The 144,179-nt window shown below is 33.4% G+C and overlaps 1 protein-coding gene across 1 annotated transcript; it reads right to left on the bottom strand.

Moving 5' to 3' along the window:
• Positions 1-27,842: 27,842 nt before the first annotated feature.
• On the bottom strand, positions 27,843-125,297 carry LOC145249731 (uncharacterized). The gene is made up of 7 exons (XM_080111633.1): positions 125,088-125,297; positions 58,425-58,570; positions 55,329-55,549; positions 45,525-45,727; positions 43,226-43,372; positions 41,575-41,715; positions 27,843-40,301 (listed from the first exon to the last, which is right to left on the bottom strand). The coding sequence occupies exons 1-7, from the start codon at positions 125,196-125,198 to the stop codon at positions 27,957-27,959; spliced, it is 13,314 nt and encodes a 4,437-aa protein (XP_079967759.1). The 5' UTR covers positions 125,199-125,297; the 3' UTR covers positions 27,843-27,956.
• Between the last annotated feature and the right edge of the window lie 18,882 nt (positions 125,298-144,179).

Below are 144,179 nucleotides of genomic sequence, written 5' to 3'. Positions count from 1 at the left end.
TCCCAATTTTAATATCACTTACAAAGATTTGATGGCCTTGGTAGTTTGCGACACCAATAGTCTTGAATGTATGGTCCACCGTTGTCCTAAATGCCCAGGTTTCCCTGCTCTAGAGAAGTATATCAGAGATAAATTTACTGAATTGGAAATTGACAGTGAGATGTCATATAGTCAGTGGGAGAGTGTGGATAGGACAATGCTACGGACACAGATGGCTGATGTAGATTACTTCATAGAGATATTGGTATACAATGTTGATAATCTAACGACCCATTCCTTCACAGCAAAGAGCCAAGCGCAGTATCTAAAAAAGAGAAGAGAAGAAATAACTGAGACCGAATGTATACTTCTCTTGGACTTTGCGGAAAATTATCACTACGTGGTGCAAGATGAGATCCAGGGATATCACTGGAACAAAGACCAGTGTACCATACATCCAGTGGTAATTTATTACAAAGATAACAATGGTAAACTTCAACAGATCTCATTATGCATCATTTCAGATGACCTTGAGCATGACACCTGTTTTGTGCATGAACTGCAAAGAATGGTGATGTTGTACATCAAAGAGAAATTTCCCTGGATCAAGAGTGTAGAGTACTTCAGCGATGGCTGTGCTGCCCAATATAAAAACTTCAAAGCATTTATTAACCTTTGCCATCACTCATCAGATTTTGGAATTGATGCAACTTGGGCATTTTTTGCAACTAGCCATGGCAAATCACCCTGTGATGGAATTGGTGGGGCTGTCAAACGCAAAGTTCTCCGTGCCAGCTTGCAAAGGCCAATAAAAGACCAAATACTCACTTTTCATGCTGTTGCAGACTTTTGCAGATCATCGATCACTGGTATCATGTTTCTAAAGATCGACAAAGAAGACATGGTTTCAGTTCGAGAGAAACTTCAAATGAGATATAAACTGGGAGATACTGTGCCTGGTACAAGGAGCTGTCACTATTTCAAACCAACTTCTCAGTTTACTATTCAGGGCAAGCAACTGAGTGCTGACACAACGATCTTTATTGACCATTCTTTCCTGGACATGCCTACGCCGCTAGATGAAACTCTGGAGTTGCTCAAATGCAATGACTACATTACTTGCATTTTTGATGGGTATTGGTGGTTAGCATTGATTGAGAGTGTCAACAGGGAAGAGAAAGATCTTACTTGCAAATTCCTGCATCCACATGGACCATCACATCAATTCCACTGGCCAACTAATAGGGATAGAGGCTATATTCCACTAAGCAAGGTCGTTATGAGAGTGCAGACCCCAAGTATTTCAGTGAATGGTAGAACATATTTCATCACCAAGGAGGAGAAAAATAAGACTCAGAACTATTTTGACAGATTAAGTTGATAGTTGGAGTTATAACAAATGTCTGTTTTATATTTGTTTGACAGTTTTTCTTATGATAAACTAGATTATGCATCAGTCTTTTATTTTCGACTATTTTTTTGTCCATTTTGACTGTGAAGTAGGGGTCCATATCCTTTTATATGATGTAATTTGACATTATATTATGAAAATGGGCTATAATGAGCCGATCCAAGTCTTTTTTCAGCTCTAGATATTGATCATAACTTAAGATTAGATTGTTGCCAAATTCACCAAAAAATCCTTAAATTTTTATAAAAATGCCAATTTTGAGGCTTTAGTGTCTGGAAATGTCAAATATGCCGAAAGGTTTTATTTGATTTTTGTAATTTCCAACCCATTGTCACTTTAAAAATCCAAAGGAGAAGTCTGGCAAAGCACCACAGTTATGTTTTTTTCTCAATAAAATATCGCCCCAAACAAGCTCTAAAAAAGTGCTGCGGCACCACCTAAAATGGTAAAAATAAGGTACTTCCTCTCATTTGCCATCTTTCTAACCATGATTTTTGGATTCCTTGCCCTCAAAACCTTATATGTGTGAATATTTAGCTCCAGAGCTTTATTTTTTGCAGCAAAAATGCAAATTTTGTAAAATGCCGGGAGTCGAAAATTCTACGTCATGAGATAGCAATTTTTGATTTCCAGGCCGAAACCAACTGTGAAAAAAAATATGTTCCTGAAATCCAACTGGGCTGAAATTGCAGATTTCTCTTAGTTTTAACCCAAAGTTTGTATGGTGTAAATATGAAAAAAATCCAAGAGGGGGTGTGTCGGGGCTGGATGAATTGGGCTGGAATAACCCATATATATTACACACACAGAGACACACACACACACAAAATGGTCATTAACAATGTTTTTTGTTTTTTTAATGTTTCAAACTGATAAAAATTATTGCACAATAAAAAAATTAAATTAAAACGAAATTTTTTCTTATTTCAAATTATTTAATTCCATTTTTACTTGATTACTAAATTTAAAGTTATTCTAGCAAATTACGTAACAATTTAATTCACAAAAATACCGTAAAAGCTGAATTTAACTTCAAAATAATATGGAAAAAAAAAAAAAAAAATTAAATTTCTATTTGCTTAAATAATTAAAAAATAATGATAAAAAAATAAAAACAAAACTTTTTTGGTTTTATTTCATCGTTTGGGTCTAATAATGTTTTATACAAAAAAGTTTTTTTTTATGGTTTCATGTCTGTCAAATTTTTTTTTTTTTTATAAAGGAATCGCCACTTCAAGAATAAGGGTTGAATAGTGTACAGTGGTCAAAAGCACAATATAGTAATCGTTAGAAGTGTAAATTTGATAAATTGGATTACTTAAGGGGAAACGGCTCATCAAGAATTTGTTTACATTAGACTTTTAGTCAACTGGAAAGCAGGTAAACGGAAGAGAGTTCCATAGGTGTGCAGTAGCAGTATCAGAATTTTGGGGGAATTTTTGACACCCCTAACAGAAAACTGCGAATAAAATATAGAAAACTCGTAATTTCTCTTTCTAAAGTGGGTTATTTATTTTCTTTATAGAATACGCTTCCAAAATAAACTATTTAAGTTGTTTAAAAAATAATAGAAATATTATTTTTCATTGTTTAAAAAACAGTGTTTACAAAGTGCGTGCGTGCGCTCTGGGAGCCATTTTGCTACGTAGTGAAATCAATTGATTTTTATGAGATGAATATTTTTCAATTTTTAAACTTTAAAAATCTATCAAAATTTTCCTATTCGTTCAATTGTTACGTTTTTTTCAGGGTGAATGTAAAATTTTATGCTCTTTCCGATAAACCGAATATAATATTTTAGACAAACGTTGTTTTATAAATTCACCCCCCATTTTGAAATGTCTATGAGAATTTTAATAATTAATTTTGGTCAACACGTTTTATATATCACAAATTGAAGATAAAACATGAATAAATAAAATACTCAAATTTAAAACAACAAAAAAATATCACTTATCTGTAAATTTACCGGTGAAGTCCAAAATGTAAATCCTTCTTTTTTCGATAACCACGTGTTTTTTTTTTTGTTTTTTTTTTTTTACGTGGAAGCTTAATTTTTGTTTAGAATTTTCCAGTCATTAATGTTCGGTCAGTGTATATTTTTATATTTAATTTCTGGTTTCCTTTTTTTCGATATAAAAAAAAAAAAAAAAAAGACGAAACCCGATAATGCAGATTTATAGTATAATAAATAAAAAATTCAGGTATTTCTTTAAGATATTAAAAAAAAAAAAAATACATTGCATATCTTCGTCATTTCGTAATCCGTGTAAATCCCAAAATGAAAAATCCCAGTTTTTATGTACGATAGCGTAAAGGCGCCCACATTAAAAAAAAAGGACGATGTTATCTCCCTTTATTCATATAGGGTCAATATGAAGCCACCCTCGAAAATTCCTTTAAAATTACGGCCAAATCCGTTCATTGCAATGTGGCCATAAAGTGGGTGCCCATTTGACGTCACATCATTATGGAAAAGTGACCCCCCCCACTTTGTGACCATTTGTAAAATTTTTTATCTTGGAAACTACTAGTTTCGTTTGCCGTATATAGAAATGGTTATTTCCGTTTTCAACGCCTCCGAAAACCTTTAAAAGTGGAAAATTTGAAGGAATATAATCCAATATCGAGATTATTAAGGTTTCTGAATTAGTGTTTTTTTTTACACTTATAGGCTTCCGTACATAAGTGTAATCTTAACATCCGGTGTCTTTACAACTTTCTTGAAAGACACGCGTTTTCGCGATATGTGTTGGAAAAATCCTTCCATTTAAAAAATACATGGATTATAATACATAAATATGAATAAATTCTCATACAGGAAGATTAAAAGAAAGCATAGGTAAGTTCTTTATTTTGCCGTTAAAATATATATCGTAAGATTCAACTGTGTTATTTGTTCGACATTCCGTGAAATGTTAAGTGAAGAAATCGAAGGAAAAAATAAATAAAATTGTTTATTTCTCTATTAAAGCTTTTATGATATTAAAATTTGGTCTTTGCTCGTTTTATTGAAATAAAATTTACGGGTTTAAATTACGTTTTCATATTTTTATAATCTGATAGAAAGATAGGTGTCTATTCAAAATGGCGACTCGGCTGAAAATTCCCCCAAAATTCTGATACTGCTAGGTGTGCAGTTCTTAGAACAAAACTTTGTTCATGGAATCTACGTTTAGGCAGAGATAAAGAGTTGCGATAATTATTAATAGTGTTTACAGCCAAACGAGTGTTTCTCGTGAATGTTTGGCGAGGGGGGGGGATATAGATTGGAGCTCAGACAAGCACTTTCCATGAAAATAACTATAAAACAGAGATAGGCTCGCAACGTCTCTTCTGTGAGAAGGAGGTTGCAGGGAAGGGAAAAGGGCATCCGCTTTTTACGCCATTAAACTATAAATTATTTTTGCTTTAATTAATTTTTTATTGTGCAATAATTTATATCAGTTTGAAATATGTTATAAAAAAAAAAAAAAAAAAGAAAGTTCATTGATATCGTCCCGCTGGTACGAATTCGGAATAGAGATGCATGAGCAAGAAAAAGCGAAAGTAGTCCAGGGAGACGTCTCGGGTTTGTATTACTGTACACATATAGATACGAAAAAGTTGTCAAAAAACAAATATATAATAAATAAATGTTATCAAAGGCAAGATAAGTTACTTTTCTACCAAACTGGATACATTTTTTGTGTTTTTATTCAATGAAACATGTTTATTCAGCTCGAAAAACATGCAGTGTTTACCGATGTATTGGAAAATTCAAAATGGCGCCGGACTCTCTCTTTAACATGGTAAGTTTGGGAAAAGGTGTTATAAATAATAAACTAGACAAAATACTATTAAAAAAACACCGAATATATATCAACTTATGTCACGGTAGCATATATTGAGCGAATTTCTAACAGTATTTTGTCTAGTTTATTATTTATAACACCTTTTCCTGAACTTACCGTGTTAAAGAGAGAGTAGGGCGATATTTTGAATTTTCCAATACATCGGTAAACACTATGTTTTTCGAGCTGAATAAACATGTTACATTGAATAAAAACACGAAAAATGTATCCAGTTTGGTAGAAAAGTAACTTATCTTGCCTTTGATAACATTTATTTGTTATATATTTGTTTTGATAACTTTTTTGAATCTATGTGTACAAACCAGACGTCTCCTACATGTGAACTAAAAAATTAAATCCATCAGAATGCATTTCGATTAAAATCAGCCATCTTAAACTTGTGTTAATAGTTGAAAAAATAAAGAAATAAATTACTTTGAAATTTTAAATGAATTTGAGGCCGACGTACACGAGTGCGACACTGCTACTCTACTAGCGAAATACGCATCAGCTCCGATGTTGAACGTTGTTCGACTGAGGGAGAATTCATTATTTTGCTTTGCTTTCATTTTGTTTGTAAAATCCGGCAGAAAAAAATAAAAAATAAAAATAAAATAACGAAACAATACAAAAAACAATAATAAAAGAATCCGTAAAGTTCAAGCAAACTTGAAATTTTTATTTTTAAATAAAAAAATAACGCAGGTATCGCAAAACTTTAATTAAACTTGAAATAATATTTAAAAAATAGCGCGGATTCCATTTTCACTTTCACCAATTTTCCTGTTAATCTATAAATATAAAAGCAATTATGTATGTATGTACGCTTTTCCTCGATGTCTACAAAAGGCTTCTTTCAGAGAAGCGCTCGCTCGCTTCACAATTTCTTAAAACTTTTTATATCATCTATAAATTGTAATATCTCACAGTTAACCACGGAGCTCGCCTGTCTATTTAATTTTATTGACTTTCAAACGTTAATTATTCCACATTTCCCGCATCGGCACGTGTTACATTCGGTTTTCGGTATAAACAAAAAGTGAAACTCGACTCTAATCACAAGCCCAGAGCCAGTGGTCTTTAGAGAGCTAAGTAACGTTTGGTCAATGTCAATGTCGACTTCGTCATATCAGTCATATCAGACGGTAGCTTTCATTTTGAGACGAGGGAGCGGGTTTTTAAAAACAAACAAACCGATTTATTGACTTCATTAAAAACTGTCCCGCACAAAATGCTAACTGCTGAATAGCTATCGCTGTCACGTCAATCAAAAACGCGCACCTGTTTTTTTTTTTTCACACTTTACTATTTTCCAACTGCGCGTCGTCAAGGCTTTTTTTTTTTCACGGGCACCTGTTTTTTTTTCACACACACCTATAACCACCCGGGCAACGCCGGGTACCCCTCGCTAGTAATTACATAAACTCTGACAAAAAAAAAAAAAAAAAAAAAAAAAAAAATCATAAAAATCATGCGCATATTTCAAGCCAAAATAAATAATAAAAAACTAGGTCATACACACAAAAATTCTTTCCTTGTAAAAATAATGAATTCTCCCTCAGTCGAACAACGTTCAAAATATTGGAGCTGATGCGTATTTCGCTTGTGGGGTAGCACTCGTGTACGTCGGCTGAATTTGAAAGTATTTAAACTGTCGAGTAGAGTCATTTCAAGCGGTTTTAAAATTCGTAACAATGTTCTCACGAATTGAGCGCTTTTTACATCAAATTTTACAGATTAAAACATTGACAATTATTAGTTTCGCGCTTCTTTAAAATTAAACCTATTTTCAAAAACTTAACTGCAGAATAATCCTTATAATATACGTACCCGTCACAGAACGAAGATGTCACATTCTAAAAATTATGTAAATTGATCTAGTAGTCATATATATATATATATATATATATATATATATGCGTGTGTAAAAAAATTCATGACACATGTATGGAAGAAGCAATAGGTGTATCAGAATTTTTGACACCCCTAATAGAAAACTGCAAATAAAATATAAAAAAAACTTGTAATTTCTCTTTTTAAAGTTGGTTGTTTTTCTGTATGGAATATACTTCCAAAATAAACTATTAAAATTGTTTAAAAAATAGAAATATTTTTTTTTCAAAAACAGTGTTTACAAAGTGCAGGTGCGCGTTCAACCAGCCATTTTTTTTTTACGTATGAAATCAATTGAATTTTACGAGTGAAATTTTTTTCAATTTTTAAACTTTAAAAATCTATCCAAATTTTTCTATTGGTTCAATTGTTACAATATTTTCAGGGTCAATGTGAAATTTTAGGGTTTGTATTACTGTACACATAGATTCGAAAAAGTTGTCAAAAAACAAATATATAACAAATAAATGGTATCAAAGGCAAGATAAGTTACTTTTCTACCAAACTGGATATATTTTTTGTGTTTTTATTCAATGTAACATGTTTATTCAGCTCGAAAAACATGCAATGTTTACCGATATATTGGAAAATTCAAAATGGCGCCCGGCTTTCTCTTTAACACGGTAACTTTGGGAAAAGGTGTTATAAATAATAAACTAGACAAAATACTATTAAAAAACCACCGAAGATTATGTCAACTTATGTCACGGTAGCATATATTGAGCGAATTTCTAACAGTATTTTGTCTAGTTTATTATTTATAACACCATTTCCTGAACTTACCGTGTTAAAGAGAGAGTAGGGCGCCATTTTTAATTTTCCAATATATCAGTAAACACTGTATGCTTTTCCAGCTGAATAAACATGTTACATTGAATAAAAACACGAAAATTATATTCAGTTTGGTAGAAAAGTAACTTATCTTGCCTTTGATAACATTTATTTATCATATATTTGTTTGACAATTTTTTCGAATCTATGTGTACAGTAATACAAACCCAAATTTTATGCTCTTTCCAATAAACCAAATGTAATATTTTAGAAACGTTCTTTTTTTTTAATTCACCCCCCCCCCTTTGAAATGTCTATTAAAATTTAATTAATTTACTCAAAGTTTTATATATCAGAAATGGAAAAGATCAATAAATAAAATATTCTAATTAATAAAAAAAAAAAAAAAAAAAAAGTGTTTTTTGGAAAATTACCTGTAAAGTCCAAAGTGCAAAACACTTTTCTTTTTCTTTTTTAAATGAAAGCTCATGTTATGCTTATATCGTCAAGTAAATACCAGACGCTGACGGCAATTTTTTCTATTTCATTCAATGTTTTCTTTTTCTTTTAGATATTAAAAAAAAATATATAATAATCAAAAACTTGTGTACTTTATTAAGAGAATTAAAAAAAAAAAAAAAAAAAAAAAAAAAAAATCGGTCGACTGTATTTTTTGTTTAACGGCAAAAACTAAGTGAATGTGTGCTGTTTTTTACCTATGGAGGCGGCGGAGGCCCCAAAATACGAATTTTGGTTAACAGCACGCAATAAAAAGATATAAATTATGGCGTTTATAAGTCACCGTAATCGCAAAAAAAAAAAAATAAATAAAATAAAAAAGACGTTCGAGCCTATCCTTGTTTTATCGTTATTTCCATGGCAGGTGCTCGTCTGAATCTCTCCCCCCCCCTCGCCAATCTTTCACGAAAAACATCAGTCTAGCTGAATCCACTGTGAAAAATTCCCCCCCCCCTTTATTTGTGTCTAAATCAAAATGTGGATTTCATGAACAAAGCTTCTTTCTTAGAACTGCTGCACGCCTGTGGAACTGTTCCGTCTGCCTGCTTCCCACCTGACTACAACTTGGATGTCTTCAAGTCCAACGCTAACAAATTTCTAATGAACCGCCCCCTTAAGTAAACACTTCATCAAATCTCCACACTAACGTACTGACAGGGATAAGGGTTATTGCAAGTACAGTACTGTACTTGCAATAACCCTTATCCCTGAGTGGCTTCCGGGCCTTGATAAGTGGTGACCACCGTGTAAAAAGATTTCTCTCCCTTTATTTGAACAGTCAATAAATCTGAGTTCGCGTTTCTTTTTTGGAATCCTTGTTTAAAAAAGTACACATTGAATTGTGTGTGTGTTTTCTTTTTTAGGTAAGTGATTTTTTAGAATTTAAATCGATTTTTTTATACTCGAAGGAAGAAAAATTTCGTTGATTTTCTTCAAATCTTTTGTTAAAGAAAGCCGATTTAAAAAAACAAATATTGCATAATTTGCTATTGAACCCGTTATTTTTTTTTTTAATTTGGTCTTTTCTCCATTAATTGAAGAAAAAAATTAGGGTTTGAATTACATTTTTCAAGTAGTTATAAGCTTGTAAAAATAGGAGGTCGAATTATTCATTTTTTTTTTTCACGCATTCTAAAAATCCATTTCTGACACTGCTAAAGAAGCGGTACCCCTTCTATTTTTTTCGTCTTTTAATTTCAATTTTTTCAGCAGATTATTATCGAATGGACACTACTAGTCGATACTTCTACAGTTTATCGCCGAGAATGGAGACGCCATTTTTTTTTGGGGGGGGGGGCGCTTGTCATTAAGAATGAGGGAAAAATCAGGGTTATATGGTCTGCGCACGCGCGTAGACCATATGCGCGCGGTTGCGCGTACAAAATGGCCACCCGTGATAAGATAGAATTAAATGGTTTAATATTTAGAAAACTACCTGTTTTTCGTCTAATTTTAATTTTTCGCCAATACTTACTACACTGTGACAAAGTAGTTTGGTACGCGAGTGCACATTTAACAGCCTTAGCCTTCGTTTATGCTCGTGCATAGCGTAAACGAAGGCTAGGCTGTGAAATGAAAGAGTCCCCGAGTTCAGGGGTTAATAGTATGCAAAAAAAAAAAAAAAAAACTTTATCCTATAAACACACAAAAAATGCCCCCTTTCTCAGGTGACCAGAAAGTGGGTGCTCATTTTAAGTTAAATTTACATAGAAAAGTAATCACTCACTTTTCGAAAAAGTAATTTCTTTATATCATGAAAACTATGTTTTTTGCGACGGAAACGGTTTGCAGATTCGTTTTTACCACATCGAAATCTACAAAAAAAATATTTTCTTATATACGAAGATGAGACAGGCCTTAAAGTAAAAAAGCCGTTCTTAACACGGGGGGTATACGGTATTTTTTACGACCTGCCCAGCGTAGTATAAACACCCCCGACCTCCCCATGTTAAGAACGGCTTTCGAGGTTTGAGGGTGTTTATTCTAAAAGCATGGGGAGGTTGGGGTGTTTATAATACGCTGGCAGTGAGGAGGAGGCACGTCATAAAAATTTACCAGTTACCGCTGAGTATTCTCGTAAAAAAAACAAAAAACAAAAAAAAAAAAATATGGCTACATTCGTGAAATTTGGTCTAAAAACGTCGAGGGGGTTCTAAAATGAGTGATCGATTTACTAGAACGTTGCGGGTTTGTATTACTGTACACAGATACGAAAAAGTTGTCAAAAAACAAATCTATAACAAATAAATGTTATCAAAGGCAAGATAAGTTACTTTTCTACCAAACTGGATATAATTTTCGTGTTTTTATTCAATTTAACATGTTTATTCAGTTCGAAAAGCATACCGTGTTTACCGATGTATTGGAAAATTCAAGATGGCGCCCTACTCTTTCTTTAACACGGTAAGTTCAGGAAAAGGTGTTATAAATAATAAACTAGACAAAATACTATTAAAAAACACCGAATATATGTCAAGTTATGTCACGGTAACATATATTGAGCGAATTTCTAACAGTATTTTGTCTAGTTTATTATTTATTACACCTTTTTCCAAACTTACCGTGTTAAAGAGAGAATCGGCCGCCATCTTGAATTTTCCAATACATCGCTAAACACTGTATGCTTTTCGAGCTGAATAAACATGTTAAATTGAATAAAAACACGAAAATTATATTCAGTTTGGTAGAAAAGTAACTTATCTTGCCTTTGATAACATTCATTTGTTATATATTTGTTTTTTGACAACTTTTTCGAATCTATGTGTACAGTAATACAAACCCATTTTGGGTTTTTTTTCAATAGGTTTAATTCTAAATGGGCATTAGTTTTATAACTTAGTTCAATTATTAATTTTTATGGTGAAACGATGGCATAAAAATAATTCAAAACAGGCGAAACATTCTAACCGTCCCTATACCGCAATCGATTCGTAAAAGTGTATTTTAAGCCACAGAGTAAAAAAAAAAAAAGAGACTAATTTAAATCCTAACAAAATATAATCAATAATTTAAAAGGTGTTTGTATGTAGAGATCAAAAAAGAAAAAAAAAATTGCAACTTGTAACGATTTCACCGCAAATCAAGAAAAATAAAATAACGATTTTTTCCCCGATTAACAAATATCGACACAACGAGACAAAACTAACAAAAAGAAAAAAAACTAATATAATAGCTACAGAAAAGAAAACATTAAACAAAACTATGACAATATTTATTTTGTAATAAACAAGATTAACATTCAAAAACAAAATAATAAAAATTCCAATAAACGGAACAGAAGAAAAAAAAGAGAGAGATCTACGCGCGAAGTTCTATTTTTAAAGATGGAAGAAAAACCCTTAAACCGGGACTGCTACGCGATTATTACAGTTCAAATTTAAGTAATAAATAGATGATCTCATATTTTTTAAGCGTGACGCGAAGAAGATGCGGTTAATAAATAATAAATAGCTTTAGGGTATTAAAGAAAACGGTACCTAGTTGTTAATTTATCTCCCCAAAAACGAGGTAAAAGAGTTTAAATACGACTAACCTTGAAATGGCGCGTCCGTCGGGAAGTGAAATATCTCGCATGGCTGCCCCGCACTTAACAATACAAACCTATCACGATTGGTTTAAAATAAAAATTTAGAAACCCTAAACTTAAAATATTTTTATATTTCCAGTTTTAAAAACAATTTTTTATTTAAAAAGTATAAATAAAATAAAATAAATGTACAATAATATATATTTATCTAATTAAATAAAAAATATTCAATTAGGGACGGTTTGAATGTCTCACTCATCATGGTATTCACCTAAATGGCGAATAAGAAATCGATACTTGTTCTCAAACAGAAAATAATTAAAACTATTGTACCTAATTTACACATATCATAAATGAAAATTGTCGTGAATGTTCGCAATAAAAACGAAAGTTGCAAAACAGAATTTCCATTAAAAAAACAATCTACTTAATTTTTATGTCAGTTTCAACTAAAACCAACGTCATGTACTTAATTGTCATGTCGCAATTACTAACGTATTACTGCATTATTATATGACAGTGTCATTGACACACGTACTTTCACGATCCATTGCCCGCCATTATTATTTGTTAAATGTAACTAAACAAAGGGAAGTAACTCATAGTTAGGAATTCTGTTTATTATTTATTACCTTATTATTTATTTCGAAAACTATTTTCATTTCTAGAGTAAAAGGAGATCGACCGGTCTCTGACTTCTTGACGAAGTCGAAAGCATAGGTCGAAACTCCTTTCTCTAGCAAGAGAAAGAAAGAAAAAAAAATCAGAAAATAGTGACAACTCGGAACAATTGCAAACATTTAAAGTAATATTTTTTATTAACCAGAAAAGGATCATTTGTGTGTGTGTGTGTGTGTGTGTGTGTGTGTGTGTGTGTGTGTTATATTTAAGTCGCAGTCCTTCCTGAATGTGCACTGTCTCCCTTTGTGGGTGAAATTTAAAAAGATTGGGTTCCATTAATAATGCAGTGATGTGTATTTTTATAAGACAAGAGTTCGGGAACATCATTCAAGTGGAAAAAGAATATTGCATAATTGATTGTAAATGTGTTTCTGGAAGCTTCTAGTAACTGAAGAAATCCTCCGAGACTGAGGAAGCCATTAATGTCAGCATAATTTTACGAAGAAAACTTTATGAATGCAGAATACTAGGAAGAAAAAGGTTGTGAGCATAGAATATTCATCCATTGTTGCTTATGTAAGCTTCCTTAGTAAGGGATAGAGTATTTCATCCGTTTGCAGATGTTTTATGGCACTTTTATTCGTGCTGCTTTTTTAAAATTTGTGTGTGTGTGTGTGTGTGTGTGTGTGTGTGTGTGTGTGTGTAAGCAGTTGAGTCCAGATGTCCGAGCCAGTTATTCAGGCTGCAAAAAGTTGGCTGGAGATCATGGAATTGTTGCTGAGACTTTGGTATGGTTTTTAACGTCCTTCCGACAGAGTTAGACGTGAACGACATCATGGGCGACGATGGTGGTGACTTGCGGAAACACTGTCTAAGCTCTTAATTTTGGTGGGTTAAGCCTTTTATATCCTGTTTTGAGAACCTTCCAACCTGTTTACTGTCTTCATACGCGAAGATATAAAAATATAGTCCCAGGGATTTGTGTGACAAAATGACACATTACAGTCGCGTCTCTTATGCAATACATATTTGCGTGAGTGACTGGTGAAAAAAATCAAATTGTTCCTGAAACGAATACATTCTTCTGCTTACATAACAAGCGACTTGATTTAGCTGGTCATTACATACCCCAACACTAGACGAAACGTTGATAAAAAGGAAAAGAACAAAAATACTGCAAGTATTCCACTGCGTGTTCATAGCAAATTGGTGTGGACGCCTTATGTGTCTAGCTGACCTTCTAGAAGTTGTTAAGCAAAATGACTCAGAGTTTTTAAAAGTGTAGTTGCAGGTAGCCGGGCTTTGAATGTGCTGATAAATTTTGGACTTCTGGCAAGGGATACAACTCCATGTCTAATGGTGTATATCTCTTGTAGCAGCCGACACCTGCTACATCACAGGCAGGAGCTACTTCTCTCGACGAAATTTGAAAGACTGCCCTTTCTTTCTCTTTCAACCGGCTTCTTTCATACCGATGGCTACTACCTATAAACACGCATGGACTAAATCTCGAGTTGTGAGAAGTAGTTCCTACCTGTATGTAGTGAGTGTCGGCTGCTACACTCTTGTTCCCTCAACCATGACTGGGTAAAAGTCCTAAGTAATTCTAAAATTGTAACTTTTTTTCTTTTTTAGTGTCGCCTCGCACTGAAGATTGAAACCTTCAACCTCCAGAAGAGTGTAACTTACAACTGAATTTTACCAAGTACTTTATCCACTATGTCACGAGTGTGGATTTCAGAGTTTGACAAGATACATCTGAAGAAGGTCACAGGTCACATTAACCGAAACATTGTAAAAATAACACTCAAGATGAGAACAGTAGTCTGAAGAATTCAAATAACATGAATACAGTACAAGTTGATATTCCTGAGGATGCCAGACTCTGTTAAAGACTTTGGAGATATATAGCACTAACACCCGAACTTTACCTGCCTTATTCAGTGTATGGTATAGATGTTCAAAGACAACTTTTTAGAATATCTGCACTAAAATTGGATGACCTAAGTTCATAATGTTAGTTTGAGGGAAGCGGAACATTTTCAAAAGGAATAAAGGAAAAAAAAAAAATCACCAAAATGTTGAACCATACATAGACCTGTACTTGGAAAACCAGTTGAGCTGACAAGCCATAAGAGTAAGAAACATATTCTATACAGGTGGTTTTTTTTTTTAAAGTGACTTGAAAGTACAATTTGACAGTAAAGTTTAGATATGCAAACTGCATATTTATCTAGTTAACCTACTTGATTCTTTTTACCATAGGGCCCCATCTGTTACACTACAAACTGGGTATGGTGTCATTAACAAACACACTCATCTCAGTTTAGCAAAATATGAAGCTGCTAATAGGTAGCATTGTTAGATATTGACCAGGCAATGCCGAAGGTGTGCTAGTCGACGATTATTATGATTATTCATGCCAAAAAAGTTTAGTCAATTAAAATATGTTTTAGAATAATCAAAATATTTAGATATTCATTTATGTGAACTTAATGTTATCATAACAATTTAGTTGACAACTTAGAAATAATGACATGTAAAAACATCAGGTGATTATCTTAGTGACGTATATGATGGATGGGAGAGATGGTCTTTCTGAGATAGGTGGAAATTAGTTAGTGTTCAGAGCTTAAAGGAGTTAAAGTTGAAGAGCCGACTGGTCGTGATGGCTCAAAGCACCCAAGGGAGTGAAGAATCTAGGATCAGTGTTGCAACTTTCCAAAAGAAAAAAAAACATTCTGAAATTGAAAGTTGCCAAAATTAAACTCGAGGTTCTGTCGTTCTTTGGGAGAATTTCCATTGCAGCTTTTCCTTCAAGACAAGAAGAATAAAAATGGACCAGATATGTTTCCCGATTGGCCAGATGTTGAAACTCCAAATAAGTGTTATTTGTCCTTTGTGTTATAAAGGTATTTAGATATATTATTGTTCCATCATAAACTGTATTTAAATGTACACACACACACAACAAACTTTAGATTAGATGATCACAATGCTAGACAGTCATAGACGAACACATGTATATACAGCACATATATACTCGCATACAATCATACATTAAACGGTCATAGAACTCATAAATATATACACGATTTACTCCCCACCCCCATGTTATATGGACTCCCACTACATCTTCATGACGCATCTCTGCTTCTGATGCACGTCCATGACAGGAGTTGCTTTCTTAAGAGTCTCACACCGTCAATATCTGCGCAGAGAGATGAAACTTTCAGGTCATGAATGCATAAGTTCAGTCATCATAACAATGTAATCTGCAATCCCCTTTGACCCATTCGGGCAGAATAAAAAAAAATAAAACGCCCCCCCCCCACCATATTCTTAGTCTCTATGTTTGGCAGTGCCATAGCCTAATTAATTTTCAGATTCTAATTTTTATTGTTATCAATCATTACTATTAGTTTTATATTTATTTTTTTTTCATTAAATGTGACCGTGCATTTTGGCTAAAGTCCATACCGTTGGTTTGAGGGAAGTTTAGTCTCATTAAGGTGATGAATTATCGCTAGATTGATGAATAATTCAAAGATTTTGGCAAAAAAAAAATGGAAAACGATAATTTTGCAGGTGTGCCATTTCTTATTTAATTTTTCTACTAGCCTGGGTGCTCTGCATTGCCCGGGTATTTGGAGGTGTGTGTTGAGCAAAAAGAAAAGTGGCAGTAGGCAGGCAGGCTCGGACCTGTACCGCGAAGGAGGAAAAGAATGTGAAAAAAAACAAATGTGACATCTTTGCTGTTGCGTCCATCGCCAAACCAGAAGTTGCAAAGGTTTAAATTAAGGCTAGTCAATCGAAAAGAGGGGATGACTTCTGAAAATATCGACAAAAAAGTGACCCCCTCCTTGAAGGAATTAAGGTTTTTAGCCAATTTTTTGATATTTGTCACCTGAAGGGTCGATCTCCAAAACAATACCAATCTCGTGAAGATCCGTCGCCTCTGTCAAAAGTTTTAGGCAGACAATCATACATACATACATACATTTAAACAGACAGGTGAGATTTATATTATAGAAGACACACACACACATTAAAATGTATAAATTCATTACAGCATTCAACCACACAAAACCTCTTGGGTCAAAAAGCAGGACGCTTGAGAAATGGCCGACATAGTTGAAAGCATGTTTTTTTTTTCGTCCAAAATATGAATTTTTGACCAATCAGGGCTCGATCTAAAATAAACTTATTTCTTAGCACATCTCTCGGAGCCTCTAAAAAAATATAAAAAGCCAAGAAGAACTTCTTTTCTCGTCAGAGAAGGACAACAGACATCAAGAGGAATGCCCTTTGAGTGAAATTCAGTAGCTGAGATGACAGCTTGTCTTGCACGTCAAGGAACATTGCTTTACTCTCTCTTTCTCTCACTTTGCCACAACACGTCCTTGGACTTTCTCTCACACTCTCAAGTCTTCACCTTTTTCCTCCCTTCCTTCTTTCATATAGACTGCCATCTTTGCACACACAGAAAACATAAATTCTTTTCTTTTTTTTTTTTAACGTAAATTAACAAAAGTTTATTTTACATTATTTGATATTTCTTTTTATTTGTTTTGTGGGACTTATACAACTCCCCAACATAGGTCAGTTCTTTCATCAGAGTTCTTGAAAACTGGTATCACAGATTCTGCAAGGCATTTGTTATAGAGTTTGAATAGGACAAGGGTTAGCTCAACAGAGCATTTCTTTATAACTATGGAAGGGATAAGATTTGGCTCATATGCTTCGGAGGTGTCGAAATCTTTAATGATACTGATGACATGGGCAAAGATGATAATTTGATCACCTAGTACTGTTTCCAACTGTAGTGGAAAATTAAGGAGGGAGTGGTTTGCAGAGTCCAAGGTGGATTTTAGGTTATACAGCTGGGCAAGCAGCTTGGCCTTATCGATTGCCATAGAAACCACTTCATGGTGGTTTAATAGTGATTGTTCATCACACTATTATACATTTTTCCAGAAATCGTGATGCGTTATTGAATTTTTGGCAAAAGTACATTACGAATGGTGGTGACTATGTAGAAAAAATAAATTCTGGAGCATAAGAGGTCGCTTGTTTTAATGGCACCACTCCCGTATTCATAACTCTTCAACATTTAGAGTTAAAAAAATAGGAGGCTTTACTTTTGGAATGACCGTCGTATGACAAAGCGCACTCCAGATGCCCATGCACAGCCATTGTTCATCACTGGCAAAAAGTGGATTGAGAATAGTGGTGACTATGTAGAAAAATAAATTCTGGAGCACAAGAGGTTGCTTGTTTTCATGGTGCCACTCCCGTATTCATAGCGCTTCAACATTCTGAGTTAAAAAAAAATAGGAGGTTGTACTTTTGGCCCAACCCTCATAGGCATGCAAGTGTATATACATGTGTTTGTCTATGACTGTCTAGCGTTCTTTGTGTGTATGTATACTTAAATACAGTTCATGATAAACAATAATATCGACAAATATCTTTACAACACAAAGGACAAATAATACTTATTTGGGGTTTCAACATCTGCCCAATTTCTGTGAAGTGATAGAATTTCTAGTTATCTCAGTACATGTAACCATTACAGCTGCTGCTGCTATTCTTCTTCTTCTCTTCTCGTAGTGTTTTTTTTAATTTTATTTATTTATTTTGCATTTTCACTCCAAACAAGGCACAGTGCCACTTTGATGTAGGGAGCTACTCCCTGGGACATATAATGCAGGGAGTTGAGCAGCAAGATGTCTGTTTACATTACATTTAAACTTTTGAATTTCAGTACAGTCTGGGAAGCAGGAAGCTGGAAGGGAATTCCAAAGCCTAGCAATCCTAGGGGAAAAAAAAAACGATTAAAGTAGAAGGCTTTTTAGCATCTGGGGATCTCTGTGTAGGGGTGGGATTTTGTTGATTGACTGGTTTGTTGGGAGTATTTACATTGAGGGAGTACAAGGGCTTGTAGTTCGTCAGAGCATCTACCAGTAAAGTACTTGTAAAACAGGCAGAGGGATGCAACATTTCATCGATGAGACAGAGGCTGAAGCTTAGCTGAGAGTCTAGAACCTATTAGGTTGGTGGCTTTCTTTTGAATCTTGTTCAGAAGTGAGAGACTAGTAGCAGATGCATCAGCCCACATGTGGCAACAATACTCTATACATGGGTGAATGGTGGTACAGGATACTTTCAAGCGCAAGTAATTTTCTAGCATTGTAGAGAGAGCCCACCTTCCTCGCAGCAGTTGTGGCAATGCCCTTGATGTATCTGTTCCAACTCAAATAATTGCCTACAAAGGTTGTGACAAAAGTAAAACCTCCTATTTTTTTTTTTTTACTCAAAATGTTGAAGAACTATGAAGACAGGAGTGGTACCATTAAAACAAGCAACTTTTTTTGCTCTAAAATTTATTTTTCTACCGTCATCAACATTCTCAATGCACTTTTGCCAGAAATTCAATGACACATCTCTGCTTCTGATGCACGTTCATGACAAAAGTTGCTTTCTTAAGAGTCTAACACCGTCAATATCTGCAACAGAGAGATTAAACTTTAAGGTCATAAATGCATAAGTTCAGTCATCATAACAATGTAATTTGCAATCCCTTAGGTCCCCTCAGGTGGAATAAAAAAGTAGGAGTCATTATTTTTGGAACGCCTCTCATATTCCCAGTCTCTAGGGTAGTCAGTTCCATAGCCTTGTTAGTTTTCATAATCAAATTTTATTGTTATCATGGCTATTAGTTTTATTATAAATAACTGCTAAACCCCAAAAAGTGCAGAATATCTGTGGCCATTTTTTTATATGGACAATGGCATGGAAAATCCATTTCTGCCCCCCCCCCCTTTTTTTTGTCGAATTCGGTGCAATTTTTTGAAAAATTGTCACTTTCAAGAATTTTTCTGTATATATACTAGGGTCGTTCTAAAAGTAACGCCTTTTTTTTTTTTCTCTCTTTCTTTTACTCCAAAAAGTTGAAGAGCTATGAAGACAGAAGTGGTATCATTAAAACAAGTGACCTTCGTTGCTCCAGAAATAATTTTTCTACATAGTCACTACCATTTTCAATGCACATTTGTCAGGAATTAAATCATGCATCTGTTTCTGACACACGTCCGTAACAGGGGTTGCCTTCTTAAAGTCTCACACTATCAACATCTGCAACAGAGAGATGAAACTTTCAGATCATGAATGCAAAAGTTCAGTCTTAATAACAATGTGATTTGCAGTCCCCTCTGATCCACTGGGGCATAATAAAAAAATAGGAAGCATTACTTTTGGAGTGCCCCCTTTGTATTTTCAACTGACTTGTGGCAGTTGAAACAGTTGAATATTTTATGCCAATATAAGACCATAAGCCACCTCTCTCAACAACCGCTGATCCCAACGCGTGTGTGTCATAGTTTTCATTTTCTCGTTCTCATTCTGACTGGTCTTAGGGATCACCAAGGGTGCAAACACTGGTTTAGAAATATACAAAATGAATGTTCTCATCTTGAGTGTTATTTTCACAGCATTTCGGTTGATGTAACCTCCGATCTTCTTCAGGAGTATCTGGTCGAACTTGGGAATATTTCTGCCGAAATTCAGAATCTGCACGACAGAACAGGAACATGTTACCCCAGTGGATTACATAAAGGGTTCTGTTTGAAATTCTCTGCAGATTCCTGACTTTGACAAGATACACTTGAAGAAGGTCGGAGGTTACATCGTCGAAAACGTAAAAATAACATTCAAGATGAGAACAGTAGTCTGAAGAAATGATAATACAAAGAAAAATGTTATAAAAACACGAATAAAATATTTTTTCTTTACTTGAATCTTATTTAAATTGTTGCTTCTAACACTTTCTCATACTGTAATAATTTAAATCAGACCTTGTATGGAGTTATCATATTTCAGCTGCTGAATCTCTGATTAGAGGTTTCTTGATATGATCCAGAAAGATACTTAACTTGGTTAGCTGATTCTGTTCACTCTTTCTGCTTCTCATCACCTTCTCTCTCTCTTTCACAAACACGATGTTGCTAGTCTCAGTTTCTTCTGTAATTATTATTATTATGGCATCCACCAATTAACTGTTTTGATATCTCATAATATTACAGCTATTTATTTCAGTAGCTTCTTTCCAAGAACTGCAAGCTTGTGAAACTCTTCCTACTGACATTTTTCCTTCTACCGTTAGTCTTGGTCTTTTTGGCTAAGCCAATAGGCATCTGCTTTTGCTTTTTTTTTTTTCTTTCCATAAATACTATTAGGCATGTATTCTTCAGAATTTTAAAATCTATTCCCTGCTTCTTTTGTTCCAGCTTATTTGATTGATAGTCTAGTGGTCTCCATAAATTCGCTGTTTTGATAACTCATTGAAATACAGCTGCCTATTCCAGTAGCTTCTTTTCAACTGTAAGCTTGTGAAACTGTTGCTGCTGACTTTTTTCCTCCTAACTATAGTTTTGTTTTTTCCAAGAATAAGGTTAATAAGCATCTCCTGTCTTTGCGGTGATCATTTTTCGTTCTTATTAGTTCCTGTGATCAAGTGGCATCATGCGTTGTCTAGAGCAACTTCCATAAAAATAAAACAACAAAGCTACATAACCTGAAACGAAGTCATTTCCTTAGTGGAGACTTTTTTTTTTAAAGGCAGGATGTCCTTGCTGGCGCCAACCCAGTACCAGAGCTTTTATCAAAACATCTCTAGGTGATTGATTACCAGGCTTTTGGGGGGGGCTTTCTTAAACAATTTGTTTGCCAATTTATTGCGGACTATTATCCTCATCTTTCTTAGTTGTTTTTTCACAATGTTTCGGCCAACTATTCCTCTGGCCTTCGTCAGGTTGTAACAGCGACGGGATAGGAACTTTGAATCTCCTGACTGCATTCTCAGCAATTACTGTCATCCAGTCGTTGTCCTCTCATCACATTTTTTGGTCAAGTAAGCCAGACCTGATGAAGGCCAGATGAATAGTTGGCCGAAACATTGTGAAACAACAACTAAGAAAGAGAGTAGGGAGGATGGGGGAAGACTTCATAACCACACGCCCGTGCTTCTGATCTGGCAACATGTGAATTGTAGACCAGTGTTGTCCTGCAGGAGGAGGGTACCTTTGCTGATCTTGCCCCGCCTCTTTATTTTGATAGCTTCCCTTAATTTCCTCAAAAGTGAAGCATAATAGGCTCCTGTAATTGTGGTACCCTTTGTCAGGAAATCTGTCATCACTACTCCGTCCTGGTCCCAGAAGACTGTGAGCATTACCTTGCTAGCGGAGGGCTGCAACCTTGCCTTCTTTGGAGGTGGTGAGTCCAAGTGCTTCCACTGCATTGACTGGACTTTGGTCTCTGGATCATAGTGATGGATCCAGGTTTCATCCTGTGTAATCAGTCTTTTGAGAAACTTGATGCGTTCTCGCTTCTGGAATGGTGTAAGAAACCTGGGAATCCATCTGGCAGATACCTTATGCATATGCAAATAGTCATGAATGATAGTTTCCACAGACTCTGTAGTAATCTTGACATCTTGGGCTATTTGGCGAATAGTAATGCGCTGATCTTACAAAATAGCAGCCTCAACTTGACGGACAGATGCCTCATCAATGGCAGAAGGGGGGGGGGCCAGGTTTGGGAGCTGTTTCCACAGACTTCCGGTCATGTTTGAATTCACGATGCCAGCATTTTACAAGGTCATATGATGGGGCATTATCACCATAAGTTTCTTTCATTTCATCAAAAGTCTCCTGTGGTGTGCGTCCTTTCAAATACAAAAACCGGATCATTGCTCGACATTCAACAGGCTCCATTTCACACCTGACTCAGTTCAAACACCTGTAAAACGGAAACCCCAATTAGTTCAGAGCTGTAATTTACCACATACCCCATAGAAATATAAATCATTGCACATGCAAAATATCAGCTAGATCAGACAACTGGGAATAGGTCAGGGGCATTACTTATTGCACGCCCTTCGTATAATGTGTCTTAGAAACACTGATGACTTCAGAGAAAGATTAACTTCAAACAGTATAGTGTTGGGACGATTAATTGGAATCAGAAAAAAAATCAGAACTTTTGGAGCTATCAGAAAAATCTATAACTATTTTCCGATGCCAAGAACAATTCTTTTGACTGGCTTTTTAAAAAACATTTTTTATTTGATTTTGGTTAAAGCAAAACCTACTGCTACTTATAGTAATGATGAAATAATAAATATTTATTGATTTTAAACTATCAGTAAAACTAAAATCGTGTTTTTACATTTGAGAAAATATCTGCACATTTAACATGTTTTTATGTTAACCATGAAAAGATAACTCTAGAGTTAAATTTTTAAAAATTTATAAAAAACCGGAATCGGTACTTGTATCGAAATTGGGAATTTAGTACGGAATCAGATGACAATAAAATTTGTAAAATCAAATGAAAATTTGTAATAAAATCTGAACAGCATTTATAAGGAGAACATCAATCCTTGATTCCTCCTTTAAGACATTCACAGCAAGAACTCGTCTTATTACCACAACTGCAAAGGACTTTGCTTTCTTCCTCTGTGAGCCTCTAACATAAAAAAGAATTTTCATGAACACTAAGTTTCTTTCCAAAACACTCCTATCTATGAAACATGATGCCACAATATTGCTTCCCTGAGGGCTACAAAATGGGTCATCCTCAAATCTAATATCAATAAGCACTTATCATGAACTCATCATAAGCAATGTTGTGAGGGTCAGAAGCTATATGGTTCGATTGACTTCTTATTTTAAAGTTTCCAGATTGTAGATTGGAAATTAAAAATTGTAACTCCAACTAACGTTCTTACACCTTCAACTCATTTGAAAACGAGGTGCCTTCAATAAGTTTCCAGACTTTTTTGTACAGGCATTTAAAATTGTTGTAGACTTTTGAAAATTCAGTATATACATCTTATGAGATGACTGACCAATTTTTATGATTTCAGATTGAAATGAACAGCTACAGCAGGAATTAGAATACAACCTACTAAAGCCTGATTGTCACCGCTGGTGAATTTTAAAAATGCAATCTGGATGTGAGGACACTTTAGAAGAATCATATGCAATAAAATTCCGTTTGAAACTTGGAAAAATGCCACAGAAACATATGGAATGCTTCAGACTGCTTTTGGACCATCTTGCATGAATCGCGCATCAGTTTTTGAATGGCATAAAGGATTCAAGGAAGGCAGGGAGTCTGTCAGGAATGATGAGAGGTGTGAGAGGAGCAAGGAAGTCAAAACATTAGAGCTGATTGGCCAAATAAAGAATTACATGGATAAGGGCCGTCAGGTTTCTTTACAGAAAATAAGTGAGCAGTTTGATGTCAGTGTATGAACTGTACATACAATTATTCGCAAGAAACTGAAGATACGGAAAATTTGTGCAAAGTTTGTCCTGAGGGCACTATCTTTGTCACAGACTATTTGACCAAGATGGGCACCCAAACAGTTCCTCACCCTCCCCATAGTCCAGACCTTGTTCCCTATGATATTTGGTTATTCCCTACGCTCAGGGAAATATTAGAGGTTGTCGTTAAGACAATTGAGGAGATGAAAGGTTGTGACAAGGGTCATTGACATGCTCACACAAAAGGATTTCCAGAAGTTGTTGGAACAGTACAAGTGCATTGCAGCCAGAGGAGATTACTTTGAAGGGAAATAGAGTTTTATATATGTGCTATCAATAAAATTTCTCATATAAAAAATGTCTGGAAATTTATTGAAGTCATCTCATAAGTAATCCAATTCTGTTCATTCCATTCATCAATTTCAACTGTCTTAATCATTTTAACAGACAATTCATTGCAGCTCTTCATGACCTCGATAAGTGATGACTTATTAGGAAGAAGGAGAAAAAAACTATTTCGATTATTTTTTATTTGTTGGAATTTGAAAAAAATATAATCAGAAAAGTTTGGCCAAATACAATTTAAAAGGAAATTGATGAAAAATAACAAAAAGATAATATTAAAAAAAAAATGTTTTTTAAGAACACTTGAAATGCATAAGTTGTAAGTGTACATTTTTTTTTCAGATTTTATTATGATAAATCAATCTTTTCATTTAAAGAAATTTTGAACAAACAGTTGAGCCTGGTTCAAGTGAAATTCCGACAAGGATGGCGGGGATGGGGGATGGGGGTGGGAGTAATAGTAGTGGTGGTGGTGAAGAAGCATACAATTTTTTTAATTTTTATTTTATTTTTTTAAAAATTACATTTTTTTTATTTACAAGGTGTGAATTATCAAAATTGTTTTTGCATCTCAACTAACATTTACAGCATTTTTCTTGGAGAAAAAAAAAAAAAAAAAATTGGTATTTTCAATATTGTACAAATGAAGGAAATCCCTTCAATATTTTTACACATCAAATTTTTTTGTTAAACAAAATCATAAAAATAAAATAATAATAAAAAAAAAAGAAACACAAAGGTTAGATAAAAAAATGGCCAACAGAGTAAACTAGTTTCAATCATTTCTGCCTCTAGGAATGAAAAAAACAAGAATAAAGTATTATTTGGATTGTTCGGACTATTGTTCTCATGTTCAGTGTTATTTTCACAAAGTTTCGACTCATGTAATCTTTAACCTTATCTTCAAGTGCTTTGTTTCAAACTTGGGAACTTTTTATGCAAAGCTCAAAGTATTAATACTAAATGACAGTCTTATGGAAGGTGAAGATTCAATCCTCAGTACAGACAATACTAAGTATTACTTAAAACCCAGTCATGGCTGATGGAACAAGAAGAATCCATCCCTGTGGACTAAATAAAGAATTTGATTCAAAATTTCATACAGATTCAGAGTTTGAGAAGACACCTTACAAAGGTTTCGAATCACATCAACCAAAACCTTGCAAGATTAACATCTAAGATAACAGTAGTTTGCGTAATTCAAGGTACGAATCTCCATAAAAAAACTGCCAAAACATACCAATAAAAAGATAACATTTTAAAATTACTCCTAATAATTATGAAAATGGCAAATAAGTTTGTGCTGTATGTTTAGGTAAATTATGAGAATGATTTTAAAATACATAGATAAATACTGGCTAGTGATAAAACTTCCAACATGCAAATATCATAGGATAATCAACAGTTATCTGTCCCATGGTAATCAATAGCGTACAATACATTTTCAGCCATTAAGGGAGAAAACTCAACAAAAAATAGGTAAACATCACACTCTCCCTACTCCTCCTACTATTAAATGCTTATTTACTTATTAGTCTCCCCTAATATTTTTACGGAGCACTAAAGAACAAAGCTTTAGCATGTAATAAAAACATTTTTTAGTGATTATAATAGTTTGCTTGAAAGGATATCACAAAAAACTCCTTTTAGATTTAATAACCAGAACAATCACTGTTAATTTAATAAACAATTTGGTTCAAAATTTCCTAGAGATTCCCAGAGTTTGACATGACGCAACCAAAGAGGTTAGAAATTACATCAGCTGAAACATTGAGAGCTATTAAACTTTTTGGGTTTGTATTACAATCCACACAGGTACAAAAAAGTCTCTTTACATCTTTGAAGCCGATAATCACTTAAAGATAAAAAAAAAAAAAATTGTAGTAAAAACGAACCCAATAAAATGTTACTGTGACATTTATTGGGTGGGTTTCTGCCACCATTTTATTTTATTCCTTATTTTGAAGTTTTTGCTGAGACTTCAAAGACATTGTGGCCATTTTTTTCTTGTTCTTCGGTAACGCTCAATATTACTTGTTTTTCGAACCGAATAAACATTTTACAATAAATAAAAACACTAAAAAAAATTATCCAGTTAAAAAAGTAACTGATCTTGTCTTTGATAACATTTATTTGTTATATATTTGTGGATTGTAATACAAACCCAATTTTCTTTTTATGTAAAATTGGAACACTACACTTTGCTAATTCCTTAAAAGAAAGAAAAAAGATATAAAAACAAACAAGATTCTACTTTTTTGGGGCGATTACAGGTTTTGACTTATGTTGAAAATTTGGTTACAATGTGTTACTAGAAATTGCCGTCATGAACTGAAGACCTCCTGTATTGATAAGCTATCCATCTGGCGATTTAAAAATTGACTTCTTATGAGGAGAACTAGCAAGATACTTATAAGGAGAACTGGACAGCTTTTTTTAAAACTGGTAATTTAATAATCAACTACAAGGGATCTGCACGATACAAAATCATCCTCAGAAAATGATTTCCTTTACAAATATAGGCTCTACTCGGAAAATAGATTGTTGAGCATAAGAGAAGAATATGTTATTACATTAGGTTTGTACGCCTTTTGGGTTCCTTGGACACTGTGCTGTGTTGTTTTTATTACTGAAAAAGTAGAACTCATCCTAAGTGGGTTTAATTGGCTTCCTCCAAATGAATATCAATATATCATGAGAATATCAAATTCATAAGTGGTTCCCAATTGCTGGTATATACACATCAGGAAAGATGAACAAATTAGGTTTTTACAGTTCTTGCAGGGAGGTGTCAACGTCTCCCAACGTACAGCACCTAGTATTCTCAAATTGTCACCTATCTGGTACTGACCAGGTTCAATGTTGCTTAATTTTGGTGATCTAATGAGGACCAGGGTGTCAATGTGAGAATGCTGTATAGTTGTTTCTATTGGTCTCTCTTTTTTTTTTTTTTGTTACCTCGTGTCCTTTATAATACCCCCGCTCCTGTCAGCTATGAAAGTAATTTATCATTAGTTGATTTAAAAATTGTGTAATGGGGAAAAAAAAAAATCTTTTTTATTCTTTAACAATTTTAAAACTTAAATATCTAATGAGATTAGAAAATTATGTAATTATAAATTAAAAGAAAAAAAAAATAAATTAAAAAAAAAAAAAAGAAGAAAAATGTGGAAACGTTCTTTCACTCTATTAGCCAGATATTGCAGAAAATATATACAGTTTTGGTGCATGTCCAGAATCCAAACTAATTAAAAAAATAAAAAAATACAGGAAAATCTTTGATATGCGTACCCATCATGGAAACAAAAATGTCATATTCAAAAAAATTATGTAAATTGATCAAGTATTATTTTAACTAAAAAATTAAATTTTATGACAAAGAGATTGGTATGTCTTGATCGGCTATATTTAATAAAGAGAAACAACTCAATTTGAACTACTGAGATTTTAAACTCAGTCTTATAATGGCTACAATACATTATTAATCACTAAAATCATAAAAGAAAGTGATTTTCTATATAAAAAATACTTGATCAATTTATGTGATTTTTGGAATATGACACTTTTGTTCTGTGATGAGTACGTACATCAAAAATTTCTTTTGTATTCTTTTCTTTCTTTTTTTTTTTAAATTAGGCTGAATTCTGGATAAGAACCACAGTTTTTTTTTTTTATCTATTTTTATTTTTACACAAAGATTTGGAGAGAAATTAAAAAAAAATTATTTGCTATTGAATTCGTGCTTTCTTAAAACTGAAAGGATAAGCATCAGTTTTCATTTTTGACCTCTGCAACTTCCACCGATGACCACCACCTTTGTCGTCATCGACCACATTGCGGCTGATGTCAAGGTCCAATGGGTTTCTTGCAAGCGGATATGCTTCTCTCGACTCAAACATATTACCCTTTTTGTCAACCCGCACCACATGCACGCGGGGTATGTCACAGAGTTGGTTTGCAGAACTGTGCGACGTGGGCCGTAAACAGTCAATGATGGGCATCACTCCAGGGGGCAAGGCTTGATAATCGGACGCTTTGCTATACGTCCGTCCAACACGAATACGGGAAGGTGGAGACTGCGTTCGAGAATAAGTCCTTATTGGAGGGGTGATGCCCGTACTTAGGAGTTCGTCGTCTGCATTAGCGGAAGGGGACGCGGCAGCAGGTGACGTTTGCATGGATTCTTTTTCAGATACTTTTAATTTCTTTGAAGTAATATCTACATTGGGATTTGGCGAATCAGTCGTCTTATTGACAGCGTCCTCACTCTCTTTAGGCGTTGAGTGCGCACGCCCTCCTGTCTCGGATTCTTCCAAATCCCACTTGAATGGCCCAAGCTTTACTCGTTGCCTTAGCTCTTTTAGAGCACGGTTACCAAGAAATTTTTTGTCATGGTTTTCAGGAGAAACCGTATGCAATTCTTTTTCTTTGTTTAAACACGTCAACGGAAAGTCCGTCTTATTTTCTAAATTGCGGTTGTGCTGTGAAAGTTCGCCCTTAATGAAAGTTGCCTTACGATTGTCGGCTGATTCTAAATCGATCGACTTTTTAGAAATGACATCAGCGCAAGAATCCAGTTTCTGTTCAGACTTTGAACGTCTTAATTGTTTTACTACTGGCGTAGTTTCGTCAACTGACTTCCGACTACGTAGGTTTCGCCGCGTGACCAAGTGACTCGAATTTTTTGCATCTGGTAATAACTCAGAAGATTCTTCTGACGTCAAAGCGTCAGTAGAACTTTCTTTTGGGAATTTTTCCGCAAGATTTTTACGAGACGTTAACAATTTTTTTTTTTTGTGATAGTCATTTGATAATTTTTTTAAATTGCCCCCTGTCAACTTCTTACGAGAGGAACTATTAATCGATTTCTTATGGGGAGAACTGACAAGATTCTTACGAGGGGAATTGGACAGTTTCTTTTTAAACGGTACATTGGGCATTTTTTGCAATCTTGTGTTAATGGCTCTGTTCTGATTAGAAACCGATGAGGATCTCAGAGGACTGTGAAAGTTACGGTGCTGTCTGACGGTTTTTGGGCTCGGTGAACGCCTACGCTTATTCCCCCTGCTCGCACGTTTATTATTGCTGTGACAATTTAAGCACATTGTGCTATTCGACAATGCTACCATCTGCATGTTGCTCAGCTGGGTCTCACTCAAGTTGCAACGACACGCAGATGTGACCTCGGCAATGCAACTCTTGCATGTATTCTGGACACAACTGATTTGACAACGCTTTTTACAGCAGCAAGAGTCACATTTCACGGATTTTAAAGTCGGACGGTCTTTTCGGAGGCGGAAGTTTATTATGTTTCCAGGATTCAAAAGTTTTTGCTTTGATGCAACCGAAGAAAGAAGAAGTTCTGGGTCTGACTTTCGTGGCCGTCTTCGAGGACGGCCTGACTGCTTTGAATGTGATTCAGCGCTTTCTCTCTTTTCATCTGCATCAGATATCTCCAAAGCATTTTTATTATGATATTGGTTTTCACAATGTTCATCAGAGTTCAATAAAATTTGACTTTCTATAGTTGTAATTTTCTTACATTCTTTAATTGGATTTTCATTTTTAGACAACTTCTTATTCGTAGACAATTTTGCATCTGGCGAAGACTTGCCATCCGTAGACGATTTTGCATCTGGCGAAGACTTGCCATCCGTAGACGATTTTGCATCTGGCGAAGACTTGCCATCCGTAGACGATTTTGCATCTGGCGAAGACTTGCCATCCGTAGACGATTTTGCATCTGGCAGAGACTTGCCATCCGTAGACGATTTTGCATCTGGCGAAGACTTGCCATCCGTAGACGATTTTGCATCTGGCGAAGACTTGCCATCCGTAGACGATTTTGCATCTGGCGAAGACTTGCCATCCGTAGACGATTTTGCATCTGGCGAAGACTTGCCATCCGTAGACAATTTTCCATCTGGCGAAGACTTGCCATCCGTAGACAATTTTCCATCTGGCGAAGACTTGCCATCCGTAGACAATTTTCCATCTGGCGAAGACTTGCCATCCGTAGACAATTTTCCATCTGGCGAAGACTTGCCATCCGTAGACAATTTTCTATCTGGCGATGACTTGCCATCCGTAGACGATTTTGCATCTGGCGATGACTTGCCATCCGTAGACGATTTTGCATCTGGCGATGACTTGCCATCCGTAGACGATTTTGCATCTGGCGATGACTTGCCATCCGTAGACGATTTTGCATCTGGCGAAGACTTGCCATCCGTAGACGATTTTGCATCTGGCGAAGACTTGCCATCCGTAGACGATTTTGCATCTGGCGATGACTTGCCATCCGTAGACGATTTTACATCTGGCAAAGACTTGTCCTCCATAGACGATTTTACATCTGGCAAAGACTTGTCATCCGTGGACGATTTAATATCTGGCAAAGATTTGTCATTTGTGGACAATTTTACATCCGGTGATGATTTGTCACCTGTAGAGAATTTTTCAGCTGACAATAACTTATCACTCGTAGATGATTTTACATCTGGTGAAGGCTCGTCATTTGTTGACAATTTCTCATCTAGCAAAGTCTTGTCACCTGGAGACAATTTCATATCTGGCAAAGTCTCACCATCTGGAAACGATTTTTCATCTAGCAAAGATTCATCATCTGCACACGATTGTTCATCTGGCAAGGTTTCGTCATCTGGAGACGATTTCTTGTCAAGCAAGGTTTTGCCATCTGGAGACGATTTCTTGTCGGGTAAGGTTTTGCCATCTGGAGACGATTTCTTGTCGGGTAAGGTTTCGCCATCTGGAGACGATTTCTTGTCGGGTAAGGTTTCGCCATCTGGAGACGATTCCTTGTCGGGCAAGGTTTCGTCATCTGGATACGATTCCTTGTCGGGCAAGGTTTCGCCATCTGGAGACGATTCCTTGTCGGGCAAGGTTTCGCCATCTGGAGACGATTTCTTGTCGGGCAAGGTTTCGCCATCTGGAGACGATTTCTTGTCGGGCAAGGTTTCGCCATCTGGAGACAATTGTTCATCTGGAGATGATTTCTCATCTAGAAATGTTTCACTATCTGGAGACGATTTCTTGTCTGGCAAGGTCTTGCCATCTGGAGATGATTTCTCATCTGGCAAAGTTTCACCAGCTGGAGATGATTTCTCATCTGGAGACGATTCTTCATCTGGCAATGTCTCACTATCTGGAGGCAATTTCTTATCTGGTAAAGTCTCGCCATCTGAAGATGATTTCTCATCTGGCAAAATCTCACCATCTGGAAACGATTTCTCATCTGGAAAGGTTTCACCATCTGGAGATGATTTCTCATCTGGCAAGGTTTCACCATCTGGAGATGATTTCTCATCTAGCAAAGTTTCATCACATAGAGATGATTTCTCATCTGGCAAAGTTTCATCAACTGGAGACGATTTCTCATCTGGCAAAGTCGCACTATTTGAAGAGAATTTCTCATCTGGCAACGTTTCAGCATCTAGAGATGTTTGTTCATCTGGAGAGGATTTCTCATCTGGCAAAGTTTCACCATCTGGAGAGGATTTCTCATCTAGCAAAAACTTTTCATTTGTCAAAGATTTCTCATCCAGTGAAGCCTTGTCATCTGGTGATGGTTTTCCATCATTTATAGTTTCACTTATTTGTTCTTTTGAACTTTCAATTAAATCGTCATTACTCTGAGACGTCTGCAGTTCGTTGCCAACATCAAGTTTTGCCAAATGTCCATCGCTTTTATTTTCCCCAGATTCTTCATACTTAAGCATTCCATTGTTACAACAAGATTCTTTTTCAAAGTTTTCCATACTGTCAGCATTGGAATCTAATTTGCAATCTTCACTTGAAGAAACAAGATCATCTTCATCAGATGCCGCAGGATCTGCTTGAGATGGCAAATTAGCTAAATTACATGCCACATCCTTGTCGGAAGTCGATAGTTTCAAATCACAACCAGTTGTTTTGACCTCTTGAGTACAGACAGTATTTCTTCCATCATCGACGCAGTTGGAAGATTTCTTTTCGAAAGAGGATTGCGAGGAATCCATTTTGTTTGACACAATTTCAGATGAAGGTGTTACTTCGTTGCTACTGTACAGTTCTTCTACATTACCTAACTGCGTATCAGTTTCGGATTGGCAGGAACTTTCTGATTCTTTTACCTTCTCTTTATTTTCTGGTGTTGGACAGTCTTTTACTAGAGAAGGGACCATAGATTCACTTTCTTCCATTTCTTCACACGGACAATTGTCTGATTTAGATCCAAGATCATTATCAGAACAATGAACATCTTCGGTTTCCATAGCCATATTTTCTTCTTCTAAAGGCGGTTCTGAACTTGTTGTTTGAGAAGAAATACTATTTATAGATAAGACTGGCATCTTTGCAATTGGAGCCGTGACTTGACTGTTGACAGAGTTGTCACTTTCTAGATCAGCAGCAGAAATAGGTGCTGCTGTAAAAGCAGGGGTGGTAATACACGTAAGAGAAGAAGTTGATAATGGAGAAGCTGTGGTAAAAGTACAAGGCAAAGAAGGAGAAGGAGTAGAAGTAGACGTGTTCCATGGCGTGATTATGGTTTCTGGTATGGGTGCAGAGGAACACAAGGTCACAACTGGTTCTGTTGGATTTATGTTATCTGTTGTGGGAAGAGTTTTTTCCGAAAATTTCTCAGTAGAAGATGAAAGAGTTCTTACATTTAAAGATTCTGTTGCTTCGTTATGACTGTCGACTGATAAAACTGTCGAATCGGCATTTGATGTTGTATCAACACTCTCTGAAATAGTCAGAGATGGTTTCATTGTTTCAAGTATAGTCGTAATGGCAGAAACAGCTGAAGTAATGGGAGGTAACGTAGTTGAGCTGGTAGTTCTGACAGTCTTACTTATCGAAATAGTAGTGCCACTTTTTGATATGGCTGTTTCAGTATTGGTTGAAGTAGGTGGGCTGCTAAGCTCCGTAGATGGGGGTTTCATATCAGAAATGAACGAAACTGTTGCTACGCTTGAAGCAATACTCGTTGCAGTAGATGTACTAGTGCCCGGGGAAGGAGTCAAATTCTTTTTTGTAGGAACAGTTATAGTTTGATCTGATGTAGGTAAAGTCATACATGGTAGCGATGTTGTAACTAATGGAACTGCAGTAGACTCTTTACATACCGTAATCGTTGAATATTTGGCAACAGGTGTACTGGTAGAAGTAGTTCCGCTTGAAGCATCATCTTGTTCAGAGATTAGACATGTTTTGCTTGTACAAATATTCGTAGCAAGTTCCGATCTTGTTGAGGCAGACACATCTAAAGATAACTCGCAGGTTGCAGGTGACGATAGAGTTGCATTCACTATATTTACTCTGGGATCATTTGATGCAGACGTGCTTACTGGATCGTTCACAGTTGCAACCTGAAAACTAGTCGAAGAAATAGTAGTACAAGCAGTAACAGTTGAAGTATTACTTGCTGTTGATGCCGAGGTTGGACTTAAAGAAACAATATTTGACATCGGAACATCAGCGTTCGTAGAAATGAAGGTGATGTCTGTACAAAGATTTGACAAGGTTTTTACGACGGGTGTAAAACACGTAGAGACGGCAATTGTTGTGTCAGACTTTACTTCAGAGATTGGAGATAAATCGTTAATTGAGCAGATATGATTCTCAGTAATGCTGGGTACTGTCATGCTGAGCATGTCAGATGCATGGTTCTCTCGACTTGGATGTGTTATAACTGGTGTTGTGATCACATCAAGAGGCTGAGGAGAGACCGTATTCGGGACGGCAAAAGATTGCAAGGGGATCAGACCAGTATTAGAAGGTTGCATTACAGAGCAAGCATTAGAAGTTGTAGCATTTAACTCGGCAGATTCTGTTGCTGCCGTAGTTATCAGGTTTGAGACGGCTTCGATAGAAACAATGTTTAATGCCGAAGTAGCTTTGGTCACAGCCACAGCAGTAGTAATCACATCATTAAGAATTTCCGTAGTAGAGGGGATTAAGCTTGTCGAAACGGCTGGCGTTATTGCTTCCGTAGTAGTGAAATCTGTAATTGTCATTGAAGTCACATTTAACGGACTTTCGGTGGCTTCACTTACATCTTCAGCGGGAGTGTTAGCCTTTGGACTAAGCAACTTTGCTTTGTCGTCTGCTGTATACAAATTTTCAATGACAACATTTGAGCTAGATGGTGACATTGAAACATTTGCGAATTTAATAGATGGAGTTGATAAAACAGGAGCTGAAGTCATCGAGAGATTTGCACCGGGGGGAGAAGACATTGTCACGCCCGCATTAAGGGCAATGGAAGGCAAAGAAGCCATAGGGTTAGCATTGAATGTAGAGATTGGATCTGTTAGCGTTGGATGTGGGCTGGCAATGGTAACCGAGATCAAAGGAGTCGGGCCGGTCGTAAAGCTTTGGCACATTTGAATCGGAGTGGCGACGGTCAAATTTGATAGCGGAGAAGGTGCAGTGGAGAATGGAAGATTTGTAGCAGAAACTGAATAAAGTGGGACTGTGGAAATGACGTTTGTCGGATTAAAAAGTTGATTTGGAATCAGAGGTAAACCAGAAGACACCACGGACAGAGAATCAGCCGTAATAATTTGTGCAAACGGAGATTGTAAGGTTACAAATGGTGTAATGGACGAAGCGGAAGATTGCGTCAACATGAAGCTTGCAGGATCAGTAATATCACTCATCTGAAGTGTGGCAGTTGAAAACGGGATGGATATACCAGAAGAGATATTGTGAGCGGATGCATTTAGAAGCGGTTCAGAAATGCATGTTGACTGCAGTGCTGTGCAGGGAAGGGTAGTACCAATAGAATTTGATGCAGATTGGGACATTGCAGTTATAACAGAATCAAATGTAGCTGATGTAGTAGTAGTAGTAGTAGTAGTAAGTGGTATAGTTACAGAAACAGAAATTGGACTAGTAGGTTTTTCGGATATAGTAGGAGGATTTACGAGGAGTGGAGACGCAGAGGATGTTTTGCTAGACGATGTAGACGCTAAGGGTGCAATACAAGAGGACTGAGGAACTGAAGGCCTGCAAGAGGTAGGTGATGACAATCCAGTTTGCAAATACGTAAAAGCAGGCTTATCTTGGACCTTTTTTGTTGACGCCTCACCAACAAAATCCGTTTTTTTAGCTGTATCAATCTGTTGACTCATCAAACAAGATCCGGTGTTAGTATTACCCTTAGATTTATCTTCGATATACTCCGGTCTTGCTTTACATATTTTCTTTGACGGGGGAGGATTATCTTTTCTTTTATCTAGAGAAAGCGTGTGTGAACTCTGATCATGAAGTGAAATATTTTTGCCGCAAGGCTCAAAACTGGATTTGGGGATGGAATCCTTCAGACTCGTATCAATCTTATTAAACGAACAAACTTTTTCGTTTTTCTGGGGGATATGTGCAGGTTTTCGGCAATAAAATGTACTGCAGCTGTTCTTTGTGGGATGAGAAGAAACACTAATTGCTGGCATTTTCTTTCCTTCGAGTGATATCGTCTTTGCCTTCTGAAAAGAACATAATGTAGAAGAAGAAGAAGAGGCAGCAGTTGAGGTTCCACACTTGTGCAGTGTTTTTAGTCCGCCTTCCGGAACTATGGGAGCAGTTTCTTTAAGTGGTGTGCATGGTGAATTCTTGGAAATCATTGGCTTAGTGCAGGGCTGACCAACCACTTGCGACTTGGGAACTGCTGCTGTAACAGATGCAGTAACATTACTGATAGGAACGATATTCTGACGGCTTGAGGAAACGCAATTAACTGGCAAAGAAATGGGTTTATGTTTTTTCGTCACGCTCGTCGGCGTACTTCCGACGTCCATTACATTATGCATCTGCTCGCTGCTACAGACAGTCTTCTGCAATAAGTCATTCATGACTTGCAGAATTTCCTTCTTTGTGGCATCGTCAATACCATTGGAAGCCTGAGTAAAATTCATAATTGTCGTTTTTGACAAATTACCAAGATTCGGATTTGGATGGGGGGCATTTTGACGGTTCGTTCGGCGACTTCTGTGCGTCGATCGACGTCGTTTTCGCTTAAAGCAAGTACCGACTTCTTCCTCTGGTGGGGGCCAAACCAGCTTCAAGAATGTCTTCTTCAAAGGACTTTTATTATGATTTGTTTTGACAGGCTTATCTGAAGAGTCTGCCATGTCAGTGCTGGCTGTGAGAGACGTCTCATCTTCAGAAGCATAGGTTCCTTCAATCAGCGTACAATTTAAACTCTCGAGAATCAGAGCGGCATGGTTTGGAATGTGATTGATGAATTTGAACCAGATTTGGAAAGATCCCTGACAGAAATTGCAATGGAACGTAACCGTGTTGGAATTTGGGTCCGGATTGGTCTCTTTTGTGTATGGTTGCAGATGAGTTATTGCCAGATGTTTAACAAAATTTGAACGACTGCGGAAACAAAAGTCACATTTGCGGCAATACGGCGAAGGATTGCTCATATATTTTTCTCTTAACTGAGTTTCTCCAATAGACACGACCTTGCACTTGGTTACATCAATATTTTGGGATGGAGTTGGAACTGTACAATTGGTACTCACACTCAATTGATTCCGACATGTAATGTCTCCGTGCACAGACGACGATTGCGGTGATGACGATGATGGCGGCACTACGCTTGCCGCAGAGTTTGAAACTCTTGGAAGATGAAATTCTACCTTTTTTTCCATTATTTGTTTATTTTCCATCTCAGATTTAATCTGCAACATTGTCCGTTTAATGCATTCATCAGTATTATTCAGATTAGCTTTAAGCACCTGTGTATTTACATTTGCTACTTGAGGGTCAGCTGATGGCGTGACAGTAGTGGCTTCCACTGCCACAACTGCACCAATGGTGGATGGTGAAACTACTGCAGCAGTAGATGGCGTAACCATCGCATCAGTGGCAGATGGCGCCTTCACAGCAATGGTAGATGGGGTAACCACAGTCACGCTAGATGAGACACCCATGGCCGTGCTAGATGGGACAATCACGGCTGCGCAAGATGGGGCAACCATGGCTGCGCTAGGTGGGGCAACCATGGCCGCGTTAGGTGGGGCAACCATGGCCGCGTTAGGTGGGGCAGCCACGTCCGCGCTAGGTGGGGCAACTACGACAGCGTTAGATGGGACAACAATTGCAGTAGCTGCATCAACCTTAGATTCAGTGATTATTTGATGGCTTTCATTATTCTCTGCTTTTGCGGATGTAGACAAACATTGTGGGTTTTCTTGTGGTTCAGTCTTTATCAGTAATTTTTCACTAATACCCAATTGTTGAGAAACTTTGCGCAATTTAATAATACGCTCGCAATCTGGACAATGCTTTGGTTTCTCAGCTGGTATCATGGGAAGTTTTGGTTTAACTTCCATTTTTATCTCGGCTATACTAAGTTCACTACTGTCTGAAGAATTATCTTTACTCATGGTAGCATCACTTGTTGATACGTTAACCACAGCTGTGTCAAGAGATGTTATCGAAGTGGTTGTTGGAGATGCAGTCAGATGTTCTTTCTTGATCACAGGATGAATCTTCTCCGAAGGTTTGGCCAGGCTCATTCTCTTCAGTCGACGATCTTTTCTCCATTCGCAACGTTTCTTGCATGCTTCCAAATGAAGTCTGTGGCGATGCGGACCAAGCAATAGGCGCCCACACATTTGACACTTGAAGTATTCTTCACTTGGTTTTGGTTTCATGGCATTCTTGTCAGCATTTTCTTCTGGACATTTGATATGAAAATGCACATCTACGTTAGGCGGTTCCAACTTCTTAGACGTCTCGGCTGCCATGCTGGTACCTTCGTCAACCATAAGTCTTTGAGAAGAACCAATTGCTTCAGAAACGGTAACATTTTCTGTCTTTACAAGAGATACATTAGGCCGGTTATTATTCTCGATTGACTGCAAAGTATCTGTAGGCGCAACTGAGTGGCCACTTGTAAGGGACGGTTTATGCAATTCATTTTTTTGTACTGCTGTGGTGACAACGGCGGCGGCAGTTGCATCTGCAGGTTTGGAAGAGGATTTCTTTGCAAGAGGAAAACCACACAGTCTCAAATGGTCGTCCATTTCTCGACGTGTGCACGTATACTGTAAACATTTAAGGCATTTGAAAAACTTAATTTTGCTAAGCACGGAATCTTTTGTACCAAAAATAGAGGCGGCTTCGGTTAAGTTTTTCATATCCATTAGAGCAGACTTGCACACGGACTGGATATGGTCCTTTAAGTCGGAGACCTGATCAAAAAATTCACAACAGATTCCACATCGATACACCACGAGATAATTCCGCTTTTGCTTTGTAGGTGGTTTAAAATTCTGCGTTAGCATCACCATTTCAAACTGCGTGACAGTCTTTAAGAATTGGCAGTACCGATCTATATAAGATTTCTCCATTTTTGATAATGTGAACCTTTCGTTAGAGCTTTGGGAATTGATTCCTGTCTGAGCAGAAATGCAAGACCGAAGTTTTTCCAAGAGTTCGTCATTCATAATAGTGTCTTCGGCTTCCATGGAATCGTTACTACTCAAAGAATTCGTTTGACTTTCTTTGTTATTGCTTTCAGGCACTTGCTGAAGCTTTTTATCACATTTTAAAGAAGATTTGTCAGATTTCTTGCCCGACTTGAATTTAATTTTGCACGAACATTTCAAAGATGTAGGCACATGAACAGCAGTATTAGCATTGGTGACTGTGGTCGGAAGACTACTATTACTACTACTATTACTACTACTATTACTACAGCAACAACATTGGTCGTCTTTTATCATCATTTTATGACATTTAGATTTATGGTTAAATGTTGATTTCTCCACACCTCGTAAAGCATGAGCGGCCGATAACGCTGATGGGTTACTATCAGTCATGTTGGTAAAATCGATCTGGCTGTCGAACGACAGACACGTATGAACACTAAGCAACTTATCACACCTGCAGTTCCCAGACGGAGAAGCAGTACAAATTGGAAACCGAGACGATTTATCGGGCACATTTGCACAACAACTCGCATCTTTTGCGTTTGATGTTTTCGCCGCATCCACTGCCATCATGCACTGCTGTTCTTCATGTTGTGAACCGGACACTTTCGAAGACAAGTCTTGGTCGAAAGCATCAAATAGATTTCTTGGGGAAACGTTTGGACAACCTGGACTGGAGTGGTTTGCCGTTTTACCAGTATTGCATTTGGCGTTACTAGCTTCGAACGAAGAATGGCAAGATGTTTGACCAATTACCTGAAGTGGTGCATCACATGCACAATTAGCAGCGACAATTTCCTGCGCACACTCCGGAACAATACAACCCTGGTCGATTTTCGGAGTTTCATTATCAGGCACCTCTGCAGGCAATGTACTAGCACCGTTCTCAGATAAGTTAGTCAGGTCTCCACCAATATCAGTTGGATCAGCTTCCTCGTCATTGCTGGAATAGTCACTGCACTCATCTGTGCTATCTTCATGCAAGACCATCAACATCTCCTGGTGTCGGATCAAATGCTCCATGCATATGTTTTGCAAGTCCATAAAATTTATGTTGATATCTAAATGAAATGGACAAATGTTATCGAGAAGACGTTCTACTTCATACAACGTTGCTGGATTTACTGACAAGTTGCAATACTCAACGTTATCCACAGTTCTATGCGACATTGAATGCCGATTCCGGTCAATTTTCGTCTTTGTCCGTAAGCGTTTTGCCTCCTTTGTCGGAGTCATATGAAGGCTATCGAACATGTTGGACAATTTGTTAACAAATCTGTTTGGACTATTACTGTCAAGCAGATTATCTTCAGGCTGACTTGCTATCCGATTATTAGTAGATAAGGATCCTAAGTTTACAGAATGGAAAATAGTATACACAATTTCAAAGTTTTCTTCACTGGGATCGAGAGCGAATGCAGTAACGGCCGATAGCTTACAAAGTCTTGGTGATAAGTCATGATAGAGTTTCATGATCATCTGGCTGGTTTTAGAAAGAGCGACATTTCGGCATAAAATGAGTTCCATATCTTTGTCTGCGACAGCTTGTTCAAGGCAGCCTTTGTCAAGGTTAAAGGCATAGACACACAAGTTTGTATTTAGCTCTAAGAATGTTTCTCCAGCCTAAAAAGAGATGAAAGAAAAGAAAAAAGGTTAATGTAGTTTGCTTAAAGCATTGTTTAGTGTGTATATAAAGGAAATATAAGTTTATAGGAGACAATACAATGCAGAGGTGTAACGGACACAAACTGAAGTAAATTAAGATATAATGGTGGATTACACTGTGCAGATTCACTTTTATTAATACAATATATTTCATAACCCTCTCCCGAAAAAAGAAAAATCTTTATGATCTATGTACCCATAAAAAAAACATTAATTGATCAAGTAGTTTTATTTTTATTATAAAAAAAAGTTTTTATACACCATAAAGATTTTTCAGCGCTTCCATATCATACAAACGAAAAAATATTCAATTTCAAGTAAAACAAATGGTAACTATGTAATTGTCATGTCGCAAATAGTAACACATCCAAAAATTACGGAAAACGATAAGGTAGAAAAATTATTATTAATGAAAAACTGTTTTCCATAAAGTTTAGATTGGAATAAATTTTGTCCGACATTTTGAATTACATTCGTCACGTGACGTAAGCAACAGAACTTAAAATTATCTCCGTCAACTTATCTCTTTTTGCTTCCTTTTACAAATTTCTTTTCCATCAATAATTATTTTTTTTTTTACCTCATCATTTTTGGTAATTTTTTTATATGTTACTTTTAGAGATCTGACAGTTATGTAGGTACCACTTGAAATTCAATTATTTTTTTGTTTGTATAATACAGAAGCACCAATTTTTCTTTAGCCTTGGCAATTTTGTTTTTTCATGATGGATGGAGGGTTTTTATGAACTTGCACCAAAATTTCACATTATATTCCTAGCAGGGTTACCCAGCATTGACCGGGTACTAAGAAAACAATAATAATAATGATGAATATAAAAAATTAATTATAAAAAAAAAAAAAAAAATGATACAACTGTTAAAATTCAAAAACTTAGAAAGAAAACAAACAATTATTATATATCCAATAACGGATAATAATTCCAGATAAATTATTTACAACAAGCTGTATTTACCTGGCGTTATGTATTCACTTTCATTTTTCTTTTAAATAAATTGATAATCAATTCATTATTTTAAAAATAATTTCTAATTTTTGCAATAATGCATATAACTGCATTTTCATTTATCAGTTAAAAAAAATAAATAAATAAAATTAAATACAGAATATTAAAATATGAAAAGATTTGAATCAAAAGAAAATCAATTGTACTTTTCGAAATATCAAAGAAACTGAATATAAATATACTGTTTTATGCAAACATTGACATACTTCTTCTTGCAGGGCTTCAACAAGGAATGTTATTTGTTCTGTGTGTTGAGACAATTTTGCTATAGCCCAAATGCTATCAGAGAATTTGTCTAGATCTCCATCTACCAAATACTGTAACCGGATCCATAATTTAAGCAAGATCTACAAAATAAAAACCATATATTTAAAAATAAAATTAAAAAAATTCAATAAGTTTTAGAATAAAACATTGATAAAAATTACAAAATAAAAACAATTTTTTTTTCTAAGACATTTATGATAAAAGGCAACCCAATATAAACTTGTTGGTAATCAGAATACTATTCTTATCTTTTTATTTTCAGGATGTTTCAGTCAATGTAACCTCCGACCTTCTTCATATAATGTGTTCAGTTTGAAATTCCATATGGTTGCCAAGTTTGAAAAAATGTCTGTAAAGGTTAGAGGTCACGTCAGCCAAAACACAGTAAAAATAACCAGGATGAGAACAGTATTCTGAATATTACAAATAATCCTTACCTAAAAAATTCTGAAACAGGTTTCAGTATTTTTATGCAATTTTTTAAAATATAAGATGATCTCTCTTACTCGAAATTGGAAAAAGGTGTTTGCGCACATAATAAACTGAATACTCTGCTAAAAATACAAAGTTTAAGGATGAGGTGGAGGTGAGGGGGATTTACCTTTGACGCTTTAATTGATAGTGTTCTGTTGAATATAAAAAGCAATCATCACAAAATTAGAAGGGAGGGAAAACACTGTACATATCTATGGAGGTTTGCTTTAAAAATTAAAAAAGAATGCTAATTTATTGGTGTTTGTTGTAAATACAAAAAGAGTAAATATTAAAAATCATTGACAAGATATTTTATAAATTAAAATAAATTATAAATTAAAAAATTTCATTAAATAAATCTAATTGAAATATAAATAAATAAAACTGAAAAACAAAATTAATATAAACTGTTTTAAATAAGAAAAAACTATACAATGAATCTCTGTAATACAGTTTGAAGCTGCAATTTTATTAAATACTTTATCCATTACGCCACATAGTGTAACAGATAAAGTTCTATATAGAATTCTGTTCTAAGTGACACTTTTCTGGAGGTTAAAGGTTCAATCCTCACTGCAGGTTATACTAAGGAATATAATAGTGAATTGGAACAAGACTGACAAAATGAGCATACTACTCCTGTGGATTAAAAAAGGTTCCATTGAAAATTCCATACAGATTCCAGAGTCTGACAAGATACAGTTAAGGAATGTGTAGATTACATCAGCTGAAATGTTGCGAAAATAACACTTGATATGAAAACAGTAGACCAAAGAATAATCCAAATTATCAATCCTCATCTCAAAAATTCAGAAACAGAATTTTATTTATATATAAAATGAATTCAGCATAAATCTGTGAAATATTTGTGGGTACATTTGCTAGTATAAATATTAGTTAAAATACTTTTGCTCAGACAGATCTGAGATCATGTTGAAAAGGGGAAACATTTCAGAAAGGGGTCACGAAAGTGTCAAGAGACTGACCCTATGGAATCAAGGGAGCAGACCTGTGCAAATCATAGAAACCTGTCTACAAGTGGGTAGCCAATCAGTCAGAACCATCTACAGTCCAAATCAAATTGGTCAACTCAGAATCATTATCATTGCAACTTACCTTAGTACCGGCATCTGCAGACAAGCCTCGTACCCAATTCTGCACAAGAAAAGTCTGCGCAAGCATCACGCAAAAACTTTGTTCTGCTTCATATTCTTGCAAGTTTCGGATAATTTGTACCGACATTTCAGATGTAATTTTGGCACACTGAATAAATAAAAAAAATAAAATAAAACTTAAAATATTTGCAACTTTATGATAAACAAACATCATTATGATGAGTAATTCCAATACATTTCCTGATTCAATTACCAAGTCCATACTTAACTCCAGATTCCGGTTCATTATACATCTCTAAACATAACTATAGATTTGTTATTTTTCCTTGATTTCTGTTAAATGTGCAGATATTTTCTCAAATGTAAAAAATACACTTGTGGGGGATAACCTATAGATTTTAGTTTTACTGATTGTTTAAAATTAATAAAAAAAAGTTTGATGCATGTCTGAATACCCTTTACATAAAATTTAAAATGTTTAGACCCAAAATTGGCTTAATAGTTTGTTAGAGACCGCAAAGGTCAAATCTTTTGAACTTTGACCCCTTGGAAGCCAAATTTTCAGCAAAAAACAATTAAAAAGCTTACCTGAATACACTTTATGTAAAATTTCAAATGTTTTGACCAAAAATTGGCTGAGTAATTTGGTAGAAACCGCAGATCAATTTTTTAAAAAAACTTTGACCCCTTAACATTGTTTTGGGCTCAACTCAAATTATAAAGTTAGATCCCTGTCCAAGTAACCTACATCTAAAATTTCAAGTGTTTAGACCCAAAATTGACAGAGGAGTTTGTCAGAGTTTTCAAAGGTCAAATTGTTGAATCTTGATCCCTTAAAAGCCAAATTTCTGGCCGAAAACTGATCAAAAAGATTTTCCCAAATCTCAATACCCCTTATGTAAAATCTTGACTCTGTAGACCGAAAATTGACAGAGTTATTTGGTAGGGAAATGTAGACAGACGGACATTTTCACTTTTATAGATATATAGATTACTACTAGCAATGGAAGATTTAGTTTTAAACAAAATTAAATAAAGACATTTAAAAGAATCATTTTTGGCATTAGAAAATAAGCATAAATTTTTCCGATTTCGATACCGATTCTAATACCACAAAAAGTTCCAAATTTTATGATTCCCAATTCCCAATTCTGATTAATCATCCATACACTAATTATGATGATAAAAATTGCACACAATTTTAGTTAAGAATATAAACACAACTATAAAAAAAAAAATCAAATGAAATTCTAAATGATTAAAATAGTCCAAACTAGCTGTTGCAACTCAAAAATGCCCAGGATGTTTTATTAATTTATATGAACAAAATAGAATTTTGTCACTTGTAAAAATGTTATTTTACTTACGATTTAAAAAAAAAAAAAAAAAAAGTAAGTATGAGGATCGAACCCGAACCGTTGAGGCAAAGTTGTAAATTAAAGTGTGAAAAAAAAAAGTGCGACGTTAACCATTGCGCCACCGCGAGATGCTAACGGAAACATGTTTGAATTTATTTAATTACTTGGATTTGGCAGGTGCCCGTTTTAATGAGTTAAATAGGTCAAGTTTGACTGCGGGATTTTTATTTTTCCAAGATGTTATAGAAAAAAGATTAACCCACATGTGGCGAGTGACAAATGTTGAATATTTATATTCCCGAAATCAAGCAAATTTAATAGACAGGCGAGCTTCATTGTTAACTGTGAAATATTACGATTTATATGTGATATAAAAAGTTTTAAAAAGTTGTGAAGTGAGCGACCGCTTCTCTGAAAAAAAAACTTTTGTAGACATACAGAAAAAGCGAACACACATACATACATTTTCGCTTTTATATTTATAGATTATATTAACAGCAATTATCTGAGTGTATGTTTGTATGCTTTGCTAGAAAAAAAAAAAAAAAAAAAATACAAATAACCAAAAAAATTGATATTTTCTTGGCCAGTGTTGCTCTGGATTAATAATATCTAAAATTCAGGAAAAAAAAAAAAAAAAAAAATCATTCTTTGAGCCTAAACTAGTGTAGATTTGGTCAGCGGGATCTGTTTTCCAGTCACTAACTAAAGAGAGGGGAGGTAACTGATTTTTTTTTCATGAAGTTAATTCCCTTACGCTGACTAATTCCTCGATTTGTCTGTATATGTTAAGAGACAATGAAGTGAGCAAAGAAAAGAGAAAAAAAAGAGGGGGAGGAGGCAAATTACCCCGGGCAACATTAGGTAGCCCCGCTAGTATATAATAAAAGAGCAAATAGGATACATAGATTTAATACAAGACTAATAATAAATGAAAATTACCTCTTCCTGCATTTTGTCCAGATTGCCATTGCTATAAAGCATAAACAACTGAGTTTCACGAATCTCAACGTTATCGACCAACGCAGGATGCAAACAACACCATTTGCACAAATTCAATGCAAATTCTTCACAGTTCTCATCTAATAACGTTTCTACACGGACTTTAAGGACAACAGGATCTTCTTCAGCAAAATATTCCATCACTGAAAAATTTAAAAATAACATGTTCACTTAAAATTTCAACACAAAGAGTGAAGTGTATCGAAATATATCGATTCATACTAGTTTGAAAACAATACAAAAATATAGAAAGATTTAAAAAGAAGGAAAAAAAGCATTTAAAAGCAAAATTGATGAAATTAAATAAAAATTATTTATTTTATGTACGTTTTATCAACATTATGAATAGATCAAAATAAATATCAATGAAGAAGATATTGCCTACATGTCGAAAAAAAAAACATGGTTTTCCTGGCTAGGATCTCCATTGGCGAAATAATGTTCTATATCATATTTGCTGTGTTAGTGCAAACTTTTTCAAAATAGCAACCAGCTACTGATATACTGCTTTATAGTTTTTGTTATGTTAGTTACACACAACAACAGCTAAGGTGAGTTACAACAGCAACAATATCACTGTCATATTTCACTATGTGAACTTGCATCTCAAATATCAGCATTAGCAACATTAAACGAGAAAAAAAAAAAATCTTTCCCCACTTATATAAAACAACCACAAAGCACGCACACACACACACACACACCCTACATTAACTATCTTTCTCTCTACAAGGTCTTCAATTTTGTCATTGCCATTGTGAAGATAGAAATATCCCTCTTAGAACAAAGGTGAAGATGCTAAATGTGCTCATCATTTCAATCATGCTTTACGTATGCGAGAAATTGACAGGTGAATTGACAGACTAGCAAAGAAGAGTCCAAGTAGTAGAAACGATTTGACTCGGAAGACTGCTTGTCATCTTATACAAAGACCATGCCACTAACAATGAAGTCTGTAGAAAGGTCACTCAACAAGTGAATCACTATGAAGACCTACTGACCATGGTGAAAAAGAAGAAATTCAGATGTTATGAGCACATAACATGCTCAGAAGGATTTGCAAAGACCACCTTGCAAGGAACAGATAGAAGTGGGCTGACATCCTTAATTAGATAGAGAAAAGATTTGATGTTACCTAGGCACCATGCACAACTGCACCAAGTGAAGTCAACTGCTATGAAATGTTGGATTGTTCCGTAATCAAAAGTTTTTTTTTTTTTTCAAAAGACAAATCTAATCTTTCAAGACAATGATGCACCACATAAAAAAGTAAGTGGTGGATCATTGTCTTGAAAGATTAGATTTGTCTTTTGAAAAAAAATAAGTGGGGTTTATCCAATTATTCCAAATATTAAAAAAAAATTGCACAAAAACTTTATTATGCACATACCTGTTAAAAAAAATGAGCAGGTGATTCATCGGTACCTAGACCCCATATGAAAAAGGAATGATCTGCAGCATTCCATCTTTTTTCTTTGAAAGATCTTTTTTTCAAATAAATGTTGATTTATGTTTCTTTTTTCAAATTTTTTAACTATGTCCAATTACATTACGTTCAATGTGAAAACTCGCACAATTTCTGTGCAAATGTGTCTATAAATAAGCATTTTTAAAAAAATATGTAAATAAACAAACTTATATGAAAAAAAAAAAATATGAGAAAAATTCATAAAATTAAATAAACATTTATTTGAAAAAGAAGAAAAAAATCATTTGAATATTATTACATTTAAAGACAATATTGAAATGAAGTAAAGAATTTGTGGAATGTAATTGGCAAATTGACTAAAACTATTTTCTTATATAGTTGATATGCACAATCACCTTACAATTTTTGTGACAAAGTGAGTTTTTATGGTTCTCAGTATTAGAAGGGTTTCATCCACTTCTATATAGAGATTTTTCAACAATGATGCACTGAAGGTCTCCCAGTGACAATATCACACCTAGAGTAAATAATTGGTTATAGTCAGCTAACGTACTTCCTAACTTCTGGTATAGTGCTACCGAAAGTGATAACAAGGCAAATCAGTTCCTTCACGTTTTTTCTCTCACTCTTATCTTTCCCTTGTGTACATACTTTTTTTTTTTTTTTTTTTTTTTTTATACATTTTTCTGATTTTTCTTTTTTATTTAATAATTGTTGAAAAGTTTTTTCGGTCTTATTTTAATTAAGAATTATTGAAATTAAGTTTGTTTTTGTTTTTTAAAGAAATATTAAAAACACGTTTTGTGCGCTTTCTTTTTTTTTAAAAAGAATTATTGAAAACACTTGGAAATATATATTTTTTAAAAACTATTTTGGGAATATTATGCATTGGATACGTTTTTTTATGTTTGAAATTTTATTTTGATTTCAATAATTTTATTTTTATACTTTCATAAATATATATCTATTATATAAATTCAAATAAAAAACTTACTTTTAAAATAAAAAGAAAAAAACATTTTTATAATTTCATAAAATTTAAGAAAAAATAAAAACATTTTTTTTTAAAAATTTTGTTCTTAAAAGTGCAAATAAAAACTAATTGTATTACTTTTATCTTTTTATAATTTTGTTAATTTTTATTGTATACTTTTCAATAATGTCATTTTTTTATATTTTATTTCAATAAATCACTTCATAATAGAAATACTGAGAACAATAAAAGTGAAGAATCTAATTTGCCTTATCACGGCTTCCAGTAGCAGCCACACCGGAAGTATGTTAGCTGACTATATAACTATAACCCTGACTATAGTTTAATTTGAGGTACAAGGGTTTTGTGATGTTGACAAAGAATCTGCCATAATCAAGTTTTGATCGAACCTTTGTTTCTAATCAGACCCCTAATCAGTCTGGGTCAACACTTAGAACAGATTGATTGTTAGTGACGTTTTTGTCAAAATAACTTAAATGAAGGACAAAAGAGAACTTGTTCCTGAATTTTTTTAGATGATGAGTGACTATTTGAATTATTTCGATTATTGAGCAAACATCAAATCATTTTCTGTGGGTTTTCTGTGCATTCGATTTCAACATTGTTGCTAGTTTTTTTTTTTTTACACAGTGATCACCACTTATCAAGGCCCGGAAGCCACTCAGGGATAAGGGTTATTGCAAGTACATTACGTTAGTGTGGAGATTTGACAAAGTGTCTACCTAAGGGGGCGGTTCATTAGGAATTTGTTAATGTTGGACTTGAAAACATCCAAGTTGTAGCCCGGTGGGAAGCAGGCAGACAGAACAGAGTTCCACAGGCGTGCAGTTCTAAGAAAGAAGCTTTGTTCATGGAATCCACGTTTTGATTTAGGCACAGATATAGAGTGGGGGAAATTTTTCACAGTGGATTCAGCTAGACGGGTGTTTTTCGTGAAAGATTGGCGAGGGGGGACCAGAGATTGGAGTTCAGACGAGCACCTGCCATGGAAATAACGATAAAACAAGGATAGGCTCGCAACGTCTCTTCTGTGGGAGAGAGGTTGCAGAGTAGAGAAAAGGGCATCCCCCACTAAGCCACGAAGTCTATTTTGTACTCTGTTAAGGCAGGATAGGCTGTTTTTAGCAGCTCCTGCCCAGATATGGCAGCAGTATTCCATCCTTGGACACACTTGGCTTTTATATAGATAGAGAATTGCATCAGTAGTGAGATATCTTCTGGAGCGGTAGAAGGATCCCACCATCTTTCCAGCTACCTTGGCAACAAACTTGATGTACGTGTTCCATTTCAGATCAGGAGTAAAGGTCAAACCCAGAAGCTTGTCAAAACACGGGGCCTCACCCAGACGAGAGCCATCCATCACAATTGATGCCAGATGGGGATCAGAGCGTTGATGATGTAAGGATAGGAGTTTGGTTTTGGATGCATTAAAGGTAACCAGCCACATCTTCCCCCACTGAACCACGCGCTTGAGATCAGAGGAGAGAGAATCAGAGAGAACTTTGTCATTTACAGCCTTTGATGTGTTGCCGTAGATGGTCGTGCCATCAGCATAGATGTCAGCGAATGATTTAAGTATGTGTTTAGGGAGGTCATTGATGTAAATCAGGAAGAGAGTTGGGCCCAGGATTGACCCCTGAGGGACTCCAGCATTTATATTGCAGGCCTCCGATTTTTGTCCATCTACCACTACTCTTATGAGCCTATCGGAGAGAAATGATTTAATGATTGAGAAAACATTTCCAGTTATACCGTAGCTGGAAATCTTGTTAAGTAGACCTTTATGCCTTACCTTGTCGAAGGCCTTTGATATGTCAAGAGCAATTGTCCTAGAAAGGAAGCCTTTGTCAAGAGATTCACTAATCCTGTGGGATATAACCGTCAGCACATCTGCGGTATATCTTGCAGAGCGGAAACCATATTGTGTGTCACTAAGAAGGTTATTCCTGCTGAGGTGGTTGACTATTTCTCTATTTAATATGGATTCCAGCAACTTACTCATAACATACAGGAGACTTATTGGTCTGTACTGAGAGGGAGATGACTTACCACCTGAATTCTTAAATACAGGGCAAACTAATGAGGTCTTCCAGGGAGTCGGAAAGCACTTCTCCTTAAGGCAGCGCTTAAATAGTTTCGTAAGTAAGTTGAGGCATCATTTATACCAAATTTTAAAAAAATCATCAATATACAGAGATGATTTAAAACATGGAATTAAGCATTGTATTATTAGTTTAAAATGCAAGATAAAGTCATTAAAAGAATATTTCTTGTGGAATCATTTCTTCCTAATTTTGAAGTTCTGATAAAATAGTTCCGATATAAACTTGGAACATTCAGTCTGTAAAAATTTGGTGGTTCTCCAGAATTCTCTCCTATATTAAAAACCAAAATTACAGGAAAATCTTTGACGCACAAACTCATGATCTAACGACAAGATCATATTCTAAAAATCACATAAATCAATCAAGTGACTTTATTTTATAAAGAAAATTATTCTTGAATGATTTAAAGTGATTAATGGGAAATTTTAGGCATTATGAGGCGGACTTGCAAGTTTGAATTATTAAGTTATTTCCCTTTGTTTCTTCTTCCTCCTTGCTTACTCGTAAATTTTTTTTTTTTTTTTTTTTAGTAAAAAATAAAACTACTTAACATGATTTTCTAGAATGACATTTTCGTTCAATCACCGGTACGTACATTATAAAGCTTCTTTATTTATTTTTTTTTAATTTTTGTTTTTTAACATGGGAGAATTCTGGACAAAAACTGAAAATTCTTTAGTGAACTGAGACATCCTTCCTTTTATGCATAGATAATTAATTGGTTCTTTATATCAGAAGCAAATAATTGAACAGAGTTATCTCCCTTGGACAGTGCATTGAGGCAATATCGGCAAAATACTAGGAAGACTATTCAGTTGTCATGGATTAATTGAATTTGCTAAAACTTTTTGTTCTATCAAACTTTTTTGAATCTTTCATTGAATGGTTACAGTTTTTGCTAATGCGACATCATATCAAACCAATTTATTTTTATTTTTGTGGGTTGTTGCAGAACCTAAGATACAACTGGAGATGTTTTTTTTTTTTTCATCAATACTATCATTTTCTATATTGTTTACAAATATATGAAAAAAAACAAAAACAAATTATTTGCAATGTTCCCTTTTATTATTTTCTATATTTAGAAGAAAAATAAGAATGGTAATATACCCATAAAAATGTAAGTTTTGAATGGCTTTTAGAATGTGATTTCCAAACCAACTCGTCTTTGGCTAGGTGTTTCCTTATCACTTCCTTGCAGATTTTCCTAAGCCTTTTCCCCTGCACCTTCAACTCTTCAAACCAAGATTGCTCACTCATTCTTTCAATATAACAAAACCAACAAAATCTCTTCTTGTGCCCAGATTTCCACGTTTGCTACCATTTATACAAATTAAATTTTCTACATTCATGAAGTTTAAAAAAAAAACAAAAAAACTACCACCCCAAACACAAAAAAGGATTTTTCTTTTACTTTTGCATAAAATTGGAGTAACAGAATTTATGAATTAATAGACATTAAATATTGTACTATTTTCATCTTAGCTGATCTTCAGGCCGGTTGCTTACATTTAAAGAATGTACACATTTATATACTTAAATCTGATTAGAATGTTAATTAAATAAAATTACATGAATATTTTAATTGACTTCATCTCATATATATATATATATATATATATATATAATAGAACTAAATTCCCTTAACAATAATGTAATTTTTCAAAACAAAGAATGAAATATAAATGAAACAAGTGAAGCATGCATGGTCCCCGCGAGTGCACAGTGAACAAGGCATTAAAAAAAAAAAAAATTTTTTTAAATGACTAAGTTCAGTCCCCCCCCCCTCATTTACCCCCAAAGTCTCCAGGGGACGTCAAATCTGGTGAAAATGAACCAACGGTGCAGTTTTAGCCCTTAACATATGTAAATTTGAGTTTTGCACCATGCAAAAAAAAAAAAAAAAAAAAGAAAGAAATGACTAAGTCCATCATTTGCCCCCCAGCTTATTTAGCCCTAAAAGTCTCCAAGGCCTTAACATATTTAAATTTGTGTTCAGCACCATGCACAACTGCTAAATAGACATACACAGAAAATTTTAGGCAAATATGGTAAAATAGTCAAAAAAAAAATAAAAATAAATAAAAAAAGGAGTTTTTATTAGCCCTAAAAGAGCCTCTAGAGCACACCCAAGAGTTATCGTGAAGTATAGACAAACAAAATTATATAGAAATCAGTTAGTTACAACATTTCAGAAAATTTTATAAAAATCCAAGGCATCAACTTTTTTTAATAAGCACAAAAGTGTCAATTTTAGCCATTTTAACCTGAAAGGCACCTCTAGAGGGGTAATCAGTTTTCCCGGAAAATCCGTTCTGTTACTTTTTTACTCATATCATATGTTTGTGCAAAATTGCAAAAAATTCCAGGGCGTAGTTATTGAGAAAAGTGCGGACAGACGAACGGACAAGGGTGAATTTACAAGTCCACCCTCCTTTTGTCGGGGGACCAAAAACATGTTTTTGAAGGCTTATCAATGCAGGAATTATTGGAAACAGATAAATAAATTATGATAAAGAGTTCAACAAGTAATTATTTATCTTGACTGTAGATGGTATATTCCTCAAATATTTTGGGGGAAATCCCCCATTGTCAAGAGGAAAGAAATGTAGATCAACTCTCCATGCTGTTGTTTTCATTTTTATTTAAATTGGCTGTTTTATATATATATATATATATATATATATATATATATATATATATATTGAAACACTATTTTCAAGGTTTCGAAAAAATGGATTATCCAACTCTAAGCCCCCCCCCTACTTCAAATACGTAAATCCAATTCTGATCAAATATAAAAGATATATATAGGACACTAATTCAGAGTTTTCCAACAAATCAGCTTCTTCTGACAATATTAGATAGCGAAATAGAAGGGAAGAGGGCAGTAAAAAGCACAGAAAATAATCTGGTGTTATAAGCCTTAATAAAACTATATAATCATGATCCACATTCAACGTCAGGTGTCCTTACTAGTAAAATCCGTTCCCTAGCTAAAAATAATACTCCACATCACAAATTAAACTCGTAAAATTATAATTGCTATTATAAGTTTAATATTACATGTGGTACTCTGCTCTTTTTCAAAATTGATTTTAAAAAATGGGGGAAATAAAATGAAATTTAAACCATTGAGGGAGACAGGAATTTTAAACTTTGTGCAACATTCATTTAATCTTAACATGTAAGTCAGTTGGCTCAAAATATCTCTATGGAGTAACAAAGAAAACAATTGTCTTTTTTCTTTTTTTCAAATTAAATATGTAATCGCATTCATTCTTTTCATGAAGCATCATTAAGATCAACTGATTCCGTTAATCAACAAAGTTTTATTCAAAAACAAAATTTTTTCTCAGTCTGTAAACTATTTAGAAACATTCAAAACTTGTGCATCGTAGTTCAGTCCTGTTGTGTGCGTTTTCAATTTTATAATCCGTGCATCGTAGTTAGTCTCGTTGTGAGAGTTTTCAGTTTTATAATCCGTGCATCATAGTTCAGTCCCGTTGTGTGTGTTTTCAATTTTATAATCCATTTTGTTTCCGTTTGTGCATATATGTGGATGGAAACTTGGTGTCTTTTATAATACGAGGGCTGTTCCAAAAGTAGTGCCTCCTACTTTTTATTCCACTTAAATGGATCAGAGGGAATGTATATTGCATTGTTCCTATTTACAATGCCTGCCCACGGGACAGAGTTAGACACCAGGATCGTTTTTTAACGTGGAGAAAAGGAACAAAAATAAAAATTGTTTCAGTCGTGAAGGATTTCGCCTCCACTGACAGAGATCAAGAAATTGAAGTGCAGCATCTGAAGAACAGATGGTATTTATTTGCTCCCCCACCGAGCAAATTAGGCACAAGGCCGATTTTTAATGTGAGGAGTGAAGGGGAAATGGGGACCAGCTCCCCGGGGAGTAGGGGAGCTGGATAGTGACAATTGGTATGAAGGGTTGCCCCTACATTGACCAAGGTCTTATATGTGGGGTCGCCCCCCACATATGGTCTTTGCTTGCAGTATCTGAAGAACAGATACTACGCTTTGATCTTGTCCCGATTGTATTGTTATGATTTCATGGCCTGAAACTTTCATCTCTGTTGCAAATATTGACAGTGTGAGGCACCAGATACAAAGATGTGTCATTGAATTCCTGACAAGTGTGCCCTAAAAATGTGATGACTATGCAGAAAAATAAATTTTGCAGCACATAAGGTCACTTGTTTTAAATCTTTGTAGTTCTTCAACTTTGAGTTAAAAAAAAAAAGAAAGAGGTTTTACTTTTGGAACGATCTACTTACATTTAATATTATGAAGTGTATGGTTGAAATATCATTTGCTATTTGAGAGTCTGGCGCGTTTTGTCTAACGAATTTGTTTTTACGGATTGAGATGAGATGAAAGTTTAACAGAATTACACTTTTTTTTCTTTTTTTTCTTTTTAAAGCAAAACTCAATTTTTGCTAATTTTCTATGAAAACTATTTTTGCTAATAATTTTCTATTTTATTGTTTTGCATAATTTTTGGATATGTCCATTATTGCAACACGACAATTAAGTTTTCGTATAAATTCAATAGTTTGATTTTTTTAATTTGTTTTAGTATAAATTCAATAGTTTGATTTTTTGAATTTCACTTTAATAACAAAGAAGCATTGTATATTTTTTAATTTAAAAAAAAAAAAAAGTGAAGTGTGCATGGTCCCTCGTGAGTGCACAGTCAACGAGGCATAAAAAAATGACTTAGTTCAGCATTGCCCCCTCACCCCTATTTAGCCCCAAAAGTCCCCAGGGAATGTCAAATCGTGATGAAAAGGAACAAACGGTGCAGTTTTAGGCCTTAACATATGTAAATTCGAATTCTGCCCCATGCAAAAAAAAAGAAAGTTTTATAAAAATCCAAGGCATCAATTTTTTAAAATTTTTTTAATAAACACAAAAGTGTGAATTTTAGCCATTTTAACCCGAAAGACATTCCTGGGGTGGGGTAATCGGAGTTTTCCCGGAAAATCCGTTCTGTTACTTTTTTTACTCATATCATGCTTAATGTTTGGACAAAAATTTTTAAAAATTCCAAGGCGTAATTATTGAAAAAAGTGTGGACAGACGAACAGACAAGGATGAATTTACAGGTTCACTCTCCTTTTGTCAGGCGACAAATAAATGTAGATTCACTTTTGGTTTGGAAATATTTTATATTAAAAAAAAATTACTGTTACCTTCTTGCTCTTCTAGGTCATCAGCACCCGCCATGATCCTACTAAGGGTCGGGTGATCCCAATGGCTTTCCATAAGACCTTTGACGAGGTGAAACTGGTAAAAATCAAATCTTTCCAGTTGGGTATGAACAGCATCGACTGTCTCACGGAATTTCTGTCGACACGTGTTGTCCTCGGATAATTCTTTCCACTTGACATCCAGTACAGCTTTAACGCACAACCTGAAAAATTACAAATATTTTTTTAATGATGAATGCTACAAAAACTCAACGGAAAACACATCATCATATTAAAGTGTTTGTTTCTCAAATAGTTAGTGTTAGAAATAACATTAATTTTGATAATTTTTGGCAAAATTTTCTGGCATATTTTTGAACAAATGATTCTCAAAAGACAAGGACATCACAATTATTTTGATTAATTTTATTTATTTATTTTACTCTTATTTACATCAAACAAGGCATATTGCCACCTAGACATAGGTGGCTATTATTTGGGACTATGTCTACAAGAACATTATGTAGGGAGTTGAGCAGCAAGATGTTTGTTCACATTACATTTAAATTTCTGCATGTCAATACAGTTAGGAAAGCAGGAGACCAGAAAGAAATTCTAGGAGTACAAGGGAAGAAACTTCTAGAAACCATTTCCGGGAAGGGGGGGGATTTTGCTGCTTGTCTAGTTAGTCATGAGTATTTATATTGAGATGGGGGGGGGGCACAATTGCTAGGAGTTCTCCAGAGCAGATTCTATTAAAATGCTTCTAAAACAGGCACAGGGATGCAACATTGTGGCATTGAAGTTAAAAGATGATCTTTCAATAAAAATTATTAAAACAAATTTTAAGCAATTTCAAATTCGTTGACATTGGATTTAGGCAATCTTGTTCGACTGTAGGCGTCCTAATAGTCATTTCTGAATGACCAGACCACACTCTGAATAAGTTAGGTGAAGCTAGGATGGTAGTGGTAGATATATGCGAAGCCTTTGACAAGGTCTTCTCAGGAAAATCAACTCGTACAGTATCACTGGACAAATATTTAATATTACCAAGGAGACTCAACATTTCATGCGATTGAATGAGGATCAACAAATGTTTCACCCTTTCAATACTTTTATTGTCATCGAAATCAGTAAAATCGTCCATTTTTCAACCAAATCAATTTATTGCCTGCTCTAATCAGGGATCCACCACAATGCACCAGGAGTAAGCTTCATTTGCATCCTCGCAGTGACTTAATCCACTGCGGCACGGGCCCAGAAGGGCGATCAAGGTTTATAAATCCGAGGCTTATAAATCCAAGTTATTTTGTTATCTGATCTTTCATTGTCAGGTCCATACCGAATGGTATATATTATTTAATTATTGGAATTCTCTTGAGATGAGTAATCTGTATATTTTTTATTTATGTACTTGTGGACTGTTATCCTCATCTTTATAGTTGTTGTTTCGCAACGTTTCGGTCTACTATTCCTCTGGCCTTTTTCAGTTTGTTAACCGTGACAGGATAGGATAGTGGATAGAGACATTGAATTTCTACAGTCCCAGGTGAGCATTGTCTGAATATAGCGGTTTCAATCCTATCCAAAGCCAGCTGGAAGATCGGTTGGCCAAAAACGTGGTGAGACGACAACTATGGAAGTGATTACTGAAGATACAGTTGAAGATTCAGTATTCCTATCCTGTCGCAGTTAAAACAACCTGACGAAGTCCAGAGGAATAGTTGGCCGAAATATCATAAAACAACAACTATAAAGATGTGGATAATAGTCGTCAAAAAACAAAAAAAAAAAACAAACACTGTTTATTACACAAACATTATTGGTTACATAGGCGCATATATGTTTCGGTGGAATCCTAATTCAAGGAGACTACTTTATCAGACCAAAAAAAAGGAACAATATTGAAAAGAGAGTGAAAGTTATATTCATTTTTTATAAGATATTTGGGTGTGGTTTACGCTTTGGAAGAAAGCAGGGTGTATAATTAGGATTCCACTGAAACATGTATGCACATATGTAACCAATAATGTTTGTATAGTAAACAGATTATATACCAGGTCTGTTCTCCATTGAGCACTCTTTAATGATCATACAGGTTTCATTGGATTTACTTCTAGGAAACCTATCTATACAACCATTATAATATTATTTCAACTACTATTCTCGTCTTGTAGTTTTCTTGAAAACTCTTTTCTATATTTGGATTATTCGAACTACATTTCATCCCATATGACCTCCTGCATCATTTAGGTACAGATTTTTTTTTTTTTTTTTTAACTTTCTACTCGAACAGGGCATCTGTATGGAATTTTAAACTGAATCTTTTATTTAATCCACAAGGATAGATTGTTCGCATTCCTTCAGCCTGGCTATGGTTGATGGATAAAAAATACTAAGCTTTTTAAAAAGAGATTCAGTATTAAAGCTTCTAAAAGGAATAAATATGAAAGCTGGTATGGCAAAATTCCAATTTTTTCTTTTTTTTTTTTTTTTACTCAATTCCAATACAATTACAGATTCTGTTCTGTATTTCTGATTCCAGTACAATTACAAATCTGATTCTTGGTTACCATGAAAATCCACGTATATTTTTGCAAACAGAAAATTAGACTTGTGGGAATGATCTATAAATTTTAGTTTTACTGCTAGTTTAAAATCAATAAATATTCATCATTCTCTCATTAATATGTGCCGTATAAAATTAAGGTTTAAACAAAAAGAAACAAATAAATAAAAAGAATCGTTTTTTGTATTGGAAAATATGGATAAATTTTTCTGATTTCAATACCTCAAAAAGGTTCTGATTTTTTTTTTTTCCAGATTCCGATTAATCATGCCAACACTAAAATACATTTAATTACAAATAAAGATATTTTTAAAATTGAAACCTATCAAGGTAATTAAGAGATCACTATACTAGACAGAACAATTAAAGAAATAGATGAAAATAAAATTAAATTACAATATTTAGTAATCCATTAAATTCAAACATGGAATTATGATAACGAAAATTGAGACAGAGAGAGGATAGAGATAACTAGAAATGTAATAAAAGAATACCATAGTATAAGTTATGAAAATCTTGAAATTTACCTGAAAAGCTGTTGACAGATCTTTTCTTTGGATTTATCAACTGCCAATTCTCCATAACTGGCGGCATAATGGCACAAGAAAATGCAGAGGGAGAAGACGTATTCTTCATAGCTGCCATCGTGTTTGGCGAGAAATTTTTGTAATATCTGAAAAATAAATAAAAACATGCAACACTGAAATCTCTCCAGTATTTAAAAATAAACAAAAATAAAAAATAATTTGCATCAATATATATAATATTTTGATTGGTCGCTAAACTGTTTTTATAATTTTTCCTTTACAATGATTTTCAAACTGGAGATACCGTTGTGCATACCGAGACACTAAACCACTAAGACATAAAAATAAACCACAAAAAAACTCGATCTTCAATAACAGAAGATTTTGTACAGCTTAATAGCAACATGCAACAGGGAAAAAATCTTGTCTGTATCTTCTAATGAAGAATCTTATATTTGAATTTTAAATAAATAAATATGTTTATTAAAAAAATATATCTGCATTTTGATTGATCTCTAAATCACTTATATTTCTTTAAGCACAATGCTTTTAAACAGTGGAGATACTTTTAAAACTTTAAAAAAAAAAAAAATTGTTTTTGATATTAGAACAAAAATTGTCTGGGTCGCTCAGTTTAAAATTAAAGAATTTTCTTTTCTTTTAAATCACAATTTAAAAAAAAAAACATTAAAAAGATTGTAAAAGTAAAATAATATAAATTTGCACATTGAAAGTTTTATGCACAAATTTTCTGAAGTTGTGTCTTATTATCCAGAAAAATTAAAGAACCCAAAAATTGCAACCCGAAAAGTAAATTGATTGAAAAAGATTCCTTTTCACCAAAAAATGCCAAAATTTTATCCACATACACATATATATATATATATAACACTTGATAAAACTTATAATAAAATGAAAACAATGTAATGTTGTTAAAATAATTCCGACTTTAACAACTTTAAAATAAATTTTTCCCAAATCAAATTGTCATGCTGTCAGCTAAAAAACAGTACAATTTTAAAGTACATTTCAAAAAGTGATTTTATTGTCTTGAAAAAACATTTCACCGACAATTATTTTAATGACAAGATAGAATAAACATTGTTTTAAAAAGAATTAAATAGTTACAATTTTAAATAAAGAAACATAACCTTATTTATTTAAAGAATATCTAGCTGTCAATTATAATTATTTTTATGAAGAAATAGTCACATTTTCTTAATGTTATTGACTCCAACAGGTATTTATTATTTCAATAGTAATATTATCAACAGTAAATTATACAGATTGATGTCTAACATACCACATTTCTAAAAGGTCTCGCTAATATATTAATCATCGCCTGTTCAGTCTTGAGACAATGGATACCCCCCGGTGAGGATAGCTGTGCATATAATTGTGAAGCAATAATTGCACCTCTTCTGAATTGGCACTGCTTGATTCCAATGGCAAGAAAAAATCCAAAATGGCTGAAAACAATAATGAGATAAGCAGAAAGCATATACAACATCTAGTATTTCCAAATGGTCACCCATTTTAATACTGACCAGGTTCAATGTTGCTTAACTTTGGTGATCTAATGAGAACTAGTGTGTCAAACACGATTAAGCAGTATCGTATGTTATTATAGCATTTAGATTTTGAAGAGGATGCAAACATTTTTCAAGGTTTTAATACAATAGTTTTTGCTTTTAATGAATTAAATCTAAAAAAAAATTTTTTTTTAAATCAATTACGAAAATGTGATACATAATAAAAGCACTCAACTCTTTAAATTTTTAAATGATTCAATAACTCTGATTAATAGAATAATTAATTTGAACCTAAGACTCCAATTCCACAAAAAAACTCCTATTAAAACTCCTTTTGCAAAAGTAGCACAACACATCATATTTGGTTTTATGTTGAATTTAAACACTGGCAGGTGTTAAACAGCTTTTAGAAATTGACTTCCCACCTTACCTATCTCTGGACAAATCTTTATCTTACTTTCTCAAGTCCATCCTCATTATTTCCTCCCATGTGAGATGACTGATATCTCAATTTTTCTACATCTATTAGCCCAGCAATTCTCGTTCACTTGCAATGTGGTCATATCTCTCTATACTGTCCAGATTTAATCTTTAGAGTTCATTAGATCTGATCCTGCACTTAAGACTTGCGTTACACATCCATCATATCATTTCTCTCCATGCAACCCATGTCCTCAACTCTCATTGGGCAGGTTTCACTTTCGTATATTGTCTCCCTGCATACACAACCTGAAAGACTCTACCCTTGGTCAACAATGGTAACACTCTGCTGATTAATAATGACAAATGTTTCCAAATTTACCCCCTCCCCTTTATTCAATCCTAATTCTACCTATTATACTAGCACCTGCTGCACCGTGTTCCAATGGTATCAAAATTTCTGAACATCCTCAATGACTTCACAATCCACACATTTTCTCCATACCTCAGTTTGCATTTGTCTTTTGTCGTCTCTCACTTCTTGTACCCAAACTGGTTGTCTTCTATCAACTGAACTGTAATTCCACTGCATTTCTTGTGTATTGAATGCTTACAACGATCACAGAAAATTGCGTTGCCTCCACTCTCTTTTCACAAACTGAGAATGGGAATTTTTTTCTTTCCTGAGGATTTCCAATACTACAGTAACCACTGATCAACATTTTTGACTTGGTAACATTCTCAGGTAAATCATCATCATACAATCCGTCCAGAACTCCCCGAGTTGGTAAGGTGTTCTCCAATTCTCTTGAGCATTTACAGCGTTGCGCCATCAGAAATATACTATATATTCCTTGCTGCAACCCTGTTCCCTTTGGAGTATATGCTCTGCTTGGCGAAGATCTGCTGTCTACTTGCCAAATTGCTTTTGTTGCCTAAATACTGCCCTGTGCTGCAGGTGAACAGACCAAACCTATAACGATATACATTCACATTAGACCCTCTGCATAATCACACTGGAGTTTGCTCAGAGATGTACCGGTAATCTCCTTTCACATTGTGTTCTGCAGTCCTGAACATGCTGTCACAGAATTGTGTGAATAAACATGTATCACTGTCACATTTTCGGAGTTCTGTATTGGCTAATTATCATGATATTCCTAAGTTTTATGCATTTCTTAATTAGCTTAGTAGCATTTGCCTATTTCTAACAGTTGTTATGGCCACGATTTAATTAAGAAAAAAAAATTGCTTTTAAGACAAAAAAAAAAAAAAACAGACTCAGTACAGAGCTCTAATGTACTCCTAATTTAACATTAAAGTTTTTGCTAAATCTGCTGTTGATTCTAACACAATTTTGAGCATTTGTGTAACAATCATCATTAATCACTCGCTTGTAATTTACCATAATGCTCACCAGACAACATCTCTTGGCACTCTCTCAAAACTTTTCTCCAGATCCATAAATTCTTAAGGAACTTTTCTTGCATTTGTCTCAGGATAAATATACCACCAGTGACATTTTGTACAAGCATAAAATCAAATGGCATTTCAGCTCGTAAAACATATTGTATTATTTCAATTTCAGTTCTACCATAGCAATATGTAATGAATACGGCTTAATCACGTCAGATCACCAAAGTTAAGCAACCTTGAACCTGGTCATTACTAAAATGGGTGTACCAATTTAAGAATTCCAGGTGCTGTATGTAGGAGAACATTGACACCTCCCTGCAAGAGTTGCAAAAACCTAACGTCATCGTCTCCTCTGACAGGGATATACATGCGACTGGGGATCGCTTGTGAATTTCATACTCCCATGAAACTTCCTTCTTTGGAGGAAGCCGGTTAAACCCAAATAGGGTTAGTGTCGATGCACAGACACACTACCATAGCAATCATACTTTTAAAACTAAAGCATTTTTAGTCATCAAGATATCACCATTTTTTTCAACAATATACTCTGGGCCATGTGCGCAGGATGGATGATGGGCGCATCCCTAAAGACCTTCTCTATGGCGAGCTTGCCTCAGGCTCAAGAAAGAGGGGGCGACCCTATCTTCGCTACAGGGATGTCTGCAAGCATGACATGAAGGCTTTCTCGGTGGACAGGAATACATGGGAAGCCTCTGCAGCTGACAGAACTGCCTGGAGGAAAATGATACGCCAGGGGATTATCATCAGCGAGAGGACCCTCCATGTTGAAAACGCTGCAAAGAGAGCTAGGAGAAGAGCGAGTGTACAGGCGGAACAGCCGGACGAGGCGGCAAATTGCATAACAACCTTCGTATGTCAAGGCTGTGGCAGACTATGCAAATCAAGAATTGGTCTCTACAGTCACACAAAAGGATGCATAAAGGCAACATCTTAATATGGCGCTGATCCATAGTCGTTTCAACTGACGGATGCCACACATATATACTCGTTAACATATATGTAGTTTTCTTGGCCTTCAAAACAATTGCATATATGTGGGCCTATTTTCTGCCCACCTGGATTTGTAACCCCGAATGACATTGGACTACTTCGGATAATGGACTACCCAGGTTGTATCAACTTCTCTTTTTCGTACAATTTTCTCCATATAATTATCCACAACTACTCAAAAACTTTTCAATAATTGTGCTGAAAAGCAAAATAGCGTCCACTCGCAGCTGAACATTTTGCTAACTGCATTTCATTTCCTCTGATGATGTGAGCCATTGTTGAAAATCCATGGATTAAGGAAATTAATATAACCCCTTCTATATATTCCTTTGTCAAGCAATAAATTCTTAAATTGAATATATGCCTCTATATGTTGTTTTTTCAGAATTTAAAATTAAACCACTAAATATATAAGAACAAGTAGTTAATAAAGTTGAGATTACTTTATAAATATTAACTCTTCAATATTTATAATATACTTTAGTTTAGCCATCTTGGATTATTTTGATAAACTTAACTGTAATACTTATTTCATTATATATATATATATATATATATATATATATATATATATATATATTATATATGTATATATATATATATATATATACACACACACACACATACATATACATAGATAGATAGATAGATAGATGCATGCACGCACGCACATAATTTTTATAAAAACGCTTGGGGAGTTTAAGTAGGTTTTAATTTCAGTATGAATGCAGTATTATGGTGAATGATGCCAGCCAAGGGTATTCTTCAAAGTTCTTTAAACCTTTTAGAAAGACCCTGCACCCATCCCCCTCCCTAAAATTTCTTAAGAGCTTCATGCCTAAGTTTCTTGTTTGTAATTTTTGCATTTTTTGTTTAACATTAATTGTAATTTTTCCGAACAATAAACTAATGATCACAGTGTAGTATCTGTTCTGATGTTACATTTCATCTTTTCTGTCCTTGGTCAGTGAAGGAGAAATCCTTTATGACAGAGACAATTTTATTTTTGTTCCTACCCAGTGTGCTCCTTTTTGAGAAGCTGGATTCCCCCACATTAAAAACTGACCTTGTGTCTAACTCTACACTCGTGGGGAGGCAAGTAAATAGCAACAATAAATACACTCTCAGAAAGACTAATGAGAAATTATTCAAACTATTATCATATTCACATTTCAATCAATATAATCTTTTTCAGGCGCAGTTTTTTTTTTTTTTTTTTTTTTTTTTCGAACTTGGGAATTTTTATGCCAACACAAGAACCTATATGGAATTTCAAAGTGAACCCTTTATTTAATCGATTGATGTAAACTGTTTTTAATCCTGTAAGTCATTAAAAACTGCCAGTTGTTTGTACTGGGTTAAAAGCAACAAAACGATGCAGGGTTGGTAACAAATGACAATGATTGAAAAGAAATTTTTGCCTACACGTTCTGCAAAGTTTGAACCCGTGCTTTATAACATAGCGATCGAAGTTTTTAATTACTTTACCTGACAAAACTATCACTTGAGGGGTGCCAGAGCGAGCCGTCAGCATTTCTCAAGTGATTAGCTATTTACCCCCCCCCCCGCCGCCCAAAGAAAGAACATCAAGACCGAAGGGGTGGGTATCTCCTGGAATTACACATTGACAGATGCAAGATCATCATGCATTAAAAAACGACCCCGATTATGTGGGATTGATTGTTGAGGACATATCCTTAACTCTTCTGATTCTTTAGGTTTTTGATGGAGAGGTTATGTGGTTTGTTGAATAGAAAGACAGTCAGGATGTGTTACATGATAAGGGCTGTCCCCTTTTCATGTAAGTATAAAAATAGAGAGATTTAGTTAAAATGAAAATGAAATAGAATAGACGAAATTCGAACCTCGTAAATTAGGTTTAGAAATAGATTAAGAGAGAGAATTAGAAAATGGAATGTAAAATAAACCATTGTTTAGCTTAGAGATAAAATAGTTTCAAGAAAAGAATGTGCGTTGTCAATTCTGTTATGAAAAATTCAATTGAGGAATGCAACTATACAAGATAATTTAATAAACATGTTTTTAACATATTGGAAATATAGGTTACTGGGAATATAGGTTAAAATTCCTTTTGTAAACAAAGGAAAAAGTTTTGGACATGCATGTCCAGAACACGTGAAAGAAGACGCATGTTTTAACATGTGTATGACGTCATGGAAAATGGGAAGTTCTCGATATAGTTAGAAAACTTTAGAGTTAAGGAGAGAAACTGAGGGAGAGTCAGAGAGAGTCTGAGGACGAGAGACGACAGTCCAGACATGGACATTCGAACGTCTAGAAGCGAGACGGTCACTTTTGAAATTAGAATGTGAAGCTTTGAATTCTTGACTCAGAAAACCACGGCCGGTCGTGAGAAGAAATAAACCCATCATGTGTTTTTATAAACGCCGTCTTTGTGTTGTAATTCTACCAAAAGGTAAAGTGAAAATTCTTATTATATGTCTATATATCTGTGTTATAAAATGTCTTACATACACATCTTATATACCCAATATGAACACTAAGACTGTCTCCTCACTCAAAGAGCTTCTTCAACACATCTAAATATGAACATTTAATAAATATGAAGCTCGTTATAACACGAACAATCGCTCTCACAACATCCCTCTTAATAAAATTCTCTCTCTAAGACTCTTTTAATGAAACCCCTATATAACAGATGAAGGACGTAACTTAGTAGAGTTAGTTGTATCTGTCTGCATCTGACTGAAATAGAATATTGGATAAGAAAAAGGGTCACCATCAACAGCATAATCACGTTGACATAGCAGTTCTCATCAGATCACCAAAGTTAAGCTACGTTGAATCTGGTCAGTACCAGATGGGTAAGTATTTGGGAATGCCAAGTGTTGTATGTAGGGGGATATTGACATGTCCTTGCAAGAACTGCAAAAACCTATCATTTCACCTGACCAGAATATACATGTGACTGGTGAATTTGATATTCCCATGAAACTTACTCCAAAGAAGGAAGATGGTTCACCCCTCCATTCCTTTAACCACGTTTAGCTTAGTAGTAGTAATAGTAAACAAACTCACACGCGCGGCCATGTTTTTTTGTTTTTTTTTATTCAAACCACAAAAATTTGTAAAATTAGGGCAATGTAAATCTTGGAAAATGTTCTCAATTCAAAATTCTAGTATAAAAAATACCTTAAAGAACCGATGACATGAATATCAATTTCCTTAAATTGAGTGAACTAAACTATTTACAAACTAGCTTATTTTTTTTTGGGGGGGGGGGGGAGAGAAAAAAGATTAGTGATATTTTTTTTGACATTCAAGAATTTCACTTCAAATAAATTGATGTTCAACAAATGTTTTATGCCTTTTTTTAGCATTCTTTCCTAGAATAGTTGCTCTTTTTAGATGTACTGTTTTTGTTTCACAGCACTAACAAACCATAATACTTGAAATAATTTATTTCTTAATATAACACAGAAAATGCAATAAGTATTCTGCTACTTAATAAAATTCATTTACTAAACAGAACAGTTTGTATCATTTTTATGTTTCCTTATAAAATAAGATTTTTATACAACTAAATCGTATGTCTAGAATCATGTTCAAAGTTTGATTAAAATCCATCAAATGATTTTAATTCTAAGAAAATATCTAAAATTTAATGCCTAAACTTAAAGTCTTAATGGAATTTTTCTTAATTAAATGTCTAATAACTATGAATCCAACTACATGTAAACCAGAAATATTTGAACTTCCAACTGAAAGATTGTGTCCATAGTACGATCCCCTAAATAACCTTTTAAAATACTCTTCAGGTGTATCTTGTCAAACTGTGGAATCTGCATGGAATTCTTTATTTAATTTACGGGGATAAAATACTTTTATTCCATCAGCCATGACTAGATAGAAGTCTGCATTTTCGGTCACCCACATTGAGGATTGAACCTTCAACCTTCAGAAGAACGTTACTTTTACAATTTAATTTTTCCAAGTACTCTAACCACTGTACCATAGGTCCTTGCAGACAATTCTAGTACCAATTTTAGAAGCCTTAAGCCTATTTTATTTCTAGATGTAAATGTTACTATTTATTACTATGTATTAATAAACTTTATATATATATACATATATATATTATTACTACCTACATATTACCACATATATTATCTATTATCTATAATTAACAGTTCCCATATCATGTTAAATTCTATACTGGGTCTACTTAGTAGTTGATCATCATCCAAAATGGTGGAGAGTAAGACAATTCAAAAACGCAGCACATATGTTGGGTGATGATCAACTACTAAGTAGATTCAGTATAAAATTTTAAACGATATGGTAACTGGTAATTATCTTATATATAATAAAAGAGGCACAGTTTTTCCCCTCTGGACTAAAATACCGTAGGTTTACACCAACAGATGTCACATAAAAATTTATTACATGTATGCTATTAGCCATTACCTTATATAACTATAGAACTCCATTATAGGTACATTATTCCATAATATTAAAAAATTACATTTATTCCTAGGAGCGTCATCTTCATCATTGTCATAACGTACAGAGGAAGTAGCTCAAATTTTAACCCCTATTTCATAAGACCTCTTACGACCCATTCTACACCACATGCATTTATACTTTTTTTCTACTTTCCTAGGTCTACTCCGCCATTAACTGACTAGTGATTTCATACACATTGCCTACTCTTAACGCTTTGCCCCTACACAAATAATGATTTCTCCCTCTTCACATCCCTCAAAATCTCATTAGCTGAGATCTACATATTCGGACATTCCAGAATGAACGAAACATCATTCAAAAATGAACACTCCAGAGATTACCACATAAATGGCTTCCCTGAGTAAAATTGTTACATATTAAATACCCCAATTACAATCTTTGGAATATCGGCACGTCATTCAAATTATTACCAGTACTATTTTCGTTAATATCTTACTAAACTCACTAGGAAACAAATTACTTGGTTTATTGCTTATTTGTCATGTTATTTTACAAAACAGAAATTGGAGTTTCATATTTTCTTTGCTGTTTACATTTATTTCATTTACAGTGACAAATAATTACTATTTATATTTTATTTCAGTAATAAAGTTACAGTGACAAATCATTAATTATATTCTATTTTAGTAATAAAAGATAACGAGACAGTAATTCGTTTTTACTAAACGGTTACTAGGGACAGTTTAGAAAAACATTTCATCTCATTCTGTTTATGCATTGCCGATTCAATTTTTTAGTTTACAAATGTGTTTATATTATAAATGCTTCACAAACTATATATATGGCTAAAATTAAATCATGCTAATATTTTACATGTTCAGATGTGGTTAACAATTACTTTAAATTAACCTTTTATTTTAGTAATAAAGATAACGCAATAGTATTTCGTTTTTATTAGACTATTACTAGGGATACACGTGATAATATTTAATTTAATTTTGTTTTGTTTTCAAATTTCTGATTTGATTTATAAGTTTGCATGTTTGTTTATATACACAAACTATAAACGTATAAAATTACAACACGCTATTATTACACATGTGAGGATGTGATTAAAATTTAATTTAACCACGTTATTTAACAACTAAAAAAAAAAGGTAAATAGGAAGATTCTTTCCACCTTCGACAAATCCTTTAAAATTGACCCCTTTTATAGGTTTTCCAGGGTGCTGAATACAAAAATCGCGTTTAAAATTCCTGCAAACAACTAGTTTAAAATATATGAAGAAATGTTACTTTCTAAAAACGTTTTCAGAGGTGCTGAAAACGAAAATAATGTTTAAAATTCCGGCAAACAAATACTTTCAAAAATATTTTAAAAAATGTTAATTTCAAAATAGTTAATAATTTAACAATGAGCACCCATTCTACGTGGTCAGCGTACAAGGAGCACAATTTCATGTAAAATGAGCACCCACCTTTTTTTTGGGGGGGGCACCAAATTTTAAAGTAGATATTGATCTCGGATGCATATGATGGCAGAGCGCGATACCATCACGCAATTTTTTAATAGTTTTTTTTTCAGGTTAAATACATGTTTTATGATATTTTTTTTTCTTACATTGTAAGGCTGAAGCACAGATCAGTTACTAAACACCCTCCCCATGTAAAGAACGGCTTTCAGAATAATAACATTATTTCAGCTTTTTGCATGATTAGATTTTCAATGATAACGTGATTAAATTCAACCCATTTAAAGTTTAAGAAGCAGATTCACGATTGTTTGTTATTTAAATAAACCGTTCTGTTTATAATGTTTACTTCTACAGCTTAATTAAAACGGCCACTTTCTTAAATAGCATTTATATATATATATATATATATATATATATTTGGTAACGTACAGGTGACTACAGGAATTTAGTTCCCTTTAAGAGACACGGTTCGATAGTTTTTTGCCACCATACCTCCAGTCTTGCCAACTAAAATACCTTGCCTTGAACTTTACCCTGAACCATACCTTGAAAAATACCCTGAACCATCCAGCAAATTTTGTGACAACCTCACTCCCAGGCAGAAAATAGGGTGTCTATTCCGAAAGCCACAAGTTAATGGTCCTGCTAGTAAATAATAAATAACATATATAAGTAATAAGAAGGTAGTAATACTATATATATATAAGTAATAATATGTCATAATAAATAGTGATATTTACAACTAGAATTAAAATAGGTTTAAGGCTCCTAAAATTTGTACAAGAATTGTCTGAAAGGATCAGTGGCATAGTGGTTAGATTACTTTAAAAAAGTCAGTTGTAGAAATGACCTTCTTCTGAAGGTTGAAAGTTCAATCCTCTGTGTGGGTGACCAAAAATACAATTGTAAATTACTTAGGACTTCTAGATAGTTATGGTAGGCAGAACAAGAGCATGCTACCCCGTGAAGTAAATAAAGGGTTCCAATCGAAATTCTGTACAGATTTCAGAGTTTGACAGAAAAGTTTCCAAGTTCGACAAGATACACATGAAGAAGGTTGGAGGTTACATCGATCAATACGTTGTGAAAATGATACTCAAGATGAGAACAATAGTCTTAACAATCCAAATAACCAATCCCCATCTTAAAAATTCAGAAATGTAATGATACTTTTATTTTTCATCAGTACATGAAGCTAATCCAATAAAAAAAAAAAAAGATTTTACTCTTATTAAACAAAGACAATAAAATAAACAGTATGTGCATATGTTGAACTGACTTTCACTACTAGAATTGACATTTCTTAATTGTTAGAGTCAATAAGTTCATCCAATAAATAAATATAGAAACACTGTAAAATTGGAGTAGAGGAGTGAAGAAATAACAGACAACCCCCTTTTTTCATAAGCAAATGTCTAAAGCAGACATGTAATTTGGGACTTGTGTCGATCTTTCCTCTCTCCCAAAAGTCAGCTTGAGAGGGTAAGTGTGTGTAGAAGTTCTTTAATGTTGGTTGATTAACAAGTACGGTTTTACAAGATCCTAATCAGGGAGATATGACATCAATAAACCTGTGAACCATAAAACGTGTGTTGTCTCCTTGGTAAGATTTTGTTGCAGATTCACATATATGTGATTTAAGAGTTTATGCAGTGACCCTAATTCAATAATGGAACTGTCAAATATGAACGCCTCTTGTGTACATGACAACATGGAAGAAAACAAGAACTGCTGGACAATAAGCAACAAACTATTGTCAAAAGACAAGACAACTCAAGATATGGACCTTCTGTCTATACTTAAAGACGAGCCCCCCCATCCCTCACTAAGAAACAAGAACTCTCACTTATTTCTCAATGCTATGTAATATAAATACATAATTTTAAGCTATAACTGTATTATTTTTGACTACATAATAAAAACGGGTAAAAAAATTAGTTTATTCAACTACTAAAATAAATAAGACTCAATGTAGCAATGCTGACACATGTAATTTGAGATTTTGTAATAACTATGATATTTATAAGATATCAATTGAAATACAATTTTTGGTTTTTAAATTATCAAAATCCATACATTTTTTGTAAAAAATAGAAGCATTTGAAGTTGCAACACCTGAACAAAAAGATGGCATCACATTCCTGAGAATTTTTAATCAGCATTTTTTTTTGTTTGTTTTCATTAAAAATTATGTTAGAAAAAATATTCAAAATAATGCAATGACTACATAACATTCGTCAGGAAAAAAAAAATCAGATGCATTAAAAAGGGGACAGTTTACCATTTAAAGTGTTTACTTGAAGGCTTTAAGAACTCATCCCCTTTATTAAATTCAATTCACTTGAAATCACTCCAACCTCCTCTTCTAAAACGAAAGGTCTATCATGCTAAGTCAGTTTTAAGAATTCGTTTAATTTATTTATCAATTTAGTCTAAAATTTAAGGTTAATAACATTCAAAACCAATTTTTCTTCTTGTTTATCTATATGCTACTTGAGCTGTGTGGATTATGTGTGTTTGTGCACACTAGATTATGTCACTGTTTTGTGCTGTCATCTATTAAAATTATTTTTCTTCACTTTATTTCAATGGACATTCTGAGAAAGCAAAACACTCTTTTTTCAGGGCTAACACTGGAATTCTCTATGAAAAAAAAAAAAAAAAAAAAAAAAAATTTTTATATATATATATATATATATATATATATATATATATATATAGGGTTAATTCACGATTCTCCTCCATCTCTCAAATGTTGAGTTAGTAAACAGTTGAGAACATTAATCTTTCTCTCCCCAATCGAGCACTTCACTAATATATCTTTCTTGTGGTCACTGGATTCCAGAACAAAAATTCATCTGGTCTGATGTAGTATCCAGCTATCAATTAAGGTAACATCACTTGACGGTGCACCATTCCTCATATAAGCCAGTGTAGGGTAGCCATGTCGAGGGGATCTTATTTGGACTTTGAATGCTATACTATTTTGTATATTTGGTCGTAGTTTACTTGTAGGGGGAAGTATCTTCATGCAAGGTTGTTCTCGCAAAACCTTGTACTACAGAGAGACTTTAGTATCTAATAGTCAAATCCTCCACAGACAGAGGTGAGGATAATAGTGCTCAGTGAATTACATCACAAAATACTGACATCATCCATCAAACTAGATGTAACAGAGCGCATATAAGCATGTAGAAAAATACCAGTAACAACTGTAAAATAAGTGGCTTTCGAAGATATAACAAAAAAAAAAAGCACATGCAAATTAGAAAGTGTGTGCAAGGGCGCAATAAGAGGGTGAAAAAAAAAAAAAAAAAAAAAGACACTACGTTGTCGGGAGGAAAAAAAGTGCAGTTAAAAAAGATGTGTAAAGTTGAAGATGAGAAACGGTTGTGTATGGCCAGCATGTAGTGGAGCAGAAAGAAAAACACGGGCCGGGGAGATAGACATGTGGCCCTCCCACAGTGGCAGAGAGAGACTCTTTAAGCTAGTGTCGAGACTGGGAGAAAGAAAAATAGTAATAAACAACTTGTGTTAAAACAAGAAAGAACACCAACCTGGATTTTATGCATCTATTTAATTTGTTATAGCTGCGACAGTACTCATGTTACATAGAGAGGGAGGGGAAAGAGATCTGTTATGACATTCTATTTAGACTACCCGTAACTCTTTGAGTCATCTATTAGATAATAGCCTACAATATATAATAATCTGTAGTAATGCATAATGATAAGTAATAAGATTATACATCTAAAAACAAAATAGGTTTAAGGCTCCCAAAATTCATACTAGAATTGTCCACCTAGTGGATAAAGTACTTGGTAAAATTTGGTTGTAAGTTACACTGGAGGTTAATAGTTTAATCCTCAATGCAGATAATATGCAAAAATATAATTGTAAATTATTTAGGACTTCTTCTCAGTCATAGGTGGCAAAACGATAGCATGCTACCTCCTCCCTTGATTAAATAAAGGTTTTCGTTTAAAATATTTTGCAGACTTCAGAGTTCACATTGTGAAAATAACTGTGGCTACCGTAATATGATGACCTAGTGACGACTATAATTTAGTCTGGTGACGTCATGAATATCGGTCTATTGAAATTTGGTCACGTGTCTCATGACTAAACCGGAAGTTGGTTTAAAGTCTTGGAGAGTTAAATAAATTTAAACATGCCGTTGAGATGTATAGTTCCAAAATGCTGAGGTAACTACGAAAATGGACCAAAAGTTACTGTGTTTTCATCCCCCCCCCCAAAAAAAAAGGAAATAACTTACCATTGGATTAATGCAATAAAAAGAAAGGATTTTACTCCATCTAAATATGGCAGAGTAAGTGTTAAAATGTTTGAGATTAAATTAAAAAAAAATAAATTAAAAAAAAACGCGCCTTTTTTATTTATTTTTTTAGAACGTATTTTAAAATAAAAATTAAAGTATGTATATAAAAAATGAATTTTACATGTTATTTAAGTTATGTGCTGAAATAATAAATTATCATTTAGAAACTTATTTAAAATAGGGAGTATGGTGAAAATATTATGTACTTTCACCTAACAATTTAATAAAAGCGATATTGTAAAAACGGAATTCCTTGTTTAAATAATTCTAAATAAGAAAAATCATTTATCTTTTTAGTTCAACTATTTTACTGTGCAATATTTATATCAGCGTGAAATAGATTAAACTTTTTTTAAAAGTTTATGACCGTTTTTGTTATCCCAAAAGCTTATTAATAATTATTTGTGGTAAATGTCGTGGCCCTGTAGGTGTCAGAATTTTGGAGAATATACTTCCAAAATAAACTATTAAAATTGTTTAAAAAAAATAATAGAAATATTTTATTAAAAAAAAAAAAGTGTTTACAAAATGTCGGCAATAAAAAAATAATATTTCTATTATTTTTTAAACAATTTTAATAGTTTATTTTGGAAGCATATTCCATAAAGAAAATAAACAACCCACTTTAAACGGAGAAATTATGAGTTTTGTATATGTTATTCGCAGTTTTGTGTTAGGGTTGTCAAAAACTCCTCCCCAAATTCTGATACTGCTAGTGGCGCTGTAAACGAAAATAACGTTTAAAATTACGGCAAACGAGTAGTTTCCATGATATGAAGAAATGTTAGTTTTAAAAAAATGGGGGATCACTTTTCTATAAAAATTTAACGTAAAATGCACACCCACTTTATGGCCATCGTTTTTTTTTAGGGCGCTTTCTTTTTAACAAATAAACGCGAAGAAAAATGAGTATGGCCACCTTTATGTTGGGGGTTAAGAGTCAACATACAATAAACACAGTTTAATGTAAAATGAGCACCCCCTTTCAAAAAGTGTAAACAGAATTTTTATCGGGGAGAGGGGGTCAACTGTAGGTGCTCATTTTACATTTAGTTGTGTTCATTCCTACATCAAAGAGTCACCTTGCCTTGTTTGAGGCGAAAATGTAATTTAAAAAAAAAAAAAAAATTGGCCATAAAGTGGGTGGTCATTGTTTTAAGTTAAATTACCCCCCTCCCCTTTTTAAACTAACATCTCTTTATATCTTGGAAACTACTAGTTTGCCATAATTTTAAACGTTATTGTCGTTTTCAGCACCCCTGAAAACCTAAAAAAGTGGTAATTTAAAAGGATTTTTCGAAGGTGGACTAATTCTGCACATTTACCTTATTTTTTTATTTTATCGTTTTTTTGTCATGTAATTTTCTTTTTTTCTTTTTGTATTAAGTCAAACCTGGTACGATTTTCTTTGAAATTATTTCTTTAGGTATGTGAACTTCATTTTCGACCTGAAGACGTACAGTGAGAGACATCAGCATTTGATGAAAGAACTGGAAAGAGAGTGTTAAATTAAAAAATCCCTATCTTAAGGATGGTGCTATTCCTCGAATATTATCAAACTGTCCATCCTATTTATCGTCATCAACCACTTTTAGAGAGTCTCCTAACGCAAAGAAAATGCGTTTAGAAAATTCTGCTCTTAAGCTTGCATTATGTGAAAGTGTTCCTGACGAGTTAGAGTTACGGAAATGTAAAACTTTCCATAATATTGATGATTTAGAAAAAAAATTAACGTTTATAGATAAAAATTATTGGACTTCTATTAGGCAAGACAATACCATCATTATATGCCATATAAAGAGATGCCCATGTCCAAAAATAAAAATGTCTATGGTGATTGAACCAGACTTGGCCGTTAGAGTATTCTGTAGTGATGTGGAAATGAGGAGTATAGAATTCCTAAACATGTAACAGAGAAAAATACTCTGCAGATTTTGATGGAAAACATGAAAAAAAATGGACATAGAAGAACAGGAAATGAAAACTTCTAATATAAGTTCTTTATTGAAATTAATCTTATCATTTTTGCTATTAGTGCAAGATGAATGATTTAAATATTTTAATGCCACTAAATTCATATATGAACAAATTAACATAATGACAATGAATAAGGTTAATTATTCGAGTGAAATGATGGTATTTTCTTCCTTATTATATAACTGCTCCCCTAGAGGGTACGGAGACACTAAAAATATAATTTTACCATGCTATTCAACCATTCGAAGATTAGCCTTATCAAGTTCTATGAATCCTATCATTGAACAACACGATAACAATTTTCTCATGTATATCAAAAGTAAGTTCAAGTTACTAATGCAGAATGACATCACAGTATCTTTACTTGTTGATGAAATACATCTCAAACCTTATCTTGATTATAAAGATGGTAATATTGTTGGCTTAGCTAACAGCAATGAACCTGCCACAAGTGCATTTGCTTTTATGCTTAGCAGTGTATTCTCACAATATAAGGATGTTGTGCATGTTATGCCAACTAAATGTCTTCTAGCTGAGAACTTATTTGACATAATTAAACGTGTAATAATTGGCTTAGAAGACATAGGGTTTTTTAAGGTATTATCTGTTATAACAGATAATAATGCAATAAATAAAAAAGCTATGTCTTTCTTTTGTAGCCCATCAAAGATTTTAATTGTATATCCTCATCCAGTTAGAACATCTAGCCCTCTTTTCTTCTTATTCGACTCAGTGCATATATTAAAATGCATTAGAAACAATTGGCTTGGCCAAAAAGATGAACGTAAATGCATGATGTTCCCAAAGTTTTGTTATAATGGAAATCATGAATTAGATAACATCCAAAGAGCTCCATTTTCTAGTTTACATAAACTTTATGCCCTAGAATCTCAATCACTTGTGAAATATTGCTATAAGTTGACTTCAAAAGTTCTTTCTCCAACTACTTTTGAAAGGCAAAATGTTAATTTGGTTTTGCAAATTTTCAACAAATATACTATTCAAGGTTTGCTAACCTTAGGAAAACAGGAATACTTGCCAAATTATGCAGAAATCGCAGAATACATTCAAATATTTTATATTTGGTGGACAATACTGAATGTGAAAACACCATATAAAGGTTGCTGACTTCGTAATAAATATGCTAATCCACTTACATTAAATAGTGATAATTATAGTTTCCTAAATGTGTTCTGTGACTGGTTAGAAACTTGGAATAGCATTCCTGGAAGAACTGGCAAGTTAAAGGAAACATATACTGCTTTGCACCATACTACTTACACAATTTTAGAATTGACTAAATATTGTATAAATGTACTGAACATGGTGTATATATTACCAGGAAAGTTTCAGACAGATAACCTTGAGGCAAGGTTTGGCCAGTATCGACAACTTAGTGGAGATCAGTATAATATATCAATACGTCAGGTGTATGAATGTGAAAAAAAAAAAAACTCAGAATGTTGTCAGTTTTAAAATTGAGCTTACCAATTAATAATCGAACTATTGAATTCAAAAATTTAAAAAAAACTAACTCGGATGAAATGACAAGGGAGCAAGAGTTACATGTTTATAAATTTAACATAGATGTAACAGAAGATGATGTTAATCAATGCAAGCAAGTACTTCCTGTTATATTATACTTAGCAGGTTATTGCTGTCATGCAGTTTTCAAAAAACTGAAATGCAATAGCTGCAAAAATTTAATATCTGGGAGAGAGGCTGTTGAAGAAATAGCTGAATTAAACAGCTACTTTCAGGGTATTAACAGAGGTTCTCTGCTATACCCAAATGATATAACTAATAATTTTGTCTTATATAATTATATAGTGATAAACAAACTTACAAAATGCGATTCTTTTTTACATTCGATTCATCAGAGAAAATTAGCTGTTGTGGAAACGCCCACTAATTAACATAGGTGGGTGAGTGAGATATATAAAGGTATCAATCACCAATACCGGGGGAAGTTCTTCAACGAGCGCCAAATAGGCAAGATGCCTATGTTGCCTCCAGTAAGACATGCAACACGCCACCTGCCGGAATATGTATATCTGAAGACATGTAAATATGTATATAACTTCTCTTCCTAATATATTATTGTATACCTTTACTTTCTGTGTTTTTGTTAATTATTTGTGCAGACACAACATTAGCCATGTACATAACTAAATATTTTGGCTAATCAAAATCGATTATTTCATGTTGACTCTTGTGATGAGGGTCACACTATTCAGCAAATTGAAAAAATGCTGATATGGAGTTCATCGAATTCCCTTATAAACAATTTTTGTCACAAAAAGAATGACAATATTAGTAAAAAAAAAAAAAAAAAAAAATATCAGAAAAGAAAAATTCAAACTTTTAATTAAATTCTACAACAGATTTTTGAAAAGTTTTAATATTCAATGTTTGAAATATTTCTGCCTTAGTAACTTTGTTTATACAAACATTTGTTTGAATTTAATTTTTAACTTGTTTGTTATTCAGTTAAACTAATTTATTGTTCGTATTTCACTTAAACTAATTTATTGCTTGTTTTTCAGTTTTGATTTTTAAAATAGTTTTTTGATTTAAAAAATATTTATTGTTCATTTTTATTTATTTCTATTGAATAAACTTCAGTTTCATACAAATCGTATTCCTTTTCTTTTTAAACTTTTTAACAACTTTTCTCCCTTTCAATTCGTTTTTTATTATTAATATTTTTATTAATATTGGATGAGTTTCAGTACAAAGTATCATGTTTATCTTTTTTAATTCAATTTTGAAGTTTTCTAACGCTTTCTGTAAAAAATGTCTGCTCATTATCGACAGTCTGTGTTCCACTTATCTTGCTTGCTAGGACCTATGGCGATGACGTCATTTTTCAGCTGACAGGCCATCTATGATGATGGTCACAAAATAACACTCAAGATGAAAACAGTAGTTGGAATAATCCCAATAAAACTCCTCATCTAAAAAATCCCAAACCATAAACAATCTACATGCTTGGGATTGAGTACTCTTAAAATTCTGTAGACCTTTCTTAGCAAGAAAGAAATAGATACGTTTACTTAAAAAATGGATGACATCATAAAGTATGAATAATAGTTCCCAAAAGTTTTTGCCATATAGGTTTGCTCAAAAGCAGCAGCAGCAGCCGTAACTGCTGCTTTACCAATGTTAAAGTTAAGAGATTATATATTTGCAAATAAATACTTTCTTGTAAAAATCATGATTACCAAGAAATCATATATTTAATTAGGCACCGCCAAAACTGGGGGGGCAGGTCAGTACTTTTTGACGGACCGTCTTTTTAAAAATCTACCAAAAATCAGGTAATTATCCGATCAATACGAAATTTTCAGCGATTATTAGGAGAAGAATGCACTTTATAACCGTGTACTTATTTTTCATAAACGATATTTATATATATTTTTTTTTTTGCTTACAAAACCCCCCCTTGTTTTGAAGTGGGAACAAATATGCTTAAAATAATCATCTGAAACTGAATAAAACATATTGTGTTGTTTTAAGGGACAGAATTATAAATTAAAAAAAAAAAAAAAAAAAAAAATTCGTTTGCATACCTTATTTTGACGTCTGAATATCAGAACTTCGATTGTGTTTAATTATCCCGCTTTTGAGTTTTGAAGTGTGAAATTCGGTGAATATGTTAAGTAAAATAATTAATTTAAGTTAAGCAAAACAAAAAAAAAATTTTTTAATATTTATACGAAAAAAGCCATTTCAAAATTTTTGATAAATAGATTAACAATTTTTTTTTAGCGAGCCGAATAATGCATGACCATTATTAAACAGGGCATGCTTTGAATAATCGATACCAAAAAAAAAAATTCGATAAATATTGTGCCCTTTGTGTTAAAAATAGCATCATTTTTATCGATCTCGTTTGAAAACGTTTGCCGCCTTTCGACTACGGTGGACCAAACGCGCTGAAATAATTTTTTTTTATTCTGCTTTAAATTGCCCCCCCCCCCCATTTTGGGGAGCCTGGCCCCCACACACATACACATTAAAAACCAAACTCATACAAATGGTCACCCATCTGGTACTGGCCAGCCTCAGCTTAATAATACATTGAAATTTTCGTCACTGAAAAATAAGTTTTTTTGGCCTGTTTGGTCTTCCATAGTTTTCTTCCCATCAAAAGAAAACGTAAACAGAGTCGATCTGAACTCTACGACGATGCGAAATATCTGGTTAGCTATATGAATAAGTGGAATTATTTGAAATTCAGGTACTTATATTATAATATTTTTGCATATTCTCTTAGAAAATCATCCTAAATCTTAGTTAGACAATAAATAAATTAATTAATTATTTCAAAAACCCTTTTTTTTTTAATATTTAAGTACGTTTTTTGTGCAAGACAAAAAAATGTCAATTGTTAACTTTTTGGGAAAATTTAACATTTAAAATTGAATTAAAAATAGTAGAAAAAGTTTTACATTATTCTGTTTTCTATATGATAAAATTCAGGGTTTTATCTTTCTGGAAAAAAAAAAGTTACTCAGAAATAATGGATTTTAATAAATGTAATTTCGTTTTTAAAAACAACAACAACTTGATTTTGCGGCCATTTTTGGCGGTGCCTATATTTAATAGTGTAGTGAAATACTGACCCAACGGGTCAGAGATGGTCTAGTTTTGTTTCAAATTTTACTTTTTAAATCCGGCACACTGTACTTTGGAATCTCAAAAGACAATGACTTATACGGTTGGTCATTTGATCATGTTAAAGTTATTGACACTGTTGTAGCAGTAGTAGTAGTATAATCAGAAAAAAAAAAAAAAAAAAAAAAAAGATTCTGTCGGTCGGCTGCCTCACTATTCTGGACTCAATGAGTCAAACGAGGTCTTCATTCTGTCAGGCTTGCATCGATTCTCAAACCGGCGTAGACGGAAGCTATGGTCAGCAACTTGAAGGCATGGCACCTAGCTTTTTAGAGTTATAAAGCTGCTCATGGGAAACGGAACTTTCTGATTCTGTCACATCAAAAATTATGAAATCTTCTGTTAATCCCGGAAGTTCAGTTTGCCCAGAAGGTAAAAAGCGTCAAGGGGTCCCCGTTTCAGATACTAGACATTTCGGTAATTGAGCATAACACGTACCTTAACTTTCAAACATGCCGCTAGAAGGTGTCCACATTTCTCAATTGAGGTATGGAAGCACAAAATAGAAATGATTCCTTCGATTTTCTCCAAAACTGTTTACTTATATATTTGGGTAAAATATTTGTGTTAATATATTTATGTTTTAAAATATATTTCTTAACAGAAACATGAAAAAACAATGAATGTGTTGCAAAATGTTGTTTTGAATTCTTAAACTTTTCTATCAATTTTTATTTATTTGTAACAAACTATTTAGACATTTTACAGATATATTTACAGAAATATGCAAAAGATAATGAATGTAAAAAAAAGTAACTACATTTGAAAAAAAAAAAAAAAAAAAAGAAAAAAAAACGCAAATATTATTGATAAAAAGTTTACGAATAATCTTATTCAGAATTCAAAACAATATTCCGTGTCTATAAACAAATACATTTTCAAAATATATAATTTTTTTTTTTTTTTTTTTTTTTTTTTACATAGGCATCACCACTTATCAAGGCTCAGAGGCCACTTGAGGGTAAGAGTTAAAGAGTGTACAGTAGTCAATTGGACAATATAATAATCGTTAGTAATGGAAATTCGGTAAATTTGTTAATTTAAGTGGAACGGCTCATCAATAACTTGTTTACGTTGGACTTGAAGACAACCATATTGTAGTCAGCTGGAAAGCAGGCAAACGGAAGACAGTTTCACAGATGTGCAGTTCTAAGGAAGAAACTTTGTTGATGGAATCTATGTTTAGGTTTAGGCACAGATAAAGAGTGGGGGAAATTATTGATAGTGATAAATGAAAAACACTTTTTTAAAAAGCTGGAATACAATGCAATCATTTTTTTCCCCATATTTTTGTAAATAAATATATATTTTTTAAATATGTAAACAGTTTACCAAAATATATAACATATTAACTTAAATAAAAAAAATGAGCAATAAAAAAAATAAGTAAGCAGTTTTGTAAAAAGCGGGGATATTGTTTCCATTTTGTGTTTCCATACCTCAATTGAGTGATGCGAGCGTCCTCTGTGTTTTAAAGTTAAGGTACCGTGTTATGCTCAATTACCGACATTTTATAGGAAACATTGGATAGATGATACTCACTTGTTGGAACAAACCCTGAGAGACTTCTCAGACTTCCAGTGAAAAGTAGAAACGTTTTGACTTTTTGTGAAAGGTGATAATTACTTATTTGATAAAAAGAACACATTGGATAAAAAAAAAAGAAAAAAAAACATGCATAAATAAGAATTTTTTTTTTTTTTTAAATAATTTATAATTATAGGTTTATCTACATAAATTTATATTTAAATATTAAATTTATACAGATTGTCTTCAATCCAACAATTTTATGGCCTTTCTATGTTCTTGACAATATCATAATAGTATTTTTTCATACTTGAGAATATGCACGATTTTAAAACTAATTAAGATCCTTAAAATTTTGTTTTTAATTTCTTTTGCTGGAAAATATAGCATTACAGTTTTATTTTATAAAAATAAAAAATGTATTAAAATTAAATAGCAAAATATCCTCATGAAAATTTCACTAATTTCTATAATCAGCATTTACTCTTAATAATAATATTGCTCTTGAAAATAAATGTTTGTCAGGATCAATACTATTAAGAAAAATAATTAGTCTTTCTTGCTATCGTCAGTTAAATATTCGTTAAATAAATAAAACAAACATGTCTGTTTTCATTTTATAAAATTGTAGCAATTTAATATTTTTAAAACAATATCTTGTATTCTTAGCATAAAAATAATTCCCAATTAAATATTCTTTTAATCAATGAAACAAATGTTATCTTTTTTATGTAATTGAAATTGTACTCGTTTAGTCAATGGGACAGCATAATTTGATTGTGGAACAATTCATTTTAAAATGGGTAAAAGTAGAAATCGTTTACTTTAACAACATCAGATTAATCACCAATCTCTATTTTTGCTAATCAGATGACCTCATTTTTTAAAATGTGTGTGAAAGGTGATAACGTACATACAAGCATAAAGCATGATATTATATAGATTAAAAAAATTTTTCTTCCACAAATTAAAAAGAACTTATAAGATGCTGAGAAGATCAAATTTTTAATTTGCAAAATAAGAATCGACTCGATACATGAAGTGTGTGTGTGTGTGAGAGAGAGAGAGAGAGAGAGAGAGAGAGAGAGAGAGAGAGAGTGAGTTATTTCAACCGTACTCGGTTTGTATAAACCAATCGTAATGGATTAAAAATCATTCTCATAAATAAAGTTTTTTATAATGAAAAAGATCTTTTTTTTTTTTCTATACATTATATAGATAAATTAAAAAAAAACAACAACTCCAAGCTAAACTGAGAATGAACGGCAGAGTGTGTCGGTTACATGAAACATGTAAGTACCAAAATGATGTTTTTATAACCTTTTTGAAGTAAACATCTGAAGAGTATGTGACTAAATATGCAGCAATAACATAATTTTGTAGACTTGTTAGTGGTAATATGAAACAATATTGTAATGGCTACCTTTTGAAAAATAATAAATAGCCAACTGATACTTGATATTTGGAAAATTTATATATATCTCAGAGCTCTACGGACAAACTTATCTTTAGTTGACCTTTGACAACTAAATATTTTCGTTTACTAACCAAATAGAAAAATTACTAGCCAAGCCCACATGATTTTTAGAATATGACATTTTAGTTCTTTGATGAGTATGTACATCATAAAGATTTTTCTGTGTTTTTTTTAAATAAGTGTAATTCTAAATATACAACAAATTTTATATTGATACTTGAAGGTATAAAACATTCTAATTACTTCAGATATTTTTTTAAACAGCCTTGGTTAAAAAAAAAAAAAAGAGTATATTGTTCTATTAAACGTTTATTGTTTAAATAATTTAACTTTGTTCGTTTTATATAAAAAAAAAAAAAAGTTGAAAAAATATTTTTCATTCAATAGTGAGCAAAGAAATACAATCGCCACGTTAAAAAACGACCATGGTGTCTAACTCTGTCCCGTGGGGAGGCATAGTAAATAGGTACAATCGCCAAAAGATAAGCGTTTCGTTATTTCTAGTCGCCACTTTGAAAAATCACTTGCAAATGCGACTGTTTCACACGCAATGTAGAGCCTTGTATATATACACACGCATCCAAATTGATTTTATTTTAAAATTTTTAATTGGATAAGGTTGATTTTGTTTCATGACAAAATTTTCATAAAACGATTTTAATTACAGTGTGAAAATAGCATTGCTACTACTATAAAATTTTCATTGCTGACATTACTAATCATACTACTAGTAGTATTAATGTCAACAATGAAAAGTTTACATTAAAAACCGACCGATCTAACACCTCACCTCGACCCTTCTTTGGATGCATCTTTCTTTCTTTTTTTTTTTTTTTTTTTTTAAGAAGCTTTGTCAAACACTGTCATCATCATCATCATCATCGGCGGTCACTCGTGTCCGAGTAAGACTGTCCTCCGTTGTGGCTTCTGTGGGTCCTCAGGTGAGCATAGAGCCCAATCCTAGACCCAAACACTGTACAGTCTAATGGATAAAGATGTCGATAACAATCAGTTTTAAGTGACCGTCTTCTGGAACTTGAAGACTCAATCTTCACTACAAGTGAAATGACTAATAATTAACACTTCTATTTGATCATGTCTGAAAGAACAAAAACAATCTACCTTTATGGATAGAATCAAAAATTATGTTTGAAATTCTATATAGCTTCCCAAGTTTGAAAAGAAAGTCAGAGATTACATCAGCGGAAACGCAAAAAATAACCAAGAATAGTGGCCAAAATAAAGCAAATTATCAATTCTTATTATAAAAATTTCTGAAACACTACAAGACATAAAATTTGATACGTTTGTTTTACAAATTTTTAACTTGGCTGCAGAAGGCAAACACGGACACAAATTAACTGACCAATTTAGACCAAACACAGATATATGTTAAATGGAATTCTTTATTCAATATTTAGGCCAAACTTAACCAGATTCCGACTAATGAGAGTTTTGTAAACAAAATACATACACAAATACCATTCACGGTGAGCAAACTAAATAGAAAATAAAAATGAGTTTACAATATTCGTCTTTTTTTCACAAATAATAAAAAAAATTTTTTTTAAATATAAATATAAAAGCAACCTTGATAAATTTGTACATTATTCAATTTTCTTTCATTTAATGTATCGGTCAAAATAGAAGCTACCCTGTAAAACTGCTATTGTTTGTAACGTGTTAAGGAGCTGTGAGCAAAGCTACTTAATGCAGTGAGAAAAGAAACTTAAGAGCATGGAAATTTTGTAGACCATTATAAATTAAATTTATGGAAATTCTGTAGACAATTATAAATTAAATTTATGGAAATTCTGTAGACCATTATGAATTAAATTTATGGAAATTCTGTAGACCATTATGAATTAAATTTATGGAAATTCTGTAGACCATTATGAATTAAATTTATGGAAATTCTGTAGACCATTATGAATTAAATTTATGGAAATTCTGTAGACCATTATGAATTAAATTTATGGAAATTCTGTAGACCATTATGAATTAAATTTATGGAAATTCTGTAGACCATTATGAATTAAATTTATGGAAATTTAAAAAAAAAAAAAAAAAAAAAAAAAAAACGATCTACCTTAATTATATATGAAAATTCAATATTCTGTACATGTTCCTTATTTTGCTAAAAAGCATTTTTTTTTTTTTGTTCTCCATATTCAATATCAAATGTAGTTTACATACCAATCCACTGATCCAGTTATTGGTTGTGTCTGATATAGGGGCAGTATAAGTGAGGAAAAACTTTGCTATTGAGATGTATCTGTAAAAAGTTGATTGTGAAGCTGGCAATTTGGAAGATCAGGATGAGGACTGCAGATGCAATCACTATGCTGAATGAGTTTTTTTTTTTCCGGAGAAAGAGTTTCTAAAGGACGTAATTTTCGCAATCAGATTCTTCATAAAAGACTTCGAACTTGTGTAATGCGAGGCACTACTTGGCTGCATACAGATCATGCAGAAATGTTATGGGATCTCACCAATAAACTATCAAGACAATGATGAGGAATAATACCACTCTACACTCTATATTGATACGACTTCATATCCAAAAATGGACAGTATCACAGTGAATTATTTTCAATTATGCATAACAACACCCAATAGTGTCATAAACAAAATAAAAAGGGAACCACCTGTGAACATTAAGATTGGTAAAGCCCTCAGGTGATCATTACACTATGATGGGAGGGGGTGGGTGACAGGAGTATAGTCAGCAAACAATGTCATAGTTGATTAGGTGCTAAGACATTTTTTGAATGTGAGAAAAAATTAATTTGTTGGACAATGACAAGAAGGAGAATAAAGCAAGGGCAAGCTGCCAGTGAGGATCAGAGGGAAAGGGGGTTTGCTCTAATGGTCACTTGACTATATTATGTCATAGAGATCTTATATATCAAGATGGCATGCAATACAGAGAGATGAGCGGGCGGGCACCACAAAGAGGCATAATCAGCAACAAACAAAAAATATTTTTGGTACTTATGCAGAACATGAACCATGTCATCGTTGGCATATTTTGGGTAGATTACAAAAATTGCTGAGACGTGCCAGAACGCTTACCCAATGAAATCCAAGCAGTTGACAATTGAGAAACGATAACTGTTGTTTATTAATTTTTTTTTAATGATATTTTGTTTATTAAATAGATGAAAGTATAGAATAATTAAAAAAAAAAAACCTTCCCATGTTAAGAATGATTTTTTAAACAATAATGTTATTTCATAAACTGCATGAGTACCTTTACTTTTCATTGAAATTACCATACGATGACTCTTCGATTATAATTGTTTTTTCCCAAAGATTTAACTTTGCTGGTGTTTTAAAAATTGGTTATATTTCTCAATACCACCCTATCCACCTAAAAAAAAAATTACATTCAGCAAGTTTCGGCAATTTATATAACCTGCCTGGATTATGCCGACAATAATGTAGTCCCTATTCTATGTAAGTACCATTTTTTAAAGTATGACTCAAGGAAGTCTGGGTGCCCAAACCAGTTGCCTGGTGAAGTAATATCATCTGGTACGCCACAATCTTGGTTTGCTAGAATATATGTTGTTGTTACTGTTGCAACGTCATTTACTTTGGTCAGGTTGAGCTGGTTTCTTTCCTGGTCGTTACCATGTCCTGAACCACGGCAGTCCAGAGCAAGATCACAAAATCCAGATTCACCATTGAAAACGAGCAATTTGTGGATGTGAGAACTCAGCCAAGTCCACCCTTATAGTTGATGCCCATGTCCTCAGCTGCCTATCGATATGTTTGCGGCACCCAGGCAGAGGTAGGGAAGATCATGCCACAAATTGTTTAATAGACATGCTTTATAAAAAAAACATTGTGTTACATTGGAAAAATGTTGCTGAATCATTCCGTACAAAAGCTGTATAGGTTCCTAAGTTTGAAAAGGTGCATCTTAAGTTCGATCCACTCCTAATTCTTGCAATCATACAAGCACTTGCCCCTCGACCACCACACTTCAATGATATGGTAACAAAATTTCTGAACAATCACAATAGCCTCATTATTCAAATTTGCTTTCTCTGCATCCGAGTTCTCATCCATTGTTTTACACTTTTTGCACACAAACTCGTTATCATCCCTTAACACATCTACAACAAGCTCTCCTCAGGGGACATCTTCATTGGTTCGGTCACACTCTCCATAGTCATCCAGATGACTTCATCCACAATGCCATCGATTAGGGTTGGAAAAAAAACGATGCAGAGGCGAGCTGAAAACGTGGCTCAGGATGGTGAAACAGGATGCCGATCTGATCTTGGTTCCTCATCTTTATGATATTTGACGCTGGATCAGAGATTGGCTAATGCTCGTATCTGCTTCTGTTGTGGACTGTCGCGGTTAATAAGCATTCATTCAGAACACGGCAAATTCTTTGGATGGAGGTGGCCCAACCACTGAATGATGAATGTCAAAATAAGTTTAAGTAAGCAACCTATTAGTAATTCCACTAAGATGAGAATAATGGTCCAAATAATACAACTTATACAAATATTTTTTAAAAACAAATTTTAAGCAAATATTTTATAGAAACGGCCATTAAAATCATATGAAAATTTTATTATACATATTTCTTATCAAATACTCATTTTGCTTCTGTGTTTATCCCGCACAGAGTACACACCGGATTTTCCCATCCAGATTTGTTTGATCACAACAATCATACTATGACTATGGATTCCTACGAGTTTACAAACAGCCCCTAATATTTCCAAAAATTCATTAAGTACTGACCAAGCTCGATGTTGCTTAACTCCAGTGATCTTATGGGAATCAAAAGATCCTCAAAATTAATATTATTCAGAGTCATACACCTATGTATATTTTTACCTTTGTTTTAAAATCTTTATATTATGAAAAAATAAGCAGTTCATTTCATTGACAGTAAGCTTACATTTTTTTCTTTAACTGTTCATGTCTAAGCAAACACTTTCAGGGATTTACAATATTCGTAAATAAGATATTCCGTTTTATCTCAATCACATTTAATATCTGCCATAGTAGCTGAATGGTAGAGAATGCTGGATTAGAGTTACTCGAGGCCAGAGTTCAAATATATGAACTGAGGGTCCAGTTATATAAGCCATACTGATGATGGTTAGTGAACATGAGACATGTCTGGGATATATATATATTTTTTTTAACATAAATACAGTCATATCTTGCTACAATGTGCAGACCGTTTCAATCATATTAGATATCATCAGGCAAGAAAAATTAAGGTACAAAACTAAAAAGATTCCAGACCTTTTTAAATTTTGAGGAGAGAAAATCTGTCGCGATGGGCAAAAATTAAAGTTCTTACAAGGCAGCATTTTTTAATGAAAACATAAAAAATATTTTCTGCTTAATTTTCCTTTAAGAACTTTAATTTTTGCCCATCCCCACTCATGGCAAATTTTCTTTCCTCAAAAACTAAAAAGGTCTAGAACCTTTTTAGTTTTTGTATCTTAATTTTTCTTGCCTGATGATATCTCATATGATTGAAACGGTCTCCACATCGTAGCAAGATATGACTGTATTTACATAAAAAAATATAACATGCTCTCTTATGATTGAACACTCAACGATCCTTGTTGAAATTCAATTATTTTCAATTTTTGGATATCTTCCCACCAGAAAGAAATTATAATATATAGCATAATGTTGTAAGGGGCATTCCAAAAGTAATGCCTCCTATTTTTTTAAAATTCTACCTGAATAGATCAAAGAGGATTGCAAATTGCATTGTTATGATGACTGAACATATGCATCCATGATCTAAAAGTTTCATGTTTTTGTTGTAGATATTTATGGTGTGAGATTCTTAGAAAGGAACCCCTGTCAAAGATGTGTGTCAGAAGCAGAGATGCGTCATTGAATTCTTGGCAGAAAAAACTGAACTGATCAATATTCACCGATCATCGAAAAAATTTAAAAAAAAAAGAAAAAAAAAAGGAAAATTAAGCAGAAAATATTTTTTAAGTTTACATTAAAAAATGCTGCCTAAATACACAAAATGATATAATCTCTCTCTCTCTCTCATATATATATATATGTGTGTGTGTGTGTTTTATTTTTTTATTACCGTTTTATCTGTTTGGTTACATATGTTTCGGATGTTGGACTGTGTTTACGCTCTAACAGCCTCGTCAGACCTTACAGAAAACAGATTTTCTGTAAGGTCTGACGAGGCTGTTAGATCATAAACACAGTCCAACATCCGAAACATATGTAACCAAACAGATAAAACGGTAATAAAAAAATAAAACACATATTTGCTCTGCAATAGTATTGAGCACTCTCTTCAGGTTTTTACTAATTACCAGTTTTACCAAATATATATATAATCTACAGCTTTTCAGTGTACAAGCTAATGCTTCATGCTGAGACTAAAACTCAATCATTTTATCGACAATCCAAGATACTATCCACTGCACTATTTATACAAGCGAGTGAGTATCTTGCAGTTTATATAAATGATATCAGCTATCAGAAAGTGCTCTATTCATTTTTACAAAGACCTTTGAATCATTGTTAATTACATCTGGTGATTTCACTTACCACAGTGCTCAATTCACAAAAGGGTGAAGAGCATCTATAGTCATCCATAGGTAGACTGTTTCATTGTTTTACAAGAATTTAGTTCATTTCACCAATATGGCAGACTATTTTTTAGCTTTAACAATTCATAGGCACACATTTTAATACTTATATGTGCAAAATTAAAAATTTCTGCATGTAATGAACTGAAAAACAAAAATTCTTTCTTTGAAAAAAAAAAAAAAAATTTGAATAATCAGTGGCAGCAGTGCAAACTTTTAAAAGATTGTTTCATAATAATAATTTCTTTCTTTTCTTTTATTTAGAAAACCATAATGATGCGTTTTTTAACAAATTATATTTATTTTAATCTAAGCTTTAAATTAAAATTTTCCTTGTCAAAGAGAAATGTTCTTTCTTTTTCATTGTCCAATGTTAAAGTGGACTTCTTGACGTAATAAAGAACGCAGTTATGCCTCATGGTGTGGTTACATCAATTTGAATCGGTAACAGTGCACCATGAGGCATAATTAAATTGCTCTTTATTACACCAGGAAGTCCACTTTAACATAGGACAATAAAAAGGGGAAAAAAACAAAAAACATTTCTCTTTTACAAGGAAAATTTTTATTTTTAAAAGCTCAGATTAAAATAAAGTTTTATTATTTTAACAAACACATTGCTATGGGTTTTTTTTTTATATATATATAAAAAAAATGTTTCAACATTGTTGATTTCATAAACTAGGAAACTTAAGATTTGCTTTTAGGTCTGGATATTTTGGGGTAAATGTTCAACACGTACAGAATTAAAAATATGTTTCAAAGAAAAAAGTTAATTTTGAATGAAGCATACTGGTTCTGGAAGTGGGATTTGTCTAGCTTAGGGTTTTAAATATCATAATTAGATCGTTCAGGTGGAAATCAATCTTAACTACTTGTTAGATAAACAAACACCAAAGAACACAAAGAACATTGAAATTAGTGCAAAGCTTATGCATGCTGTAATCTATGAAACCCGACTTGAAATACTTTTCTACTTGTTAAAAGATCATTCCAACATCATCAAAAACGTTTTTAACCTGTTTGACTCATCACAAGACAAGCAAAGAAGTTCTCAGTTCACAGTAACAGCAACTGTATTTGATGCCCTGCATATTTTGTTCATGGCATTTTGGTTGGTTTTCATTTCAAGTATGGCAGAAAATCAAGCTTTTATCTTTACACCATTAACGCTCTAATGAATCCCCATCTGGCATCAATTGAAATGAATGGCTCTTCTCTTGGGAAGGCCTCCTGTTTTGACAAGCTTCTGGGCTTGACCTTTACTCCTGATCTGAAATCGAACACATACACCAAATCCGTTGCCAAGGCCACTGGAAAAATGGTGGAATCCTATCGACCCAGTAGATATCTCACTGCTGATGCAATTCTCTATCTATATAAGAGCCAGATACGTCCAAGGATGGAGTACTGTTGCCACATCTGGGCAGGAGCTGCTAGAAAGAATTTATCCTGCCTTGATAGAGTTCAAAATAGACTTTGTAGCCTCGTTGGAGATGTTCTTTTCTCTTCTTTGCAACCTCTTTCTCACAGAAGAAATGTTGCGAGTTTGCTTTATTGTTATTTTCATGGCAAGTGCTCAACTGAGCTTTAATCTATAGTTCCCCCTGGCCAAACTTTCACAAAAAACACTCGTCTAGCTGAAAACACTATCAATAATTCCTCCAACTCTTTATCTGTGCCTAAACCTAAACATAGATTCCATGAACAAAGCTTCTTTCTTAGAACTGTACGCCTGTGGAACTGTCTTCTGTTTTCCTGCTTTCCAGCTGACTACAATATGGTTGTCTTCAAGTCCAACATAAACAAGTTATTGATAAGCCGTTCACCTTAAGTTAACAAATTTACCGAATTTCCATTATTAACAATGACTATATTGTCTGATTGACTACTGTACACTCTTTAACTCTTATCCTCGAGTGGTCTCTGGGTTTTGATAAATGGTGATGCCTATGTAAAAAAACTTTTCCATAATAACTCAGTTCAATTAGCTTAAATTAGATTAAATATGGAATGAACTGGCCCAAGTCTTTTGTTAACATAAGATAACAGAAAAAAAAAATGTGGACTATCCTGGTTCAATTCAAACGATTAAGGTGATACAAACGTTCCACCTAATTATCAACAAAGATGGTCTCTGAAATAATCCCAGCTTTAAATAATTGATTAGGTTGTAAAAAAACAAAACCAAAAGAATGTAAACATGTGCAATGCTGCATGTTTAGTGTGTGTGCGTTCATAGTTGCAATGCCTGCAGACGACAGACAAACAATGGGAGAAATATTTAGTTAAGAGAACCCCACCCCCCACCCCACTCACCAAGAAATGGGCTCACCTTTGAAATAGTAATGTCTGCTTGGATATGAGGTTTCATATAGTAATTCCGGGCTATTTGACACCATGGACAGCAAGTTTTTTTTAAAATGTCCATAGATGAACTAGACAATAATTTCAAGTGGGTGGTAGAGTGGTCTAGCATAAATGATAGCAATATCTATATATTTTATCCCAATCAGTAGAGGGTCAGTTGTTTCTGTGGTTCTTAGAGATAGATTGATCGTTGGGCCATAATATGAGGAAATGTTTGCGTTGAGTCGGATTTCTGTTTTGATTCAGTAAGGCTCAGATTTTTTTTTTTTATTGCAAGTCTGTCATTCAGTGAAAAATTATCATTGAAATTAGTGGTGGGACGATTAATTGTAATTGGATTCGTTAATCGTAAGAATCGTGTATTTTGGGGGGAATCGGAATCGCTTCGTTAAAAAATACATTAGATTTACGATTCCTTCATTACGATTCTCTTATATTTTTAAGTTTAACTATTTGTTTGAAGTGAGATTAATGCTGTCAAAAATTTATGATAAAAACGTCATAGAACTTTTCATAACATATTTAATATGATGTACAAGAATTTTATTAACTACTTTAAAGGTAATCTTTATTTTAATGAGTTTTCTTATTCCGTCACATACATAGGCGCTGTCTGTGTTTCGAAACTTCGAGGCCCATGATTAGTTATCTGTTTGCACTGTTGCGAAACTTTAGGGACTGCGAGGTAACATTGTTTTCATTTGTGAGAGAATTTTATTTATGTATAAAACAACCTAACTACGTCAAGTCCATGAAAAAGTTGATGAATACTTAACCCTTAGAGAAAAAAGATTTTACAGTGCTCTCAGTGCGAGTAAATCATGTTAAAATCAGTGGTTTTTCCAACTGGTGGCTAAAAGGGGGGGGGGGCTTATCTTTTGGCAAGTTTGGTTTTTTTTTTGTTTTTTACAGACACTCTTCCATTAATAAATGAATGAAAAATCTTATTAGTAAATGAAAAATGTCTTGTCAACATTTATATTTTTTAAAAAATAAAACAAGCAAAGTCAAATTATTTAAACAATCAAAGGTTTAATAGAACAATATATGTACTTTCTATTTTCTGAACGAAGGCCGTTTCAGGAAATATTTCCAAAACTAAAGTGAAACTGATCACGTGGTATCAGTTCGCAAAACTTTGACAGTCGGTTGGCTTTTTTGAAGTATTCAAAAACAAAAAACGTTAGAACTACATATTATACTGACTGACGGTTCTGCTTAAGGTTTTTGGAAAACTACAAAAGACAGCCATTTCGCTATCTGTTAAATAAATGCGGTAAGTGAATTTAATTTTTTTCTTTTAGAAATTTACATTTCATTAAAATATTTTAAGAATGAACCAATTCTTTTGGAACTTCTTTGCACAACAAAAACAAACAAAAAAAAAGTGTGAAAAATTTATTAAAAAAAGGAAAAAAGTTTAACTCTAAAAAAAAAAAAAAAAATCCTTTGAACCCTAATTTTGCAAACTAGCTAGTCACTCAGAGCCGTTCAACTAAAGAACTGTAGGGGCTTCATTGACATTCACCGACGCCTGGTATCACAGTCATGATATGAGCCTAGATAAATGTTTCCCAACCCCTAAAAAAAATTAAAATAAAAAGGTTGTCAGAAACAGCATTAAGGCAGAGTCGATTTCAAAAGTTCAATAAATGACTTTTATTTAACAATAGAAATAAACAATTACCAAAAATTTACTTTTTTATATAGAAATAAAAAGGTAAATTAAGACATTAAATAAGAATAAACATTAAAGGACGATGAGTATATAATTATATAATAAAAATAGATATAGAAATAAACCAATTTATTTAGATTTAAAGAAATAACATTATTATTATTAAATATATTTTTAAAGTCAAATAAATAAATAAGAATAATTTGAGACGATTGAATATAAAAGGCTAAAAATGTAATCATAGATTTAGTTATTTTTAAATTTCATTTAGAAATAAGAATATTCTAGAAAGTGGAATAAAAATCAGTTAGCGATTGAAGCTGCAAAAAAAATGTTAAATTTTAAAGAGTTATCGAAGATAAAGAGAAAATAAAACAAAAAATAAATATTAAAAGATAAACAAAACATGTTAATCCCCTTTAAACTTGATGCTATTGTATTTTTGTTGAATTAATTATGACTTACTTTTTCTTTATATTTTTTAATATATAAAATAACTCCTGAAATTGACTGTTGTTAATTTCATGGTGCATGTTTAATCCATGGTTAAAATATTTGTTTTGACTTTTATTTTCAATGAAAGAAATTTTACAAAAAAAAAAAAAATCAAATCCTTTTCGAAATTCCCTTAATTGTATTTCCACTTTTTCGCTGTACCAAATTTTTTTGTTACACAAAATCTTTCGATTATGTAATGGTATATTTCAAAACAAGAATTCCACAGGAATCTGAATCGTACTTGGTATTGGAATCGTTAATCAACATTTTCCTGGAATCGGAATCGGAAAAAATTTAGGAATCGTCCCAACACTAATCGAAATGTCTAAAAATAAAACATCGTTACTTGTTTTAAAGAGTTATGATTCTGGTTGGTGGAAAAATCTTTTTGTTACTGCTGTAACAGAGATCACTTCATTGGAATTGGTGTTGGAATTAAGTACCAAATTTAGATAAAGACAACAAGCGGACAATCATCACCTGTACAGTGAACACAGATGCATGTTCACAATAAACTAATATTTATTTCACAGAATGGAAACTAAACGATTAGTTTATTTTCAAGAACGTTTTTTAACATAACAAGTCCCTGAACACATAGACGCAACCAATCCCTGCACGTGTAGACGTAACCAGTCCCTGAACGCGTAAATAAAAATTCCCAGGACTCAGCATGATCTGATGTTTTTGATCAGCTCAATTCTACTGATGGCATTAGTTTCTTCAAGTTCTTCCGGAAGCACATACTTGCAGGAAGTAAAATTATGAACAAAAAAAATGAAGTTGAGAATTTTTTTTTTCTAGGTGAGTATTGATCATTTGTATTATTATTATTATTTCCTCTACTCCTTAAGTCCAATAAATTTATTTTTTCTGCGTGAGTATTGATCATTTGTATTATTATTATTTCCTCTACTCCTTAAGTCCAATAAATTTATTTTTTCTGCGTGAGTATTGATCATTTGTATTATTATTATTTCCTCTACTCCTTAAGTCCAATAAATTTATTTTTTTACATGATTTTCCTGTTTAGTTTTACCAGTTGCACAATTTAGTAGTTTTTGTATGGTTTTGCTTTTATTTTTGAAGATATATCATATTTTGTACTGCAATGCTTCTACTTCAAGATATTTCAATCCATCGGATCATTGCAATTCCTGTCTGGATGGATAGCTGGTTTCGTTTTAGTTGTGACATCACACAAGATCAATGAAAATTCTTTGAGTGAGATCGCCATGGATTACATCGGATAACAATCGGATTGTAATCTGAAAGTTATCCAGTTTCTGAATCAAATGGAATTTGGACATTGGATTAGTCCAGGATTGATCCGGAATTACAATCTTATCTGAAAAAAAAAAAAAAAAAAAAAAAAAAAACGGGCCTAAATCAATAAGAAGCAACCCATGCAACTATAGCCCTTTATAGCTTTTTCCTGTTTTTCCTTTGACTCTCTTTCCATAAAGGCAATATTATCTTTGGAAAAAATTTATTCTCTGTATAACATGTTTTTACTCCTCTCTTCTGATGAAGTGTTTGGCTTCGAAATGCTATGGCCTAAAGAGGTTTCCCTATCCCTAAACATTGTATTCCCTTTTGAACTGATAGCATAATCAAATTTCATTGTAAATTTTTTTAACCCTTTGTTATCTTAACTTATTCTATAAAGCTGGTTGATTGTATACGTGAGTATATTTATCATACAAGTGAATATTAAATGTAAAAAATAATATGCATGAAAAGTATTTATAAAATGCTTGCTGAATAGGTGTGGAGGCTGCAGAATAGATTTCCATATAGGGGTCAAGATGTCAGGAGTCAAAGATATAAAAGAGTCATAGTTTGAGCCAGCACTCTAAGGAGTAAGAGTCGGCCTTTTACCATCTGACTCCGCAACCGTGATATAAACTCCAACTTTTTTCAGATGTATCTTTTCAAACCTAGGAATATTCTAGTAAAACTCTAAAACCCATGAATGCACATTCATGTTTGACTAGAAGGTTCCTAAATTCAAAACAATGTTCCTGAAGAAAGTTTGAGCTTACATTGGACAAAAGATTGTGAAAATAAAACCTCAAATGAGAATAGTAGTTCAAATAAGCCAAAATGAAGTTTAACTGCCATTCAAAGCAACAAAACAAAACAAAAAAATGGCGTCATCTAAATTAAAACTTAAGTTATGATGCAGAGTTTCAAGAAAGTTAACAGTCAACAAAATTTTGCATTCCAAAATAAGTCAAGCTAATGACGAATCCTTACGAGGATAAAACATGAAAAATTCTGTGGAGCTTAATTGCCATATATATTTTCATAATTTACTACCTAGCTCTAATCATTTATTGGACACTGTTGAAATAAATGCTGAAAATTGACACATTAAATATTATCTCCTTAACATTTTATATGGATATGATATATATATATACTAGGCAACCTATTGGGTCAGTATGTTATAGCTAGCTATGGAATAGTGAGTATACAGAATTAATGTAGAAATGCGGAAAAATGTAATGCACACACACATACGAAAAATTGAATGCACACAAAAACAAACATGGCGATCAGCAAAAACAATCCGCAATACATTGGATAATAAAGGTTTTAACATCACTGCCTTTAGATTAAATGAAAAATCCTTTATATAAGACAGGTGTAATCTGTTGAAAAAAATTGAAGAAAGAAAAAAAAAAAAAAAAATATATATATATATATATATATATATATATATATATAGAGAGAGAGAGAGAGAGAGAGAGAGAGAAGAGGATAGTGTGCATTGTACAGGTAATCCCCCTAGGTATTTTTTTTGTATGTGTGTGTGTGTTTTAACAGCCTTAAAAGCTGATATATCAGGAAATAATAATTAACTGATTAAGTAATATTTAACGGTAAGACATTTTCAAAGCAAAATCTTTAAAAAAAATAAATAAATAAATATGACCCCCCCCCATACACATACACGTTTTGAAGTGTTTCTACATATTTTTAAAATGTTTAGAACTTATGACCCCACCCCCATCTCATTTCCCCTTTCTGCCTCTACCAAACATGAAAAAAAAATGCTAACGATTACATGTTTCACTACGTGGCCAAGAAGTGGGGTCTTAGGAAACTGATCCCCTATGCGAAAATGTTAAATTTTAATTATTTAAAAAAAAAATACCTTCTTTTATATGATCTTTAAAAGCCGTTTAAACGTATTAGCAAAAAAATAAAAAGTAGAGTTTGATTACTTAGGAGGTAAACTACACTGGATTACGTTGTAGAAACTTGAATATATTTTTTTAAATATGTAAATTGATCAAGTAGTTTATTTTTTACATTAAAAAAACATTTACTTTGTTTTTTTGTTTGAAAACAATTCCAACTTGTAATGAAAAATACAAATAAAATAATCCATAAAGAAATCATTTTGGACAATAAAAAACAGTTGTTTTTGTTTTTTTTTTTAATCAAGTTCTAGTTTTAATCACGCACAGCTTGGGTAAAGAAAATATTTTTTTTAAATATGTAGATGCACCTGAATAATCGGCACACCCTTACAACTTTTTCTTTTCATCTTTTTTCAACTAAGTTACCAAATTATAAAAAAAAAAAAATTGAAAAAAAAAAAAAAAATCAATATTTAAAGATTTGGAAGGGGGTTCAGTTTCACATACAACGCTCTAGTAAATTGATCTCCGATTTTAGAACAGATTTACAGCCCCGATTTAACGTTTGCTCACAATCTAGACTAACTAAAGGAGAACATTACCAACGTTATCAGGAGAATCGCCAGAGAAGATCTACAAGCAGTATCTGCAAACGTTAAACGTTCCCAGAAATGCATAGATGTCAACTTCCAGCATCTTTTATAACACTACAGGTAATTTAAACAATAAAAGAATGTTACTCCTCTCTACTACATTTTCGGGTTACTTTTAAGTGGGCCATCCTCTGTGTGTGTGTGTGTGTGTGTGTGTGTATATATATATATATATATATATATATATATATATATATAAAGTAGTAGCGTTTGTGTGTGTATGTGTCTGTGTGTACAACTACCAATCACCAAAGAAATATAAAGGCCATATGTGTGTACACCTCTCCTGGTCAAGAAATATTAATACCCATATTAGGAAACTTCTGTCAAAGGAGACATTATATTGCATACAGACTTTCAATATATAGCATTCTTCAAACCACTTTTACATTATTGAGTTACGGTCATTAGCATATTACATTAAATGAAATCTATTTAAATAATTACCTCGATGACATTACTTATTCAACATAATAGCTTTGTTTCAACTGTACTAATTAAAATTTTTTTAATTATTTAGTTTATTTAAATTTCAAGTAATATTTGATTTAACTTATTTTATCTGAAACCGTTATATTTTCAAACCAAAACCCAGAAAATCCAAAGTGATAGTTTAATTGAAAAAAATGTTTTAAACGGAGTACGTTATTAAATATTTCCTGTTTTTGTTTCGAAATATTATTCTAAGTTGAATTATTATTTTTATTTTGGAGGAAATTTTTTTTCACATATTCTTAATTCTTAAAGTAACCTTTTTTATTTGTCAGAGAAAAATAATTAAAACTAATGTCCTCATTTACTTGCATCCTCACGAGGGCAGAGTTAGTCACAGAGACACATGTGAACAAAATCCATCATCCCCTGCTCTTTTTGTTTACAAAATTTAATCGGTGTTGCCCAGGATTTATTATAATAGTTATACCATAGTAAGTGTGTTTAATTGCCTGCGAAACAGATTTTCTTTGTAATTTATTTAATATCTTAAATTAAAAATGCTCAATTTTTACGACGTGACCCAGCGTCGTTTAACCCCTAGATAAAAATGATCCATGTAAAGTTTCTTTCCAACTCCTCAAAAAACTTGAAAATGACGACTTTTGATGATTTTCGATGGTGCTGAAAACGAATGTCACATTTAAATTTGGGTCAGATAAGTAGTTTTCATGATATGAAAAATTACTTTTCCAAAAAGTGGGGGATCAGTCACTTTCCTATATAAATTTAACGTAAAATGGGCACCCACTTTCTAACCACCTAATAACTTCTCCATATCATAAAACAAATTTAACTGTGATATTCGTTTTCAGCACCACCGAAAACCGGCGCTGTTTTTTTACTAAGAGATTTGTTTATTTTTCATAATTTAGGATGTAAATAATGCTGTCAGTAAGCTTACACGAGCGGCTTACAAAAATATATTTTTGTTTTTCAGTTTTTTTGAGGTGAGTATTTGATTATAGAATTTGTATAGTTTTTACCAGGTGCTTCTGTAGTTTACTTAACCGCCTCCTAATGTAAACAGAATTTTTGTGAAATGTTAAACTGCAGAGGCACCTGTTCACAACTATACAAGTTGTATAATGAAAAAAGAACGAAAAACAAAAGTATGCTTTTGTAAATTTACTAACAGCATAATTAGCGTCCTAAATTATGAGATGAAAAAATGAACGCATCTCTTAGTAATAAAAAAAAAAAAAAAAAAAGCATTAATTTTTGGGGGTGCTGAAAACGAATATCACAGTTAAATTTGTTTTATGATATGAAGAAATTACTAGGTGACCAAAAAGTGGGTGCTCATTTTACGTTAAATTTATATAGGAAAGTGATCCCCACTTTTTGAAAAAGTAATTTCTTCATATCATGAAAACTACTTATCTGCTCCAAATTAAAACGTAATATTCGTTTTCAGCACCATCGAAAACCATTAAAAGTCATCATTTTAAAGTTTTTGGGGTAGTTAGAAAGAAACTTGACATTGACAAAAAAAATTAAGACCTGTTTTTTTGTGGCCTAATACGTTTATGCAGTCTTTATAAATAATATGAAAGAAATTTTGAAAAAAAAAAAAAAAAAAAATTAACATTTTAGCGGGGGATATCTTTTCTATATAAATTTAACGTAAAATGAGCATTTGAAACATAAAATAACGATAAATTTAATCATTCTGTACTTTCATCTAACAATTTTATAAACAGAACGAACCCCAAAATATGACAAATTCAATTTGAGGGGGTGGGGGGATTACATTAGAAATATAAAATGACAAAAATGTCATTTAATTGTTTTTTAATTAATTTTGGTAGATCTTTTTTTTTTCTTTTTTCTTTTATGCGATCGCACGGGCATTCGCTGCTATTTTTATTGAAACAAAAGTTGTAATGATTTATTTTTAATTATCTTTTCTTGGGGGGGGGGGATCTTTCTAGTGCTCAATATCCGGAGAATGGTTTCTTCTCTGTAGCCCTTCTGCCAAATTATCTGGTGGAGAGGGTATCACATACTTCTTTTTTGGGGGGGGGCGATTACATTTACACGTTTTATCCGTTCTTTTATTTTTGTTGTGGGAGTATCCACGTTGCCCATGATGAAAATGATTAGTATACCGGTGTGTTCAAACAGAACTTCATGTCTACCCATGCTAGTATATATACACACACACATAAAAGATACATTTTCTGACATTTCTTTCAAGGCAAAAATTCTAAACATGACCATATTTGAAATTATCTTTTACTAAAAAATCTGACCAGCAATATAATTCTAAAATTAAAACCATGTAATGGATTTTGATCAAAATTAAAATAAAGATTCTAGACATGAAGGTTAGTATCATTATATTTTGATTTTAATCTTCATAAAGGGACATAAAACTGGTGCAAAACCATTGTGTGTTTGGGAGAGTGCATTTTATCCACCCTGGTATGAGTATTCTTAAAGTATTTATATATTATGTGTATGAAAACAGCAGAGAAGTTAATCTTGTTATCAAATGTCAACAGCTAGAATAACAATTCGGTCAAGAGGGAAGGAAGGGAGATCAAATGGTTGGGTGGATAATACAAAAAGACTAGCATAAAACAAATGAGAAAATGACAGAAGAAAAAAAATTGAAGAGAAAAATATTAAACCATGAAAAAAAAAATCAATGTTTTCTTTTTGGTTGTCTGGTAAGTACAACAAATTTTAAATCCTTTCTAGCTGTTTAAACTCAAACATGTAGAGCCACACAGAAAAGTACTTGTATAATCCCTGGAAGAGCAAACTGTTTGAAAGCACAGATAGCAGCCCTAAAAGAGACGTTTATCCTGAAGAAATCCCTCGGTTATAAATTTAATTCATAGGGAAATTAGCTCCTTGCTAGTATATGTAATATAAATGTTGAATTTGCTAATTAACAACCAATTATGACAATTTTTTTTTGACATATATGCTACCCCCTCCCTTAAAAGAGGATAATGCTTTGGAGGATGATCTTATGAGAAAAGAACAGATACTACACCTCATTTTAAATAAAGGTGGCATAATACCCAAGAGGATGGTATAACAACAAAATAAATATATACTGCAAAAAGTATGTAATTCCCAGAAGAAGGTTATCATCATAGAACAGATATGACCATACTCCTCTCTAAAAATATCAAAAAAGGTCATGCCGGGAAGGAGGTTATCATGAAAAATGAACATATCCCACCTCCCAAAAGAGAAAATAATTCCTGGGAAGATGATATCATGGCCACAGAACAGACAGCAAACTAAAACCTCTTCAAAAGGGAAGAGGCAATGCCTCTTGATCTCTCTAAGCTAACCTAAACTAACTAAAAAACACTGTAGGATCAGTAGATTTCTTCAGTTGTTTCACCCATGTAACCATACGCTGAAAAAATGATTTTGGCATCACAAATGATATGGCTGGGATGGTTGGCACTTTTAAGCCATCTCTCCAACACATCGACATATTGCTTCTGCTATACCTATTCTTGTTCAATCTATACTGGACTATGCAGTTCAGACTTGCATCCCATGCCTAAAGGGCATTCTTCACCTCAAACATGTACACCGCCTGGCCATGTGTATGCTGAAGAGAACTTCTACGCTCATTTACAAGGAGTGGCTTTTGCAGCTGAAGCGATTTAGACTTGAACAGCTAAATAATCTAATCCTAACACGCACTGGTAAGCGTTAAAGATTGCAGAATAGTAGAAAAAATTGTGTTTTATTTATTTGCTTCCCCCAGGAAAGCAAATTAGACACAAGGTCGTTTTTAGTGTGGGGGGAAAACCAGCTCCCCCAAAAGGGAGCACTTTGGCAGTCTCCAAATAAATAGTAATTATCTCACTATGAAGGGTTTTCTTTACATTGACCAAGGACAAATTACAGAAAAAAAAATTGTGTGTAGGCATTAAAAAATGATTTTATGTCATTTTTGTTGAAAATTAATAAATGAGAAATCATTTCCATCTAAAAATCCATTTAGTATTATGCATGTAAAATTAAGAAAAACATGTTTGAAATGTGTCAACATTATGTGACTAAGTGAAATCAAAACAAAAATTGTAGTAGTAGTAATAGTAGTAATACTACTACTACTACTACTACTAAGAGAGAGGGAGGGAACACCTAGTTTATTATTAAATGTTGACAATTCATCATTCGAACATATGTTAAACTCCGGATCTTCTGACTGCCGTGTGAGTAAATTTATGGTGTTCTGAAGGCCGAATGCAATTAATTGAAGTTGTTAAAATTATTACATATTTTTTTATACTTAAAAAGCTTTATTCAAATTTATGGAGTTTCCTGAAATCTTAATTCATAATTGTTAGAAAAAGATGAAATTTTGGGCATACATATATACCCAACAGGTGCATTCCTGTTTCTTGTCTGCTTTTCTAATTAAAAGACAATAGTAGATATGTGTGTGTGTGTGTGTGTGTGTGTGTGTGTGTGTGTGTGTGTGTGTGTGTGTGTGTGTGTGTGTGTGTAAATAGTTAACCGATACACTCAAACTACTAGTCACATGACACTGAAATAAACAGGAAATAGTAATAATACACAAAGAATGGTTTATAACAAGTAAAATCTTTGTTTGGATGAATAACCCGTATAGACATATATCGGTAAGTCAAAATGCAAACTGTTCATTTCAACTTGCCAATATATTTTTACTTCTTTCTGCGCATGCTCAAATTCAATTAATTTCTTCAAGTCATTTAATATTAAATCTTTCTTACCTATCTCTCGATAGCTACACTGATAGGAGATATGGCTGGAGCGCTAAATGTTTTGGCTTTGATTCTAGTTGATCGCACCAAGTCATTTTTTTTTTTTTAACTTTTGAAATATATTAGATAAAATATAATATTGAATTGAGAATTGGCTCTGTAATGATAAATACTAAATCTGCATGAATTAAAATATATTTAAGCATATTTTACAACTCAGAAAGGTCAGTATCTTTTACGCAGGCCACAGGTGCGCTGAAAGAGTCACATGTGGTTCATGGACGGCATGTTTAACATGCTTGTGCTAACGGGTGGAATGCTAGTAACATGCAGCACATGTTTTTAGCTTTCAATTTGAATTTGTTCTGCTAGATTTTAAGCAAGTAACAAATATTTTTTTTCTTTGAATCAGGAGTTAAAACGTATTCCCAAATAATGTTGCAAAAAAGTATTTGAAAACATTTTTTAAAAAAGAGGCATGTTTTATTTTGACATATTCACCAATAAGGAGTAATATAGAAAAATCAAAGTTTGGTATATATATATATATATATATATATATATATATATATAGGACTATCCACTTATCTTGTGCTTCCTTTTTAAAATTAAATGATTTTAACTTTTTTTCAAGATGTTTTTTTAACATGTTTTATTAATCATTTGTTCATATATATATATATATATATATATATATATATATATATATTTAAAAGAGTGTAGCCATCACCAATTGTGTTTTTCAGCTTTTTATCATTTTTATTTTAAATTATTTTTATAACGTGTTTCAAGCTTTGTTTCGCTATCTTCAGATATTTTCGTAAAAAGGTTTGTTTTTTTTAAATGAGAGTTTGAAATGTTATTTTTACATCTGCTGATACTAAATGTGTTTTTCAGAGTGATGGGGTCTCAGAAACCTTTTAGCCTGTTGAATTTGAATGAGCTTTATGCCAAAATTGATGGCTGAATATGGTTAAATTTGTGCTAATTTGTGGATTAAATATTAATCTTTATTAATCCCTAATTTTACATCGAATGGATAGCTTAATACTTTATTAGCTGCACCTTCTAAAGATCCATATGAAATTTAACACAGATGAGCCTGGGAGTTTCCGTGAAAAGGTGTAATGGACAAACAGATTAAAAGAAATATAATGTAATCTATATAATAATGTAATCTATATAATATATATAATAATGTAATCTATATAATATATATAATTATATAATATATATAATAATGTAATCTATATAATATATATAATAATGTAATCTATATAATATATATAATAATGTAATCTATATAATATATATAATGTAATCTATATAATATATATAATAATGTAATCTATATAATATATATAATAATGTAATCTATATAATATATATAATAATGTAATCTATATAATATATATAATAATGTAATCTATATAATATATATAATAATGTAATCTATATAATATATATAATAATGTAATCTATATAATATATATAATAATGTAATCTATATAATATATATAATTATATAATATATATAATAATGTAATCTATATAATATATATAATTATATAATATATATAATAATGTAATCTATATAATATAATATATATAATGTAATCTATATAATATATATAATGTAATCTATATAATATATATAATAATGTAATCTATATAATATATATAATAATGTAATCTATATAATATATATAATAATGTAATCTATATAATATATATAATAATGTAATCTATATAATATATATAATTATATAATATATATAATAATGTAATCTATATAATATATATAATTATATAATATATATAATAATGTAATCTATATAATATATATAATAATGTAATCTATATAATATATATAATAATGTAATCTATATAATATATATAATAATGTAATCTATATAATATATATAATAATGTAATCTATATAATATATATAATAATGTAATCTATATAATATATATAATAATGTAATCTATATAATATATATAATAATGTAATCTATATAATATATATAATAATGTAATCTATATAATATATATAATAATGTAATCTATATAATATATATAATAATGTAATCTATATAATATATATAATAATGTAATCTATATAATATATATAATAATGTAATCTATATAATATATATAATAATGTAATCTATATAATATATATAATAATGTAATCTATATAATATATATAATAATGTAATCTATATAATATATATAATAATGTAATCTATATAATTATATAATATATATAATATATATAATTATATAATATATATAATAATGTAATCTATATAATATATATAATAATGTAATCTATATAATATATATAATAATGTAATCTATATAATATATATAATAATGTAATCTATATAATATATATAATAATAGATCAAATTTAATGCTTCTAAAACAATGCAAAAAAATATTGGCACGTCTTAAACCTAATTTATACGTATTGGAAGTTTTTGTTTATTCAGTTCCTCTGAGGTGTCGTAGATGATGAACCCCGTGTGAGCGGATAATTATATTTTAAAATAATATATATAAAACTTCTTTTTTTTTTTTTACAAGGGAGTCACCACTTATCAAAGCCCAAAGGCCACTCGAGGATAAGGGTTAATGAATGTAAGGTGGTAGTGTAGTAATCGTTAATAGTGTAGATTGGATGGAATTTAGATTATTTAAGAGGACGACGCAACAAGAACTTGTTTACATTTAACTTGAAGGCTACCAAATTATATTCAGTCAGGAAGCAGGCCAGTGGAACAGTGTTCCACAGGCAGGCAGTTAAGAAGCCCTGTTCATGGAATCTGCGTTTAGATTTAGGCACAGATAGTCAGTAGAGGAAATTGTTGATCGTGGTTGTAGTTAATCAGGTGAGTTTTTTCTGTGAAAGTTTGGCAGGGGGTGGGCATAGATTGGAGCTAAGACGAGCACTTGCCATGAAAATACTGATAGAACAACGACAGGCTTGCAACGTCTCTTCTGTGGGAAAGTGGTTGCTGGGAAGAGAAAAGAGCATCACCTACTAAGTTTTGAAGCTGGTTTTGAATTCTATCAAGGCAAGATAGGCTGCGCTCAACAGCTCCTACAAGGATTTTGAAAATAGAACCCAACAAATTCCTATACATTTAAACTAGGTTTAAAATGTGCCAATAATTTTCGTAATTGTTTCGGTAGTGCTCCACCTAAAGTTAGGAAGTACGTTAGCTGACTAGAACTAATGAATTCTCATCTAAAAAATTCAGAAACATGAAAGCTAAACTTTTATTTATCATGAATATTATTAAACAGGTATAGAGAAATGACTGGTGTAGGGAGATGATTACAAAACAGGAGACTTTGATGGTATGGACACGTTAAAAAAAAAAAGAAAAAAATAAGATAAGAGTTCTTAGGTTAGCAAATGTAGAACAGTTGAGGTAGCAGGGTCAGTTCACAAGGCAAGACATAAATCATAAATGGGAGCAAGTGATAAAGATGGACTTAAGAGAAAGAAAGATAAATAAAGACCTGGTTAGTTAAAGTCAATTTTTTAAGCCACTTAACACATGCCAGCATGTAATACAGATGTGTGTGCGTGTGCGTGTGTGTGTAGTCAGCGCCAATCCTATGCAGGGTTTAACCGGCTTCCTCCGAAGGAGGAAGTTTCATTGGGAGTATGAAATTCACAAGCGGTCCCCAGTCGCATGTATATCCCTGTTAGGGGAGATGACGATGTTAGGTTTTTGCAACTTTTTGCAGGGAGGTGTCAACATCCTCCTACATACAGCACCTGGACTTCTCAAATTGGTCACCCATTTTAGTAATGACCAGGCTCAATGTTGCTTAACTTCGGTGATTTGACGGGAACCAGTGTGTCAACGTGATTATGCCATATACAGACATGATGATGATGATGCAAATCGTGTTAGCTATTAAAACATTGAATGAGTGCATCATAGTGTTTATTGTGGCGACTCTTCCTGGCGTCTGAATTGTCTCAGTCAACAAGTTTAAAAGCAGTGAAAGACTTGTTAACTTTGCTGCTCAAGCTAAACAACCATATTCATCATGTGTTTTCAACATCCACAGCAACACCTATTTACTTGCTACTCCAATGATAGTGTCACAGTTAACTAAATCAATCATTTTATTGTTAAAAACAGCGAGTCACAAGCATCCCTGATTATTATTAGTATTATTGTCGCAAATATTACATTTTCATCTCAAGGTCGTCAAGTCATGTGCTAAGCTTCTTGAGTATGATATTTCAAAATTGAAGCGTAAACAAACCAATGATACATACTGCATATAACTATCCAATCAGTTCAACGATATCAAGGTACACGAATCTGAAGTTTTACCTCAGTTTGGTAAACTAAAGCATAACCTCAAATCCGTGATGTCTAAGACGCTCAAAATCACAAAGCGAAAAGATTAGCTTTGCATTGTGGGCCAAATAATTAAAACGACTGAAAAAGAAAATTAAGTTTGTTGCAATAAATCCGACAACTTCATACAACTATGCCATGAAGTTATCCGTTCTAATCACGCTAATTGAAATTCATTCTGAACAAAAGTGACAGAAGACATGGCATGTATCGCAGCTGTTTGAGACACCCATAAACTTTACAGCCTTCAATGTTCGAGCACCAAGATACACTAAGGTGATAACTAAACAATCTTGAAGCTGATTGGCTACTCACCAATCTTGATGAATGCCTAATCTGCTGGAGAGATCATTTTACCAATCTGCTAAACCAGGACTAACAACTCCTATTGACTGCTCCAAGATATCTTGGTGCCATCATCACAGCCACGTATTAAGGTAGAGCTGACATTAAAGTGTGAATTGATACTGCACATTGTGCCTTCTGCTGACCCAATTCCCGGCTCTGGTCAAAATCTGAGTTAAGACACCTGCACTAAAGTAAAGATCTATCAATCGTTGGTGCGAACAATCCTCCTTTATGTCAGTGAATCCTAACCAATGAGAATGGAGGATGTTAAGCAATTGGAAACTTGCAATCACCACTGTTTATGTCTGATAACACTTCCTCTCACTTCAACAAGGTATATTTTTCCTGCAAAATTAACTCTCTCTGACAAGTAATCCTCACAAGACGTCTATGTTGGCTGGATCACACTTTTCACCGCCAACCAGAAGAATTCATGTATAAAGTAATTGTTCAAACTTTCCTACAAGGTTGGAAAAAACGTGATGTGGTAGCAAAAAAAAAAAAAAAAAAAAAAAAAAAAACCTGGTTGATTACAGTTAAAGTTGACCTGAAACCCAACCTGGGCTCCTAAATTATACGAAGTTCATTGTTAGAACAGCATTGAGTTCAAATCATCAAACTTGATCAACCTTCAAGTGGAATGCAGTGGCAAGGATTGGTGGAGCCAGCTCAAGGCACCCAAGTGATGAATGCTGTTTCAAGTAAAAAGTGTAAAAGTTGGTTTTTTTTTTAAAACGATGTCACTTTCTGAACATTACATAAAGACAACATTTCATAAGAAAACACAAATCACTAATAACGATTTATATGCACTGGAAATAATCAACAGATTAGTGTTCCAACTGATTGCTGCAGATATGAGTGGAGCAATGGACCTACTATGTGGGACGTCCTGAACAGTCCTAGTCTATTAATGATATGCCACACTGGAGACCATCATGAATTAACTTAGTTTTACCAGTGCCTCTCTATCGCTACTACGTGTGAAGATATTTTTAGCTTGCTTTCAGCCTGCCATGTCAGCAGGACATCCAATAAACCTTCTTTATATTTGCATATTGGTTTTGAAAAAAGATATTTTATTAACTACTAGCGGGGGTACCCGGCGTTTGCCAGGTGTTTAAGCGAAGTAATAACCCTATTTCAATACCTAAAAAACATTGGGAAAACGGAAAAAATACTGAACATAAAACTTCTTTAAAAGAACTCGGAAAAACAAAAAGCAAAAATAAGGGGAAAAAAATTATGAACGTGGTCGAAAAAACAAAAACAAAGAAACACAGCGAAAAGCGAAAAAAAAAGAAAAATGGCATAAATAACCCTTCGTTTCAGTTAAGTTCATGGTGCGTTTCACCCAGTAGAATGCATAGGACGAAAAGGAATGTTAAAATTCCATTCCCATTTTTTTAAGCAACTATAAAACAAAATAAAACGGAAATGATGTATTATATATTTGTTTTATTAAAAAAAAAAAAAAAGAATTCTTTTTTTTTAGTGTATAAATGTTGGGGGGGGGGGTAGTAATTAAGCAACATAAAAGTAAGCGTGGTATAAGAATTAATGCTTGTGTGAATGTCGCTATAGGTTAATTCCGTGGTACATTTCGCCTGATAGGAAGCATAGAATGGAAAGGCACGGTGCAATTCAATTCCAGTTTTTTTAACCAACTTAAAAGTATAGAAAACCGAAACCGGTGTTCGTTCGTAAGTGTCCCTTGTGAACGATCACGCAACAGTGTAAATGGGTGGCGGAAGAAGGAGGAATTAATTAGAGAGAAAAGGTTTTACTACTTCTAGTGATTTTAACCGATTTTGGCAGGGAACTCTCAGCAGAAGAAATATAGGAATCTATGATTATCGAGGAAGTGGAGAGATAATATGCCTATAACACACCTCAGATATTGTGCTACAGTTTGTGCATATTACATTTGCATGAAATGTCTTGATTTTTAATCCTATTAAGGTCAAAATCAGAGAGGAAAAAATGAGTTCATTTTATATATATAGGAAGGGATTATGTGTTATTTATTGAATAAATATTTTTTTTCATGATTAATGAGCTTGTCTTCTCACAAAATTTGTGTCCCAGCCAACAATGATGGATACGATTGGATAAAGAACCACCAAATGAGTTTTTCAACAATGCTGACCTGTTGATGACCCGCCACATTGGGTATCATCATAAATTGGCTTGATGAGCAGCTCTCCATCGCCATGATTCGTAAAAATGTCATGAGCCTACTCTTGGCTTGACAAGCCAGCAGGACATTTGCATATTCGTTTGGAAAAAAGACATTTTATTAACCAACCATTACTTGTTAGTATTTACAATAAGAACAAAAAATATTAAAGCAAGAATTCTACAGTCAAATTAAAAGATTTCATTTCATTTTTCAATCATACAGATTTATTTAATCCTAGCTAACTCACCTGACAATCATTTCAACAAAAAAGTAAGGATAGATCGGTAGAATCACTGATATTAACTGATTTTTTACATTAAAATAAATGAATAAAAAAAATGTAAAAAAAATATGATGAGTGCCGTGTGAATCTTGACATACAGATCGATTGTAAATCAGATTCAAATGTTTATTTTCTGCAGACATGTTATTGTTAAAATGGCTGACCATAGTTGAAGGCAACCTAAAGGTTTCCCTTTAATATGCTACTACTAGGTATCACAAATCAGCTAGTTTAGCATGTGAAATTGCCTCCAATTTAAACTGTTGATAACATTCATTTTTGGGAAGTTTATTTTGATAAAATTTGGATTCAATATTTAATACACATTTCTTTCTCTAGTATCCAGAAAAGGGGTTTTTTTTTCAGGTTATTTCATGTCAGATTATTATTTTCAGTGAAAGGCAATATATTTTTTGATGTTGATATACAACCTAACATGCAAGATACTGTGCGTCTCTATACACATTAAAACAATTCCATGTTAAAGAAAAAGAGCATTCATCATGATGTAATGTTTTGATGTAATGTTTTGATCTTTCACAAAAAATATAAATCTGAAAACGTTAGTGAATAAAATTTTTGCCCTTTAAAAAAACAAAGGAGTCACCACTTATCAAGGCCCAACTGCAACTGAAAGATAAGACAAGAGCTAATAAGTGTACGATGGTCACTGAGACAACAGAGAAGTGATCGTTAATAGTGGAAATTGAATAGTATTTAAGGGGACAGCTCAACAATAACTTGTTTATAATGGACTTGAAAACAACCATTTTGTAGTCAGCAGGAAAGCAGGCCAGCAGAACAGAGTTCCACAAATTTAGACTTTATCAAATTGTGTTTCTGTTCTGGTTTTGAATGATCCAAATCTTTTTGAACAGAAAAAAATCTAGCTTGATCTCTTAATGTGCTATGAATCATATTATGAAGATTCCGTGTGTTAGCTGTTGAAATGAATTTTATATAAACAAAGTTATGTTTCCATGTTATTTTTGTTCAAAGGCAACGAGATTTTACCAATTTTGCTTAATTTAATTTGATTATTGCTATCAATGGTTAATTTCCATCATAAAGTGACATTACATTTGTAATGATTTTTCATTTGTTCAAAAACTGCATATTTAATTATACATTGTGAAAATTAGCTTCACAAGGCAGCACGTTTTTTTAATTCCCAACAAAATTTGAATGGCCATAACATGGTGGTTAATTGTGCTAGCAAAGCAAATTTTATATCATTGTTTATGTTTTGCAAAGATTTATGTGGCCACATTAAAAGTTTTTAGATGTCAAGAATAGTATTGAAGCCTGGTCTAACGGCTCATTTGGCATAATGGTGAGTGTTTGCTGATGAGTTGGGCAACCGGTGGTTTAATTTGATACCCTATTATCAGGTGAGAATAAAAGCTAAGTGTAGTAATCCTGAGAAAGGAGTACTGCCTTTCCCTACATAACAGTGTAATAGCTAATTTGAGACGCATTCCACTATGGTCGATCATCATTATTTTTAATAGATATCATGAAAGTAACAATTACTGTTTTTCATGGGTTTAGAAGCACAAATGAACCATAATAGTTGACTTTTGTCCCTAAACTTTGATTCTAATTCAAACCAGAAATATTTGACAAATATATATAACATCTCTCGATAAATCTTGAGCCTAACTAAAAAAACACTAACTTTAGGCAAAATTTGACTTTATTCATCAACGTAGTTTCCTTCCAGGGTGATGCATTGAATCTAATTCTTCTTTTAACATTTTGATGCATTTTTTTTTTGTACAAGGATTTGTCTTTGGGCTCAAAATCTGATTTCCAAGAAATTTTGAATGTTACGTTTCTAAATTTTTGAGATGAGGATTGGTCATTTGTATTATTTGGATTTATCAGACTACTATTTTCATTTTGAGTGTCATTTACACAGCAAGATACACCTGAAGAAGGTCGGAGGTTACATCGACTGAAACATTGTGTAAATGACACTCAAGATGAGAACAGTAGTCCAATGAATTCCAATAATAAAAATTTTGAATGGTCATAATTTGGTGATCAACTGTGTTCCCAAAATAATTTGGTATCATTGTTTATTTTTTTTTTTTTTTGCAAAGATTTATGTAGTCATAATAAAAGGTTTTAGATATCATGAAAATAAAATATTGGTTTGGAATATCTACTAATACACAGATATGTAGGGGAAGTCATCACTCCTTTTTATGAGTTATTCCACTTATCCTTGATCCTTAACTCATAATGCTGATAACAAGGAAACATCAAGTACCATTTTTGGAGTATGACTTGAAAGCTGATTAAACCCTAATCTGCCAACGCATCAGTAAATTTTTATTGTGCAACAAGTATTATTCCAAGTGAAAATTAATAAGTAGTTCTTTGTCTTTTTTAACTTTTCATTTTAAATTTTCAAAAAGAGTTTTAGAAGAAAACAGTTTGTAAATAGTTAGCATTTTTACATGTGCATTAATTTAAGATCCCAACCACCATCCTGGTTTTGTCTATTACACACACACACACACACACACACACACACACACACACACACACACACACACACAGTCCAAAAGTTCACGGGTCGTTTATGGTATTTGAGTGGATGACGTCATCCCTATGTGACATCATCATTTCTTTTTGATGTCAAAGAATTTGCCATCCGATGTGCATGGAAAGAAACAACAGTTTTAATAGCATATGAATTACTGAGTGTAAAATGAAGGTTTTCATTATCATCATCGTTCAAATTCCTGCGTAATCATAATGAGTTATCTTCTCTTGTTGATCATCAAAATTGATAAACAAAACTAATAATTATTATTGAAACAAAAACAAGTTTATTTACAATTTGTAATGGGGATTGTTATGCAAAGAAGCACAGCACAGAAGAACAGTAATACTTGACTTTTATCATTACACTTAAATGCATATGGCGACCAAAGCCCTCAATTTATGTATAAATCGTTAAGGCAGTCAAAAATAGTAGCCACTAGCAGGCCGGCTGGGATATTGTCCGGTCATAAAATATGCTTAAATAAGATATTTTGATTAATGAAGATTTTGTATTTGTTATCATATTATATTGGACCCAATAAATAGCAATAATTCAAAAAGTAAAAAAACTAATGCACCATCACTGAGAATCGAAACCAAAATTACAATTTACTTTTTCCTTTAATGTTAATGCCTGAGCTATGAAGACATTACTACAAAGCTAAACATTAAAACATGAACCAATAGCTATTACGTTACACATGCATATTCGTAATGCTGTCGTTTGACCTCCATCTGGCAAATTACATTTTTTAAATTTAAATTTTCACACTTTTACACCAATTTTCCCTGGATGATACCCAAATATAAAGTTTCGCATGGGTCCAAATACTCTATATATTAAGTTTCATGTTTGTAGACCAAAAACTGACAGGATTTTGGGAGGCAAAATTTTAAAAACATATATATACGCATACATAAATACATATAAAGAGGTTTGTGTTTACTATAACCTTTTTACGCAAATATTATGCAAGTATAAATAATGTAGAATATCTGCATGAATATAATTACATGTAATAGTTAACTAAAGATGAGAAAACCGAAAGAACTAATAGGGAATTAAAATGAATGTTTAAAAGAATATGCAAATTAGATCTTTTGCAGATGAATGCAAGTCCACAACCCATATATAACAAAGTTGCATTTTCTTTTTAAATAAACAGGAATCTTGGCCCGAAGGTCAAGAAGAAAAAATTCTTGACCTTTGGGCCAAGATCTTTTTCCTGTTATCAAAGTGTAGTATATGTTCCAGGAGATACTGCAATCAAAGTAATATGTGAGGGCAACCCCATATATCAGACAATTGCTCTTGAGCAGTCAGTTTTGGTCAATGTAGGGGAAACCCTTCATACAAATAATTGTCACTCCAGCTTCTGGGCTTGACCATTACTCCTGATCTTAAATGGAACACGTATATCAAATCTGTTGCCAAGGCCGCTGGAAAAATGGTGGGATCTTTCTATCGATCCAGTAGATATCTCACTGCTGATGCTATTCTCTATCTATATAAGAGCCAGGTACGTCCAAGGATGGAATACTGTTGCCACATCTGGGCAGGAGCTGCTAGAAAGGACTTGTCCTGCCTTGATAGAGTTCAAAATAGACTTCGTAGCCTCGTAGGAGATGTCCTTTTCTCCTCCTTGCAACCTCTATCTCACAGAAGAGATGTTGCGAGTTTGACTTTGATGTATCGTTATTTTCATGGAAAGTGTTCAACTGAGCTTCAATCTATGGTCCCCCCTCGCCAAACTTTCACAAGAAACACTCGTCTAGCTGTAAACACTATCAATAATTTCCCCCACTCTTTATCTGTGCCTAAACCTAAACGTAGATTCCATGAACAAAGCTTCTTTCTTAGAACTGCACGCCTGTGGAATTGTCTTCCGTTTTCCTGCTTTCCAGCTGACTACAATATGGTTGTGTTCAAGTCTAAAGTAAATAAGTTCTTGATGAGCCGTTCCATATAAGTTATTAAATTTACCAAATTTTCATTACTAATGATTACTATATTGACCAATTTCTACTGTACACTCTTTAACCCTTATCCTTGAGTGGCCTCTGGGCCTTGATAATGTGGTGATGCCTTTGTAAAAAAAAAAAAAAAAAAAAAAAAGTTCCCTCTCGGGAGAACTGGTCCCCCTCCCTCCACTCTCCACACTAAAAAACGGTCTTGTGCCTAATTTGCTCAGTGGGAAAGCAAATAAATAACTAAATAAATAAAAAAAGAGTTTTTAAAATGAATATCAATATAAAAAAAAAATTATAGGAGTAGAGATTGACAAGAAAACAAGAAAAATGTTCACTAAAAACTTTAATATTTGTCTCAATAAAAATTAGAATCGCAGGGATTCTTATGACAAGAAGTGATGATGTGGTTTCATATTTAGATGTCCTTAAAGACGCTATCTTGATGATCATTTTATGTGTAATTTATATCGAAACCGATCCCTTATAATAAAATGGATTTTTGGGGAATTGTGTAGTATACACGACAAAACGAAAAAGTGATATAAAAAAAAGTATATAACAATTGAAATGTTACAAAAGGTACCGGGATTTTTGGTTTAAATTATTTTAAAGCGTTTATTTATTTCAAAACACAAGTAGTGTCAAGTGCTTAAGTTTTAACAAGAAAAGAATGGTTGAAATGAGACGGTCATTTGGAGTAGTCTCGATAATCGCCTCAAAAAATAAAAAATACTGAAAGAAATCCACCCAAGAAATGTCACTGTGACATTAAAAATAAAGATAGTGTAAACCCCGTCGGAACATTTTGTTTCATTTTTGATTTTTGAACGATTATCGAGACAGCCCAGATGACCGTCTCATGTCAACCAAAACCATGAGTTTTCTGGTTCCAAATTAAGCAAACGGCACTAGTGTTTCGAAATAAACACTTTAAAATAAGTTAAACAATAAAAATTATCCAGGTAGATAGAAGAGTAACTTATCTCGCCTTTGACAACATTTCATTTCATTATATATATGTTCCAGTTTTTCGTTTTGTTGTCTATACTAAAAAAATGCCCATTTTCTTTCCTTACTTTTTTTTTTACCGCCTACTAAACCAGTAGAATATTATTATTATTTTATAATAATTAGCACATGGTGTTGAACGTCAATAATATCGATAATTTTTTTTTTCTCTATTATATTCAATTCAAGATTTTTTAAATAAGCAAAACTAAGAGTTACAAAACACCAAAACAGTAAAACACCAAATTATTATGATTAATGTTGGTGTCAGCTACATTTCATCTTCCTACTGAAAACAATCATAGACTACATATCGAATCGGATTTTTAATCATTATTATAGAATAATAATAATAATAATAATAATAATAATAATAATAATAATAGAATATTGCTTTAGACGCTTTCAAATAAACGCAATTTTCAATGTTATTCTCTGCTAATCTAAATGTATTCGTCTTTAGCAATCGAGAATTCCAACGTTTTTTTTTTTTTTTTGCTTTAATTAATTTGTAATTCACACAAATCAGTAATCTCTCAATCATTTTGCTAAAGAATAAGCTATAAAAAAGGAATAAAACCTCTCTTAGTAACAACGAAAATGTCAGTCTGTAGTTTAAAAGTTGACACTGATAATTCATTAAAATTCTACGAATGCACGTGATTCATAAAAATGCAGTCAGCGGATAAAAAAAGAAAGTAATATTAAATACTATAAAATAATTAAAAATAGTAAGTGGATAATTTGTGCCTATAAAGAATGCGAGTGAGGAGGTGGGGATGTAACATAGATTAAAATTATCTATATTTTTAAACAAATTATCATTAGAGAGAGTCAGTGCTGAACGAACAATGATAGAAATGGATTCGAATGTTAGTTTCCAACAAGGAGGATTACACACACGCACAAAAAAAGAAAAAAAGATCTGAAGAGGATAAGAAACAGGCAAACTGTCACGTAGACGAGTCAGTCAGGCAAGCCTATTCCTGTTCTGTTAGCAGTAGTAGTATGTGATATCTTGGGTTTTTTATATTCTGACCTGGATTTATATATATATATATATATATATATATATATATATATATATATATATATATATCACCACAATACAATTTCGTTGGGACAGAAAAGCAGCGCAATGGCCAAACAACCACACAATCATTCATACACACATTATATATTTATACACACACATGGTATATGCATTCATGGATCGAAATAAAAATTATTAAACAGTTAAATTCTTTTTATTTCGCTCCATGAATGAATGGGGGTTCAAATTTAAGACCTTCAAAATAATGAGATTTCTAAATACGAAATACGAGTACATATTTTTTGTAAATATCTTTCAGCGTACGTAATTCAATAATTCATTAACACGAAAGATTTATTTTAAAAAAAAATCAAAATCAATTTACAAATTGCCTTAACAAGACTTAAATTAGCTTTCATGTAAATTTATTGCAAAAAATAAACTGGATGAAACTAAAAATAATGAAAACTTTTTAAAGACATTCTTAAGATCTATCTGATGAAATATTTATGTGAATTTGATTGATCTCTGTGATTTTCGGGGCATATTTTACAACAGAACGAAAAGTGGTAATATACATAAATAAATGTTACCGTGACATTTCTTGTACGGATTTATATCAGTATTTTGTTTAATTTTCTATTTTTGAGCGATTATCCCGATTCCAAAGATGTGACTCCATTTTTTTTTTTTTTGCTCTTATGTAATACTCGACACTACTTGTTTTTAGAACTGAATAAACGCTTCAAAATAAGTAAAAACACTAAAATTGTATTCATCCAGGTAGAAGTAGCTTATGTTCCCTTTGGTAACATTTATTTGTTATATATTCCTTTTTCGATTCCTCTTTCGTTGTTGTTTATTGCAAAACACGCGGGGATTTAAAAAAAATTACTTTTAAATAAAAAAAATCCTCCTAGACTGAGGCAATTTTAATGCGTGTTTCTTCAATTCAGAGTATTCCCCGGGTGAGGGGCTGAAATTTCTCCGCATTAGAAACCCACATTGTGTCGCCCTCATGGGGAGGTACGTACCTATTTACTTGCCTCCACACGAGGGCAGAGTTAGACACATGGTTGGTTTTTAATGTGGGGAAATCCAGCCCCCCTTGCCCCAAAAAAGCCAAAAAGGGAAACTCTGGATGGGGGAAAAATCGTCTCAGTCATGAAGGATTTCTCCTCCACTGACCGAGGACAGAAAAGGTGAAGTCAGAACAGATACTACACGTTGCTTATAGCCAAAAGGCCAAGGATTGATTAAAAATCAAAGATACAAAAAAGGCATCATTGATAAACCATTCACTTAAAAATACAACGCATACAAAAATATGAATTCAAATAAATTTCCACCATTTTTTTATGATTCAAAATGCATTAAAAAAATACGAATTGACGATTTCTGTTTCAAATTAATTACTTCATTTCACTCTAAAAAAAAGGGGGGGGGAATTAATCTCCAAGTCAAAAATAAGTAAATAGTATTCTTCAACATGGGACCAACAACACAACAAAATCCGTGAAAAACAAAATTTATTTCATGCAAATAAAATGGCTTCGTGTTGTTTTAAATGTCATTTTGTTGACGTTTCATAAAAAAAACTGCTATTTGAATGCTAACAACTGAAATTGAATGCTACGTGCAAGCCGGTTGATGCACTATGGTGGACAAAGTGGACGACGACTGCAATGTTTATTTTAAATCAATAAAATTTAAAAAAAAAAAAAATTTTTTTTTTTAATTACAATATAAATATTTATTATAACATTTCATTTCTTATAGATTAATCGTACCTATTTGGCGCTGCCGGGGATTTTTTTTACATTTATTTTTTGTTTTATCTTTTATTAAAATAATTTTAATAGCATTTTGAAATTTAAATTTAACAGTTATGGTATTATTTGATCATGAAATTGTTAATTGAAACAAATTATTATAAGTAAAATGGTATTAAGACTATCCGCTGAACCTCCACCTTGTAAAGTTTTATTTTTTAAAGCGATTACATGTGAACATCTTGAAAACCTGTGTGGAAAGAAAAAAAAATATTTTAGAATTTAGAGTAGGGATCAGTTTAACATGAACATCCACTTTTTGGCGATTCTAGTAGTTAATTTTTTACCACTAACCCTAAGTCAGAGTGACATAGTCGCAATACCACACACAATCACCTAAAAATGTAGCCACCCTCCTCCTCCTAAAAAACAAATATTTTATCTCCCATAGCACACACACACACACACAGTTATAAAATTAAGCTGAAAATAAAATTTCAATGGTAAGACATCTATCTAAACCCAAAAGCTCTACCCGGTTAAGAGGAGCAAACAATAGAATAAGTCATGAAGAAAATAAAGAGTAAAGTTACATAGGAACTTTATTACATTATCAAAGCAATAAGGATTACAGAAAGATAGGGAGATAACTCTTTAGGCCATGACATTTCGAAACTAAGTGCTTCTCGTTTTTTATATATTTTTAGTCTTTAGTTTTTTTCAGTCTATTCTCTCTTTTATACGTATCATATTACCCCCCCCATAAATTTCTTTTCCAATTCTAATCTCCAAATTTTTTTCCATTTCTAATCTGAATATTTTCAAAGTTAGTGTTGTCTTTTTATGCTTGCATTTGTACAATGCAGATTTATCTTCTTTTCTGAGAAGCATTTAACTTCGAAATGCCATGGCCTAAAGAGGATGTTCCCTTATTGACTTGATAATATAAAATTCCTATGTCTAGAAAAAAACTTACTTTAATTTTATATTTTTATCATTCGTCAGTAAGTCATTTAATCACCAGCAATCAATGCATCAACTTGCTCTCTAGAATTTACAATAGTCCTAATTTAATTTAAGGGATCATCAGTTGTTTACCATACTACTCTAAAATACTAGAATGACTCGGAAAAGGAGGAAACGTTAATTTATATGCATAACTGATCCCCCACTTTAAATGTTTGTTCATTTGCACCCCTCTTCAGAATATTCACACGTAATTGCTTAAAAAGTAAAATATTTTTGGGGTGGGGGGATAGCGAAGAACGTTCACATACTATTCAATTTTGTTACGCGGGGCGGGGCACTCTGGATAGTAACAAAAATTAAAATTATTTCAGTCACGAAGGATCTCTCCTTCACCGACCGAGGACAGAAAAGTTGAACTGTAGCATTGCAATTGCTACATATGCTATTGCTACACTGTAGCAATAGCATTCATTACCTATTTATAATGATTGAATTCAACTTTTGAAGGGTCACAAAATAATCCATTAATCTTTTTCCAGGTAAACAAAAATATTAATTTGTTTACGAAAAAACAGAAATGCATTATGGTTGATTTAATTTTGTTTCATTCGTTCCGTTTTAAGATATTACAATTTTGATTTCAATAAATAATCGAACAACAGTAAATATATATATATATATATATATATATATATATATATATATATATATAAAATCAGAATTACGTAGAATTGTATAAATGTTGGTTATTTTTCGAGATTGTAAAAGTAAAAAAAGTAATTTGCATCTAAATGTTTTTCTTTGCTTTTTAACAAAATGTAGTTCTAATTTTAAAAGAAAATTTGATGATATTTAAGAAAAATAACTTAAAACGTTGACTATCAGGGAAAAATGATGAAATTAATTGTTTATTTTAAAAATGTTAGCATCATGGCAGATAAGTTATCTGCCAGATAACTGATTCAAATTTATTCAATGAATTTAAAAGACTGGATATTATTAATATTATTGGTTTTATTTATCTCCCCACGAGGGCAGAGTTAAACACAAGGTCGATTTCTAAATGTAGGGAAAATACAGCAACCCTAAAAGAGACCCTGGATTGGAAGAAAAATAAAAATTGCCTCAGTCGAAAAGGATTTCTCCTCTGACATGATTCCACGGAGAAGACTAAAATACCCCATGATATATTTATAATTATGCCAAATATTTGTTTGATGTATTATATGAAGTCGTAATTTCGTCTGCATGTCCGACTACAAAGTGAGAAACTACACAAGATTGCACCAATGAATGCACCATCGGATTCAGTGTGACGTGACCGCGATATGCTTACGGTAAAAAGGTACTGTGATTATTATTATTATTATTATTATTATTTTTATTATTATTTTTATTATTATTATTATTATTATTATTATTATTATCTTTGGAGGGTCATTAAGGGGTAAATTACTGCAGAGAACAGGGTACTTTTTTTTTTTTTTTTAAATATTTCAAAAATAATATTGAAATAGTCGCGGCCATGGAAGAACGCATTAAAAATAGTTTGTTGTTGTTGCTGTTATTATATATTACAAAATGATAAATTATTTCCACTAAAAATCTCGTTAATAATATACATCTAAGATTGAGAAAGGCACCTTTGAAAAGTGTCAGCATTGTGTGAATACGCAAAATTACACGACATCAGGTCAAATTCGGTCGCCATCTTGTTTTGATTTCGCTTATTCACATAATGCTGACATTTTTCAAGCGAGTTTTTTTTTCTTTCAATTTTAGATGCATAATACAAACCGAATTTTAATGGAAATGACTCCTTGCAATAAAAACAAAACTTTTTAATTGCGTAAACAGATTTTTTTTTCTCTCGCGTTCTTCCATAGTCGCGATCTTTATGAATTACCCAGGCAACTTACTTTCTTGTATATTGAACCAGTTGATAGAGAGAAAGAGGGGGGGGGTAAAAAGAAATATGTTAACACATTTTCGGCTATTTTGCAGTATAAACCAACAAAACTAAAGTGGTCAAAAAACAAAAATATATACCAAATAAACGTTACCAAAGGCAAGATAAGTTACTCTTCTAACTACCTAAATATTTTTGGTCGTGGTTTTACTTATTTTAAAGTGTTTTTTGGCCCAAAAGAAATTACGTTAAATCCGTTCAGTTAGAACGGAAAATAATCATGGTTGCCATAAGGAGACACTTAGTAATTGCTAAAAAGATTTAAAAAAAAAATTGAACAAAACACTACTGGTAGAAACACAGCCAATAAATATCCCCGTGAAATTTATTGGGTGGCTTTTTGCTAGTATTTTATTTAATTTTCGACTTTTGAGCGATTACCAAGATTCCCCAGATGACTGTCTAATAATCGTCACTGTTTCAAAGTAAATAAACACTTTTAAATAAGTTCTAACACAAAAAACGTATCCAGGTAGGTAGAAGAGTAACTAAACTGACCTTTGGTAATATTTATGTGCTAGTTGGTTACATGGTCTTTTGGCTAGGAATAAAATGTAGTATCTGTTCTGATGCTACACTTACTTCACCTTTTCTGTCCTCGGTCAGTGGAGGAGAAATCCTTAATGACTGAGACAATTTTTGATACTTATGCACTTTTGTAACCGTGCGGAAATGATAACGTTATTATTTAGAAAGCCATGCTTAACATGGGCAGTGTGACCTGAACCAGCTTTCCTCCCACCGTAAAATTAATTATTTTTTACGTTTTTTTATTTATTTATTTATTTATTTATTTGCGGATTAGTGTCGATCAGAGAATTAACTTTCATATTAGCAGAACAATTTTTTTAAAACTTTAGTTGATGACTTTTAACGTGGAGGAAACGTTCTATTAAATTGATACCCCACTTTTTGGTCAATCAGCAAAACTCTTCTCATTAAGCTATTTTTGTGGTGTAAAAGAAAATTTTAATAGAATGTTAGGTACAATTGAAAAGTGATCCCCTACGTTAAAAGTTATTAAATAAACTAAAAAAAAAAAATTTCCTGCTAATATGAAAGTCAAGTCTGTTATCGATGATTATCATCTAATATATATTTAAGTTTGGTTATATTGAAGATTTCAGCTTTAAGATGGCTGCCATCATCTTACCCAATAACTAATAATTTAATGACGAAACGATGCCATAACAATATAATTATTTATTACAGTATTAATGTTTGATAATTAAATTATTATATATATATATAAGTGAAATCGGGAATAGGGCTTTCCCTCCTGCCGTAAAATTGTTATATCATCGACGATGATATAACAATTTTACGGCAGGAGGGAAAGCCCTATTCCCGATTTCACTTAATTTAATAATTAAAATATAGTAAAACTTTAACTTGAAAATATTATTTTTTTAAAAATAGCGCGGTAACAAAAGTACATAAGCACCCATTTTTTTGTTGTTGTTCCTATCCAGAGTGCCCCTTTTAGAGGGAGCTGGATTTTCCCTACATTAAAAACCGACCTTGTGATTACTGATTAACTCTGCCCTCGTGGGGAGGAAAGTAAATAGGAACATTTATGTGCTATATATTTATTTTATTGATCAATTTCTTGCGTTTTGTTGTTTATATTGCAAAATGCCCAAAGAAAGGTGTTTGTTACACTTTTTTTTATTTAACTGTTCTATTTCCTTATCCGTGCTCCTGGGCAACGCCGGATAGCCCTGCTAGCTAGTTAACAATAATTGCAAAGAAAAGTGATGAAAAGATAGAAAAAGTAGTACAATTGATTCTTCTTCTCCTCCTCCTCCTCCCATTGATTTTAATGTTAGGAGTGACTCTGGTTTGTTAGTAATAGTAGTAGTAAATGTCCCTCTCCTCTTCCTCCTCCTTTTTCATATAGTGTTATAGTAGTAGTAAAAATCCCCCTCCTTCCCTATCATAGTATTGTTCAAAACGAAAGGAGGGGGAGGGCAATAGAAAGACTACAAACTCCACATCCACAACAAACAAAAATACCCACTGCTACTATAATTACTACAGCATTTAAGAAGAAGGCAGAGTTTAGGAACTGACAACCTCCTTTTCACATATAAAAAGAAAAGAATATGCGATTTATTTTTTTTTATTTTTTTTTTAAACTCAATATTTTTAGCATCTTTATAGAAAACCTAAGTGAAATCAATAAATAAAAATAAGTAAAAAAAAAAAAAGAAATGAAAACTGATTTATTTAATAATTTACATCGGTGATTATTTTCAAAAGTTTTTTTTCTTCCATCTACCAGGTAATTAATTTCAGATATAGCTTAGTCTCTTCATATCTTTTTTAAATGATAAAAAAATTAAGGTTATATTGAAGTTTCAAGCTTTAATATGGCCGCTATTAGAGCAATACTATTAGTTTAAATTTTAAGTTGTTGCAATTAATAATTTAATTATCAAACATTAATACTGTAATAAATATATTATATTGTTATGGCATCGTTTCGTCATTAAATTATTAGTTATTGGGTAAGATGATGGCAGCCATCTTAAAGCTGAAATCTTCAATATAACCAAACTTAAATATATATTAGATTCTTAAACTATTTTTTTTCTTTGAATTTCATTTATTTATTTTGTAAGCGAACTCATGACACTGACAGATTGGAGTACGGGCCGTCACGGCTTTGCTTGATGCTTCAGAACATCCTCCCAGGCATTATCTTTTTCTTTTTTTTTTTCGCGTGGAGAGATTAGTTTATTGTTGGTGTCCCCCTCCTCTGAATTACCAAACCAAGTTATTTTGATAACCATCTAAAATGTCATCTTTGGGAGAGGGGATAGATCTGATTATAAAATGACCTTGTGTCTAACTTTGGTGTAGTAGTGGTGGTGGTGGTTGGTTATCCAGGTAAATAAACATATTTCTAATTAAAATATTTGTTAATGTTTGATTAACAAATTTGACAGCGTTCATTGTAGATGTTGATAAAAAAAAACACCTAAAAAAATGGAATAAGGTTATTTTTTTTCTTTAATTAATTAAAACCATAATTATTTTGAAATAAATCAATAAAAAAAAAAACAAAAAAAAAAAACGAATGAATAAATATTTTTAATTCGTATTTTAATTTTGTTTACACACAAAAAAAAAGGTCGGATATCGCAATTGATTATTCAAATTGATTCCCGGAAAAAAAAGAAGACATTAACCGCTTTTAAAAATGCTTTTATTTATTTATTTTAAGGGGTGATATTGAAAGTGAACCTTCACAAAGCGATCACCATTTTTTTTTTCTTATTTCTTTTAGACAAAATAAATATAAATTTATTTCTCAAAAGAGCTAAAAAGAAAGAGAGAAAAGAAACTAGATCGATAAAGAAACTTGCCATTTAATATTGTTTGAAGTGATCACGTACACTACATAACTATATAGCTGCTAGCTAATCCACTCTTTTAAGATTAACGCGTCGCTTTTAAAGAATATATAAAGCACAATACGATGCCAATGGAGGGTTTATTTAATATTATCGTAGAAGAAATACAGAACTTTCACGTGAAAACGTTTTTTAAAGAAAGAAAAAACCGGAATAAATTACTACTAGGTTATAGACGTTCCGACACGCAGCCATCATGGAATGACTACAAGGCGTAAGAATGGAGATTGGCTCCGTGAGGCTGACATATAAAAAAAAGAAGCTTACCGAGCAGAAACCATTGCAGTAAATCGCCGTGGCCGGTTCCTTGTCTGTTAATCGTTTCTTGTATTCTTCATTTAGAGTCCTTAGTTCGTGCACAATAACAGGCAATTCCATTTTTTAGAAAACATCGGCGCTACATGTGCGCCATACGTAAACAGTTAGTCGACTGTGCGTGGCGTCCTCTGCCGGACGCCAGAGGAAAACACGAGCCATTCAGGAGAGACAACTTTCGTTTGAACTTTCAAAATTCCAACTTTCAAATTCGCTAAACGTCCAAAAAAAAGTTTTGTATTTAAAATTTTTATTTTTTTATTTTTATTTTAATCTAAAGAAGGTATTTATGAACTTATCGTGCTGCGCTATTTATTTAATAGTATTTTCAAGTTAAATTCAATTCGATATCTTTTTTTTGTAATCAAAATGTTAGATGAAAGTACAGAATAGTTACAAAACACCCTCCCCTCCCCATGTTAAGAATGGTTTTCTAAATAATAACGTTATTATTTCAGGGCGGTACAATAAGTACCCTACAGGATACCTAAAATTTCACATTTAAAAAGGGTAAAAATACAGAAAATCTTTAAAAAAAAAATTTTTTTAAACTTTATCAGGTCATATTTCAAAAATCACACAAATTGATCAAGTAATTTTTTTTTAACTAAGAAAATCAAATTTTATAACGAATCGAGATGTAGGGTTTTGATCCGCCATGTTTAATATTATTTGGGATCATTTTTAACGGGGGGGACTGTGGGGAGTTGAGCAACGAGATGTCTGTTCACATTATATTTAGATTTCTGCAAGTTAGTATCATCAAGGAAGCAAGAGACCGGGAGGGGATTCCAAAGTCTAGTAGTATGAGGGAGGAAACTATTAGAGTAAAATGCTTTCCAGCATATAGGGACTAAAACAGTGAAGGGGTGGAATTTTGCTACTTGTCGAGCTAGTCAGGAGTATGTACATCAAGGGAGTACAAGTGTTATGAATTCATCAGAGCACATTCCATTAAAGTACTTGTAAAACAGGCGCAGGGAGTCGACATTATTGTGATGTGACAGAGGTTGGAGCTTGGCTGATAGTGCGGGACTTATTAGATTTGAGACTGTGTTTTTGGACCCTGTCTAAGAGTGAGAAATTAGTGGTAGACGCACCAGCCCAGATGTGGCAACAATATTGTATGCATGGGCAAATTATAGCTTTGTAAAGATATAGGTTACTCTCTGGTGTGAGTAATTTTCTAGCATGGTAGAGGGAGCCCACCTTCTTTGCAGCAACCTTGAGCAATGTTCTCAATGTATTTGTTCTAGTTTATGTTGCCTGTGAATGTTAAGCCAAGGCGTTTGAACGATGAGCCCACAGATAGTGTGTTATTTGTCATGGAAATTGGTACTTGAGAGGAGAGAACCAGCACGACGCCCTTCGCCCCTTCCCCAAACACACACCTCAACCCACACCAAAATTTATTTGGCTATTGCATAATTTGATATTTAAATTTTATAGCAAATAAATATATCTACTGATCCACCGGGTCCCTTTAAGGGGAGCTGAATTTTTTTTACATTAAAAATCGACCTAGTGCAGTGGCAAGCAAAAAAAGAAAAAAAGTAAGCTTTTATAAATAGAATTACAAAACTTGAAAATTCCAAATTAATTAAAATTTTGGTATTATTGTAGATGGAAATCCTAAGCTAGTTAAACCCCTAAATAAAAACAATTCTACTTTTCAGGTTGATTACGTGTAAACACCCTGAAAAACGGCAATAAAAATTTAAAAAAAATAAATGATCAGTTTAGATTTTATAGTGGGTGATCAGTTTAGTATATAAATTTAATGTAAAATGACTTCACACTTTCTAACCAGATAGTGTTTGAAAATGTAATCATTTCCTAGGTTTAGTTTAAATTTTGGATGTAACTATGTTCGGATTTCAGTTACATTTTTGGGGGAGGGAAGGTGGAGGCTGTTACCACTTGAACTAAAAGTTAGTGATAGGGTGGATTTGAGAGGGTCTGTTACCACCCGAACTTATAGTCATTGATAGTGTTAGAAGGGGATCTCTCTCTACTTAAATCCTAACTCTCTTATATATATTTAACTATTCCTTTGTGCTTACGTCACTCGACAAGCATGTGACCTTCAGTCACGTTTTCTGTCCAAAATTATTGTTTTTATCCCTAGGTTTGAAAACCCATTCTTCTCATGTCCACCATATTCTTTTCTTGTTATTGTCTCTAAGTTAACCAAAATATTTTACTAAACATCCCCTTGTTTCAATAACATTTTAGAGAGTTGAGTTAATGCTTTTCGGGCACTCCCTAATAAAATAAATATTTCAACACAAGCTACTGAATAAACGAACAAACAACTTCGTAAAACTTGCAAGGAGAAGGTTTATTGAAGCAAGGGCATGATGCCATTTAGATATAGCTAGGATAGAACTCGTCTGCCTTTGCCCGGTAGTTAATCCCAAGTGGGAATTGTAGATACCGGTGTAGGCAGAGAGAGAGAGTGTGAGGAAGCAGGTCCGTTCTCTTTGACGTCTCGCTGGAAAAGGTTAGAGTTTTTCTCGTCCGGGACGGAAGCAGTTATAGTTCCTTAAGGAGGTAAGGAAGATCCCTGCGCTATGCCTCTGATTGGTCAGTATGTGCCATATCACACAGTCAGGGGAGGCACTGATGCACAAGAAAAGAGTTCTATTTGTTTCTGCTACAACATTCTCTCTGCATGCCTTTTTTCTATATAACAGTTACAAAACAATAATAATGTGTCCAGAATGAGAGTTCAATAGAAACGTTGTTTTAATTTGAATAAAATTTATTCAAATTAAAACAACGTTTCTATTGAACTCTCATTCTTGACGTTATTCTCGCGTTACCTACACACAGTTCAAACATTTCAAAATACAACTGCCAGATACAACGCGCGGCTCTATACAAATTTACAACATGGCAAGGAAGAAGAAAAGGAAAAAAGAAACAAAACAACACACTGAAGATGGAGTCTACCTCCAAAATATATTTGTGATGAATTTCAAACAAGTAAAATATTTGTTTATTTTCCTAATATTATGTTGTGATTTGGTTTCAAGCGCACTTGATGCGTTTTTATTTTATAATAATAATGTTCATTATCTTACTTTTTCAATAATAATAGTCAATGTTCTAAATCGACTATCAGCAAGGACACCCGATGTTGCCCCGGCATAACATAACAAATAAATAAACAACTTATTTATGGTTTGGCTTGCTTTCTCTTTAATAAAATAATCTTTTGTTGATAATAACCAACTACACTTTTTGCCTGTTAAAAACAGGCAAATGTTGTTTTAGAATGAGTGCTTTATGCTAAATTAATGGTTGAATTATGGAACGTCCAGGTGAACTCACTAATCTGGCACTGTATTTTATGGCATTGAGGGGTAATATGTTTCGGGCCAATTGCCAGGTCAAGGAAAACTCAGAGTTGTTGAGATGACTCAAAATTGGCGCCCAACTCCAGCAGGAGTGGATCTCCTCCCTCAACAACCCCAAACACTTGATGAGCAGGTCATCGGTGACTTCCCTCATTAGTTTCTTATATAATTTCTTTCTCAAAAGCTGTAAAAGGTCGCTGCTCTACACTTTCTCATGAATTGTGTGTCACTCCATGGCTTGTGACATGCCTCAACGGAGTGGTCGGGGTGATATTTGAAAAGGTGCCATTGACTGCAAGGTTCCACACAGACTTAGCTGCCAATATGAGAGATGATGACACAGCCAAAAAATGTAACATAGCATGGATGGCTATATGCAAATGCATGCAAAATGACATCACCGTTTTTTTTTTTTTGTTTTTTTTTTACAAGGTGGTCACCACTTATCAAGGCCCGGAAGCCACTCAGGGATAAGGGTTATTGTAAGTACAGTATGTTAGTGTGGATATTTAATAAAGTATCCACTTAAGGGGGCGGTTCATCAGGAATTTGTTTATGTTGGACTTGAAGACATCCAAGTTGTAGTCAGAAGGGAAGCAGGCAGACAGAACAGAGTTCCACAGGCGTGCAGTTCTAAGAAAGAAAATGGAATCTACATTTTGATTTAGGCATAGATAAAGAGTGGGGAAAGTTTTTGACAGAAAAAAAAAGACTATTAAAAAGGGGAAAGAGGACGATCATAGGAGAGACGTGGAGCATGGAAGAAAGTCATGTTCAAGATCACACAAGGAGCGTAGAAAACATTCTAGATCACATGGGTGATGTCATGGCCATAACAATGATGAAATAAATGTTGTTGTTACAAAGAAAAAGCGAGTTGAAGTTCTTTTCTATTCTTTGTCTCTTTGCGACTGAAAACTACAACGTGTTGGTTCCCTGGAGAACGTTAGAAGACCACAGAAACAATGTTGGGGGTAGACGTTTGTTGCTGAGCTGAGGAGGACATGGTATCACACTTGCATTGTTGAATGAATGAAGAAATAAAGGCTTACAATGAGGAGGAAAATTAAAAATTTTGAGAGAAAACAAAGATCTCAAGGCCACTAAAAACAACAATATTTTCAGGGAAACAGCAGTATTGCTTTGAAAGATGGTGATGGCACCCTCATAACTGACTTAAACCTATTAATCCAAAAATATGAAGAGTTCTACACTGAACTCTATAAAACCAGGAGACCCCAAGATCAATCCTTTACAGACGGAGAGAGGGCTGCTTTGCTACATTCTCCCAATACTAATGTCTGAAGTATACTCTGTAATTATTCATATTATTTGGATTCTTCAGACTACTGCTCTCATCTTGAATGGCATATTTATTAAAGTACTTAGTAAAATACAGTTGTAAGTTACACTCTTCTAGAGGTTGAAGGTTCAATTCTCAGTGCTGGTAACACTCAAAATTACAATTATGAATTACTATCCAATAGTGATGGAACAATTCCAATATTTTTTCTGATCTTGATACAATTACCAATTCCATACTAAATTCTCAATTCCAATACAATTACCGATTCCGATTTCGATTCTTTATAAATCTCTAAATATTTAACTATAAAAGTCTTATTTTGTCCCGATTACTGTAAAAACATATCTTAAATGTCTCTATATTTTCTCAAACGTAAAAACACACTTGTGAGGGCGTGGTCTAGAGATTTTAGTCTTACTGGAAGTTTAAATCAATAAATATTTATTATTTTATTATTACTACAAGCAGTGGAAGATGTTTCTTAAACCAAAATCAAATAAAAAAGATAATTTAAGGAATCGGTTTTGGCATCGGAAAATAGGCTAAAATTTTTCTGATTCCAATACCAATTCTGATACCCCAAAAAAGTCTGATTTTTCGGATTCCCGATTCCGATTAATTGTCACAACACTACTATCCAGTTATAGCATATGGAATGAGAGTATGCTACTCCTGTGGATTAAATTTTTTGAAATTCCATGCAGATTCCTGAGTTCAACAGAAAGATTCCAGAGTTTGACAAAATACTCCTGAAGAAGGTCGGAGGTTACATCAACCGAAACGTGAATCAAGATGAGAACAGTAGCCCAAAGAATCTAAATAATACAAATAATTAATCCTCATCTCAAAATTTCAGAAGTAGTCTATAATTGAACAGCTAAAGGGAGATAAATCTCCAGAAGAAGGCATTCTCCAAGATGTGGGTGAACCAACTGCAGAGATTTTCACCAGCTTATGCAACAGATGTCTTAAGGGTAGAATACTTAGCAACTGGAAGACTGCATCAGTTACAATCCTCCATAGGATGTGGCACTATATCTTAGTGCCCTGGATGTTAGCAACCTCCCCCTACCCGATTTGGCCGTAGGCAGAGGGATATACAGAAATGCAGCCCCATAATTACCTTTCTTCTATTGACCTCTTTTCGCCAGACAGCATGCGTTATTTTCCCTTTCTGTAAACGAGAGGGGAGGGGGCACCTCCTCCCCCTCAGCACTAGTGAAGGGTAGTTAGTTTAAGAAAAAGAAGAGCAATTGCAAATTCTATGTAAAAATATTGAAATATATATTATATAGATTTTATAAAATAAAATAGTTAATCATATTTCATACATATTGCGATTGTGTCGTGTTGTATGCTTTTTTTTTGTGTCTGCCATAAACGTCTTGTTGGATGAGGCGGCCCTGAAGACGAAGGAAGAAAATTCCAGCCAGAATGCCACCAGAGTAATCTTGAGAGAATGAAGGAGCCACACACTTACATCCAACATCCCAGGTACCCTAACCCTAACCCTAACCCACATCCAACATCTCCGTATTCTTTTCCTCTTGATAATCAGACCCTAATGACTGATCCATCTTCACATTATCATGGGATCGTTTCTAAGACTTCTAACCATGTCTTTATCTTTGGGATATCATTTATCCCCCCCCCCTCCCCGGGGAGCTGATTCCGTTCCCAGGACGTTTCTCAACCAAGTAATTCTCTCCAGGGAAACAATAGTACCATAGGAAAGGAGTCTTGAAAGATATTAAAAAACTACAAGCCAATAAACCTACTTTCTGTTGTTTACAAACTATTCTCCCAAAATTTTCCTCAAAAAGGACGCAAAATATACATGAAAGAAACTTATCCAAAGAGGTTCCTGATCTGGATTTTCCACCATGAACCACGTTTAAGTTGTAAGGCAACTTCAAGAAAAAGCTAATGAGCGTAGTATAAAGCTTTGTTTTGCCTTTGGGGACTATAAAATTTGATTCTATTGAATTCAGTCCTATGTTCAAAGCTTTGAAATGTTAAGGAGTTGACAGTATTTACATCAATTTGTATCAGGACCTTTATGGGGGAGCAACTTTCAAACTTTAACAAGATAGTGAAACGATCGGAGCTTCTACACTATTGGGATGAGATTTATAAATTTAAACATGGCGCAACAAGTTGAAAAATTATTGCAGCTCCTCTTCCAATTTTGGATTTTGTAATCATGCCCATATTTCTTTATTTTGTTCTTAAAGTTGATGAGTTCCTTTTCTTCTGATGAGTTAAGGGCGGAATAAATTAAAAAAAATTACATAATAATCACATGAATGATTTTGTGTTATGAAACAGGTGCTGTCAAGAATTGTGCATTTCAATGAAAAAGAAATAAATGGTAAGATGAAGAGAAAAGGTAATCGGTAAAGAAATGAATGGTAAGATGGTCAACATCTTGAAATTTGGAATATAAACCTTTGTCATTTATTTATATATGCTCTGTAGTTACATTGAGCTTCATAAATTAAAGGATTAGTATAAATAAAGGGTGAAAAATAATTAAAAAAAACATTGGAAAGGAAAAAAACAAGGCGATTCTACACTAGTGGGACTAAATTTCGGAAATCGTAATACTGAATTTTACATGAAAACAATGGTATCTACGAATTCCTCGCATTTTTAAGATGATTATATCCAAAAATTACGAAAATCGATCAGGTAGAAAATTATTTATTAAAGAAAATAAAAAATAGAATTTGATGAAAACAATCGTAAAACACAGGAGAGTTTAAAAGGGAGGTAATTTTCTGTTTCAATTTAAACAAGATGGCGGCAATTTTTCATGTGCTGACATGATTGAAGTTGTATTTTTTTAATAATTTAGTAATATTCAGTAAATTCTGACTGCATAAATTAGAAGCTACCATTGAAATTTATTCAACAAAAATAAAATCAGTTGAAACCATTGTTTTTTATCTGAAAACTCCATTTATCGACTACAAAATCTCGCCCCAATAGTGTAGAAACGCCAAAAGATCATTACTGGTAGAAGTGTCGGAAAAGGCGGCATTTTACCAAACATCTTTACATCCTGCCTGCAAGATTTAGTGATCAATTAAATTGACTTGAAATGTAGGGATATCTGTTTCTTGGTCATCTAGAATTTTCTGACGCTATCATTGTCAGAAGCCATATACAGTATTAAAAGAGACTCTTAATGATATTCGTAGTGCTAGTCATATAGTTGGCCTAAACATACACACTGGTAAAAATAAAATCATATTTGATAAATACAAGGGTCCTTCCAAAAGTAAAGCCTCCTATTTTTTTAAACTCAAAAAGTTGGGTTCTTCTTCATTATTGAAGCAGAATTCGAAAATTGAAATATTGAATTTCAAGTGAAACCAATAGTAGCTAATTAATTGTCATGTCATAGTAATGAACATATCCCAAAATTAGGAAAAACGATAAGATAGAAAATTAAGTAGTAATGAAAATAGTTTTTTAAGATAATTAGTGAAAACTGAGTTTTGCAAAACAAACAAACAAAAAAAAAAAACCCAGAGAGTTCAAATTCTAATAAAAGGGAGGTAATTATGTTCTGAAAACTGAAAACCTTTGGCCAATTTAGCAAGACTTAGGGTTTTCTAAATGTCTTCGAAAACTGTTTTCATTAATAAGTGATTTTCTACCTTGTGGTTCTTTTTTTTTGTAATTAGACAATTATGTCTACCCAGGGAAGATTATGAAAAGCGACATGGATATAAAGTCTGAAATCAAATGGTGAATTGTGCTTGGATGGAGAACCTCTTCTAAAGTAGATAACATCATGGAAAGTAGAACATTAAATAAAATGTCACTTTACAACTGATTTTTTGGTCCCCCCCCCCGACAAAAGGAGGGTGGACATGTAAATTCACCCTTCTCCGTTTGTCCGTCCGCACTTTTCTCAATAACTATGCCTTGGACATTTTTGAAATTTTGCACAAACATTAAACATGATATGAGTAAAAAAGTAACAAAATGGATTTTCCGTGGAAAACTCTGGTAGCCCCCTTAGGGGTGCCTTTCAGGTTAAAATGGCTGAAATTGACACTTTTGTGCTTATTAAAAAAAATTGATACCTTGAATTTTTATAAAACTTTCTGAAAAGTTGTAACTGATTTCTATATAATTTTGTTTGTCTATACTTCATGATAACTCTTGGGTGTGCCCCAAGGGCTCTTTTAGGGCTAATAAAAACACTCCATTTTTTGGACTATTTTACCATATTTGTCTAAAATTTTCTGTGTATGTCTATTTAGCAGTTGTGCATGGTGCTGAAAACAAATTTAAATATGTTAAGGTCTTGGAGACTTTTGGGACTAAATGGGGGGGGGGCAAATGATGGACTTAGTGATCTTTTATGCCTCGTTCACTGTGCACTCACTTCTTTTAAAATTGATCTGCACCACAGATCTTCTGTTGGTTTCATATTTATTTTTAACTAGCCTGGATGTCCGGCGTTGCCCGGGCATGTGGAGGTGTGTGTAAGAGTGTTGGTGGAGCAAAAAAAAAAAAGAAGCAAAATTGCGAGTGCAAAAAAAAAAAAAAAATTAGGAGTAGTAGGCAGGCTCGACCCTGTAACGCGCAGGAGGAAAAGGAGGCGAAAAAAAGCAAACAGTCTTTTTGATGCACCCATCACGATTGTGACATCACAGGCGGTTGAAATAATGCCTTTCATGCAATGTCATTGACACAAGGTTTGAATGACTTGCAAAAATGTCGATGAAAAAAAGTGACCCCTCCTTGTAAAAAACGGCCCAGTTGACAGTGAAAGAATTAATGTTTTTAGGCAATTTTTTTTTATTTTTGTCATCCAAGAGAGCAAGCTTTAAAACGATACCGATTTTGTCATGGTCGGACATGTCTGTCAAAAGTTTTTGGCACACACACACACACACACACACACACACACACACACACACACACACACACACACACATAAACACACACACACACACTTTGCCTTTATATCATAGACTAGCGAGGGTACCCGGCGTTGCCCGGGTGTGGATAGGTTTTATAGTAAGGGTATTGAGCAACAGAGCCTAAAAAAATGTTTAAAAAAAAAAATTAACCAACCCCCTAAAAAAAATGAAATAGCAGCGAGTATCCGTGCGAGCACAAAAAAAAGTAGTCAGCGGGCAGGCAGGCTCGAACCTGTAACGCTAAGAGGAAAAGGAGGTGAAAAAAAGTGAACAGTTTTGTCGCCGCAGCCAGAGTGACATATGACATTGCCACTGTTCAAATTAAGCTTAGTCATTGCAAGGCGTATGATGACTTTGCAAAAATGTCGATGATAAAAGTGACCCCTCTTTGTAAAAAAATGTCCCAGTTGATGGTGAAAAAGATCAATGTTTCTGGCCAATTTTTGGATATTTGTTGGCCGAGAGACTGAGCTTTCAAATGATACCGATTTTCTCAGTGCTGGTTGCATGTGCCAAAAGTTTTAGTAAGACATATATACATACATATATACATTCACTGCAGACAGGTTAGATTTATATGATTCTCTGCTCATCTTTATGCAAATGAAGAAAGTAAGTGGGTGCTGAATACCCCTACTTTGCACAGTTCCAGATCATCTTTATGTTAGGTGCAGCACATATTAGTTATCCTCTGATATTCTGAATTGTGACCATATATGGGGGAGGAGGATAGAGTTCTTCAGCCGTGAAGAAGACAATCCATCTAGGAAAGAGGGCTCTGTTAAACAATTAAACCAGAAAGAGGAAGCCTGTTAGGTAATCTTCTGGTGATGATGTCGCAAACAAAACACACGCTTTCACTTTATCATAAACTAGCACGGAAGTAGTAAGGTCTAAAAAACTGTCATATGAGTGTGCAAACATTCACTTGCTAAAGTATTTGAATGACTATTGGAGAGAAACTGAATGGCTACTAGACACCACCCTTGGACGTCTTCTGTCTCTCTATACAGAAGTTTGTCATAGTCCTAACATGACGATACTTCTCATCAGAAATAAACCCCAACCAAATATTCAAATAAAACATGGTGCGCTGTTTCTTCAAGCCAACCAGCATGTTCCCCAGATTGCGAACGGAGTTACCCCGTTTATTAATACAGGACAGCTTCAAATACCAAATAAGGAGTCGTAGACAATGAAGAAATAATAAAAATAAAAAAATGAATAAAAGTAAATATACATACTCGCAAGCCAGCATCCAAAATAAAAAAAAGGCCCCTCAATCCATTTATACACCAGGAAGGAGGAGGTAAGTAATGGGATATACTTTTTCTCTTCTTGTAGTGGCACTATAGCCATGACAGAAGCTAATCTGTGTCAGCCATTAGGCCTTAATACCAGAGCAGTTTCAGCAGTCAAAAGTAGGAAATAAAGAGAGACATCGAAATATGATTGTTAAGATGAAATAAAGAAGGCCCAAAAAGGAATGTGACAAAACAGGACTTTTATTTGAAGTGTGAACACAAGCGACTTCTCTCCAAGCGAAGTACTAATAGAAAGATAACACCTCGTCCCCTTTTCTCCCCTGGTGGCCCTCTCTTAATATAAGGGGAGATCACCAAGTCTTTCCTTTGGCGGGATAAATAGGATGGGATGTTAACAATAGTAATCCAGAGGAGATGGTGAGAAGCGATGCCAATGTCATGCTGATGTCATGCCTGAAATTAAACAGTGAATTGCACTTAGATGGACAGTCTCTTCTAAAGTAAACAACATCATCAAGAGTAGAACATTAAACGGAAACACATCATGCCTGTTATGGCATATTATCGTAGCGAAACATGGGCACTTAATAACGCAATGAAAGAAAAGCTATGAGCAGTAAAATACAAAATGGAGTGCATTATGCTCGACATGAATGTTAAAAAGAAAAATGAAACACCTGGATTAGGCAGCAAACTGGAGTAAACGATATGATCACGGGCATACGAATAGCAAATATAGATGAATAGGTCAGGTTTTTTGAGATGCAGAGACAGTGGATGGACATCTAGAGCGACAAAATGGAAAAGACCAAAAAGAAGAGCAAAACCCTGGTGCAGAAACAACAAAAGCGATCAAGGATGACAATGGGATGATGATGATGATGATGATGATGATGATGATGATGACGATGCTGATGACGATGATGATGATGATGATGATGATGATGACGACGATGATGATGACGATGATGATGATGATGATGATGACGACGATGCTGACGACGACGACGATGATGATGATGATGATGATGATTTTGATGATGATGATGATGATGATGACGACGATGCTGACGACGATGATGATGATGATGATGATGATGACGACGATGCTGACGACTATGATGATGACTATGATGATGATGATGATGATGATGATGATGATGACGACAATGACAATGATAATTATGATGACAATGATGATGATGATGATGATGATGATGATGACGATGCTGATGACTATGATGATGATGATGATGATGACGACGATGCTGACGACTATGATGATGATGATGATGATGATGATGACGACGACAATGACAATGATAATTATGATGACAATGATGATGATGATGACGATGACGACAGCGACGAGGACAATGATGACAATGATGATGGTGATGATGGTGGTGATGATTATGATAATCTTTTCTTAATATTTTCTATTCACATCTTTTTCAGCTATGAGAACTGAGGAAGAAATGATGAACATCAAGCAATAAATTAAAGGAAAATCACAACTGAAACAGCCCCCCCCCCTGTTCTGTCTTCAGACCGGGCTCTTTTTTAACAAGGGACACATGCTTTAAGAGCACCGGTGCCTCGGGCCTCGTTCTCATTCATCTCTGTGCAAGTTTTTTCATATATAGTTTTCTTTCTTATTTCTTCCCTTCCTGATCTTTCTTTAATGGAAAGATTAGCCGTTTAGGCATTCCAAATGAAAAAAGAAAAGGAAAAAAATGTCATATCGCTATCTTTCGAGAACTCCATGCCCCCACGCGATCTCGCGCTAGTATCGTTCTGCGATTCTGCCCCTCCTTTACTCCTTTTCACCGCGGAATTCAAAACTACACGACTTTACTCGACTCCATGAACTGGGCTTTCCCCGTTTAAGCCATGAGGTACGTTTAGTACATCCTATTATTCCTTACCTGGCTATTCCTTCTATGAAGAACTCGAAACCCTGTTTCTGTTTATTTAATCTAGTGTGTGACTTCTATATTTAATTTGTAGAAATTCTAATTATTCTTTTCCCTCGCGCGCACAGAACTTATACCTTTTCTCAGACTTCTATTATTTTTATTTCATGGGCGCTTGGGTAGTTTATGCACCGCACTAGAATAACAACCTTTGTAAAAAGGAGACATAAACGCCATACTTTCACCTAACGATTTAATAATAATAATAAAAAAAAAGAAAAAGAAAAGACACTTTTCTAACTGTTACGGACTTTCACCTAACAATTTAATGGAGAAAAGACATTTTCTAACCACTCCATACTTTCACCTAACGATTTAATAATAATAAAAAAAAGAAAAAGAAAAGGCATTTTTCTAACTGTTACGGACTTTCATCTAACAATTTAATGGAGAAAAGACACTTTTCTAACTGTTACGGACTTTCACCTAACAGTTGATTGAAAAAGATAAGATATCTCAGAATCTGTTAATTTGGAAGCCTGTCCAAAACATAATTATTTTCATGTATTATTTCCTTTTGTTTAATTATGTTTTCTCCTTTTAACTATTTGTTTTGTTTTTGTTTCAGATTTTTTACCTAATTAATAAAGCGTTTTCAACGTACCAGTTGTTTTCGTTATGTTAATTTGAGTTTATCTGTCTGCCAACGCACGCTTTCTAAAAGTTGACTGCTAGACGGTATTGTAGGTACCTGAAAGCAAGATTCTGAGGAATAACTGCCGCGAGTTCCAGAACACCCCCTATAAAAATGTGTCGCATGGAACGAAGATTCAACCCATGAAAAGGAAAATCACTACTGAAACAGCCCCCCTATTCAAATTAGTTTGTTTCATATGACACAGAAGAGTGAGTAAATACATTATACTAAAAAAGAGGTATTTTGAATGGGGAACGATTTAGGTTTTCGTTTGAATTCAGAGTACTTGTATGATGTTCAAATTATGTTGTTGATTTAGCTGATACACTAATTGGGGTGCCAAATTATTGTATATAGGCTATTTATAGGTGATGCTAATTACTGTATTAGCCATACAAACCACATTACATCTAATGGAATCTTACGAATTTCAAACTATGTTTGGATTTATGGCTTCTTCTCCATTCCCCGTCCTATGGAGTTATGTATTCTCCCCGATGGGAAACCCTGATTTTTGATCTGGTTTATTTTACGGCATATGAACCACCTATGAGTTCCTATTTACAATGCTTCCCCACGGGACAGAGTTAGACACCAGGGTCGTTTTTTAATGTGGAGAAATGGAACAAAAATTAAAATTGTCTCAGTCGTGAAGCATTTCTCCTCCACTGAGAGAGAACAAGAAACTGAAGTGCAGCATCTGAAGAATAGATACTACACTTTGATCTTAGCCTGACCACCTATGAGTTATTTAATCATGAATAAAGTCTGATATAATTCTAAAGATACGATAATTATTTATATTCTGAGAATATATTGCTCCATAAAAACATAACTCCTTGAAAATATCGACATACAAGCTAAGAAAAGACTCTGACAATCTCCTAAACCACATACCACAGCATTTTACTTGAGGTGGTTAGGTTTGTTTTATGGTGTTGTGGGGGCCGGTCGTCCGGAGACAATCGACCCAACAACTAACAAAATAAACACAGGCAAAAGGTGAACAGCATGCAAGGCAAAGAAGAATGACAGACACAGGTTGTTTGATTTAAAGACGAGGGTTCGCCCTTTATTTTGAATATAAACAAAAATGTTCAAATCCGGGTGCTGATCGTCTGGAAGGTCGCACGTCAGTGGAGGCAAGGTCTGGAGGCCCGGACTGGTATTCTGGACGTAGTGTGGTTCAGAGGGTGCTTGCTGGGTATGGAAATGGTCAGCTGGGCGTCAGGGCGATCCGGAACGCAGGGTGAACACTGAGAGTTCGGGTGTCAGTGTTGAGGAACCGATAACACCGAGAACGGAGGGATCAGTGTTTGGAACGGACGACAGGTACGGAGCCAGGTAGCGGACCAGAGGTGCAAGCGAGGTAGCGGACCGGAGGTGCGAGGTAGCGGACCAGAGGTGCAAGCGAGGTAGCGGACCAGAGGTGCGAGCAAGGTAGCGGATCGGAGGTGCGAGCGAGGTAGCGGACCGGAGGTGCGAGCGAGGTAGCGGACCAGAGGTGCGAGCGAGGTAGCGGACCGGAGGTGCGAGGTAGCGGACCAGAGGTGCGAGCGAGGTAGCGGACCAGAGGTGCGAGGTAGCTTAGATTGCAGGCAGGAGATGCAGTGCAGTGCAGGAAGCTGAGGTTGCAGGCAGGAGATGCAGTGCAGTGCAGGAAGCTGAGGTTGCAGGCAGGAGATGCAGGAAGCTGGATGCTGCAGGCAGGAGATGCAGGAAGCTGGATGCTGCAGGCAGGAGATGCAGGAAGCTGGAGGCTGCAGGCAGGAGGTGCTAACAGAGTAAACAAAGTGGTAGGTCTTTCGTAGGAACCTAGCCCTGAAAAGGGCTCTTTGAGTTACTGCTGTAGCTGCATCGGCGCTGGTCCTGGAGTGGTTCTGAGGAGGGCTAACAGAGTAAACAAAGTGGTAGGTCTTTTGTAGGAACCTAGCCCTGAAAAGGGCTCTTTGAATACTGCTGTCGCTGCTTCGGCACTGGTTCTGGTTCTCGGGTGTTTCCTGACCGCTGCTGCTACCGCATGAGATCCGTCGGCTAGTGTGAGTGGATCTCCAATTCAGGGGACTCATAGCCCCCTAGCCGGATTGACTTTTTTGGCCGAGAGGCGCTTTCTTTGTTGAGACAGGGTGTTACAACTGGCGTCGGTCTCGGAAAAAGGATAAATGAAAGTCATTAATTCCAGACGAAATGTTTACAAGTCAAACTTAGTTTGGCAGTTTGAGAGTTGTATTTAATTTCATTCCGTCTGAAACAAAAAAGACAATCATTTCGTTATTAATCGTAAAAGATTAATTTTTATGAGTGTTTCCCTTTTACAGCGAGGATGCTGGGGGGGAGGGAGACATAAGTAGGTCAGCTGCTGACCTTGCCTTTTAGGTGAGGCTATTCGTCCACACTCCTTTCTTTCTCTCCGTCGCTCATGTTAGAGATGACGCGTGTTTAAACACGGTGGAGTAGGGGAAGGTAGTTTTCTTGTCCCCACGACAATGGTATATCAACCATCTATAGGTGATTTAATTCGGAACATAGTTGTTCAATATGATTGAATATAATAATACATTGTTCTTAAATAGTCAGAATACATTACTCTTCTGGCACGTCTATATTCAAAATTCAATTATACAGATTAATTGATTGATTGATTAATTGATTAATTTTCGCCATTGTTTGAGAGATTAAATAAATCCATTTAGAAAAATCTGTTAAAAGGGAGATAACTTTCTTGTATCTTCAAATTATCTCCCTTTCCAAAAGATATTTTTGAAGCATTGATTGAGCTGCCCTTAGAGAGAGAGATTGAGACATGATTATCAGCATCTACATTAGATAAGACAATAATATTACAGAAAGAGAAATTCAAATGAGAGGATGCTACTGAAATCAATTTAGCGACACACAATTGCTCCAATAGCAAATCTTTCAATTGTAAAACTGTTAAATAAATCAGTTTATATTGTTGATCATTGTATGAATTGTTTTCATTTGCATTAAGTAAAACAGCTGCTCGGCATAAGGGTTGGAAATGTGGACTATATTGTTAGAAATGTGGACAATTATATGGGTGAGGCAGAAGGGGACCTGAACCCCTAGGATTTTAATTGTCACTAGGGGTGATCCTCAACTTTGCACACCACACACACTTTTATAATTTTTTAATGTACAGTTGGTTCAAAATCAATAACAACAACACCCCCCTCAAGGTTCATACCTACAATAGCTTTCAATAAGTAAGTCCAGCTTCTGGCCTGTTCATGCGACATAAATATAAATTTAGCTAAATTGCTACTAATGATAAGAAAGTGGTGCCTACAAACCCGGGTAGTATATGTGTAGATAATAGTACACACACACACACACACACACACACACACACACACACACACACACACACACACACACACATATATATATATCATTTATTAGAAGGTAAGCAGTTGTATTTGGTCACTACAAACAGCTATCTGTTTCAGTCAATGAAACTTCATCAGGCGACTCTGAACCATCTGATGCTAAATAAAAAAGGAAAATGTCATCTAATAAATAAATTAAAGAAATATATATATTTTGCTCTTGTTATCGAGCTCTATCTAACAACCTCATTGTATTCATTAGTTCCTACTTTTGAATATCTCAAGCCTGAATATATATATATATATATATATATATATATATATATATATATATTTAGTTTAGTGGGGGATGCCCTTTTCTCTACCCTGCAACCCCTCTCCCACAGAAGAGACGTTGCGAGCCTATCCTTGTTTTATCGTTATTTTCATGGCAGGTGCTCGTCTAAACTCCAATCCCTGGTCCTCCCTCGCCAATCTTTAACGAAAAACACCCGTCTAGCTGAATCCACTGTGAAAAATTTCCCCCACTCTATATCTGTGCCTAAATCAAAACGCGGATTCCATGAACAAAGCTTCTTTCTTAGAACTGCACGCCTGTGGAACTCTGTTCCGTCTGCCTGCTTCCCTCTGGACTACAACTTGGATGTCTTCAAGTCCAATGTTAACAAATTCCTAATGAACCGCCCCCTTAAGTAAACACTTCATCAAATCTCCACACTAACGTAATGTACTTGCAATAACCCTTATCCCTGAGTGGCTTCCGGGCCTTGATAAGTGGTGATCACTGTGTAAAAAAAAAAAAAAATATATATATATATATTTAAAAGAGTGCAGCCATCAACAATTGTGGGTTTTTCAGCCTTCTATCATATTTTTATTTTAAAATATTTTTATAACGCGTTTCAAGCTTTGTTTCGCTCTCTTCAGTTATTTTCGTAAAAAGTTTTTTTTTAAAATGAAAGTTTGAAATGTTATTTTTACATCTGCTGGTACTAAATGTGTTTTTCAGAGTTATGGGGTCCCGAACATTCTGTCCTCAGCAGTAAGTGTTGGTAGTGTCTAGTCAGAGTTAAATTCAAAGATGGGGCTTTTGGTTCATTCGGTGAAGGTTTTTATGTTTTTTTTATGGCTTTCTTTCCCCATGTATAGCACACACTCACACACAATCACACACACATACATATACATACATGTACATATACATTTACACATGTATACACACGCACGCAGGTATATGCACATATACACACGCATATACACAGAAATATATGTAGGAGCATACATATATACATACCATATATATATATATATATATATATAAATTAAAATATGCATCAGGTGTGCTTGAAAGCCAAATTACAATGCAATATTACGAAAATAAACAAATATTTTACTTGTTTAAATTTATAATTTAAATATATTTCCAAGTCAAACTTCATCCTCAGTATTTTTTTTTTCATTTTTTTCTTCTTCTTTCTTGCCATATTGTAAAGTAGGAGAAAGAAAGTCAGTAGCAAAGATCCATGAGTTGTCTCTCAGTGGTTGTATTTTGAACTGCCAGGAACGGTGCGTTGGCTACACAAGATTAACGTCAGTAGTCTGAAGAATAATAATATGATGTCTTGAAAGATTCATCTTGACTTTTTTTTTTTCCAATGACTCATCATAGGGCTATCTTTGATACCCTAAACAATTTTAAAGACACACCAAGCCCAGTGAGATTAACAGATTAGTGCCTATAAAAGTATAAATAGGCATAGTAACAGAATTGTACTTTGATTGTCTCCGCCCTTTCTTTTTCACTGCAACCTTTCTCTTACAGACATGATGTTGCTAGTCTCAGCCTTTTTTTATGGCATGTGTTTTTAGAATTATCCAAAATGGTGCTGGAAAAAGATGAACTCCGGCTACCAGTATCTAAAATACACCTTAAAGAAACAAGACGACCATCTGTACGTGATGTTGCCAAGCTAATTAAAAACCTTGATTCCAGTAAAGCAACTGGCCCTGATGGTATTCCAATTATAGTACTCAAAAGATTTCAACCAGAACTAGCGCCCATCCTTACAAAACTGTTTAAACGTTGCCTTAAGGAGAATTGCTTCCCATCACCCTGGAAAATCTCATCAGTATGCCCCATATTTAAGAATTCAGGTGATCGTTCACCCCCCCTCTCAATACAGGCCAATAAGTCTCCTGTGCGTC

Source organism: Euprymna scolopes, chromosome 28, assembly GCF_053919585.1.
Source record: "Euprymna scolopes isolate OS-2025 chromosome 28, ASM5391958v1, whole genome shotgun sequence".
In the NCBI taxonomy this organism is placed as follows: domain Eukaryota; kingdom Metazoa; phylum Mollusca; class Cephalopoda; order Sepiida; family Sepiolidae; genus Euprymna; species Euprymna scolopes.
This window is presented reverse-complemented; position numbering and strand designations above follow the sequence as displayed.

Bases quoted from the DNA above. Each gene is read 5' to 3' on its own strand.
- LOC145249731 (XM_080111633.1), bottom strand. From the start codon at position 125,198: ATGGAATTGCCTGTTATTGTGCACGAACTAAGGACTCTAAATGAAGAA. The intron at 41,716-43,225 runs GTAAGTTGCAAT...TTTATTTTGTAG, and splicing joins CTGCAGATGCCGGTACTAAG to ATCTTGCTTAAATTATGGAT. The intron at 40,302-41,574 runs GTATGTCAATGT...ATCTCTTTTTAG, and splicing joins TTGAAGCCCTGCAAGAAGAA to GCTGGAGAAACATTCTTAGA.